Source organism: Bombina bombina, chromosome 1, assembly GCF_027579735.1.
Source record: "Bombina bombina isolate aBomBom1 chromosome 1, aBomBom1.pri, whole genome shotgun sequence".
Lineage (NCBI taxonomy): Eukaryota > Metazoa > Chordata > Amphibia > Anura > Bombinatoridae > Bombina > Bombina bombina.
Genome location: NC_069499.1, coordinates 1,222,920,947 through 1,223,065,125, shown reverse-complemented (window position 1 = coordinate 1,223,065,125; position 144,179 = coordinate 1,222,920,947). Strand labels below are relative to the sequence as shown.

Here is a 144,179-nt window from a genome sequence, read left to right as displayed (position 1 = left end):
CCTTCTATTGGGGCCTTTTGTTCCTGGATCAGTCGCTGGTACATGGAGCGTAACATAGGATGTATACTTTCAGCTGCCACCTCATTCTCTGAGACATGGGGAGTGAGTAACCGTCAAACCAAGTCAGTGTTCGTCCCCACAATCATGGAACTCTGATTAGCCCCTGGAGGGCAGGGACATACAATGGCCAACGTGTCAGAAGTCTCTGGCTGCCCTACAACAGATGGGCCAAATACAAGCTTGACTGAAAGATATCCATCATAGAGGAGCTCCTTAGTTCCTATACCCCAGATCTCTAGGCTTTCTAATTTCTGCAAGGGCAGGTGTTTCAGGTGTTTATCATAGAAATCACTGTAAATTAGTCACTTGGGCACCAGAGTCTAGAAGAGCTTTTGTGTATGCACCTTCCACCTGAACAGGCACTATAGGAGAAGGGCCCACCAGCTTGTCAGGGAACTTGCCTGGCTGTTTGGGCTTGAACCCCACTTTTGGTCTGGCACTGGTTCGGTTGTTGTCTAGACTGACGGTTTAGAGTTTGGTGTGCACCGATCTCCTGTGGTCTAGGACCTGCAGCTGAAAGTAACTTAGGCAGCCTAACTGAGGCTTTTGGTGAGGCTTGGTACAAAGGTTTAGGCCTTACTCGCCCTTCGCTTAAGACTTTGGAACTGGAGCAAGCCGACTTAGATGGGCTGGCTCCCTCACCAGGGCTCTCTGGAGTTTCCCTGCCAACTTACGATGTTCTCCTCATAGCTTTGGTGGGCTGGGACAGTCTTGTTGATAATGACCAACACCCCCACATTTATAGCAGACCACCGAACTAGTGGATTCTTCAACAGGAACATTCTGGATTGCCTCTGCCCTGGTTGTTTTTTTTGTCTTTTCCCCCTCAGGTATGGCAATCCTGGCGGACAGCAATGTTATCAACTCCATCATTTGTGACATCTGAGTTTTTAAAGCCATTACTTCGGACTGGACTTCCACTATGCCCACAGTTCCCACTTCTACGGTGTAAGCTGCATGTGAAACATTAGCAGTTTGTTTAGCCTTAATTAAAGCCTCTTCTTCCTGGATAGCTTTGACCAATTTGGAATAAGTCAATGGCTTGTTCTGGTTTCTAATCCAAAATTTCAACATTATGGGATCCAGTGGGAGTGCTCCTTGAAGACTTTGATCCGACAAAGCATTGCTTGCATGACTCGGCTCCATGCCTCCTTTTAGAATGACCTGATGAAGGATTTTATCCAGCCGTCGGACATAAATGGATAACTCTTCTCCTTCATTTTGATAAGTGTGTGAGAACATATGAATTAGCTCGGCACAGGCCTCCACCCCTCCAAAGATTTCTCGTAAAGCTTCTAGACATTCAGCAGCTGTGCAGCCTGGCTTGTCCCTTTTTAGGTTTCTGATGATATCTGAAGCAGGAGTTCTTAGGCTCTCAATTAACCTTTGTCTTTTTACTGTGTCAACAACTTCCCATTCTTCCACAGCCTGCACTGTCTGATCTATCCAGGTTTCAAAGTCCTCTTCCCCAGATGGCACAGGGACCTTACCAGAATAGAACAGCAACTTACGATATTCATAATTGGCAGACACTGCTGAATTTCGGGCCAACGTTTCCACCAGCTTTTCCATAGTGGTAAAGAATGTAGCAGGAGGGAACCCTGTGATTGAGGTGGAAGTGGTAGCTGATACTCCTGAACCTGATATTGTTGGACTAGTACATTCAGGGTGGTCATCCAGCATATTTGGCTGTCTAAGCTGAGCTTCGAGATCCCCTGGTAACTTTATGCTAACTCCCTGGAAACAGGTCGGGATCCCTCTTTTCCATTCTAGCAGAGAATAAGTGCGAGAGACTGTATGATCAACTTTCAGGTCCAATATGAATGTTTTATGATCAGGTATCAAAGCTGACATTACTTGTTGAAACTGTATCTCAGTCAAGGTGGCGCCAGTGAGACCCATAATTACACAGAGCCCCGGCCTGGCATTTTGCTCTTCACACAACTTGGCAGCAGTACCAGGGTCCATCATGGTGACTTGGCTGGTAGAGGTAGTCATCACTCTGTGACAGGGGCCAAAAGGTATCCCAGACGAGCCCCCATGTGTAGCGCTACCCCGAAAGGGCCACTGTAATATACGGGCCTTCTGTTCCACACCAGTGATGATTCACCTGAACCTGAACCCAAGTGACACCAATATACCATTTACACTTTTGAATGGGCTTTATTAAACTAACAATAAGCCCTGAAAAGAAGAGAGAGAAGCAAGATTTTGTTTTTTATATAAACTGAATAACAGAATAACAATATCAAATGCAATATTATGAAACATCAGCTCAGTGAAATAAATCAGGATTTAGGTTCGTTCACTTTAACCGCCAGTCAGAGGGCCTTCCCTGAAATGCACTGAGTGAGTGGTGAACGAAACTGTCAAATACACAATACAGCAATACTGTTCAATTAGTATCTAAAAGTAATATAGTTGACTATAATGGCCTATCTAAGTCTGATAGGTTCTAACTAACCACTGGCCAGTGGGTATCTTACACACACTCAAAATCTGCTTGCGTTGGGGCCCTTTAAATTCTGTGGTTGAGTACTCAGCCTATGGTAAAACAATATTTGTAATCCACAGGATGAAAAAGGGTATCTTCGCAAAGTGTCACAGAGTAAACAATATTAACTGATGCAGTGATCCACATTCAGAAGGAGCTGCATTACCAGTAAGGGAACATGATTTTTTCACATTCTGTCTCGTTTCTCTGCTGAAAGGTGTCTGTGGTAAAGGATTTGCTGTAAATCATGTTGTGCCAGGCTTTCTCCCTTCTTCTCCCAAAACAAACAACCAACCAACCACACCGTTTAAAAAAAAAAAAAAAAAAAACTGCCTCTCTGATCAAATCACCACTCTCTTATCTCCTCCAGTCCTTGCTTTCCTTCGTTGTTAGGGATGGGCTTCCTCCTTAGCTACAGCAGTAACCAATAGAGTCTCTCTCCTCCAGTCTCTGTGAGCTATCAGTTTAGCCACAAAAATGCAATGTTTTAGAGAGCCATACTCAGCCTGTGCTACATAAGCATAAGCTCCACACTTTTACTCTCATGTTTACATTGTGTTATTTTTTCCTTCCTCCCTACATTAATACTCATGACGCACGCTCATTTACTGTGGATTTCTGCCTGGCAAATATGGTCTAGACAAGTTAAAGCTGTCTTATATTGTCCATCTCTAATAATAGTACTCCATTCACTTTTTTTGTTTTCTCTTTTAGTCCAGTGTATTTTCTAAGTCTTATATATCAAACCATTACTGTAAGAAAATTACCCAGCAGAGACTAGGCAGTATATATAATAATTGAGATGAACTGCTACCACCTCATATTCCCTTAAGGGGCTCTTAGCTAACTACTCTAATTATATATTACAGTCACCAAATAGATAACTTACATCACAAGTCAAATATTGGATTTTAGCCCGCTACAAATCCCATTGCACACTTGGAGGTAGCCCACTAACATGTCAATGCAGACTCCAATTCCCGGCCTATTATTAGAGTCCCATACTCTACCTTTCAGCACCTTTCTTAATGAGGACATACGCTACACAGCTATATCCTACTCTATGCACTTTTCATAGGAATACATCAAGCTGGGGCCGAAATAGTATTTATCTAAATATAATGTTATGCTTATCTACTAGCCTACTAATGTTATATGTTACCTTCTCAAAGTGTGGTTATTTTTCTCTTTGCCTACAAAGTGATAGTAGACATCCTCCTCCTATACAACATGGCCACCAGTTCCAGGTTTATCATCTATTTGCTCTTTAACTAGCTTTGTCAGCATCTAAGTCATCATTACTATTTCTATTAGATACAACTACAAAAATTCATTTACTTAACCAGTTGTCCAAGAGTGACTGTATGTAACATTGAGACCCTCCCATATATGATTTTACCTTGCTTATGTACAAGAGTGACCCGGTTTAGTTTGGGAGGTGTTACAACCTTAGTTAATATGAGATTTTTCTTTTTTTAACAATATGTCCAACTACTTCGCTCATGTTAAAAAAAAATATTTTTTGTGTGACTTCAATTATTACTAAGGCTGTTACTTTAAGAGCTATCTTCACTAGTTAACTACTCTCTATATTAATATACACGAAAAAAGCTCTAGACATGCTTGTTACTTGCTTTTTACCTGTATAGAAACTATTTATGCATGTACTCTTATACATCAGCCGGATTGTAATGTAACTTTATTCCTACTATTTATCACCTAGATTACAAGTTGTGTGTTCATGTTTTATCGCTGAAAAAATGGTTATTTGAGCGTTAAAACAGCACCGCAGCCATTACAAGTCTTGTCGGTATAACTGTACCGCACGCCTTTTAGCCTGTAACTCAACATCAGTCCAGCACACGTAAAAATTACGTTTTTTCATGTGACTTCCATAGCGCTGGTATTACAAGTTTTGCGGTGCGGCTAAAAAGCTTGCGTTCCAGCCTATACTGACAAGATCCGTTTCACAATCTGAGAGCAGTAGTTATGAGTTTTATGCAACAAAACTGTTACATAAAATGTATAACTAAAGTGTTACAAAGTACACTAACACCCATAAACTACCTATTAACCCCTAAACTGAGGCCCTCTCGCATCGCAAACACTATATTAAAGTTATTGACCCCTAATCTGCCACTCCTGACATCACCCGCACTGATAAAATTGATTAACCCCTATTCCGCCGCTCTCCGATATCACCGCCACTATACTAAAGTTATTAACCCCTATTCCCCTGCACCCCAACATCGTCCACACTATAATAAATCTATTAATTCCTATTCCGCCGCTCCCCGAACATCGCCGCCACTAAATAAAGTTATTAACCCCTAAACCTCTGGCCTCCCACATCACTACCACTAAATAAACCTATCAACCCCTAAACCGCCAGCCCCCCAAATCGCAACAATCTAAATTAAACTATATTAATCCCTAAACCTAACCCTAATGTAACCCTAACCCTAACGTAACCCTAACCAACCCCTAACTTTAACATAATTAAAATAGTGCTAAATTAAACTTACAATTATTAACTAAATAATTCCTATTTAAAACAAAATACTTACCTGTGAAATAAAACCTAAGATAGCTACAATATAACTAATAGTTATATTGTAGCTAGCTTAGGTTTTTTTTTTATTTCACAGGTAATTTTGTATTTATTTTAACTGGGTAGACTAGTTAGTAAATAGTTATTAACTATTTACTAACTACCTAGTTAAAATAAATACAAACTTACCTGTGAAATAAAACCTAAGCTGCCTTACACTAACACCTACCATTACAAAAAATAATAATAATACCCTTTTAAAAAAAATAAAAAAGCCACCCCAAAATAAAAAACCCTAATCTATAATAAACTACCAAGGGCCCTTAAAAGGGCCTTTTGTAGGGCATTGCCCTAAAGATATTAGCTCTTTTTCTACAAAAGAAAAACAAACACCCCCTAACAGTATACAAACCCACACCACCCAAACTTATAAAACAAAAATAAAGTAAAACCTAAATTACCCATTGCCCTGAAAATAGGTTATTCAAATCAGCCAATAGAATTTCAGTAGCTCTCCTCCTATTGGCAGATTCAAACAGCCAATAGGATTTTAGCAGTCCTAATTCCTATTGGCTGATTCAAAATTTTCAGTCAATAGGAATGCAATGGTACCCCCAGTATAAAAGGGGTACCTTGCATTACAATCCTCAGTGTGCGGGGGATGATCGCATGAAGAGGACCTCCACGTCGGATCGATGGACCTCCACCTGGACCTCCGCCTTGGACCTCCGCGCATCGACCGCTCCGCCTCCGCAGGGATGAAGAAAATGTCGGTCCCGCAAAGGATGAAGATGGAGTTGCCTGGATGAGGATGCTGCCTGGATGGGTAGATTTGGTTTTACTTTATTTTTATTTTGTGTGTCTGGGGGGGTGGGGGTTTGTATACTGTTAGGGGGTGTTTGTTTTTCTTTTGTAGGAAAAGAGCTGTTATCTTTAGGGCAATACCCTACAAAAGGCCCTTTTAAAGGGACATTGAACCCAAATCGTGATATCGTGATTCAGATAGAGCATGAAATTTTAAGCAACTTTCTAATTTACTCCTTTTATCAAATTTTCTTCATTCTCTTGGTATCTTTAATTGAAATGCAAGAATGTAAGTTTAGATGCCGGCCCATTTTTGGTGAACAACCTGGGTTGTTCTTGCTGATTGGTGGATAAATTCATCCACCAACAAAGAAGTGCTGTCCAGAGTTCTGAACCAAAAAAAAAAGCATAGATGCCTTCTTTTTCAAATAAAGATAGCAAGAGAACGAAGAAAAATTGATAATAGGAGTAAATTAGAAAGTTGCTTAAAATTGCAAGCTCTATCTGAATCACAAAATAAAAAAAATTGGGTTCAGTGTCCCTTTAAGGGCCCACAAAAAGGCCCTTTTAATGGCCCTTGGTAGTTTATTATAGATTAGGGTTTTTTATTTTGGGGTGGATTTTTTATTTTTTTAAAAGGGTATTAGAATAGGAATCATTTTTATTATTTTGGATAATTTCGTTTGTTATTATTTGAAATGGAATTTTTTTTTTTTTTTTTTGTAATTTTAGTGTTTTTTATTTTTTGTAATGGTAGTTTTTTATTTTGTAATGTTAGGTTTTAGTGTAAGGCAGCTTAGGTTTTATTTTACAGGTAAGTTTGTATTTATTTTAACTAGGTAGTTAGTAAATAGTTAATAACCATTTACTAACTAGTCTACCTAGTTAAAATAAATACAAACTTACCTGTGAAATAAAAATAAAACCTAAGCTAGCTACAATATAACTATTAGTTATTTTGTAGCTAGCTTAAGTTTTATTTGACAGGTTAGTATGTTTTTAGTTTTAAATAGGTATTATTTAGTTAATAATTGTAACTTTAATTTAGCTCTTTTTTAATTATGTTAAAGTTTGGGGGTGTTAGGTTTAAGGTTAGGTTTAGGATTAGGTTTAGGGGTTAATAGTTTAATTTAGGTTGTTGCAATGTGGGGGGCTGGCAGTTTAGGGGTTAATAGGTTTATTTAGTGGTAGTGATGTGGGGGGCCAGAGGTTTAGGGGTTAATAACTTTATTTAGTGGCAGCGATGTCGGGGAGCGGTGGAATAGGGATTAATAGATTTATTATAGTGTGGGCCATGTTGGGGTGCGGGGGAATAGGGGTTAATAACTTTAGTATAGTGGCGGCGATATCGGGAGCGGCAGATTAGGGGTTAATAGATTTATTTTGGTGGCGGCGCTATAGGGAATGGCAGATTAGGGGTTAATAACTTTATGTAGGTGGCAGCGATGTAGGGGGCAGCAGATTAGGGGGTTTAGACGTGGGGTTTATGTTAGGGTGTTAGGTTTAAACGTTACTTTTTTCCCATAGACATCCATGGGGCTGCGTTACAGAACTTTTCATTCCACCATCGCAGGTGTTAGGTTTTTTTCTGACCCGATCTCCCCATTGATGACTATGGGGAAAGCGTGCACGTCAAAACAGCGCTTGTGTTTTGTGCGGTATGGAGCTCATCGCTACCATATCGCACGCACAAAGCGGCTGTTTCAAAACTTGTAATGGCTGCACTATAGAGGGTTAAATAGCGCAACTTTTGTTGCGTTCGTTAAATTCCCTATAGCGCGCATAACTTATAATCTACCTGATTCGACATTTCGTGTTTATTGTATATGACAAAAAAAAAAGTATATTTGTTACCTTGGATGCAGAATACACAGCATAAAGAGGACAGAGTCTCTTACTCAGGACGCTGAAGATACATTGACAATGGCTCCTCTCTTTCTCTCTGTCATATCTGGTAGAACTATACGAGTCATCATTACAGCTGCAGCAACATTAACGTTGATTAACTCCCACACTCTGTCTTCATGGGTCTCCAAGAAATACTGGGGGTATTCAACAAATACTCCTACATTGTTTACGCCCATGGCTGAAATCCACCTGTATGCAGCTGGTCTTCACTCCATATGTCTCTGCAATGGCCTCAGAAACCCTTGTCAGCTTCTCACTGCTGCGATTTATCAGGATGATATTCAGCCCATGTCTAGCCAACTCTTCTGCATACACTTTACCAATGCCATCTGTGGCTCCTGGAAAAAAAAAACAAGAGTTAAAGGCAAATTAAACTCTTTGTGTAATTATGCATAGTTCTGAGAATTGGAAGTGCACACAATAGATTTCAGGAGGTTAAACCTGCTACATAACTGATGTCAGCAAGGGGGAGTAGATAATACACTACAAAATAGTGCAAGTTTTAATAATAAATCGGTAGTGGCAAATATATAAGTGGTAGGGGGAGATTGTCTATTAACAACAATAGCAGCAAACAAGGCGTTACTTTATTCAGAAAAACTTTCTCACTGCATATAACTCTACTGTAAACATGATGTAGTTTTATTTTATTTCCCTTAAAGGTTAACATTCCCTGAAAAATAACACAGGGGTACATTCTATTAAACCAGAAATTTGTACGACAGAACTGAACTGAAAAATCCTCCTATAATGGAACATTTTATATAGAAAAAAATAAACTGGTGCATTCAGTTTGTTACAAGATGTTCTTCACCATTATGTATATTTCAAATACAAGAAAAGAATATGATTTAATCCTCCCTCCAGACCCTTTGACTCACCAGTCACAATGGCCCATTCCCCATATTTTGTGACCAGGTTGGTTCTGCCAAACAAATGAGAGGTGACGCTCATGTGCACCAAGCTGCTGACACCACATAAAAGACGGAGTCATTTTCTTGCAGTATAAAAAGTTCCTACTAAAGCCAGAATTTTCACATTGCTGTTATAGGACTGCACAGCCTCCTGCTATAGTAAAACTGTGGCTCTTTTCACAGCTGCCAACACTTCCAAATTTTACTGGATTTCTGAAACTAGAGGAGAAAATGTGATACTTGCTAACAATTAAAGGGACACTGAACCCAATTTTTTTTTCTTTTATGATTCAGATAGAGCATGAAATTTTAAGCAACTTTCAAATTTACTCATATTATCAATTTTTCTTTGTTCTCTTGCTACCTTTATTTTAAAAGCAGGAATGTAAATCTTAGCAGCCAGCCCATTTTAGGTTCAGCATCATGGATAGCGCTTGCTTATTGGAGGCTTACATTTACCCACCAATAAGCAAGCATAACCCAGGTTCTCAACCAAAAATGGGCCAGCTCCTATGCATCACATTCCTGCTTTTTAAATAAAGATAGCAAGAGAATGAAGACAAATTGATAATAGGAGTAAATTAGAAAGTTGCTTAAAATTGCATGCTCTATCTGAATCATGAAAGAAAAAAAAAATGGGTTTAGTATCCCTTTAAGGCTGAAGTAAAAAAAAAAAAAAGTAAGTCATACAATGTTTTTTACATGTTCATTTTATTATGCAATCAAAGGGTGTTTTAAGATAAACACAGCATACGTAAACATTCATACATATTTATGTGGATTAAAGGGACCTTAAAGGAACAGTCTACTTGAAAAATGTTATTGTTTAAAAATATAGATAACCCCGCCATGGTTACCACATCAGACTGCCCCCTTATCTCACTGCTTTTTTTTTTTTAGCTTTTTACAATCTTGCATTTTAGCCAAATAGTGCTGGATCTTGTGAAACCATTATCATTCTCCACCGGGGTGAGCACAATGTTAGTTATATGGCACACATTAACTAGCACTGTAACTGTTGTGCAAGATTTAAAAAGCACTAAGATAAGGGGCAGCCTGCAGGGGCTTAGAAACAGGCAATCTTAGAGGTTATAAATATATTAATATAACAATATTGGTTATTCAAAGCTGTGGGATTGGCAGTAAAAGTGTTATCTAGCTTTTAAAATAATAAAAAAAATCCAGTAAACTGTCCCTTTAAACTTTCATGGTTCAGACAAAGCATGACCTTTAAAGAAACTTTTCCACAGACTGCTGTTATAAAATGTACTTTGCATTCATATGTCCCTTACGTTTGACATTTATGTCATAAAAATAATTTTCAGCTTTAAAATGATTTCTTGTGGAAAGGAAATATCCATACAGTACAAAATGCTTACAAACCATATGACCTCTTCTCAATTATCTCAATCTAATGAGTAAGGCATTTTTCACAGAGCTGCTCTTTTACCAACTAAATGTATTTTCTTTTTATTGATTTTTAAATTAAAGGGACAGTCAAGTCCAAAAAAAACTTTCATGATTCAAATAGGGCATGTAATTTTAAACAACTTTCCAATTTACTTTTATCACCAATTTTGCTTTGTTCTCTTTGTATTTTTAGTTGAAAGCTAAACCTAGGAGGTTCATATGCTAATTTTTTAGACCTTGAAGGCTGCCTCTAATCTAAATGCATTTCGTTAGTTTTTCACCACTAGAGGGCATTAGTTCACGTGTTTCATATAGATAACATTGAGCTCATGCACATGAATTTACCATGGAGACAGCTCTGATTGGCTAAAATGCAAGTCTATCAAAAGAACTGAAATAAGGGGGCAGTCTGCTGAGGCTTAGATACAAGGTAATTACAGAGGTAAAACGTGTATAATTATAACTGTGTTGGTTATGCAAAACTGGGGAATTGGTAATTAAGGGATTATATCCAAAATAAACCTAAACTAATACCCCTATAAAAATAAAAATTCCCCACCGAAATAAAAACAGGAATTGCCCAAAATTAAACAGCTCTTTTACCTCTAAAAAATACTAAGTGCCCCCTAACAGTAAAAACCACCAAACCACCAAAATAAAAAAACCTAACACTAAAAAAACCTAAACTACCCATTGCACCTAAAGAGACATAAGGGGGCAGTCTGCAGAGGAAGCTACTCTCTAGCTATAGATGACACGCTGAGTCCGGCTGGGCATGCAATATCTAGACAGTGTGGAGATCTTATGCTGAAACAGACCGCAGCTGCAGAGACCCCGTTTCCCCAGAAGCTACAGGGACTGTTCACAATGGTAACGCCAACTAACACATACCCCGACATTTTAGAAACCGGCTATTACTTACTATTCAATCAGAGTGTATCTGATCAAGAGGTCACAAGCTGGGACACAACAGAATATGCCGGGTGTCTGAAATCCCACAGCATCTTTGATGTCTATAGTCATCTGGGCAGCACAACCTACCATAGCTCCTTTGAAAGTACAAGCGACATAGCGTTGCTTGTTTCACTGCCGGGTGGAACTCAGTTAGTGTTGATACTGTTGTTGAGTGTTCTGAGTTGCCTGGCCATCGTACAGCACAAGTGTTGGATCCGTCTAGGTGTCGGCTAGATTAGCAGGTTTTTGCTCTGACGGATGTGAGAATGGTCTACTAAAGGATTGCCTGATTCTTACCCTAGCCCTTCTCTTTCATACTGCTCCTCTTCGGACAAACTTAAGAAACTGGTACTAACAGAACATACATGTTACCACTGTGAGCACCTAACACATATGTGTAATTTTTTCTGATAATGATTTGTTGTTATTGTTTATTATATATTGTAATTTTCTGATAGCAGGTTACACTTCCACACAGTTTATTGCACATTCCATTTCTGCTGCACTTTCTCCACTGTATCATAGGACCTTGCTATATGAGTATGAGTATGTGTATCCTGTATTGTACTCAAACCTTTAGTAACATTAGCCTGCATAATACACTATTGGAATTCTATGTTGCTAGCCATGATAAATATTATATTTCATGTTTCAATGTGATTGGGGAGGCCTATCTGCTTTTTTAGTCTATTTTTGGCAAGTGAAAGAATGAATCTCACACCATTTTGCTTTCACTTATATAGTTTCATGACGAGCGCTACCTGATTTCCCCCATTCAATTGATAGGCTACAGACCTGATAGATAATTATCCCATAGGGGTTTCATTAGCTGGAGACCCAACTGCAGTATGTTTGCCATGCAAAATAACAGCCCGTAATTGTACATATCTTAGATGCTTTACTTTTATAACTTTCTGAGATAGAGGGACAAAATATAGTTCACACTGCCTACGTTATAGTCAACCTTCGTGAATGCATTCATTATATTTGTAATTGTATAAACACATTCAACGTACATGTGGAAGTTGGTTTCCTAACACTGTGCTCTAATGTTTGCTGAGGTGCACAGTATATACAGTTAAGGTTCAGCATGGTATAGGGCTCTATTTTACATGAATCAGCTGTACTCAAGTGTTTAATCCATGTATGTCAAAATAAGCTGCTTATCTTGGACTTCTCCAGTTTTATTGTTTATATATGTCCTTGTTGGAGAATGATATAACTGTTTATTACTTATTTAAACTTCCATAATGTCCATAGTAATATAGTTGAGTATAGATGTCCATATTATATTACAAAGAGCCTGAACTAATGCAGTAGTACTTGAGAGACAGAAAGCCTCACCATTGAGTTTATATTCTCTATATCCAAGTCTGTTTTGATCTGGTAGATGAAAGGTGATAATAGGTCCTCAGGTCTCTGGTTGCTATTCATAGTCCCACTATTACACACTGCTACTCTGCTAGCAAATATACTATGCTCTATGTTATATACACAGTTTTCTTATATACTCTCATAGCATATAATCTGCTACTCTTATTATGAGTGATTATAGTTGCTATCTTCTCTAAATATTGTAGCTAGGATCCTAGAGTGACTGATACAGCTAATAGTTTGCCTTGTAAATGTACCATAGCTATGTTTGTGTAATCTCCTCATCCAGTTTAAACTTACATACACGCAAGACATGTGGGAGATCATGGATAAGGATTATCCTTTGGAAATTTACGGCTTATGTTTGAGTTTAATGTTATAACACCCTTGGCCTATATTAATAGCTTAGTAAGGATCAAGAATGGTACTTTAATTATTCTAGGAATATATGCTAGGAAAATGTAGTTCTGTACTTTCACTTATGTTACTGTTATATTTATATGCGTTCTCGACGGTCCTAAAACTTGTATAATCATATTATTCAATACATTGAACAAAGCAAGTGGACCATGAGAATCACACATTACTTTCCATGTTCAGTCTATTGAGGCATCACATCCAGTTCTCTTACTATTATCACTCTGCACATCGGCTGAGCATCTTTCCTGTACATACCCTACATTTTGAGTCTTATAGTTAGTGGCTCTTTACTAGAAACCATATTTTCCCTGCTTAAGCCAAAAACATGACCAGGTTTTAAGAGGTGTCACTCAACAGCCATACGCTGAATCTACTTACACAGGGGACACAACTATAGATGTTCCTTGCCAAATTGATGGATAGTACTGTGAACCCAGTGGGCCCTTAGCAGGTTCTGAAGCTGTTGTTATGAAACTTTTAGTGTCTTGGTGACATACCCTAGCTCAAATTTACTCATGGCATAAATAGAGGATACCTTCTTTACTAGTAGTGTATTTGAAAGCTCAGAGACCCAATTGTATTTACAAACCTGACATGCTAACTGGCCCCGCCCTCCACCCCCCCTACTCTATTTCAAGCGGCTCTCGCCCGCTGCATTCCCCCCCCATAAAACCATAAAGCTAACTCCCCCCTGGCCCTAATCTTACCTGAATAGATACTCTAATTTACTTTTTATACGGCACAGAGAGGACCATTTTTGTTTTTACTACCTTTTTGATATTTTATTATAAAACTGAAGTCTCACTATAGATAGCCCAAATCTTATAATAACGCTTGAGATATATGGATACATAATGCCTTTTCTACATGGTTTATTCTGCAATACTTTTCTAATATTACTGTATATACACTTTTCTTTAAATGTTTTGGGGCATACCCTTTATGTTGTATTTGTTTATGACTTCAATAAAAATTGTTTAAAAAAAAAAAAAAAAAAATTAAAATAAATAAAATTGGAAAGATCCTTAAAATTGCATGCCCTATCTGAATCATGAAAGTTTGATTTTAACTAGACTGTCCCTTTAATATTTAATATTTAGTGTCTGATTCCTCATTGCAAAGGTTAAGGTTAAATGAGATGTGTGAAAAATTTATTGAGAGGGGTTACTCTCATGAGGAGTTGGCCCCTATCGATCTTACCCCTAACAAACAACATGATCATAATCATAGACTTGTGTTTGTGTCTAGGAATAATGCTACAAGTGTTGGCCTTCACAATATTCTTCATAAAAAATTGGTTTATGTTAAGGGATTCCATGCCTACTATAGAGGAATTTCGGAATCCTCCTTTTGCAGCTTTTCTTAAAGGCAACACTATAGGCAGACAACTGGTTAGGGCTAAGGAACCAATTAGACAGGATACACAGTCTCTGTTAAACCTAAACATAGCGGTACATTTCCGTGCCTTAACTGTGCCCATTGCAATAGTATTATAAGAGGTGATACTATTTGTCATCCCTATTTAGGTATACGATTCCCTATTAAGTTTTTTTTAGGTGTCTGTTTACTTATATTGTCTACTTATGCATTAAAGTGCCCATGTGGCCTATTATATGTGGGGAAGACTACCCAGGTGAAGGAACGCATTGGACAATATAAGTCGACCATTCACAACCCTATTTTAGCACATTTCAATACCCTCTAATTTTCATGAGAAGGGGCATCAGGTGAACCAAGTAACATTTATGGTGTTGGATATTATTTCAATTGTCCCCTTAGGAAAGGGAGGCATTCTTATTAAAAAAAGAAGCCATGACGGGGGTGGAGTGAACAGTCACTGAGACAAGACGTGTTGTGTTGGAGATTCGCTCAAAGCTGCTTTAAAGATACAGATTGGCAACTATCACTCAATATTTTTGCACCCCACAAGTTGTTGCACTAACCCCTAACCATAGGAGGGTTGAACTTTGACTACTGCGACATACGACAACTGAATTGGGAGAATTCTAACAGGAGCTAGGCCTGGGTTTCACTCGTGGCTACTGGAGGGTCTGGACTCCGCTGTGGTGGCTGCTATAGAAAATTTTCCTAGCAATCAGGACGAAAGCCATTAATGACGGCTGCAAACACAAGGGCGCCTACACAGAAACTGACCTGCGATCGAATGCTGACAAGAGGGAGGAGGTGAAGCCTCGCTGTACACCTGGTCAGAAAGCATAAGACATACTGAAAATTGCCATTAACATGGGGGTAACATGATTTCCAAAAGCTGATGAACCATTGATAAGCAGAAACATTAGGAGAGAAAAGGACCAAAACTGCTCCAGTGACCCCTATCCTGACAGTGAAGCCTACAAAGCGACAGGTCAGGGCATAAATAAGGAGAAAAAAAACAGTAAGTTGGTGCTCCTAACTTACTGTTTTTTTCTTGTTACTATTTACCTATTGTGGGGGATATTTAGGTAGATTTGGGAGTTTGGTGTAGGACTCAGCGCACACTACTTTATTTGTGCATAAATAAGGAGGTCACCTGATAGGTCAACAAGTTTTTCGATGAAGGAACAACACTCTACTCAAACCAGCAAACCTTACCCCATTACCTCACCTCCCCCCACCCGTATGGCTTAACAACGCAGACATTTGCAGTGTAAGAGGGAGAAGAGTGGCAGGCCCAAGGGCTCATATGAACTGACCCTTTACTAGAGCACATGTTTTAGCATGTATATTTAACACCTTATCCTTCCTTTCCTTTCCTCCCCTCACATACTGAGAAGTGCTGACAAACATAACTTATCTAGGCATTTCATATTTGTGACACACAGTGTCCTTCAGGGAGCCTCACAGATCTCTAAGATGAAGAACAAGACTGTCCAAATCACAATTTAAACAAAAAAACACAAAACAAAAGCTCCCCCTCCATTGTGGAAAGCTTTTCCTCAAGTCTGACCACAAAATCTACATCAAATACACTAGAAGCTCCAAACAAAGAACTTGTGTAACAGATAAAGGCTCTCTTTTAAGAGGAGCTACATTAGGGACATTGGCAGAAGCATTGCTGAAATTAAGGAAAAACTAGATAATATCAGGTAAGTTCTTACATAAATGATGTTTTCTTTCATGTAATTAGCAAGAGCCCATGAGCTAGTGACGTATGGGATAATAAATACCCAAGATGTGGAACTTCCACGCAAGAGTCACTAGAGAGGGAGGGATAAAATAAAGACAGCCAATTCCGCCAATGACCTTCCTAAAACCAGAAAAGATCAAAAATAGACTAGAAGTTTATCTGAAATCTGAATAGCCTCAACATAGAATTTCAAAAACTCTTACCATATCCACAGAAAGTAAGAATCTCACCAAAGAAGTTTTAGGAAAACAATAATTCCTCCCTAATGTTTGTTAGAATTTACAACTTTAGGTAAGAATTGAAATGAGGACAGCAAAAACCACCTTATCCTGATGAAAAAAATCAGAGAAAAGAGATTCACAAGAAAGAACAGATAATTCAAAAACTGTTCTAGCTGAAGAGATGTCCAAAAAGAACAATACTTTCCATGAAAGTAATTAATGTACAGAGCAAGCATATGCTCAAATAGAAGAGCCTGAAAAACCTTCAGAACCCAATTAAGACTCCAAGGAGGAAAAATTGGCTTAATGACAGGTTTGATACGAATCAAAACCTGAACAAAATGATGAATATCAGGAAGTAACACTGCCTTATCCTGATGAAAACTCAGAAAAGGATATTCACAAAAAAGAGCAGATAACTCAAAAACTCTTCTAGCAGAAGAAATAACCAAAAGGAACAATACTTTTCCAAGAAAGTAATTTAATGTTCAGAAAATGCATAGTTTCAAACGGAGGAGCCTGAAAAGCCCTCAGCACCTAATTGAGACTCCAAAGAGGAGAGATTGAATTAATGACAGGCTTGATACGGACCAAAGCCTGTACAAAACAATGAATATCAGAACTAAATGATGGTGATCCTAACCACCAAATCAAGAGAGATAAATATTAGGATTCGAAGATTTAAAATGCGAAATCCTAGAATCCCTGCACCATAATTCAGCATAAAAGACTGGACAGGTTCTTTCTATTGAAAATGAGCAAAGGGAATTGAATCCAATGCTGTGGCCAAAAGACCTAAAACTTCTATGCATATATAGCAAATGAAGGAAATAATAGAGACTACAGGTACCGACAGACGGAACCCAATAAAATTGTCACTTGTCTGATAGAGACAAAGACAGTGACACAAACTATCTGGAAACCTAAAAAAAAGGTGACCCTTGTGTGAGGAATCAAGAGCTTTTGAAAAAAAGATCCTCTAACTATGTCCTGGAAGAACAAAGTGAATCATATGAGATTCCGCATCCTCAGAAAATAATCTGAATGAAAATAGAAAAATGAAAATATGCATTTATTGTATCTAATGAAAACAAATAATGCAATCACTGACCAAAAAAAGGCAGAATAGTTTGAATAAAACTCCAAAACCCAGTTCCTAAAAATGGAACTGGAAGAAATACCCCAGAAGATTCCAGGTCTGAGCAGCACTTGAACCCCAAGGGAGATCAGCCATGCTTCAACAGTACCCAAAATATATAGGACCGAAACACACTTAAAGAAAGTGTTAGCCTTACTGGAATAAAATCAAAGAAATTTGGACCGAATAGAACCAAATAAATTTCAAAAAAGTCTTAACCTGCCCCTTGCCAGCCAAGCTGGAATACGGCACGTACATTGCAATTTTAGTGAGCTGATTTCGAACTGAAAAATTTCCAATTAAAACATGTTACTTGGGAAAGAATTCAGGAATTTGTTCCTTAATAAGAACAACCAAACTAGTATAAGCTTAAAGTTTTAGTCTTAGAACTCAATCTTGAAGCCCAGAGTAACAGTTAAGAATTGAATCCAATTATAAAGCAAATAATTGATTATCTTAGAACAAAAGAAATATGGATTTTTAGAAATCACAAAATTCTTCTAGCTAAAACAGCTAAAGACATAGATTAAACTTCATTTGCGAAAATATTCAATAAAATGAAGACACAAATGAAATTATTAGCATGATAGTCCAGTTAAAGAACCAGTCAATACAGTGGACTTGCATAATCAATAAATGCAAAACAACAAGACAAATGCAACAGCACCTAGTCTAGTAAATGTTGTCCCTTTAACAATGCTAAAATAAATCATAATCTGATACTTGATCTTAAAGTAAACAGAAGAAATGAAGCAATTGCAACATCCAAATAAATCACAGGTCCAAGAAAAGTACCTGAAACTAAATAATTTTCCATAAATAAGATACAACCATCTAAAGGAAAATAAATACTATTTTGCTATAGAAACAATAGCATAATTAGTAGGAGTAGAGATAGCCCTAATAAATTGGAGAACCCTCCAAATTGAATTTAACTGCCGGCAAAGAATATAGTTTAAAACCTTTGAAAAAGGAATAAAAGAAAATTCTCAGCCTATTCCATTCCCTAGTATGAGGAATTGGAAAAAAACCTCTGAAAACACAGAAGAATAAATAAGCAGAAATAGTGTTAGCTAGTCTTGAAAAAGAACTAGTTACCTTAATATCCAAAATAATCAACACCTTTTCAACAAAGAACAAATGTACTTTAATAAAAAAATAAAAAAGTAGATTTGTTAGTGTCAATATCTGATGAAGAAAATTCTGAATGAGAAAAAACATCATCAGAGAAGGATAAATCAGTATGTTGTTGGTCATTTGAAACTTCAATAATTAAAAAAGAAGTTTGAAAAAGACCTCAAAATTTTATTAGAAGGCACAATGTCAGACAAAGCCTTTAAAATAGAATCAGAAAAATATTTCTTATAAATCTTCTAAATATTTCTTGTACATAAGATGTAAAAAGAATGACAATATATAAAGCATAAATACTAATGGATTCTGAATGTAAAAGTTTATCATGATAACTTATTACAAACCATAGCTAAAGATAAACATTCATAACATTTAAAATAAATGAACTTAGCTTTGGTAGGACTGAACTCAGTCAACAGGAATCCTCTTAGATTGTTTTGAAACAGGAACAGTGAAATCTTGCAATATGTAATAGAAAAAAACAATATTTAAAGCAAAATTATCAAATTCCTTAAATGACAGTTTCAGGAATGGGAAAATAATGCAAAATAATAAGCTTCTAGAAACCAGAAGCAATAAAAAAGTGAGGTTTAAATAATGTGAGGAAAAAAAGTGAAACAAAAAATACGCCCACATTTTTTGGCGCCAAAAATGACGCCCACATTATTGGCGCTAAATACAACGCCCATATATTTGGCGCCAAGTATGACACCACATCCTCTGACGCCAGAACCGACGCCCACATTTTTTGGCGCAAAAAAATGTCTGAATACAAATGCGTCAAAAATGACGTATTAACAGAATACAACTACAGCGCCGGAAATGACGAAATTTTTGCGCCAAAAAAGTCAGCGCCAAAAATGACGCAATAAAAAGAAACATTTTCTGCCCCCGTGAGCCTAACAGCACACAGGGAAAAATGATCAATTGAAAATTTTTAAGGTAAAGAAAAATAAATTGAATTAAAATGCATTATCCCAAATAATGAAACTGACAGTCTGATTTTTAAAGGAATACTGAATATCCTGAATCATGGCAAATATAAGTTTAAAGACATATATTTAGAACTTTACATAGAAAGTGCCCAACCATAGCTTAGAGTGTCATAATAAAATAAGACTTACTTACCCTAAGACACTCATCTACATATAGTAGATAGCCAAACCAGTACTGAAACGAGAATCAGTAGAGGTAATGGTATATAAGAGTATATCGTCGATCTGAAAAGGGAGGCAAGAGATGAATCTCTACGACTGATAACAGAGAACCTATGAAATAGATCCCGTAGAAGGAGACCATTGAATTCAAATAGGCAATACTCTCTTCACATCCCTCTGACATTCACTGCACTCTGAGAGGAAAACCGGGCTCCAGCCTGCTGCGAAGCACATATCAACGTAGAATCTAGCACAAACTTACTTCACCACTTCCATGGGAGGCAAAGTTTGTAAAACTGAATTGTGGGTGTGGTTAGGGGTGTATTTATAGGCATTTTAAGGTTTGGGAAACTTTGTCCCTCCTGGTAGGAATGTATATCCCATACGTCACTAGCTCAGGGACTCTTGCTAATTACATGAAAGAAATGGTCAATACAAAAAGCAAAAGTTCAGGTTGATGAACAGGTACACAGCACAGACGCGTTTCCTGCACATGCGCACTTGATCACTGCATACCTGTGCACCTGTTCATGCTCCTATTTAAAGCTAAAGAATTTAAAAAGAGATATTACTCAAATATATCTATTACTATCAACCTGAAAATACGCCATGGCAAAAAGAGGCATAGTATCTATAAAATAAAAAGTTGTGAAAGGAAACATCATCTCTATACTATATGATGGTTATATGGTTATATGATGGTCATATTCAAACTATAGCCTTTCCTCTTAGCTTGGCAAAAAATCGTCTAATTGCAAATATCCATATAATTCCCATTTTGTTTCCTGGACACTGCTACTTAACAAACTCTGAACTTATTCTAAATTTCAAGTATGCATTTGGTTATAGTCACTATTCACTGCTACATGTTGTCATAGCTGAAATATCCTCCTGCAAATATATTAATATATTCAGAACTCTGCATCTATGTGTTCAGTTAAACATATTTCCTGTGATTCTCCAATATATGCACAAACAGTATTTAATGCCTTAAACTTGCAATTTGTCTATCACCTGTGCTACTCTGCTTATTCCTCTGACAACTCTAAATGATATTATGTACTGTGAACCTGCAGCAACTCTTTGCATCTATGAGTCACAATCTTCTACCAGTTTACTCTGTAGCCTGAACATCTTACATTGCTATATTTTTTACTCATGATTCCTGCAGCTACTCCTATTAACTATATGTCACAGTATCAATTTATGTTTCCATTGAAGCCAGAATATAATGTATACATATGTTTCACTCTCCATCAATTCTACAATAACTTCTTGCAACTATGAATTACAGAATATCCTCTATCCACGTCCAAGATACTCTTTCCCAGGTCAGGGGTCGGTGTCTCCAATTCCCTACCACTGCCCTGAGGGTCTGTGTCCTGACCGCATATACACCGGAACATGACAGTATGAGGGTCACCTGATCCAGATATTTATGGACCTGGCCCTGATAACTCTCCAGAAGAGAAGGGACATGAAACCAGTAACAGCGCTTAACAAAGCACACATTAGATGGAGATGGAACTTCCCGTTCAAACTGATCTTCACTCACCAAAACAATAATTACTCATAATCAACAATGGAAGAAGGGAAATCAATTCTGAAATGCCTCCAGATCCCGTTTGACTCCCCTAAAACACCCAATTCACAAAAGTAAAACTTTCAAGGAGAATGGACCTCAGTTGGGAAAGCTGGGAAAGCCAAAAAGCCCAAACCAAACCCTAGCACCTCCAATGACACTGAATCACCAGACGAAGAAGACAATTCTCTCACCTGAATACAAAAGACAGTAAGATCTATAAAACTTTTTCTGTTTTACCAAATTAAGGGGGTTTAAAGGGCCATTATACACTCATTTTTTCTTTGCATAAATGTTTTGTAGATGATCTATTTATAAAGCCCATAAAGTTTAGTTTTTTTTAAAAAATATAGTTTTGCTTATTTTTAAATAACATTGCTCTGATTTTCAGACTCCTAACCAAGCCCCAAAAAGTTTTTTTTGAATACCGTCAGCTACCTTCTCCAGCTTGCTCCTGTTTGTGTAAAGGGTCTTTTCATATGCAAAAGAATGGGGAGGGGGGGGGGGTGTCTTATTTCCCACTTGCAGTGGGCTTTCCAACTGCCTTTTAAACAGAGTTAAACTGAAAGCTTCTAAGTAAGTTTTTAAACCATTTTATACCAGTATATGTGCATCTTATTCTTTATAGTAGTGTCTATTACATGCAGTTATATGAAAATGAGTGTATACTGTCCCTTTAATTACCCTTAACTTTTTTTTCTTAGTTTTCTAATTTGTTCATAGCAGCTTGATTGCTGGATATAGTATTCTGCTACGCACACTTTATACTCCTCAAATGTTGTATGTCCCATAGAGAAAGTTACTCTCTCAGGATCAACCCCCTCCTTCATACCTTCACCATCCCTTTCCCATCCCTTATACTAAAGGTTCACACTTATAGCTCCAGACCTTGAGTTAACCTGCCATCCATTCTACCCTCACTTATTGTCATGCCGTGTCGCTCTAGCTGTTGCTAGGTATGCGGCGCCTGCTGTCTGCTTGTTGCCTAGGGGGGAGTTGGCTCCTCTCTGTGTGCGGCGGTGACGTCATCGTCACACGCTTCCTCATTCAGAAACTGGTCAGGATCTCTTGTGGCGTGAATCCGGCGCCTATGTAAGTAACTTCAGTCCTACCTGTCACTGCCCAAGTATAGGTGTTACTTACTGTTATCCTAAGTGTTATTGATTCTTATGCTGGACTGTTATTTTGTGGCTGACCCTTGCTTGTCTGACCACTCTACCTGTTAACCGTTTAACTGCTGGATTGATATACTGCTGCTGAACCCTTGCTTGTCTAACCACTCTACCTGTTTATCCTTTAACTGCTGGATTGATATACCACTGCTGAACTCTGCTTGTCCGATTACTCTGCCTGTTAACCCTTTAACTGCTGGATTGATATACTGCTGCTGAACTCTGCTTGTCTGACCACTCTGCCTGTTAACCCCTATTGCTCTGGATTGCCTTACTGTTGCCAAACCCTGCCTGCCTGACCATCTTAGTGGGTTACCTCTGGACTACCTTACTATTGCCAAACCCTGCCTGCCTGACCATCCTAGAGGTTTACCTCTGGACTGCCTTAGTATTGCTAAACCCTGCCTGCCTGACCATAGTAGTGGTTTGCCCCTGGACTGCCTTGCTGCTGCTTATCTGACCTTTCTGGTGGTTTGCCCCTGAACTACCTTTCTCTGGTTTCCTGCCTGTTGCCGACGTGGACTGTCCTGTCTGTGGTGAGTGCCGCTTTCCTCATCTTTCAAACCTTCTTTGCTCTGGGATATTCCCTATCATTCTAGCTGATGCCGGGATAAGAAGACTACTGGCCGAGTTCGGTCTGATAGAGGAGTATCCCACGAGCATTACATTATACTTGGGCTATTGAGCCAGATGAGGTGGCACGAGCAGTTTATCTTCAGGGACAGATGTTAGGATCCAGAAGGTTAGGGAACTGTAGAGGGTTTATGGCATTTAAGCCCAGTGTTGAATTAAACACTAACATCAAATATATATGGGTTTAAAATTAACACTTGATTAACATATATGCAAATGGAGAAAAAACAGTGTGCAAGACACTAAAATGGATTGTCAGAGATGGGTATGTGCACTTCCAAACTCCTTTAATTCACTATTCCAAAATAACGGCTAGATTACGAGTTGTGCGTTAGGGTAAAAAAACAGCGTTAACAGGTCCTAACGCTGCTTTTTTACGCCCGCTGGTCTTGAAGGTTTAGGGTCATCGCACACATCTTTGGCCTTACCGCAAAACAACTTACGTTAACTTTGTAAAGTTGTTTTTCTATGGGACTTCCATAGCGCTGGTATTACGAGTCTGTCCAAAAAGTGAGCGGTACAACCTACCCTGTCAAGAGTCCTAACGCATTTAAAAGTCAGTAGTTAAGAGTATTATGGTACAACGCCGTAACATAAAAGTCATAACTAAAGTGCTAAAAAGTACACTAACACCCATAAACTACCTGTTAACCCCTAAACCAAGGCCCTCCCGCATCGCAAATACTAAAATAATTTTTTTAACCCCTAATCTGCAGCTCCGGACACTGCCACCACCTACTTTATATTTATGAACCACTAATCTGCTGCCCCCAATATTTTTTCTTCATTCTCTTGGTATCTTTATTTGAAATGCAAGAATGTAAGTTTAGATGCCTGCCCATTTTTGGTGAACAACCTGGGTTGTCCTTGCTGATTGGTGGATAAATTCATCCACCAATAAAAAAGTGCTGTCCAGAGTACTGAAACCAAAAAAAAGCTTAGATGCCTTCTTTTTCAAATAATGATTGCAAGAGAACGAAGAAAAATTGATAATAGGAGTAAATTAAAAAGTTGCTTAAAATTGCATGCTCTTTCTGAATTAGAAAGAAAAAAATTGGGTACAGTGTCCCTTTAACTATAAAATAAACCCTAAGATTGCTACAATATAACTAATAGTTACATTGTAGCTAGCTTAGGGTTTATTTTTATTTTACAGGCAAGTTTGTATTTATTTTAACTAGGTAGAATAGTTATTAAATAGTTATTAACTATTTAATAACTACCTAGCTAAAATAAATACAAATTTACCTGTAAAATAAAACCTAACCTAAGTTACACTAACACCTAACACTACACTTTAATTAAATAAATTAACTAAATTAACAACAATTAAATTAAATTAGCTAAAGTAAAAAACAAAAAAAACACAAAATTACAGAAAATAATAAACAAATTACAAGATACTTAAACTAATTACACCTAATCTAATAGCCCTATCAAAATAAAAAAAAAGCCCCCCCAAAATAAAAAAAAAACCCTAGCCTAAACTAAACTAAAGGGGCCTTTTGCGGGGCATTGCCCCAGAGTAATTAGTTCTTTTACCTGTAAAAAAAAAAAATACAAACAACCCCCCCAACAGTAAAACCCACCACCCACACAACCAACCCCCCAAATAAAATACTATCTTAAAAACCTAAGCTCCCCATTGCCCTGAAAAGGGCATTTGGATGGGCATTGCCCTTAAAAGGGCAGTTATCTCTTTTGCGGCCCAAACCCTAACCTAAAAATAAAACCCACCCAATACACCCTTAAAAGAAACCTAACAATAACCCTCTGAAGATCAACTAACCGGAGAAGTCTTCATCCAAGCCGAACCGAAGTCCTCAACGAAGCCGGGAGAAGTCTTCATCCAAGCCGGGCGAAGTGGTCCTCCAGACGGGCAGAAGTCTTCATCCAAACAGCATCTTCTATCTTCATCCATCCGGCGCGGAGCGGGTCTATCTTCAAGACATCCGACGCGGAGCATCCTCTTCATCCGACGAATGAAGGTGCCTTTAAGTGACGTCATCCAATATGGCTTCCCTTAGATTCTGATTGGCTGATAGAATTCTATCAGCCAATCAGAATTAAGGTATAAAAAATCCTATTGGCTGATGCAATCAGCCAATAGGATTGAAGTTCAATCCTATTGGCTGATCCAATCAGCCAATAGGATTGAGCTCGCATTCTATTAGCGGTTCCAATCATGGATGATTTCACTTAAAGGAACATTCATTCGTCGTGTAGTCGTCAGAGGAAAAGGATGCTCCGCGTTGGATGTCTTGAAGATGGACCCGCTCCGCGCCGGATGGATGAAGATAGAAGATGCCGGCTGGATGAAGACTTCTGCCCATCTGGAGGACCACTGCGCCCAGCTTGGATGAAGACTTCTCCCGGCTTCATTGAGGACTTTGGCCCAGCTTGGATGAAGACCTCTCCCGGTAAGGTGATCTTCAGGGGTTAGTGTTAGTGTTTTTTTAAGGGTGTATTGGGTGGGTTTTATTTTTAGGTTAGCGTTTGGGCTGCAAAAGAGCTAAACATAGTTTTTTTTAGATAGTATTTTATTTGGGGGTTGGTTGTGTGGGTGGTGGGTTTTACTGTTGGGGGGTTGTTTGTATTTTATTTTACAGGTAAAAGAGCTGATTACTTTGGGGCAATGCCCCGCAAAAGGCCTTTTTATGGGCTATTGGTAGTTTAGTTTAGGCTAGGGTTTTTTTTATTTGGGGGGGGGGGCTTTTTTATTTTGATAGGGCTATTAGGTGTAATTAGGTTAACCCCTTAATGACCACAGCACTTTTCCATTTTCTGTCCTTATGGGACCAAGGCTATTTTTACATTTCTGCGGTGTTTGTGTTTAGCTGTAATTTTCCTCTTACTCATTTACTGTACCCACATATATTATATACCGTTTTTCTCGCCATTAAATGGACTTTCTAAGGATACCATTATTTTCATAATATTTTATAATTTACTATAAAAGAAATTATAAAATATGAGGAAAAAAAATGGAAAAACACACACTTTTTCTAACTTTGACCCCCAAAATATGTTACACATCTACAACCACCAAAAAACACTCATGCTAAATAGTTTCTAAATTTTGTCCTGAGTTTAGAAATACCCAATGTTTACATTTTATTTGCTTTTTTGCAAGTTATAGGGCCATAAATACAAGTAGCAGCTATTTCCAAACCATTATTTTTCAAAATTAGCGCTAGTTACATTAGAACACTAATATCTTTCAGGAATCTTTGAATATCCATTGACATGTATATATTTTTTTTTAGTAGACATCCCAAAGTATTGATCTAGGCCCATTTTGGTATATTTCATGCCATCATTTCGCCGCCAAATGCGATTAAATACAAAAAATCGTTTTTTTCACTAATTTTTTTCACAAACTTTTGGTTTCTCACTGAAATTATTTACAAACAGCTTGTGCAATTATGGCTTAAATGGTTGTAAATTCTTCTCTGCTATCCCCGTTGTTCAGAAATAGCAGACATATATGGCTTTGGCATTGCTTTTTAGCAATTAGAAGGCTGCTAAATGCCACTGCGCACTACACGTGTATTATGCCCAGCAGTGAAGGGGTTAATTAGGGAGCATGTAGGGAGCTTTTAGAGGTAATTTTAGCTTTAGTGTAGTGTAATACACAACCCCAAGTATTGATCTAGGCCAATTTTGGTATATTTCATGCCACTATTTCACCGCCAAATGCGATCAAATTAAAAAAACGTTAACTTTTTCACAATTTTAGGTTTCTCACTGAAATCATTTACAAACAGCTTGTGCAATTATGGCACAAATGGTTGTAAATGCTTCTCTGGGATCCCCTTTGTTCAGAAATAGCAGACATATATGGCTTTGGCGTTGCTTTTTGGTAATTAGAAGGCCGCCAAATGCCGCTGCGCATCACACGTGTATTATGGCTAGCAGTGATGGGGTTAATTATGTAGCTTGTAGGGAGCTTGCAGGGTTAATTTTAGCTTTAGTGTAGAGCTCAGCCTCCCACCTGAAACATCAGACCCCCTGATCCCTCCCAAACAGCTCTCTTCCCTCCCCCACCCCACAATTGTCCCCGCCATCTTAAGTACTGGCAGAAACTCTGCCAGTACTAAAATAAAAGCTATATTTGTTTTTTTGGGGGTTTTTTTCTTAGCATATTTACATATGCTACTGTGTAGGATCCCCCTTAGCCCCCAACCTCACTGATCCCCCACCAAACAGATCTCTAACCCTCCCCCTCTGCCTTAATGGGGGCCATCTTGGGTACTGGCAGCTGTCTGCCAGTACCCAGTTTAGTAACTGGGTGGCTCTCTCTGCATCGGTTGGCCAAGGGGGGTTATTGCAGGATGCCTCGATATCGAGGCATCACTGCAATAACCGGAAAGCAGCTGGAAGCGAGCAGGATCGCTTCCAGCTGCTTTCCAGACCAAGGACGTACACCACACGTCCTCGGTCATTAACTGTATTTTTTTTGAGGACGTGTGGCGTACGTCCTTGGTCGTTAAGGGGTTAAATATCTTGTAGTTTGTTTATTATTTTCTGTAATTTAGTTTTTTTTTTTTGTACTTTGGCTAATTTAATTTAATTGATTTAGGTTAGGTTTTATTTTACAGGCAAATTTGTATTTATTTTAGCAAGGTAGTTATTAAATAGCTAATAACTAATAACTATTCTACCTAGTTAAAATACATACAAACTTGCCTGTAAAATAAAAATGAACCCTAAGCTAGCTACAATGTAACTATTAGTTATATTGTAGCTAGTTTAGGGTTTATTTTATAGGTAAGTATTTAGTTTTAAATAGGAATAATTTGATAGGAATTTTTAGTTAGATTTCTTTTAATTATATTTAAGTTAGGGGGTGTTAGGGTTAGACTTAGATTTAGGGGTTAATAACTTTAATATAGTGGCGGCGACGTTGGGGGTGGCAGATTAGGGGTTAATAAATGTAGGTAGGTATCGGCGATGTTAGGGACAGCAGATTAGGGGTTAATAATATTTAACTAATGTTTGCGAGGCGGGAGTGCGGCGGTTTAGGGGTTAATATGTTTATTATAGTGGCGGCGACGTTGGTAGCGGCAGATTAGGGGTTAATAATTGTAGGTGGGTTGCAGCGACATTGGGGGAGGCAGATTAGGGATAAATAAATATTATGTAGGTGTCGGCGATCTTAGGGGCAGCAGATTAGGGGTTCATAAGAATAATGTAGGTGGCGGCGGTGTCCGGAGCGGCAGATTAGGTGTTAATAAATATAATGTAGGTGTCGGCGATGTTGGGGGCGGAAGATTAGGGGTTAATAAGTGTAAGATTAGGGGTGTTTAGACTCGGGGTTCATGTTAGGGTGTTAGGTGTAGACATACATTTTATTTCCCCATAGGAATCAATGGGGCTGAGTTTTACGCTGCTTTTTTTGCAGGTGTTAGACTTTTTCCCCGTTGATTCCTATGGGGAAACCGAGCACGTACGACCAGCTCACCGCTGACTTAACCAGTGCTGGTTTTGAAGTGCGGAAATGAGAAAAATTTTGCTCAACGCTCCCTTCTTGCCTATTAACGCCGGGTTTGTAAAAACCCGTAATACCAGAGCTGCAGGTTAGTGAGCGGTGAGAGAAAACTGCTCGTTAGCACCGCATAGCCTCTAACGCAAAACTCGTAATCTAGCCGTAAGTGTCTTACCAATTAAAAACATGAGGGCTGTGTGGACATAGAGGTAGTGTGGGTCATTAGTTATATTAATATAGGGAAGCTAGTAAGACGGCTATCTATATACCAGTTTCATACATATGCCAGTTCAATCTTATTCACATCTGATAGCAGACACACTATGCGCTCAAAGGCGACCTCCTGCCTGTGTACTGCTTTGATTGAACAAAGTCAGACGATTTCTAGCTAAATCCCTATGGTTAAATATACACGGATTCACTCAATACACACAAGTTTATACAAATTAAGTACATACAGTACAGCACACTGGTAGTGAAATGCTAGTGAGTTATGTATATTAAATAATAATGATCCGTTGTGTACACTCACTATAGTGAGGGAATAACTAGCATCTTTCTTAGCATATTAACTATGTAGTATCTAAAACTGTGTAGTTTTCCAAACGCCTTAGCCAGATTTTTTACCAGCCAAAAAGGTGCATATCGCAACTTACAAAATGTTAAAAACACTATACTAGTATTCAATCCCTTCTGTGGCAATCACCCCCAGTGCAGATACTATGTATCCCCTGCGGTATATATCAATCCGCTACTAAGTGCTGTATACTGTGTTAGACTGCAAATGTTCTCCCTAGGCCACGCCCACCGATGCGTTTCCGTCACTCAAACATGACTTTGTCAGGGCATAGGGCCAGCCCAGCGTAGAACTACGCTTCTTATATTTTTTCGTTGCCATAATAACGTAATAATTGTTTGCGGAAGTGTTACATCACAATTTTGGCATTGTTCATTTGGTTGGGCATTGTATAGATGTTTGTTAGTCAAAACTCATCTCTGGGTTTTAGAGTATGTAATTCGAAACATCATTTAGAGAATTGATAACTGTGTCCTGATTTGAAAAAGGGTTAAAATCAAGACACAGTTATTGATTCTCTAAATGATGTTTCGAATTACATACTCTAAAACCCAGAGATGAGTTTTGACTAACAAACATCTATACGATGCCCAACCACATGAACAATGCCAAAATTGCGGTGTAACACTTCTGCAAACAATTATTGTGTTACTATGGCAACAAAGAAATATAAGAAGCATTGTTCTATGCTGGGCTGGCCCTATGCCCTGACAATGTCACGTTTGAGTGACGGAAACGCGTCAGTGGGCGTGGCCTAGGGAGAACGTGTGCGGTCTAACACAGTACACAGCACTTAGTAGTGGCTTGATATATACCGCAGGGGATAGATAGTATCTGCACTGGGGGTGATTGCCACAGAAGGGATTGAATGCTAGTATAGCGTTTTTAACCTTTTGTAAGTTGCGATATGCACCTTTTTGGCTGGTAGAAAATCTGACTAAGGCATTTTGAAAACTACACAGTTAAAATACTACATAGTTAATACACTAAGAAAGATGCTAGTTATTCCCTCACTATAGTGAGGGTACACAACGGATGAATATTATTTAATATACATAACTCACTAGCATTTCACTACCAGTGTGCTGTACTGTATGTACTTAATTTGTATAAACTTGTGTGTATTGAGTGAATCTGTGTATATTTAACCATAGGGATTTAGCTAGAAATCGGCTGACTTTGTTCAATCAAAGCAGTACGCAGGCAGGAGGTCGCCTTTAAGCGCATAATGTGTCTGCTATCAGATGTGAATAAGATTGAACTGGCATATGTATGAAACTGGTATACAGATAGCCGTTTTACTAGCTTCCCTATATTAATATAACTAATGACCCACACTATCTCTATGTCCACACGGCCCTCATCTTTTTAATTGGTAAGACACTTATTTTGTAATAGTGAATTAAAGGAGTTTGGAAGTGCACATACCCATCTCTTAAATCCATTTTAGTGTCTTACACACTGTTTTTTGACCATTTGCATATATGTTAACAAAGTGTTCATTTTAAACCCATATATAACAGATGTTGGGAACCCATACAACACAGTTGCAGAATATGGATTCCAAGCTAGAGGCTATAACCGCTAAACTCTCTTTACTAGTTACAGCGAAGAATACCGCTCCTGTTGTACCGCCAGTCTCTGCTCCTAGTACTGTGGCTTCTTCCTCTGCTTCTGGAAGTATACTCCGGATACCATTGCCTGACAAATATGAAGGCACTACTGATTGCAGGGGTTTTCTTAACCAATGCAGGCTACACTTCCGCAATGATCCTCACACCTTTAAGTCTCACCAGTCAAGGGTCACCTTTATCATTTCCTTACTGAAAGACAAGGCTCTAGCCTGGGTCTCTCCCCTTTTGGAACAGAACGCTCCACTCCTGCATGATGCTGATGATTTCATTTCTGCATTATCTTCTGTGTCTGGGACTTCTGGCTGTACATCTATACTGCAGAATTTTCTCTCCTGGACCTCCTCCAGGGCAATAGAACTGTGGCACAATTCGTCATTGAGTTTCGCACCTTGGCACTTGAAACCACTTGGGATGGCAGTGCTCTCAAGGCAGCCTTTAGAAGGGGTCCGCATGAATGCATCAAAGATGAACTCACTTATCGTGATGTTCCTTCTTCTTTGGAAGACAAGCCAAGAGACACAGAACTAGTAGGGTCCTTCCCTCCCGTCCTCCTATTCATCCGGTTTTGGTAGTATCCTTTACCCCTTCAACAGTTCGAGTTACCCCAGTGGAGAAACCCATGGATCTATCCTCCTTCAAACCTTTAGAATCTGAAAGACAGAGAAGAAGATTGAGACTATGCTTTTATTGTGGATCTAACTCCCACCAATTAAAGAATTGTGACATTCGGCCGGGAAAAGCCAATGTTTAGGGGATAACACTGGGGTACCTCTAAGCATGATCACTACTAAATCCCCTAATACCACTTGGATTCTGGTACCTGTAACCCTTACATTCCTTCAGAATACTGTCCACACTCAAGCCTTCATTGATTCAGGGGCAGCTGGAAACTTTCTGGATCATCATTTTATTATTCAAGCTGGCTTGCCTCTTCTGCAGAAAAGACATTGTCTCAAAATAACTACTCTGGATGGCACCCCCCTTGGTTCAGGGTTGATCCATTTTGAGTCAGCACCCCTGACCCTGACTGTGGGAGTCCTTCATACGGAAAAGCTGCAGTTCAAGGTCATTCATTCCCCAGTACAGCCTGTCATCCTTGGCCTTCCTTCGCTTCATATACACAATCCACAGTTCGACTGGGCTGAAGGAAAACTGGCCTCCTGGGGTACCTCCTCTTTCCATTCCTGCCTTACTAAAGTCACTCCTCTGCTCCGCATCCCCATAGCCAGCATACAGACTCCTCCAAACCTTCCCTCCGTATATACGGACTTCACAGATGTGTTTGAGAAAAAAGCAGCCGACGTGCTACCACCCCACCGTCCGTATGACTGCAAAATTTACCTCTTTCCCGGAGCTCCACTTCCGAAAGGGAGGACTTATCCACTCTCCAAAGCCGAAACCAAATCCATGGAGGAGTATATCCAAGAGAACCTAACTAAATGCTTCATTCGCCCTTCCTACTCTCCTGCTGGGGCAGGCTTCTTTTTCGTCAGTAAGAAGGATGGTGGGCTCAGACCCTGTATCGACTACAGGGCCTGGAACAACATAACTATAAAGAACTGCTATCCCATTCCTTTGATCACTGAGCTCTATGACTCACTCCAGAATGCTCGCTTCTTCACCAAGCTGGACTTATGTGGGGCATACAATCTGATCCATATCTTCCCAGGCCATGAATGGAAGACTTCAAAACACAAAATCAGGGCATTACGAATACCTCATAATGCCCTTTGAGCTGTGTAATGCCCATGATGATTTGTCAATGATGTCTTCAGTGACCTCAATCGCACTCTCATCGTCTACCTGGATGACATCCTTATTTTCTCTTCCACTCTGGAGGAGCATCATAAGCATGTGAGACAGGTACTTCAACATCTCAGAGACAATTCTTTGGTAGCCAAACTTGAAAAATGTGAGTTTGATCAAGTACAGATCCGGTTCCTTGGTTATGTCATCTCGAAAGAAGGTTTTTCCATGGATCCTGCTAAACTCACCGCAGTTTTAGAGTGGCCTCAACCTACTTCATTAAAGGAATTGCAGAGATTATTGGGGTTCTCCAATTATTACCGCAAGTTTATAAAGAACTTTTCTCAAACAGTCGCTCCTCTCACTGAATTGACAAAATGGAACAAAGACTGTAAACACTGGCCCTCTGAGTTCAAATATGCCTTCACTCGTCTTAAATAGGCTTTCTGTTCTGCTCCTGTGCTCCGTCATCCTGATCCTGACCTACAGTTCACTTTAGAGGTTGATGCATCCGAGATAGGGGCTGCAGCAGTTCAAACCCAAAGGGATCATTTAACCTCCAAGTCGCACCCTGTAGCCTTTTTTTCCAAATGCTTTACATCTGCAGAGAGGAATTACGATGTGGGTAATCGTGAACTCTTAGCCATTAAGATGGCCTTGACTGAATGGCGTCATTGGTTGGAAGGCACCGTTAATCCCATTCAGATTCTCACCGAACACAAGAATCTGACTTACCTAGAGACTGCTCATTGACTCAATCCTCGACAGGCCAGGTGGGCCTTGTTCTTTTCCCATTTTAACTTTGTGGTCTTTTATCTTCCTGGGACCAAAAACAAGAAGGTGGATGCCCTTTCCCGTCAGTTCCCTCACTCAAGTGATTCCACTGAAGCTCCCATTGAACACATACCTCCCTACTGTGTGGTTGCTCAATTAAATGTCTGGTAAACCTCCTGAAGCACCCGTACTCCTGTACTGTCCTGGGCTTATGACAGTAAACTCTCAGGACATCCTGGTATGACTAGGACTTTTAAGCGTCTTTCACAACATGTATGGTGGCTTACTATGAAGTCTGACGCTTAGGATTATGTGAAAGTCTGCACAACTTGTGCTGCCAACAAAACTCCCCAATCCTTGCCTCCTGGCTTGCTCCAACCATTGTCCATTCCCAAACAACTATTAACACACGTAACTATGGACATTGTGGACCTCCCCCCTTCTGACCACCATACAGTTATCTGGGTTGTGAGGGATCGGTTCTCCAGACTGGCTCATTTTGTACCCCTAAAAAAACTGCCTTCTGCCCAAGAATTATCATCTCTTTTTCTCCTGCATGTGGTACGACTTCATGGCATTTCTTTTGAATATTGTTTCCGACAGAGGTTCCCAATTCATCTCTACCTTTTGGAGAGCCTTTTGCAAGTTGATTGGAACCACTGTTTCTTTGTCTTCTGGCTACCATCCTCAGACCAATAGACTAACAGAGAGTAAACCAGGATCTTGATATCTTGATGTTTATCTTAGAGCCTATGTCAACACCCTTCATACCAACTGGTCCGAGTTGTTACCCCTAGCGGAGCTTGCAATAAACACTCATTGGCACTCTTCTCTTCGATGTTCTCCATTTTAAGCCGCAGCAGGGTATCAACCTTGTGTCTTCCCTCTTTCTGCTTAGTCCACTGGGGTTCCTGCTGCAGACCGACACGATACTTAACTCATCACTCATTGGCAACGTATTCGCTCTCAGCTATCTCTAGATATAAAAAGTTTGCTGATCGTCAGAGTCTCTGTACGTGCCATCTCTATAGGTGAACGTGTTTGGGTCTCTACTCGACATATTAGTCTATGTCAACCCTGTCACAAATTGGGGCCTAGGTTTATTGGTCCTTACAAAGTCCTGAAAAGACTGTCTCCTGTTACCTACAAAGTGGCCTTGACCAAAACCCTGCGCATACACCCAGTCTTCCACATCTCACTACTCAAGCCTTACATCAAGAATAGATATACCCGGCTCCTCCTCCTCCACTCCTGGTCCATGGTGACCCTGAATATGAGGTTGCTAAGATCCTGGACTCCAGATACAGGCGCAGACAACTGCAGAATTTGGTACATCGGAAGGGCTACTCTGTGACTGATTGTTCCTGGGTTCCTGTTGTGATGTGCATGCTCCATCTTTGGTCTCTAAATTCCATGCTGCTCATCCTTTGAGGACAACTCTGGTTCCCAGAGGGAACCCTTGAGAGGGGGGCTATGTCGAGCTGCTCTAGCTGTTGCAAGGGACGCGGTGCCTGCTGTCTGCGCTCGTTGCCTAGAGGGGAGTTGACTCCTCTCTGCGTGCAGCGGTGACGTGATCACCACATGCTTCCTCATTCAGAAGCTGGTCAGGATCTCCTGTGGCGCGAATCCGGCACCTATGTAAGTAAATTCAGTCCTACCTATCACTGCCCCAAGTATAGGTGTTACATACTGTTCTCCTGGGTGTTATTGATTCTTATGTAGACTGTCCCTTTAATCCTAGCTTTCATACTTAACTATAGCAATCCATTTCTATTTGCATTACTGCTGACCATCTAAATGCATCTTTTAGGTTATATGGATGGGCAGACTGTGCACTGTTTTTTTTATTGCTATATGGCATTTGATAACTTTCACAAAGATTCTTTAAACTATATTTATTTCTCTTGCTTGTTAACCTCTTAAGGACATATGACGGAATTTTTTCCGTCATAAAACAATTGAGCAAACTGAAAGCTGTGTCCTTAAAGGGTTAAAGCCCTGTCGTTTTTTTACTTGGATTGTAAACAAGATGGTGGATATGAGTTTCTATGCAAACAATTTATAATTACTGTTTGTGGCAAACCTAGCCACTTCTGTACTATAACATAAGAAAGGTTGTCTATAGGCTGTATATTGTGCTATGTAGATGTGACAGACCCTTCTGTCAGCACTGAAAGAGTTAACTGTGTTCAGCTTTAGCCTCAGCTATTGTGCACTGTCATTAATGTTATTGATACACAGTCCATTGTTTAATCAACCTCAGAGAGCAGACCCTAGATGATAAGGAAAGCCAAGTGTGTGTCTGTGTTTAAATTGTTATCAGCTTGAGCAAGGTATTCTATTGTATCATGTAAAAGGGCGTGTTCCCTCCATTCAATGTACAACATTCTTTCAACCCCCCTTCTGGGGGGGGTCAGACCTGCATAAATACTGGGCATATGAGCCTTAATAAAAGTCATTCTGTTTAAACCTGACAACTGGCTGGGTTGTGAACTGCTGATTCCCTATGTAGGACATTGTTCCCTGGTGTTAACCCTTGGTATCCGGTTGGTACCGTTACAATTGGTGGCAAGCGACGGAATGAACCTTATCGCCCAGAAGAGCAACTACACAAGCCAGTAACCTCAGGAAGAGGGGGATTACTACAATACTGACTAAGATGGAAGGAGTACCAGGGACCGAAGTGAATGGAGATGGATTATTCTAAGCTAAAGAGACAAACGTAAAAGGAACTGCTAGAAGCCAGGGGAAAGATAGGCAGCAGCAAACCCAAGGCTATATTAATTGCTGAGCTGATGGAGGGAGACAGAGCTCGCAGCGCTACGCCTCCAGCAGCCATGGAGGAGACCCTATACCAGAGGGAAATGAGGACCAGGCTGGAATTTTTACCCCAACCTGTACCACGGGATATGCTATCCGTGGTAATGGCAGATGTGCAGGAGTACGTGATGGCACACAGTCCGCGGAATGCATCCTCCCGAGCAGAATCCATTTTGGACGCACTCAGCAACCCAGTAAGACCCAAAATCCCATACCATGCATTTAAAATGTTTTGTGAGGAGAAGGATGAGATTGATGGGTATTTACAGGATTTTGAGAGACTGTGCGAGTTACATGATTTGGAGCAGTCCGTATGGGTGCCGGTGCTAGCAGGCAAGCTAGCCGGTAGGGCAGCGGAAGCGTATCGCGCTGTACCCAGGGAGGACAGCAAGGATTACGCTAAAGTGAAGAGAGCGATCTTGGAAAGATATGCCATTACCTCAGAGGCATACCGGCGCAAGTTTAGAGGCCTGCGCAAGCCAGAAAGAGATTCCCATGCAGAGTGGGCCCACAAGCTGGATCAAGCATCTCAGGGGTGGATACAGGCCAGCCAAGCTACCACCATGGAAGAATTGCGACAACTGATGCTGTTGGAGCAATTCTTTAACGGCTTGTCCCCAGAAGCCCAAGAATGGGTGAGAGATCGAAAACCCCTCACCTTAACCGAAGCAGCCAGATTAGCAGACCAGCATTTTGATGCCAGGAGGCACCATGGACTACAGCCTAACAACGGACGGGCTAATATACAATGCCACACCTGCAAGCAGTGGGGACATATGGCACGTGAGTGCACCCAAAATCGGAGCAGACAAGCTTGGAACCAGGTCAGACAGAACCTGGCCCCAAGGGCGGCTGCTCACCATTACCAAACGGAGCCAGCCGCTCATGAGGTGTTGAGCACCCAAGCCGAGGAACCCCTGGGAATTCTGCATGAGGTGATGTCGGTCCAGGGACTTCGGGATTCGGGAGCTACTTTAACCCTGATAGCTCCCCATTTGGTGCCGGATACAGCACCCACTGGCGGATCCGTGGCAGTACGAGGGGCAGGGGGAGCAGTATACCGATTGCCCACTGCTAGAGTGGAGTACAGACCCCCAGTCACCCCAGCAGCTGCCAGTTACCAACCCCCGGCGCACCGCTATACCACACGGCCTCCGGCCACGAACTACCCTCAGAGAGCCCGGTTCAATTTGCGGGGCTACTCACAACCTATTCGGTGCTTTGGATGTAAGCAACTAGGGCACAAAAGACCAGAGTGTCCCCTAAACGCAGCGAATCAAGCACAGTCCTGGAGAAGACCCGCTGGCGGAATCCCACATAATCCTCAGCCTGTGGCCCGCTACGTAGAGGCGCCAGAATGCTGGGGCAGCCTACATGAAGCAGACCCCGTGCAAGCTGCCCACCGGAATAACCGGCAACGGGTTAAAGTGAATGGGAAGGAGGTCAGTTGTCTACGGGATACTGGTGCTACCATGACCTTGCTTCAAGAGAACTTGGTGCCTGAGAAACAGCACACTGGAGACACTGTGGCTGTGAGGGTAGCAGGGGGCACTGTGTTCCGCCTACCTGTTGCCAGGGTACATTTGGATTGGGGAGTGGGCGCTAGACTTGTGAATGTGGGGGTCAAGAAGGACTTACCTGCTGATGTTCTCCTTGGAAATGACTTGGCCCCCCTTGTTTCTGCCTATGCTCCCATGGATCCCGCTGATGTTAACCCTGTGACTACCCAATCCCAGTCCCTCCGGGAAGAGACGCTTCCATGTTTGGGGTGGGGGCAGTACTGAGCCAAGTTGGAGCAGATGGCGGAGAACACCCCGTAGCTTACTTGAGCCGAAAGTTGTTGCCCCGGACATCCCCAAGCCGATCCGTTGGGATCAGACTGTGTATGCCGGCTTGGTTCTGGGGGAGCATTGTGGCAAACCTAGCCACTTCTGGACTATAACATAAGAAAGGTTGTCTATATGCTGTATATTGTGCTATGTAGATGTGACAGACCCTTCTGTCAGCACTGAAAGAGTTAACTGTGTTCAGCTTTAGCCTCAGCTATTGTGCACTGTCATTAATGTTATTGATACACAGTCCATTGTTTAATCAACCTCAGAGAGCAGACCCTAGATGATAAGGAAAGCCAAGTGTGTGTCTGTGTTTAAATTGTTATCAGCTTGAGCAAGGTATTCTATTGTATCATGTAAAAGGGCGTGTTCCCTCCATTCAATGTACAACATTCTTTCAACCCCCCTTCTGGGGGGGGTCAGACCTGCATAAATACTGGGCATATGAGCCTTAATAAAAGTCATTCTGTTTAAACCTGACAACTGGCTGGGTTGTGAACTGCTGATTCCCTATGTAGGACATTGTTCCCTGGTGTTAACCCTTGGTATCCGGTTGGTACCGTTACACTGTTTTTTTACAGGATTTTCACGTTTAAAACTGTAAATCTTGACCCCACTGCCTTTCTGCTTTTTATTTTAGAGACCCTTAAGCAAGATACACAATTGTGAATATTTTTATAGGGGCGAGCCTTGATGCATGCTAACTCCAAATGGTCACAATAATATATGTACCGTCCTGAAACCAAGTTTGTATTTAGGCTTATCTCAAATATATATATATATATATATATATATATACACACACATATATATATATATATATATATATATATATATATTTATATACATACTGCATATGTGGGTATGTATATATGTCAGCCACAAAAACAATATCCATTAATTCTGTTTAATCATTCACTTGTTATACCAAATTTGCACTATTCAAAGGGCAGGCCCACAATATAAATGGCAATCCACTTGTAATCTATGCCACTGTATATTGTAAATAAAATGTTTTCTCATTCTCTGCTGCTTACATTAAAATATCCTAGCTATTTTGCCATCTAATTTATACACACCAAAACCACAAAATATGTTTCACAAGTCATAAAGTAATGTATATTAGCAGTTTCATCCAAAAAGGCCTAGACCCATAAGAAATAATAAAAGGGAGGACACACTTCCGTTTGGGGGCGGAGCAAGCAGGTAGCTTCCGTGAGCTTCGTTGTCTCAAGTATATGGGAACCTAAGATCTCCATTCTGCCGTAGTTTACCTTGCTCTGTCTTTGCTACAGCAGGGCCGGTATTAGATCCTCGGATCTCGGCGGGAAGTCCCGATTTGGCAAAACATACGCTTTGTTGCTAAACCGTTTTACCCTATACCCAGTTGTTTTAATTGGCTATCGGGGGGATATCCAAACCAACTATATTATTGTCCCCTTCTGCTTACCTGGATATATTGCGATACTCTAGCGGTTGGACTGGCAGCTGCTTGGCTGGAACCCGGAGTGAGTTGGCGTGACATGTGCTGTAATTGTGGAGCCTAGGCTGCTGTGGCTAGAAACGCTGTGACGGTTCTATCAGACTGACGACAGGGGATAGGCAAATCCCACGGCCCCTGTGTTGCTAGAGTGTCGATCCATAAGGTGACGGGTCTGAAAGAAGTTCAGCTGGGACGGTCTTAAATTTGAAAGCCGGAGCTGAATCTGAATCTGTCTGAGCAGGTGTACTGAGAAGCCTGAGCCGACTCGGAAAGTGTGGTAGTGGACGGAAGAGCCGTGGAATCCGGTGGTCCTTCGTAAAAACACATTGCGTCTGGAGGTGCTAGTGGAAAGTAATTCAAATATACACAGCTGGCACTATCATACCTAATCCGACTCCTCTTTCAGGATATTATTAATTCCATTAATCTCCTTGAACAGTCCGTTAAGATGGCATTCCATTTGACAATAAAGGTAGAGTCATTTATCTGGAACGTGGGATACTTATTTAGACGTAACCCTCTGGGGATTAAACCCATCATAAAATATTTCTCTAGGGCACGTTTGTCCCACCATGTTTTATATTCCTTAATAAGGGTACGTTCCATATGTAAAAATATATCACTCATAGATAGAGTCTCTTTCTGATTGACAAAGGTATCTTCAATCGTAAGTCTGTCCATTTCAATATGTGACAAAGGTCTGAGGGAATAAAGTTCACGGTTTTCCATGTTATCCATAATATTAGCTCTCTATCGTCAAAGATATTTATGAAATGTAAACAGAGAGCTCCGGACACTGTGTGTTAAGCAGTAAGGGTAAATACCAGTCGATCCGTCAGAGGAGAAATTAGCCGGTCAAAGCAAGTAAACAAAATACAAACACTCCCCTTTTAGACAGCTCAAGACAATGCGGTGTGAACCCAATGGCAATAATCCTTAAGAAATGTAAAGTACTATTATCCAGACTCACCAGCGCTAGTAGTTCTAAGCATATGTCCAGCAGCCTATTCAGCCTCCGGATCGTTCACCACTCCGTGGGTCCCCGGGCCGGTACGAAGCACCTCTGGCTGCCGTTTTGCTGAACTCTGCGGTGAAACAAATCTCAGGCTTGTGAAAAGCTTCCGTCTCTGTAGATGCATGCTAACACACTCAGGCGTACTGTGATGACGTCATCTGCCGGTCCGTAAGCCGGGTACTGTGCGCCTTCTGTCCTGGAAACGCTGAGGTTTGAGCTGGTGGTAGACAGCAAGCAATATAGAAATAAGCACTTGAGATTTTATTCACCGAATTAGATATATTTGTTTAATTTGCACTCTGGGCTAACGCCAAGCAATAAGGTTTATTTATATAATTATCACTTGTTTTTTCACTTTACATAATTTTTTTTTTTTCTTTTCACAGACCGATGTTTTTCACAGTTTGATTTTTTTCACTACAGTGTATATTGCACTCACTGTCCAAGCGGACGGTCTTCTTTTGATTTTTTTTTTTTTCACATCGGGAATAGATTAGATAAGTCACTTAGGTAAAGGGTGCATAAATTGAATGGATAAATTTATCTCCCTTCAGAAAAGTTCTTCACCCATTATGCCACCAAAAGGAAGAGAAAAGAAAAGTAGTGTCAAAAATGTAGATATAGCGCTTGATACTTCACAAGAAAGAGGTGCAAATACTATTGGTTTCAATGATTTGTCCGAGTTTGCTTCAGAGGTAGTTAAAATGGTGACTCCCCATTTAGACATAATTAAGCAAGAAATTAAGTTTAACAACAGAGGTTAGACAATTTACATCTAGACTGGAGGAGGTGGAGACAAGAGTGTCTGACTTGGAGGACAGAGTAAATTGCTTTGAGCCAGCTACAATTACCCAAGGTAAAACTATCTTAACATTACAATCTAGGATCGAGGAACTTGAGGACCGCTCTAGGCGGAACAATCTAAGGATTATTGGCCTGCCTGAGTCCATAGAATTCCAAGATCTCATGAATTTTTTTTCTGTCACTCTACCTCAGTCACTCTCGATCCCACCCCCCACCCCTTTTTTGATAGAAAGGGCACATCGAGTTGGGCAACTGAAGGAAAATAATAAAGGCTTTAAACCAAGACCTGTTATCTTCAAATTTGTCAACTACCAAGACAAATTAGTATATTTGAATTACTATAGAAAACTTACTGACCTCTACATTGATACACATAAGATCCTGATTTTCCAGGACTTTTCTTCTGAGACTCTTGCTAAACGAAGAGAAATGTCGCCCTTTTTTGGGATATTTGTGGGTGCAGATTGTAATGTCAGACTGGTCTACCCAGCCAAACTTTTGGTAACTAAGCCAGGAACATCTTATACGCTAACTAGTATTAATGAAGCTAATGCTTTATGCAAGAAGCTAGGACTAGCGTGCCCTTAATTTTAAAAGTAAGATTAATATGACATGTATTGATTTAAAACGGAGGTTACTTTATAGCAAAGGTTGCGCTATAGACTCGGGATACAAGATAGGAGGTGTAATTTTAATAAGGTTTACTCCCCCCCTTATGTTTGTGGGTTTTTTTTTTTTTTTCCTCCTCCATACAATACAATTATGTATTAATGGAAGTGTGGATTAAGTTATACTATGCATATATGTATTTTGGAACCTATTTCAAGTATTATAAGAAATGGATGGTATTTGCAAGAGCTAGGGAGTCAAGGGGAGAGCCTATTTTATCTTACTATGCTTTGAATTTTTTTTTTTTTTTCTCCCTACATTCAATATAACTGTAATGCATATTACGGGAATGTCGACTATGTTATTTTATGTACATATGTATTCTGGAAATGATTTAAAGTGTTTATGTGTTAAACATAGAATATTTGGTATAGGCAATTATATATATATTTTTTTTTTTCCCCATGCAAATTTAATTGTATATGTAAGTTAATGGAAATGCTAGTCAAGAGATATTATGTATACTTTTATTTTGGAATATACCTGAAATATTTCTGCTTCAAAGAGTTAGAAGTATATGGTACATGCATGAGATATGGAATTTACTGGAGGTTTTTTTTTTTTTCCTCTCTCCCTCAATGAGGTTCCCATTCTCTCCGCTCCTGTCGTTCAGGTACCTGTTTAGAATTATTATAAATTTAAGGTTCCTTAAAGACAATGACTTCTACACTTAAGATAGTCTCCTGGAATGTTGGGGGCATAAATTCGCCAATTACGGTAAAAGAAAGTCGGTAATTAAACACCTAGCAAAATTTAAACCAGATATAGCCTTTTTACAGGAGACTCACTTAAGCGAGTCGGAAAATGTTAAGCTTCAGTCTAATTGGGTTGGAGAAGTAATTGCAGCTCCATATAATTCTAGTAAAAGAGGAGTGGCAATTCTCTTTAATAAAACACTTGAGTATCAGATTATATCCTCGTTCAAGGATCCAGGAGGTCGCTTCCAAATTGTTGAGATCTTGTATGATAAAACGCGATTCGTGCTTTGTAACTTATATGGGCCAAATAAAGTTGATAGGGAGTTTTGGGACAGTATATTCTTATTATTACATAAATACATAGGCCAGAATTTAATAGTGGCTGGAGACTTTAATTTAGTGGCAGAACCGCTTTTAGATAGAGACAATAAAACGTCTGCTAGTAAACCAGATAGGAAAGTGCGGATTCTGCAGAAGTTGTGTTCACAACTGGGCTTAATAGACATTTGGCGCTCCCAGAATCCAGACGTGAAACAGTATTCGTGTATGTCTAAAGGCCATCAATCCTTATCCAGAATTGATTTATTCTTAATTTCAGAATCTTTAATTGGATTAGATTGGAACACGACTATTGAAGACATTATAATTTCAGATCATGCAATTATTACATTAACTCTTAATGCTTCAAGACTACATTCTCCTATTAACCACTCTATTTACTTTCCCAAATATCTAGTAAATAATACTAACTTTCAAAATTGTTTGTCAGAACAATGGAGAGAATTTGCTAGTAATAATAATGAATATAAAGAGAAACCCAAGATTTTTTGGGAGACAGCTAAAGCTGTCTTGAGAGGGAAGATCAAAGCCTACATGTGTCATCTTAAAAGAAACTTAAACGACAAGAAAACTAGTTGTCGTGTCAGGTTAAAAATGCATACAGAGCATATCTGGGAGAACGTTCCAACCCAAATTGGCTTAAATATATAAATGCTAAGACGGCCCGGGATATATTTATTTGCCACAAATCTACCCGAGAGGTACAAAAACAAAAAGCATTATATGGAGGTTTTGCTGGGAGATCGGCTAAATTGACAATGACAAAGAAACCTAATGTTTTGAAACGCGTTGCTCATTATATCTAGCTCCTATATTTTGGAGTGTTTTGTTTTAGATTGGCGTTATAACCCGTTAAGGTGAGAACTGCACTATTTGACCACGATAAGCAGGTCTTGGGTATTTGTGTTAAGAAACAACTTGTACCTGTAAAAGCAAACTGCAGGACTTCACCGGGTTTCTGAGCCATTTTTCCTTTTAAGTTAACTGTGTGTAAGCACTCTGTTTTCCTGAGTTGCAGAGACTGAACGATACCCTGGGTGGTTGGTCCACGGCACAGAGCAGTGCTTACATTTTCGGAGGCTGGATTCCTGATACCTAATATGTGAGTACGGATATCTCTTTTGTTACTCACAGTTTTGACACAAATTAAGAGGATCCTTTTGTCCATAGGAGCGAAGTACCATCGGCTACGTTCATTTGCCTATTCGGAACGGCTTGGTTCACAGACCTGGTTTGTGGTTCCATTTACCGACAAGCTGAAGGCATTCATCGTTCTGGACTTCATCTGTCACACAAACTTTTTTGGGTGCTTGCAGTACCTATGTATATGTCTTTTAATGTTTAATCTTTTAACATGTATTATATATGTGTTTGTTAACAGGTCGACCTACTAATCTTTTTTGTCAGTAAATAAATGTTATTGTGTTTTTACACATCAATTTGTATGTGTTTATAACCGGCACCTTTCTATTTATTTCTTGGTAGTATATTGCATATAACACTATCCTAATATTGATATAATCTGTGTTTTTTATTGAGAAGTTAGTTTATATATTATTTACTCTTTAGCTTGTTTCAAGCTTTTTTCGCTTGTTGTTTTTGAGCGCTCCCTAGTGTTTCTTTTATTATTATTTGGTCTTTATTATAGGTTTGAGAGGGTGTCTTATACTAATCTCTAGTTGGAGTTTGTAGTAAATTATATATTTTTTTGGCGCTGGTCACTAATAACTTCCTTTTTTCGGCTAAATTTTTAGCCAGATTGACAAAAAAAACGAATAGAAATAGCATTTCGGCTATCAAAAGTGGTACTGATAGATATACTACTAATTCAGAAATCAGTAAAGTTTTCTTTAATTATTTTAAAGAACTATACAGCCAGGGAGAATATGATAGAAGCCAGGAAGAAATGTTTTGGAGTAAGATCAAGGCTCCTAAAATTCCTAGAGAAAATTTGACAGAGATTAATATGCCTATTTCGGAAGATGAAATTTTTGCAGCTATCAAGACAGCCAAGTCTAATAAGGCGGCTGGTCCTGACTGCTTACCGATAGAATTTTATAGGATATTGCAAATTCAAATAGTCCCGTCTTTAAAGAAGCTATTTAATTTTTATTTCACAGGTAATAATAATTGTTCAGCCTACTTTGCGGCCGCCAATATATCCTTAATTCCCCCAAAAAATAAGGATCCGGAATTGCCTTCCTCATATAGGCCTATTTCTGTATAAAACACAGATTATAAGCTACTAACTTCTATTATAGTGAATAGACTGAAACCTTATTTAAGTTTAATAATTCATGAAAATCAGTCAGGTTTTATGCCTGGGAGAAATCCGGCAAAGAATATGAGGAAGGTAATGACTCTGATTGATTTTTTTTGGAATAAATTTAAATGCTCCAAACATAGTGAGAATATAGATCTAGCTCTACTGACGGTCTACGCCGAGAAGGCGTTCGATCGTATTTCTTGGGAGCATTTATTCTTCTCCCTAGATCAGTTCGGTTTGAATGGACATATTAATAACTTTATCCGATTAATATATAGAGCCCCTTCCTCTGCTTTAATTATTAATGGGGAAATTTCGCAACGTATAGTTTTACAGAGGGGAACACGTCAACGTGTCAGTGGGACCGCTGGCAATCTTATTACGTCAACATCTAGAAGGTATCCGGATAGGAGGATACAAATTAGTGTTATTGATGTATGCAGATGACCTATTGTTATTTTTAAGTAATATTAAAAGAAATCTTCCGCTCTTGTTAGAACTGATTAGTACTTTTAGCCAAATTTCCGGATATAAAATTAATTTATCTAAATCTAAACTACTTTGGCTTAAAAAAGGGACCAGAAAATTGCACACCCATTCAGAGAATCTTTACAGATTACGTATCTTGGTATTAATTTAAGCGCTAATCCAGAGGAATGGTACAGTCTAAATTTTAGTAAATGTTTTGCAGTATGTAAGGAAAAATTGGTGGACTGGATGAATCTTCCTATCTCGTTAACAGCAAAGGTTATGCTAATAAAAACTATTTTATTCCCCAAATTATTCTACTTAATACAAAATATCCCGATCTCCATACATAAAGCGGATATAGTAAAATATAACAAAGCGTGCTCCAAATTCATTTGGAAGGGGACAAAAGCATGTATTGCTGTAACTCGTTTGATGAATGAGAAAACAGCAGCTGGATTAGCGTTTCCGAATATACAAGCTTATAGTATAGCGGCTTCTGTTAAGATAGCTGTTAATTGGTTAACAGAAAAGGAATTGGTAACTTCCTTTGAGCTTGAATCTATATATGTGACTCCTTTTAGGCTGGACGCAATTTTACATTGTCCTATTACTTCGCTCCCATCGAAGGTTTTCTCTCTAGTAACATTTAGGAACATTATTATTGCATGGCAAAAGTTCTGTGGAGAGGCAGGATGTTCCCCGCATATCTCCAAACATCTACCCATCCTAGGTAATCCATCTTTTCCGCCGGGTCTAACAGATGAGGTTTTTAGACAGTGGGCCATAAAAGGTCTGAAATATATTTCACAAATATTAGATATAAATTTAGATTTTATACCCTTCTTTGAATTGTGTAATCTATTTGGGCTCCCAAAGCGAAACTTCTACGCCTATTTTCAAGTAAGACATTACGCTGTTGAATTAAAACAAACGTATGGCTTAGACTGGGCACTTCAAGATATCCAACCTAAGATTAATGCTTATAAGTTGGGTGTGTAGTCTGTTACTCCTTTTTATCGACTTTTAGGACAACAGTCGTCTAAAAGCAAATTGGAATACATTATTTCCAAATGGAGAAATGTTTTTCCAGTCATCGATAGTCAGATAATATTGGATTACAACAGCATGGAGAGAATCACAGATCAAAATATCTTTAATGACATATCTGACCCCAGCAAGTCTATCGAAGTGGTATAAAAAAAATTGTTTTTCTTCATGCAGACCTTTTTCATTGTTTCTGTGCTTGCCCAAAAATTGGGCAGCTCTGGAATAAAGTAGGATATTGGATGAAAGTAGCTTTAGATATAGAATACAAGATTCAACCGAAGGAAATATTTTTTTTAGTTAAAGCTCAAGGTTCGGCAGTTAATATAAATATAAAATTAATTAATACAATTATATTCCTTGGACGCAATTTGATTCTGAGATCTTGGAAAGCGAAAAGTGCCCCCAGCTTAAAAGAACATAGAAGAGAGTTGACTTCTCAATGTCTTTTAGAACAATGTAACTTACAAGATTCAAATGATGAGCAACTGTCATTGTTTTTTAAGCATTGGAAGACGTTCATCTTCTTACGGGTCATGTGTGACCCCGATATAATTCTGAATATATTGTGTTATTACTCTTCTGTTGTTGTGAGATAAATAAAAGCTTTAAAAAAAGAAATAATAAAAGGTTAGACACCACAATTCAATTTTAGGAAGTATTAACCTAGCAAAAACCTGTTTAAAAAAAAAACTGCTTTCAGAAAATATTATTGCCTGCCTTCAAATATAACCCATGTGTTGAGATTGCACAAATGGTCATCCCTCTCTTACCTTTTAGTGTTTATATAATAGCAAATGATGCCCCATCCCAAATAGATTGCAACTATAAAACACTTTAAACTTTTGAAATATTAAAATTAATTGTCAATCAATTTACATTCAAATTGTATCTTGTGTAGGAGTATTCACATATCATGATATCATATGATTTTTCTAATTTTTTTTTAGCTAAATTTCTTTATAAAGATAACTTTAAAGCAAAATGATTCAAATCAACATAACAAATCAAACAGGTCAAATTTAAAACTGACTAAGAGACCATAACTCAAAACAGACCATTTTGAGATTTCTTACCCTAATTTAGAATATACTCCCCCCCCCGTTTCCCTTGCCTGCATCTGCACATATCCTTTTTGTATAATCTTTACACTGGTCCCCTATAACTAATTAATAATCCTTTGATGTATATATAACAATGAATCGATAGACTTCCGGCGGAAGCGGTCACGCAGCAGGCAAGCAGTACGCGTCTGCACCGAAGCATCAGCTACAAGCCAAGCTCCAGGGGTATATCTCTCTAGGCGGTCCTGGATACACGCCGAGACCTAACGAATTGGAGAGATACTCAGGTGTCCAGGTGTTTGTTCGGAGAGCACGAGGGGAAGGCACTGTACATAACGTTACAACCCTCAGCGCACCGTGCTAAAGTTCCCCCTCCTACACGTGGGCAGAGGACGCCAGGGTATCACTTGGTTGAAGTAAGCCTTTCGGACACGCACAGGTTCCCGAGGTATAAAGATCAGCAGACAAGCTCCAGCAGGGAACTCTGATAAACCCGCCGTCAAGTAAAGCTGGAAATTGGATCAGCAGTGCAGGTACACAGCTGTGTAAAGGAAAACGGGGACAGACTTGGATGGCGAACATTGGAAAACAATAACCAGATAAGTACCCGGTTTAAAGTAATACAATTGTTTAAAAGGGTAACTGAGATCAAAGCAGATAAAAGGCTTTGTAAAGGCCGGTGAAGATAAACAGAAGGGGCAACCTGGGTGGACAATCCTTAGGAATGGATAGAGGGATTACCTGCTATATGTAGGGCCCAGAGTTGAAGGCACACTGTTAAATTTGTCAGAACACCTTTAACAAAATCTCGCTCTGGCTTGCTAATGAACACCGATAAGAGGTCAAAGAATATACTGGAGCTGCCATAAATAGTCTGTCCTGCACCAGCACATTGGCTAAAGTTAACACATAAGCTATATAAACTTTTATTAAGGAAAAGGAAAGAACACCGATGTTGTAATCTACATATAAAGTGGGCCTAAATTTACTGAAGCTAAACAAAGTAGTCTGACTAATGAATGATTTGAATGGACTCTCATGATTAAAATACAAAAAATCCAGTCTCTATATTTAAGGATTTTACAAGACAAGGCAGCTATCCCCTTAAGACAATCTGAATGCAAAGAAAGGTGGAACAGAACTCCCTCCTTTTGCTGAGTATTAAAGGGACATACTGAAGTTAACAGTTAAAATATCTCTTCTGCCTGTACCCTAATAGAAATTTCCAGCAGTAAAAATTGGGGTTTGATTTGGAAAGCATCTGTTCTTTTGCTTTTGGGGTCGCTCTCTTTCCATCTACCTTTTTATATATATCTCATAAGATCTGATCAGAAGATAAGCTGTGCAAATACTCTGCAATCAAAAAGGAATACAAAACAGATCATAAGTTACTGACTGGGACAATTAAAAAGCTGTATCTAGGAAAATTAAAAACATAACTGGCTGATAAAAATAGCAATAAGCTTTTTTTAGGAAAAAGAGAAAGAAAGAAGCCTGAAACTGAACACTGAGCAATTTAAAGATATAAGAAGCATATCATATACCATATACTTTAAAGAGATGATAATGTCAAGGGCGCAATAATTTCGTGGGAATCTTTGTGTGCTCCTGCATATCTTTTTCTCACTTGTTTTGAAGTATTATTTTATGGCTGTTCTTAACGATGATTGTAATCTCATATACATTAATATACTTGATGTGATAGGAAGGGGGGAAATTGATTAACGTTGGAGGGATATGTATATATGAAAACCTTGGACATACTGGTCCTTTTTCCCGGTCTTTTCTTTTCTTCTTCTATGCTCTCTCTTTCTGGTTGATCTTGCTCTGACTCTCCCTCTTTGGCTATCCTTTTTCAGACTCGTATAAGATAATTGGCATAATTTCTTTGATTAGATTAGCATGCCTGTATGTATAAGTTTAATAAGCTTAGATCTAAATTGAAAAAGTGTCTGGAATTAATAGCTAATAACAACAGGATAACTCCCTACCAGAGAAACTAAGAGTAAATGGAGTGTTTGTGAAAGGGTACACACTTAAATCAGGAATTCGCTGAATATTGTACATACTGTTATTTAAGGCTCTCTCTATTTGTACATGGGCCCCTCTTTTCATAGATTAGAGAAGCACTACCTTTGATTATATAGTGGAAACAGAATTGGAACTTATAGTAAACAGCAGCAAGGGAACTCGCTATTGGAGTAATAGTGCCTAGAGTATAATAAAGAAATATATACAAAAGTCTGACAAGGTGGTACTAATATAAATAGCTTTTTGAAGTAATATGTAAAACAAAAGAAAGAAGTAATAGAACATTAATACGAGAGAAGGAAAGGGTAGTAGGTAGGCACTCAGACACTCCCCCCCCCCCTAATAAAGCACTTAAAACACAAGGTAAAATTAGTTCACTAGTGTAATGATGTGTATGCTTTATGTTATAGTTTAAGTTCAATAGTTATGCTTAGTTCACTCTGTGCACTACAAACAGTTAACATTTTAGTCATGTGATTGGAGGGGGCGGGCAGTTATTGTTAAGATGGATACTGCTGAATAAAGTCTGTATTCCTGTTCTCTCTCCTTGCTGTTTGCTAATACATTATAAAGATCATCACATGGTACCAGAAGTGGGGTGAAAAGTGACATGGCAGCAAACAGCAACACAAAGAACATTCCTTCTCTGGATTTAGAGTCAGGGAACATTTCTGACAATTGGTCAAAATGGAGGGAGCTGATTGAACTTGTGTTTGCAGGCCCAGATGCAGACAGATGGACTGATCAACAGAAGGCAGCACACTTTTTGATATGTGTGGGACAAAAGGGACGTGATGTATGCAGAGCCTGGCAGGCAAGTGGGGATATCACTGCAGATGACAAACAAAAAACAGAGGTATTGTTTGCAAAGTTTGAAGCATACTGCAATCCAAGGAAAAACATCACAGTGCAGAGGAAAATGTTTTATGAGAGGAATCAGTGTGGAGGTGAATCTGTGGATGAATGGGTGACACAGCTGCGCTTGCTTGCCAAAGACTGTGCTTTTTATGATGCAGGTGATATGATAAAAGACCGTATTCTGATGGGCAGTAAGTTTAAAGAAGTTCAGGAAAAGCTGCTGCAGGAAGAAGATTTAAATCTTGAGAAAGCCATCAGGATTGCTAGAGCATATGAAATGTCAAGAAAGGACATGCAGGTACTGGAAGGAACACAACACCAGATCAGTGCTATAGAAAATCAAAGCAGCAGATACTGGCAAGAAAGAGGACACAAGGGGATAAAAGGCAAGTGGGACACTGGGACAAGTAACACACAAGCAACCTGTGGCTACTGTGGAAACATGCACAACAAAAATGCTGCCTGTCCTGCAAGGTGGCAGATATGTAATAAATGCAAGAAAAGAGGACATTTTGCCAGGGTGTGTAAACTGTTTTCACATATTGCAAGGACACAAACACAGGCTGTACACGCCATAGAGGACAATGATGACAATGCAGGGTTAGACTCACATTGCACCCGAATATATCTTGCAGCAGTACAGAAATCACACAAGTCTGCAGATGAAGCAAATGTAACCCTACAGATAGGGGCTCACAAAACTCCAGTCACTTTCAAAATAGATACAGGGGCACAAGTAAACTGTGTGCCAAGCCACACATACCTGGAACTCCTTAGAAATGAATTCCCCTTAGAGACTCAAGACCTACCAAAACTGTTGGGATATGGTGGTGAAAAGCTGAAAGTGATGGGTCGCTGCCATGCAAAATGTTTTTACAAGGGATCTGAAAAGGTCTTACAATTGTTTGTGATAGAAACAAAAGCCCCAGCAGTATTAGGTCTAAAAACAAGTAAAGATATTGGACTTGTAAAGATCATTATGGCTGTGGATGGTGGGTGCAGCGAACTGTCAAAGGACAACATTAAGCATGAGTACAGTGATCTATTCAAAGGCCTAGGGTGCCTCCCGGGGATTAGCCGCATACGTATAAAAGAGGGTGCACAGCCTGTCATTCATGCCCCAAGGAAAATACCTCTATCCCTTGAGGCTAAAGTCAAACAAGAACTAACTAGGATGGAGAAGTTGGGGGTAGTAAAAAAGGTCACAGAACCATCAGAATGGGTCAGTTCTATGGTTGTGGTAGAGAAGAAAAACACAGGCGCAATTCGTATTTGCATTGACCCACGTGATTTGAACAAAGTAATAATGAGAGAACACTACAAACTCCCCACCATAGATGATATAGCTCACAAGCTAGTAGGAGCAACAGTGTTTAGTGTACTAGATGCACAATCTGGTTACTGGCAATTGCGTCTTGATGAACCCAGCAGTCACCTGACCACTTTCAACTCCCCCTTTGGACGATGGCGTTTCACAAGGGTACCTTTCGGCATTGCTTCTGCTCAGGAGATATTTCAAAAGAAATCACATGAGTTGATTGCTGGTCTACATGGTGTTGAAGTAATAATTGATGATTTGCTGGTTTATGGAAAGGATCGTACAGAACATGACAAAAACCTTATTGCCTTACTCAAGCGGTGTCGGGAGAAAAATCTTAAACTCAATCCAAACAAAATGCAAATTGGGGTAGAAGAGGTTACATATTTTGGACACCTTCTAACCAAAGAGGGTTTAAAGCCTGATCCAAAGAAGATAACAGCAGTTATTAGCATGAAGGCCCCATCCTCCAGGAAGGAACTAGAGACATCATTAGGCATTTTTAATTATCTATCCAAGTTTTCTCAGGGCCTCGCTCAGCTGACAGCCCCACTACGTGCATTGCTACAAAGGGATGCTATTTGGTCTTGGGACGCAAACATGGAAAAGACATTTGAGAAAGTAAAAAAACTGATCACTAAACATCCAGGGCCAATACTGAAATATTTTGACGTAAACTGCAACACTGTGCTTCAAGTGGATGCATCCCAGTTTGGGTTAGGTGCTGTGCTAATGCAACAAGGACATCCTGTTGCATATGCTTCACGAGCTCTGACAACAACACAAGCCAATTATGCTCAAATTGAGAAGGAGATGTTGGCCATTGTAAATGGATGTGAGAAATTTCACCAGTATATCTATGGTCGCCCAGTGGTTGTGGAAACTGATCACAAACCATTGGAGTACATCATGCAAAAACCACTATCTGCTATACCTCCTCGCCTGCAGAGGATGGTTATGAAACTACAACAGTATGATCTCACAGTGAAATATAAACCAGGAAAGGAAATTCCGATGGCAGATACGCTGTCTAGGGTGTTTCCAGAAGGACATGAAGCACGGGATGAACCTGAATTGGAAGAACAGGTACATACAGTACTAGTAAATATTCCAATAGCTGATGTACGGCTGGAAAAAATTAGACAAGATACCAAACAAGATAAAGTACTAGAAAAACTAATTCGTGTCATGTGCAATGGCTGGCCAGAAAAACGAAAGAAGCTTTCTCCTGAGTTGCAGGGATTCTGGCCTGTGAGAAATGAACTATCCTTTCATACGGATATCATATTCATGGGTGACCGTATTGTTATTCCTAAATCACAGCAGGCAGAAATATTGGAGCAAATTCACCAGGGACATTTGGGCATTACTCTTTGTAAGCGCAGAGCACGGGATGTGGTTTACTGGCCTAATTTGGACCTTGATATTGAGACACTTGTGAAGACATGTGAAACCTGCCAGACATTTCAAAAAAACAATGCAAAAGAACCTCTCACACCATGGAACACTCCTTCACGGGCATGGCAGAGACTGGCCACAGATATTTTTCATTTTGAGGACAACCACTACCTGATAGTAGTAGATTACTACAGCAAATTCTTTGAGTTAGTACAGCTGAGAAATCTAAAAGCATCAGCAATCATATGGGCTTTCAAAACAATACTCTCGAGACATGGAGTGTGTGAAGAACTTGTGTCTGATAATGGCCCGCAATTCTCAAGTGCTGAATTCCAGTGCTTTCTGCGTGAATGGGGAGTCAGGCACAAACCAGTAAGTCCGTATCACTCACAGGCCAATGGTTTAGCTGAGAAGTATGTTGGCATAGCCAAATCCATTATCCGAAAAGCACAATCATCAGGGCAGGATGTGTACCTAGGCCTGTTAAACTATCGTGCAACACCCATGGAGGGTTTATGTTCACCTGCACAGCTGCTCATGGGTAGAGCACTGAGGACCACAGTGCCTATTGCACCACAGAAATTGCAGCCTCAGACTATCCCACAGGATCAGGTAACAGGTCAGAGGAACATAAACATGAAAAAGCAAAAGCTGTATTTTGACAAATCTACCAAGTTACTTGGTCCACTCAGGGCTGGGCAAGCTGTGAGACACAGAGTCACTGGGGATACATGGGAACCTGCTCGAATTGTCAGTGAAGCTAATTCACCAAGGTCATATATAATCAAAACCAAGTGTGGACAGAAACTGAGACGCAACAGGCGTCATCTTCGACCAGACACTGCAGCTGATACTCTACTCGAGGAACCAAGCAGCAATGACAATAAAGAGCAAAGCAATGAATGCACAGAATTCCCTAACATGGATGTAAAGTCTACTGAGGACTTTGAGGACAACATAAGTGTATCAGCTTGCGATAATGCTGGGAATGACTCTCAACCTGACACTGATTGTACTGCTAGTGAGCCAGCAGTTACTTTCTCTCGTTATGGTCGAGCTATTAAACCAAAAATATGGGAAGACTTTGTCTCATATTAAGTGTTTCATATTTGAAGGGGAAGATGTAATGATGTGTATGCTTTATGTTATAGTTTAAGTTCAATAGTTATGCTTAGTTCACTCTGTGCACTACAAACAGTTAACATTTTAGTCATGTGATTGGAGGGGGCGGGCAGTTATTGTTAAGATGGATACTGCTGAATAAAGTCTGTATTCCTGTTCTCTCTCCTTGCTGTTTGCTAATACATTATAAAGATCATCACAACTAGGACATAACACTTAAAAACACCTGATATCTTTCAACTAAATATATACACATAGATACAGGCACAAGATTGCACACATAGATTGATGGATAAATATATATCTAAAAATAAGTTAAAATCACCCACAATGTCATCCAGGAATAAAAATCAAGATAAAAAAAGTAACAAATCTAATTTAGAGGTTCTGGAGGATGTAGAAGAAAACACTGCACAAAATAATGGAGATTTAGTTAGGCAATTAAACGCACTCTTCTCTCCAAAATTTGATTCTATACAACATAGTATAAATGAACTCTCCAATGAAGTTAAATATTTTGCGACAAGGATTAGTCATGTAGAACAGAGGGTTTCAGATATCGAAGATAGAGAGCTACAAAAGGACCAGATAACACAAAATATGTCAACACAACTCGAAGCAATTAAAGCAAAACTGGAAGACTTGGAGAACCGCACAAGGCGGAACAACATTAGGTTAATCGGCTTACCAGAAAGCATAACAGATAGAGAACTCAAGGAGTTCGCAGAGAGGGAATTACTGCATATGCTAAAAATTGATAGAGCTGAATCTACAATTATAGTAGAAAGAATTCACAGAATAGGCCCAGTCAAAAAAACAACACAAGGAGAGAATCTTAATAGAGCAGTTATCATGAAGATGTTAAATTTTCAGGATAAGATAGCAATGTTCAACGCATATAGGAAACTAAATAACGAATTAATGTATAAAGGGAAAAAATTATTATTATTTAATGATTATTCAATAGAAACCTCCAATAAAAGACGTATTATGGCACCATACTGCACGAAGCTTATTCAAATGGGCTGGAAAGCCAGGTTACTATACCCAGCAAAGATAAATATACAACTGAAAGAGGGCAACAAATTGTTTACAGAAGAGGCAGAAGTAAAAAAAATTTTAGAAAATAATCATGGCAATGAAAAAGTATAATGTGAGGATAGTTGCTAGACAGTGGGTCTTACAAGCGGGTACAGGCAGGCAGTGCGCCCGCTTTCTTTCTTTTTTTTTGAGTCTCTATTTCTTGAAGCAGGAATGCTGGTTTTATTACTGGGCTAGATGCCCAAGATTAAAAGATTTATTTTTAAATTATCACTCAAATAGAGTAAAATGTCTTTCAAAATTATATCATGGAATATAGGTGGAATTACTTCACCTATTAAAAGGAAGTCTGTATTGAAGCATGCAAAGAAACTGGGAGCCCAGATAATCCTCCTTCAAGAAACACACTTAAAAAGCGAGGAAGCAGCTAAATTAAAGGGGGGTTGGATAAAGGAAGTAATTTTTACCCCATGTAGTTCAAGGAAAAGAGGAGTAGCCATTTTATTTAGCAAGACGCTAGAATATACTATTAGCAAGATAATACTAGATAAAGAGGAAAGGTATATCATTCTGGCAGCTGTAATTCAAGGCAAGGAGTATATACTTTGTAATATATACGGCCCCAATAGTGAGGATCCAGAATTCTGGAGGAAGATAAGAGACCAACTGATGATATATTCAGATAAAAAACTAATAATTGGAGGAGATTTTAACCTTACCCCAAATTTACTCCTGGATAGACAGAAAGTAAGTGGGGGAAATAAAATAAAGGATGTGAGAGGTCAAAGGAATATGGGGGCTAAAAGGAAAAGGGAAAGCATAATACTTAAAAATTTAAAAAAAGATTTAAATGTACAGGATATCTGGAGGATTAAGAACCCAGATGGGAGGGAATTTACATGTCTTTCCAAAACTAAACATTCACTTTCAAGAATAGATATCTTCTTGGTATCAGAAAGCTTGATTAATCCGATACAAGAAGCCAAAATAGAGCAAATTACATTATCAGACCATGCCCCCATTAGCATCACCTTTAACATACCTCCTATGAAACAACCAGGTTCATTCTTTTTCCCAAAATATTTATTAAATAATCCTAAATTCATAAGTTTTTTGAAAGAAAAATGGAAGGAATATGATAGATTTAATAATAGCTACTGGAATAAAACCAACATATACTGGAATACTGCGAAAGCAGTACTTAGGGGAGAGATTACCTCCTTCGTAATTAAGATGAAAAAAAAATTAAACTATAAAAAACAACAAGTAACTAAAGCTTTAACTAATGCATATACTAAATTCCTAGATAATAGATCAAAGTTGAACTGGGAAAAATACGTGTTGGCAAAACAGAATAGGGATAATTTTCTTACCCAAAACGAAATTAAGGAAGATATGAAAAGATGTGCAAAGTTTTACAGATTTGGTAATAAGGCCGGAAGATTTCTGGCCCAAATAAATAACAATCAAAAGAAAAGCAAGTTTATATCTGGGCTAAAAATAGGGAGTAGGGTGGTAACCGACCCTAAAGAGATCCAAGAAACATTTTATGAATACTTCTCAAAGCTTTATCTATCATTCCCCATAGACAAGAATATAAAAGAACAGTTTTGGCAAACAGTAACGGTCCCAAAAATTAATACAACTCAGCTAAATAAACTTAATGAAATGATTTCTGAGGAGGAAGTAGTACAAACTATTAGAAAATTAGCTAGTAATAAGGCTGCTGGTCCTGATGGACTACCCCCCGAGTTCTACAAAATTCTGATTGCAGAAATCACACCTACAATAACATTATTACTTAATAAGTTCTGGACAGGGCAACTTATGCCCTCTACAGATTTTAATGAATCTGCGATAATTATTATACCGAAACCAGGGAAAGATCCACAATTAATAGAGTCGTATAGACCAATATCATTATTAAATACTGATTATAAATTAATTACAAGTATTATAGCTAAAAGAATGCAAGTCATACTTGGGGAGGTGGTCCATCAGGACCAAACAGGTTTTATGAAAGGACGCTCATCTAACATCAATTTAAGGAAATTGTATATAACATTGGCAGATGTTTGGTATAATAAAAAATTTAATAAGAAAATAAGTGAGGAAGACCTCTCTATAATAGCGCTGGATGCGCACAAAGCGTTCGATTCTATAGTGTGGGACCACATATTTACAACTTTAGAGAAATTCGGATTCTCTGGAAACTCATATAACATGATTGAACTATTATATAAAAAATCCCAAGCTACTCTAATTATAAAGAAAGAAAAAACGAGGCACTTTCCACTCTTAAGAGGAACTAGACAAGGGTGCCCCCTGTCCCCCTTAATTTTTAATTTAGCCCTGGAACCACTACTTAATATACTTAGATCTAAGATTCCAGGAATAAGTTTACGAGGGAAGGAAATCAAACTAGCAGTATATGCAGATGATCTGCTAATTTTTACTAAACAGTCCCATAGAAACTTTAAACAAATATGTCAAATAGTGGATGAATTCGGAGCATTCTCTGGTTACAAAATTAATAAAAATAAATCAGAAGTATTATGGGTGCATAAGACAAAAGACTCAGATACCCAAACTTTTAAAGAAGTAAAACATACTTTAACTTATCTGGGCCTAAAATTCTCAGCAGACCCAGAGGAAATATACATATTAAATATAAAAGAAGCTGTCAAAAAATTTGCCGAAACTCTGAAGCACTGGGAGACCCTCCCCCTATCCCATATGGGAAGATAAATTTATTAAAAATGGTGGCACTACCACGCTTATTATATATTTTTCAAAACATCCCCCTACTCTTGAAAAGTACAGAAAGGAAGAAAATAAGTACATTTATTAGAACATATTTATGGGGGAAAAAAAAAATAAGGCTAAATCATGGGAAACTAACACTTCCAAAGAATCGAATGGGAATGGCCCTACCTGACATTACTCTATATAACCTAGTGGCAGTAGGAAAAATTGCTATAGACTGGCTCCTAGACATAGGTCACTTCTCCATATTGGATATAGAATCTCAAATAGTCAAACCCCTGTACTTAAGGAACATAGTCCACTTAGAAATTAATAAACTCCCCATATATATTAAGAGAATTAATTTATTTAAAGACCCAATAATAGCATGGCACAAAATCTGCAAAAAGCTGAATATAAGATTTGCAGTATCACATTTTCTCCCAATCAGAGGGAACCAAGATTTCCAACTAGGCTTTCTAATAAACATTGGGGTAGAATGGGAAGAGTATGGCTTAATTAATATGACGCAAATTATAAATAGAGAAGGAGATAACGCTAGGATTATGGAATTCAGGGAAATGCAGGATAAATTTCAATTCAAGAAGGAGCACTATTATGCATACTTACAAATTAGAGACTACTGCTCGAAATTGATAAGATTACATGGGAAAATATGGGATCACTCATCCCTGACGCCAGTCTATAATGCATACAAAAATAACAAGTTCTCAATATCTCTTTTATACAATACTATAAAACATACAGAATACGAGAAATATGTGGAGAAAATCACATCAAAATGGAAAGATATGTATTTTCCTGACCTGAACCCACAGATTATTTTCAAAAGTATAGGAAGGATTGAGAAGGCTACGTTAGCAGCTACATTACGCGAACAACATATTAAAATTATATGGATGACATATATTACACCTGAAACAATGTCTAAATGGGGGAAGGATCTCAATGGGTATAAATGTAAAAAATGCAGCGGAATTAAAGCCAACCTGATCCACTGCATATGGACATGCCCTAAACTGCAACGATTCTGGAAAATGGTAATTTATTGGGCTAATAAAATATGCAGTGAACAATTAATACTACAAGCAGACCATGTTATATTCCTGAATTTTAAAAAAACTGAAGTCATACACTCTAAACCTTTTTTTTCAATGCTAATTATAATAAGTAGGAATCTTATTTTAAAGGGGTGGAAGAATGAACGAGCACCAACATTGAATGCCCTAAAAAATATAGTGCATAAACAATTCTTGATTGAACAACATGATGTTTGGTATAATTTGGAGGTAAATGTAAAAAGGTTTTTTGAAAAATGGAAATTCTGGATTAAGATACAAGATAGGGACACACAAAGTGAATTAATTACTAGATTTGAAAACACCACCTACATAATGGAGAGCAGGCTTAGAGAAGAGTGGTTATGAGGGTGGAAGATAAGCTGCAAGTTATGTCATAACAATGTTTCGTTATTGAAAAGTCTATAAGATATATGATTGATAGAGAATATAATAGAAAGGAAAGCGTAAGGTACAATGTAGAATTAGACAGTATAATGGTTAAATGATGTTTAGAAACTGTTTATTTTCAACCTGGAGCTGCGTCTCCTAGACAAGCTGCGAACAAATTGGAGCTGTGTCTCCACAATTTGTGTCTATTTTTGTTATTCATCTTCTTTTCTATATGTACTGATTGAAAATAATAAAAAGAAATTAAAAAATAAAAATAATCCTTTGATTTATAAGTAATATGTGAAGTCATACATTATCCAACCAGAGATTACTCATTATTTTTCTAAAATCTTTATTATTACTTCTAATAACCTGCCTATACATGAAAATGTTGCTCATGTTTAAATGATTATGGCAAAGCAGTTGTTTAACTTGGAACTAACCGATCCACTGTTAAGATGTACTTGGAGATACTCCAAGGGTGTTTTCTGAATGAGCAATTAGCAAGCACTAAGCAAAGCAAATAAGTATAAGGATTTACAGATTAAGTAAGGTTATAACCTCTAATTTGGGGGGGGGGTTTAGATGTGGGAAAATTGTCTTTTTTGTTTGTATTTTTTTTTAACAGTCTAAAACTCAGTATTTCATAGAATGTTTAAGATAAAATCCAGCATAATCTGTGACCCACATGTATGTTGTTGCTGAGGATTTCATTATTTAAAGTGGTTGAGTAGGATATTTGAAATTAAACTTTCATGGTTCAGACAGGGCCTGCAATATTAACATATTTTTCAATTTACTTCTGTTATGAAATGTATTTTGTTCTATTGCTATCCTTTGTTGAAAATCATATATAGGCTCAGGATAAGCAAAGCACAACTGGGAGCTAGTTGGTAATTGGTGACTAAATACACGTCACCAGATATGTTCAACTAGTTTCTAGTAGCACACTGCTGCTCTGGGGCTGGTTTGAACTATGCCACAATGCACACCTGGCTAACATAGCAGATGAACCAATGACAAGATGCGTGTTTGTGCAGCCACCAATCAGCAGATAGCTTCATCCCAGGTCTGCTGTCTTGGGGTCACACTAGACGAACTCACATTCAACCCACATATACAAGCACTTACCTAATCCTGCCGTTCACACCTACGCAACATTTCCAGAATTCGTCCCTTCCTTACTCAAAAAATTACAAAAATACTTATTCATTCCCTCATTTTGTCACAAATTGATTATTGCAATCTACTTCTAAACGGCCTTCCAAAACACCGCCTCTCCTCCCTCCAATCTTTTATGAATGCTTCTGCTAGAATCATCCACCTAAGTTGCCGGTCTACATCAGCTACACTGACACCCCATAGTACAATTTAAAGTATTAACCCTAACTTAAACTTACAAAGCACTCAACAGTTTAACTTCCAACTATATATCCTCACTCATCATGAAATATTCCCCATCGATCAACCTCTGACCTACGTCTCTCCACTCCTGTTATCTCTACGTCCCACTCCCGCCTCCAAGACTTTGCACGTGCTGCTCCTGTCCTCTGGAACTCTCTACCCCACTCCATAAGACTGTCTCCAACCTTATATAGTTTCAGACGCTCCTTGAAAACTCACATATTCAGATAGGCTTACCATCTTTCACCATCTCTCATCCGAGCCAAACTAATACATGAACTGCCTGACTCACTACTGCAACTACAACCGATGTGACAAGCTACCCCAACCTTATGTCTCTGCACCCTAAACATGTAGGCTGTGAGGTCTCCAGAGCAGGGCCCTCTTCCTCCTGTACTAGATTTATTTAGTTTTGTTATGTTTTGTATTTTATCATAAATCCTTGTCATTGTATACCCCTATCACTGTACCCAGTGCTACGGAATTTGGTGGCGCTATACAAATAAATGATAATAATAATAGTGCATTGCTTCTCCTGAGCCTACCTAGATATGATTTTTAACAAAGGATACCAAATCATGCTTTATCAAAATCATAAAAGTCTAGTTTTGACTTTACAATCCCTTTAAACTAATGCGGTAAGACTAGAAGAAGAATACCTGACAATATGTGGCCCCATAGAACACTTCCTTTTTTATATAAGACACTTTATGTCCTAGAGTGTTGAATGAAGCTATTGATATAGGTAGTTTAAAATGGATTTAAAAGCTGTATTTTTAGTTTTATTAACCACTTAATGACTGTCATTTTTCCACACATGTCATGAATGAGACAATACAGAAAGAGCATAATGGAGCCCACCCCAGGCCAGTGATCACAGTTATATTGTGTCCCAGTGATCTCATGCCAGTCAGTGATCTGAAGCAAGAGTGCCTCTATATTACATGAGATACACACTGTGATCATATCTCATGCTGTTGATAGATAGGTTAAACCTAAAGTGTCATGTAGGTAAATACTTTGGGGTATCTACATTTTACAAATATATACTTTTGTGTAGCAGTTTTATTTAAAAGCTGTATTTTTAGTTTTATTAACCACTTAATGACTGTCATTTTTCCACACATGTCATGAATGAGACAATACAGAAAGAGCATAATGGAGCCCACCCCAGGCCAGTGATCACAGTTATATTGTGTCCCAGTGATCTCATGCCAGTCAGTGATCTGAAGCAAGAGTGCCTCTATATTACATGAGATACACACTGTGATCATATCTCATGCTGTTGATAGATAGGTTAAACCTAAAGTGTCATGTAGGTAAATACTTTGGGGTATCTACATTTTACAAATATATACTTTTGTGTAGCAGTTTTATTTAGCTTACAGTCTAAGCATACCAAATATAAGCTTTAAACCAATAATTCAATATTTGTAGTATTTGGCCTATATTTGCTATACATTACTTGTAAACCAAGACATATAGCGTATTCCTAAAATCACAACAACATAATGAATTTATTTGGATGTATTTTCTTTAGCTACAGTAGTTTTGTAGAAATGGCTATAAAGAAAACTAAATAGGAGCCCCTATTCCCTAAAGACTGCATACAACACATATACACAATGGAATAAGGGGATCATCAAATGAGGGGTCCCATGCTCCTTTAAATAGCAGGTTATTGCCATAGAAACAGCAGTCACCTTGACACTAGGTACCTTATATAGTCTTTCGCTATGAAAGGGACCAAAGCACTCCAAAATATGCACAACAGAACAAGTGACCCCTCTTTTGAAAAAGCAGAGGCCCTTCTTAAAAAGGAGGGGTCACATTCCTAGGTGGTTATCAACTGATCACTGTAGTAACTGCAATAACTTCACAGAACCATAGGCATATGGAACATTTTTGAAAACAGCATCATCTAATTAGTGGTTCTATGTCCCTCCAACTTCTAGATGTCATTGGAGGTTGAGACGCTCTTATGGAGACCTTTATTACCCACTTATCATAGGCATATACTGTATAATAAAGCACCACATGGTCATCGTGATCCCATGATTATAATTAAGGAGTAATTCTCCTTATAGCGATCAAGTAATTGTTATAGTATTAATAAAAGATACTCATAGATCCATGTCTCTCTGAACTAGTAACACATTTTAGGAACCAAGATAAACAGGAGGACTGGGTGAATGTAAAAAAAAGGTGTTATATGAAAGTCTATATAAGATGATTTCTGCTATGTTGGGTGAGTTTGGACAGGGGTATGAAAATGCATACATTGTCAAAATGTGTTGTTACCTAATCTGAAACCAGAATTTTAAAATGTATCTAATATTTGTAGGATATTTTTTTACCTCCGTGTTTTCTCCATAAATTGCAATATGGTGCATAGCAACAAGAACATTACATCTTATTTTCTGATCTTTATCAATTTAATAATTGCACAATATGTGTATAATATAAATTGCTACATTTTGGAGTTTTGGGGATTTGAGCTGATGCTAAATACTGGGGAAAAATATAGGTTTGAAATATTTAGGAAATTATTACTCCTGTGCTGCTAGCTACTACTATGTACACCATAGACACACACAAAAAAAATCAATGTATTTATTTTTTTAACATTTCATATTGTGGTGTTCTCGCATATTATGATATTTCTTCAAACTAAATGTATTTTTTTAAAATGTCTGGTCTGCTGAACAAAGGTATAATCTGTGATAAAAAATAATAATTAAATTACATGTAAGTGTTTTAAGGGCTAAGCAACTAAAACAGCTCTAGCACAGGGTGTGAAAATGGCTCAGCAGTGAAAGGGTTAAATCTTAAAAGACCATTCAACACAGTAGAATGTTATCATTAACAAGTTGATAATAAAAAGACAATACAATAACACTTTAATTTTTTCCCTCTATTTGCTGGCCCCTGGATCATGTGACAGCCATAAGCCAATCACAGAATAGTATACGTATACCCAGTGAACTTGTGCACATGCTTAATAGAAGATGGTGCTCAGAAAGTGTGTATATAAAAAGACTGTGCAAAATTAGATAATGGAAGTATATTGGGAAGTCTCTTAAAATTACATTTTCTTTCTGAATCATGAAAGTTTATTTTTTTTACTTTAGTGTCCCTTTAAAAAAGAACTCCACCCCCCAAACCAAGCAATCAAATACTTGTCCCACTTTATACCGACTGGCAAAACTCAAAATTCCCCTATTTCTTGATTTGTCACACACAATGAACCGATTTATTTCAAAATATTAAAAAAGTAGAAAATATGGCTGATAAAATGTTTAATTTAAAAGTTATAAGCATTTGTAATTACTAGGAACTACTAGAATATATGTGAGAGATTGGGTTATACTACTAAAATTCAGGTCAATGTTGATAATAACATAGAAATAAAAGTATAACTGTAAACAAAAACAAATAATAATGTAGAATGCTAATTAGCACTGTATGCCAAAGGGTCTGCGGTGGCCCCCCCAGACAGAGGTAAAACAGATATTAAAAGGAGTCACCGGAAGTGACGTCATATTGGCGTTTTTGACGAATTGGAGTTCTTGACAGAACACCGTCTTTATTTTTCCCCATAGAAATGTAGCGCCCCCTAAAGCCTTCAGTTCCCTATAAGGTAACGCCACAGTCGGTTGCTAAATGTTGTAAAAACATGATTGCTAATATGGGAACCACAGACATTCTACAGTTTCTAGCCAACAGATAATAAACTTACCCTGGGGAATACCTGGCCTGCACAAATCTACCAACCGTATGAATAATAAACACGTACGAATTTACAGCAAAACTTTAAAGACACAATGTCCCATTAACAATAAAACTGTAATAAGTTTAGCACAAAATAGCAAGAGCACTACACTGATGAAATTGGAACGCTCTATTTTTGTAGTTCAATATATACACAAAATATTCAGGTTAGTTACCGGTAGTGTAACTTATTATATATATAAGAATTGTAGATACCTGTGTGTATTTATTAAATTTCTAGATTTTTGTAATAGGTATATATATATATACCCAATGAGCTTGAGTGCTTGTGCATTAAATAACATTAGTTACGAATATAGTCTGTATCAAAGACGATAGAGACTAAAAGAGTGCACTTGGGTAGCACTTCTGTTCCATGAAAATAACATGAAGATTTATATAGACCTTAAACAACCACTGTAGGTCAAAGGGTTGAAAGAAAAATTTAAAACATAACTTTTATTAACTTAACAATCAATAAAAGATGTATTGTGTGAGTGTGTGCACTTTAAAAACACATAGCAACTTTTACAGATAATGGACGTGGCCCTGAATATTAGATAAGTAAATTTCCTTGGACTGGAGATATTCTTTGAATTTATGTATATGTTGGATTGGTAACATACATCTATCCAGTGGCTAGTTGGCTTGTGTCTTTCAATATTATACACCACTTTGGGATTCAAACTTCCCACAAATTGTTAATAGTGTATCAAGTTGAGCAACCGTATAAGAGAAATAAATATATGGTTTGTATCTGTGTGATACACTGGTAATTAATATCCTGGTTTGTGTTTATTATTTACACTGTTAGGATAAATAGTCTCTATATAGAGATAATTCACACATTCAGTTACATTACTGGTTCTTAATCATTATAAATTCTATATACAGATTGCAATCACTATTAACATTTCCGTTACAGTTGTGTTATTTATGTATACATTTATTACTGGTATAAATTTATTTCACTGTTCCATTTTCTCGTTCAATGGAATAACAGGAATTTTGTATTTATATATACGATTATTACTAGTATAAATTTATTTCACTGTTCCATTTTCTCATTCAATGTAATAACAGGATAGTACAAATTGCTTTAGTCTAAGTTGGTAAATATTGTATACTTAAACACTTGTTACACCAAAGTTTTTAGTATGGCTTAAATTGATGTATGTCATATATAAGTGCTTGGTGTACTTTTAACACATTTTGTTTTGTAAATTTGCAGTTTGTATTTTGATCTTTAGTGGTGTTGATAGTTTACCACTGCTAACCTCAAGTGGTTTATGCTTTATAGTAAAGGTAATCGGGCTTTATCTATTTCTGCTATATTGGTCGCCTAGCAGGTTAATTAAATATTGTTGTTACACATGTGATCATATGTGGTTAAAGCGTTGCTTTAGAATACGGCTGACATAACATATAGTATAGTGCTGGAGATGTAATAATTCAGACAGTCTGTATAAGTCAATATAATGTTTATATACTCTCTCAATGGTTTACCACTATGATAAGTTGCATATATTATATAAGCTGCATAGTTTTCAAATGTTTGTATATATGTGTTTATTGGTCGTACTTATTATGCAGTTTGTAACAACACATATCTTAAGTCTGTTCTTAGTTGGATACCTATAATCTTGTTTATCGCAGTGTAAACTAGAGAGACTAATCTACACACTAAGTCACTATTGTTAGTAATTACCACAGAGTTATTCGTCTTTGATTTTCTAAAGCAACCGTAAAGGTTTACTGCTGGTTATAGCGTTGTAATATTAGAGGCATATCTGAGAGGATTTGTGTTATCCCGGTGAGCTTTAACACTGTTAGTGTGAGCGTCTGCCTTTTATAGCCCTATGATGTTAACAACAGATTTTTGGAATATATATTACATAACAACCAGTATAGGCGGCCAACCGTAGCAGTGGTTGACGATTACGGCTGTTATAATATTCACTTGTGGTTTGCCCTTTAATCTAGTCACTGAAAACTATAAGTACTGCTTGAAATTTGAATTTAGTCCAAGTTGCCACTATATAAATGAATTAATTTAAAGTTCGCTATGCCATTAAAAAACTGAACAGGGTATTAACAGCTACCCTTCCCTAACATGTTTCGCCGATAGCGTTTCGGCTTTTTTTAATGGCATAGCGAACTTTAAATTAATTCATTTATATAGTGGCAACTTGGACTAAATTCAAATTTCAAGCAGTACTTATAGTTTTCAGTGACTAGATTAAAGGGCAAACCACAAGTGAATATTATAACAGCCGTAATCGTCAACCACTGCTACGGTTGGCCGCCTATACTGGTTGTCATGATATATATTCCAAAAATCTGTTGTTAACATCATAGGGTTATAAAAGGCAGACGCTCACACTAACAGTGTTAAAGCTCACCGGGATAATATAAATCCTCCCAGATATGCCTTAAATATTATCACGCTATAACAACTAGTAAACCCTCATGGTTGCTTTAGAAAATTAAAGACGAAAAGCTCTTTGGTAATTACAAACAACAGTGACTTAGTGTGTAGATTAGTTTCTCTAGTTTACACTGTGACAAACAATCGTCAACCATTGCATCAGACCGCTATTACATATATCCAAATAATTATGTGTTTCTAACTTAAATCTATAGCGGTTTATCAGTAGCGAGTGTTAATGGCACACTACCTGTTAACAATATAAATGCTAACACTGCTGGCCGCCTATACTGGTTGTTATGTAATATATATTCCAAAAAATCTGTTGCTAACATCATAGGGCTATAAAAGGCAAACGCTCACACTAACAGTGTTAAAGCTCACCGGGATAACACAAATCCTCTCAGATATGCCTCTAATATTACAACGCTATAACCAGCAGTAAACCTTTACGGTTGCTTTAGAAAATCAAAGACGAATAACTCTGTGGTAATTACTAACAATAGTGACTTAGTGTGTAGATTAGTCTCTCTAGTTTACACTGCGATAAACAAGATTATAGGTATCCAACTAAGAACAGACTTAAGATATGTGTTGTTACAAACTGCATAATAAGTACGACCAATAAACACATATATACAAACATTTGGAAACTATGCAGCTTATATAATATATGCAACTTATCATAGTGGTAAACCATTGAGAGAGTATATAAACATTATATTGACTTATACAGACTGTCTGAATTATTACATCTCCAGCACTATACTATATGTTATGTCAGCCGTATTCTAAAGCAACGCTTTAACCACATATGATCACATGTGTAACAACAATATTTAATTAACCTGCTAGGCGACCAATATAGCAGAAATAGATAAAGCCCGATTACCTTTACTATAAAGCATAAACCACTTGAGGTTAGCAGTGGTAAACTATCAACACCACTAAAGATCAAAATACAAACTGCAAATTTACAAAACAAAATGTGTTAAAAGTACACCAAGCACTTATATATGACATACATCAATTTAAGCCATACTAAAAACTTTGGTGTAACAAGTGTTTAAGTATACAATATTTACCAACTTAGACTAAAGCAATTTGTACTATCCTGTTATTACATTGAACGAGAAAATGGAACAGTGAAATAAATTTATACTAGTAATAATCGTATATATAAATACAAAATTCCTGTTATTCCATTGAACGAGAAAATGGAACAGTGAAATAAATTTATACCAGTAATAAATGTATACATAAATAACACAACTGTAACGGAAATGTTAATAGTGATTGCAATCTGTATATAGAATTTATAATGATTAAGAACCAGTAATGTAACTGAATGTGTGAATTATCTCTATATAGAGACTATTTATCCTAACAGTGTAAATAATAAACACAAACCAGGATATTAATTACCAGTGTATCACACAGATACAAACCATATATTTATTTCTCTTATACGGTTGCTCAACTTGATACACTATTAACAATTTGTGGGAAGTTTGAATCCCAAAGTGGTGTATAATATTGAAAGACACAAGCCAACTAGCCACTGGATAGATGTATATTACCAATCCAACATATACATAAATTCAAAGAATATCTCCAGTCCAAGGAAATTTACTTATCTAATATTCAGGGCCACGTCCATTATCTGTAAAAGTTGCTATGTGTTTTTAAAGTGCACACACTCACACAATACATCTTTTATTGATTGTTAAGTTAATAAAAGTTATGTTTTAAATTTTTCTTTCAACCCTTTGACCTACAGTGGTTGTTTAAGGTCTATATAAATCTTTATGTTATTTTCATGGAACAGAAGTGCTACCCAAGTGCACTCTTTTAGTCTCTATCGTCTTTGATACAGACTATATTCGTAACTAACAATAAAACTGTGTCATTTCTGCATATCCAATTGTTTGTAGTCTCAGGTAATCAGATTAACCATTTGACTCTAGGAGTGTTGAAACGCATAGTTACAGAACATTATTCTGTAATCCCAATCATTTTAAACCTAAACCAACGAGTTCAATTCCATTAACATGTAAGTTTATCAGCGCGCCTGATAACACTTCCTCCACCAATCAGAGTCACAGTTCGTTTTCGTTACAGACTAAACGCACAAACGTTTATTAAAAAGTGTACAGGAAGCTGTCGAAGCGGTGCTTGCTGGGAAAGGTAGCGCTGGTTACCTTGGTTACAGTAGACGCGCTGAGCTGCTGAAATACTGCTAAAGTTTATTTCAGTAGGAAGTACCGGAAAAAGGTAAGCGTCAAATATAAGTTCTGTCTAGGGCTATCTGTAGGTTATACAATATATCTCTAATGTCATTCATTCAATTCATAGGTAATTGAAATGCAGCAAAAAAAGGAAGACTCGGTCCAAATAGAAGTAAACGCAGAAGAGAGTGTGCTACCGAGTGAAGAAATAGGGGAAAATCCAAACACAGATTGTCACACTGCACAGGAATCAGCTCCAGGTATAGAGTGCTAAACTGTAACTGAACCCCCCAGTCATAGTATCAGACTTGCAAGAGACAGCTGGTATGGGGAACCTGTTTTAGTTTAACCAATAATGTGTAGTGATAAAATGTAAGTTTTGCTTCTAATTAATTAACAAACTGTATAGGGTCATATAGAAATTGGAGACATTTGTATCAATGGTTTTGAGAGTTAACTAATCACTAAAGAAACACTTAATTTTACTACGGAGAAACTATATGCTGTCACTATCAGTTGTTGCTGGGCAACATTGCATAGCAGTTTTATTGAAAACAGTTTTAATGAAGTTGACTTTGCTTAAAATAGCATGATTCTCAAATACAGATGGCCCTCGTTTTACAACGGTTAAATTTACACCGTTTCAGAATAACAACTTTTTTTTCCAGTCACTTGACTGCTATTGAAAAGCATTGAGAAGCAGTGCATTTATAAAATAGCCAGTAGGTGGAGCTGTCCACTTGTGTTGCAGCAAAGCCAAGCAAGCTGAAATTAATCAGTTTAAACAGACCTGAGCTATCGAGCAGATTTCAAAGGAACAAGATCTTCCTGTCTATAAATCAGTCCAGATTGGAATGAATAGAAAGAACTGTTTGCAGAAAAATGCAAGTGAAGTCTATGTTGTGTGATTATTCTATTAGGTTTATAATGCTGTTTAGCAAATGTTTTTGTTCATTTAAGTTTAATTAAATATTCTGTGTTGTGTGATTATTTTATTAGGTTTATAATGCTGTTTAGCATTTAAACTCTTCATTTCAAAGCTTTAAAAATAATGTATTAGGTGTTACTTATGACAATTTTGAGAGGGGCCTGGAACCTATCTCCCTCATTTCCTATTCACTTACATTATAAACTGGGTTTCAATTTACAACGGTTTCGATTTACAACCATTCCTTCTGGAACCTAACCCCGGCGTAAACTGAGGGCTACCTGTATAATATCTGTTAATTTTAAAGGTAAATGTTTCAAAATGAATTACAGTGTTTTGTTTGAAAAAGGGTAAATCAACTTTTTATGTGGGAGTGAGTTGTCTCTATCAGTCAATGAGCAGGAGAATCCCGGGATTATCACATTTCCTTTGTTACCCTATGTTGAAGAGTAAACCTAGATAGGGTGATAGGAGTTCAGGAGAATACACATCGTTTGCATTCTATGGCAGCAGTGTATGCAACTATGTATAATTGCTATAAGCATTGTTGGAAACATTCTGAATTGGATCGCGGCCTGGAGGGCGAGCTTAGTGTCATAGGCACACCCCCTGACCTGATCCCATCATTGAAATCATGCAATCGCATGAATGATTGCGGGATTTCAATTTGTACAGATTAGGGTTAAAGACGTGCGCTCTCCTGAGCTCACCTAGGATTGTTTGTAACAAATGAAACAAAGAGAACTAAGGAACATAAGAATAGAAGTACATTGGAAAGTTGTTTACAAGTTCGTGCTTTATCCAATCCATTTAAGTTTAGTTTTGACTTCACTGTCCCTTTTTAACATTTTATAATCAAAAACATATTTTAGGGGGGGGCGGAGCCAACAGCCATACAGACTAGACGTGCTTTTTAGAGCTCCTGCAAATATGGGCCTAATATAATGATAAACTGGGACCAATCTTCTACAAATTTACTCCAAAACTAACTCTGTACCTGTTGGGCTACCTTTACATTATTAGCAGAACTCCTAACTTTACTTTTATTTTAGTTTTTCCCTTGGACCCCCAGTGCTAGTTGGGAACCATCTAGGCCTTTGGGACCTACTACAATCCCAGCATTGAGTATGGAGGTGGAAACTTCGGATATCCGCGAGGCTTTGCGGCAGCTAAGCTCACAAGTATCAATCGTTTTCCAGGACATATCGGACAGCTTAAGAATCGTCATGGAGCGACAGGAGATACCGCCGCAAGCCGGGCGGTGTATTATAAAACTTCCGATGCACATAGACCAACCCCTTCCACGAGTGGCAATGACAGCGGAGACTACGGCTGTCCCTAGTGTTGATACACTTAGTGTCCCTGCAGGACCTACTCAGCTTTCCAGCGGCTCTGCTCCAAAGGAAGCGATGGGCTCAGGGGGGCAGAAACCTAAGTACACGCTTACACGGTGGGTCATCCACGTGGGACCTAGACGACGGAGCTTATCCCTCATATTCAGGAGTCTGGAGGAGCTTATGTGGCCAGCGCACCATGTCACAATTGGAGACAATATGCAAATTCACACTCAGGGAGATCACATAAGGTCCGGTCCTCTGCATCCACATAAGAAAAAAGCAGGGACATGCACATATAAGCCAATGCGAGACACCGGCCCAGAAGTAAGTTCACAGCTTTGCCTAGAGGGGGACTATGCCTTTATCCAACACCTTTTGCCTAATTATACGTTACCCCTGACTTACGTATGGAACTTTGATTATCCCTACTACTGCTCCTTTTGTGCAGTTGGCATTGGCTAGAATGGGAAGGCCCCCGGCAGCGAGGAAGAGAAAGGCCCTTGACTTTTATGAGTTTCCCCTTCACCTACCTTATAACTGTAGACACCTACTACTGCTCCGGTAGCCATGTGGGCTATGAGTATTGACGCTCCTGTCGACTCTCGTTTAAAATTGTGGTTTAAAATATAAAGTTAAATACCTCTTGGTATCTGTATGGATCTTCATATATTGTTGCATCACTGGTTATGTATATTGTGATAATTCCATATCTCCTAGTAGCTTCAATCTCAGCTTATATGGTCTGATAATTTATGATATTATTAAGAGTTAAACTACTGCTGTTTGTAATGTTCACCATGTATATAAGTATCAAAATAAGTATGTTTGGTCAGAGGAATTCTTTTACAGGATAAGGTCATGCTATGCCTCTGAAATCTGTATAGTTCTTACCTATATTTTGACAGTTCTATCTGTGCTACTGTTAATCGTTGTTTTATGAACCTAGCCAGTACTCAAGGGTTGTTTCACACATATTTTCGGAGGTTTATACTAGTTCTGCTGACATAACCCAAAACACAGGGGAACCTCTGACTAAATCACTTAAATCTGGGGTCTAGGGGTTCAGTATGTTAATCTAAGCCTGTCCTGCTGGCTACGGCCGGGCCAGTAGATGTGGCGATATTTATAGGTGCTATAGAACCTAGTGGGCTACCAGATTTGTGACCTTTCACTACATTATATTTGACACTAGTTATATCTTTGTGATGGGTAAGCTGTGCACTACCAATATCTACAGGAAAATGTAATACATGTATTTTGTCATTTGTAAGCTGTTATTTTTTATATGCCTCATGTCTTTTAGTTAGGTACCTCAGGCGTTTGCCTTTGGTTCCGTAGGGATGTATTTGCCCACATGCATATTTGAAAGTATAGAAAACCAAGCCTGCCATCCCCTTCACAAGTTATTTAAACACCTAAAATAGCCATATTTAAGGCAAGCACTGTGTATATTTTTACAGAGTTCCTGTTACTATATATTTCTGCTTGCCTATGTGGCACATATAAGAGACACTTAACACAGAGGTATCTGGATGGTATCCCACATTATAGAGCCCTCAATAATGGTTCATAAAAGATAATGTCCATTTAAAAATTTATACTCCAGTATTGTTTAGCTTTACACATCACATGGCCAAATTACAGGTTTTTTCTGTCTCTTTTTTCTTTTATGTTAAGCATGTTCATCGAGCCTGATATTTTTCTTATTGTTCTATTTTGATGTTTATTGTATAGGGGATGTTCGTTATGTAATGTAGGCATTAGTGTCTATGCTATTAGACTGAGCCATGTACTTTAATACGCTTACTCTCCTATGTCCCTGGGTGTTTTCCTGCCTGCAATCGGCTAACATGCCCTGTGTCATTGCTGTCCTAAATAGGTATATTATACTGTGGTCCCCATGCATAATTACGGTTCTGCTAATGCTCATTCCTTCTTTAACCATATACAAAAACAGCTTAGGTTCAGGAGTATTATCTCAGCGTAGCTAATTGTGCCATGAAACTAATGGACTTATTAGAGATCTGTTAACTAGTCAGCCAGCTATGCCATTTTTCTCATCTATAACCTGAAAACCTATGACCAGAAACTAGTATATTGATGGTCTCGCCTGTAACATGCCACTATCCAGGTATCCCACATGGCTCCGCCCCCCCCCATCAGGGTTCACCCTTATTGCAAGTGAACAAATCAGCGGTATTTATCCGCAATTGCTGATATATTGTTATAAGTTTTCCTTACATCTGCATGTTATATTTAGTTTACCATACTATAGGATGTATATGTTACAAGAATGTCCAATATATTTCTACTCACAGCTATGGTTATTACTATCATTCCTCTTTCCTATATCATTAGCCTTGACAGGTTCAAGAGCATTACTTCAAGCAGATGAGGAACATAGCTAAAGAAAAAGAGGTTTCATTATTATGTATATATTCTCTCTTTTGTTTTTATTTTTTGTGTAGACTTAACTATCTCTAGAAATGGTATGATATTCTTTATACATTGTGTGTTGCAGAGATCATCCATGGTGGCATATGTCTGCAGAATTAATATATATGTTGTCATGTAATGAATGATGTATTGCTAATAACCTCAATAAAAAACTGTGATTTACAAAAAAAAAACATATTTTAAACAATCGGCTCTTTCATAAACTTGATAGAAAATTTTAAGAACCATGGGCTGCATTATCTAATATTCGCTGGATCAGATGTGAAAAACCACCCTGATACTCACAGGGGCTGCCCTTAGGGAATTATCTACAACAAGAGGGAATGTCCCTACCAGCTGTGAGATGTCTCCCACTTACAGTAATGAAGCTTGCTGGAGAGTTAAAGGGATACAGATAGAGCGTGCAATTTTAAGCAACTTTCTAATTTACTCCTATTTTCAATTTTTCTTTGTTCTCTTGGTATCTTTATTTGAAAAAGCAGGAATGAAAGCTTACGAGGCACCAATCAGCAAGCGCTACTCAGGTGTTGAACCAAAGTTAGGCCGGCTCGTAAGCTTATATTCCTAAGTTTTCAAATAAAAATACCAAGAGAACAAAGAAAAATGGATAATAGGAGTAAATTCACAATTATTTTTTTAGTTAGTCTATGTATTTCATTAAAAGATGCCTCTTGTGCTGTCCCCTAGTCTTTTGACTGGCAGGCACCTCCTGTAAGTTTTAAAGGACATTTTATTATACAGCGGCTGTTTAAAAAGGGATATCCCATTAAAGGGATATGAAACCCAAATGTTTTCTTTCATGTTTTCGAGCATGTGATTTTAAATAACTTTCTAATTTTCTGCTATTATCAATTTGTCTTTATTCTCTTGGTATCTTTGTTTAAAAGCAGGGACGTATGCTCCGGAGCCGGCTCATTTCTGGAGCACTATATGGCAGCAATTTTGGAAGAATGTCATCCATTTGCAAGAGCACTAGATGGCAGCACTATTTCCTGCCATGTAGTGTTACAGATGCCTACCTAGGTATCTCTTCCACACAGAACATCATGGGAAAGAAGCAAATTTGATATTAGAATTCAATTGAAAAAATTTAATTTTTAAAAAAATATTATGCTCTGTCTGAATCACAGAAGAACAGTTCTGTGTTTCATTCTTTAAATTTTCAAGAAAGTCCCTTTTTACATATCCTTTGCTCTAGTAAGGGCAAGAGAGGTGAATAGGCAGAAAAAGGGGATTTAAAATTAGAAATGTAGGAAAAATCAGCAGAAAATTATGAGACACCAACCCATCAATCTTGATATATAGATTAATGACCCATTTGTGGGACTACAGTGCTATTTTTTATTCACTTGAAATGGCAAAAAAACTAATTTACACATTCTTTTTTTTATTGAAACACAAATACATTTGTCTCTATAATCATGAGCTCTACAAATTCACTGTACCAGAGAAAAATAGAGGCTCAAGAATTGGCACTGGTGCTGATATTTATAAAATTAAACAATCGTCTTAATATTTTACATTTTTCATAAGCGAGTGAGACACGCAACAGCCCCTTTTACCCTCTGCCTACATACAGGGAGTGCAGAATTATTAGGCAAGTTGTATTTTTGAGGATTAATTTTATTATTGAACAACAACCATGTTCTCAATGAACCCAAAAAACTCATTAATATCAAAGCTGAATAGTTTTGGAAGTAGGTTTTAGTTTGTTTTTAGTTATAGCTATTTTAGGGGGATATCTGTGTGTGCAGGTGACTATTACTGTGCATAATTATTAGGCAACTTAACAAAAAACAAATATATACCCATTTCAATTATTTATTTTTACCAGTGAAACCAATATAACATCTCAACATTCACAAATATACATTTCTGACATTCAAAAACAAAACAAAAACAAATCAGTGACCAATATAGCCACCTTTCTTTGCAAGGACACTCAAAAGCCTGCCATCCATGGATTCTGTCAGTGTTTTGATCTGTTCACCATCAACATTGCGTGCAGCAGCAACCACAGCCTCCCAGACACTGTTCAGAGAGGTGTACTGTTTTCCCTCCTTGTAAATCTCACATTTGATGATGGATCACAGGTTCTCAATGGGGTTCAGATCAGGTGAACAAGGAGGCCATGTCATTAGATTTTCTTCTTTTATACCCTTTCTTGCCAGCCACGCTGTAGAGTACTTGGACGCGTGTGATGGAGCATTGTCCTGCATGAAAATCATGTTTTTCTTGAAGGATGCAGACTTCTTCCTGTACCACTGCTTGAAGAAGGTGTCTTCCAGAAACTGGCAGTAGGGCTGGGAGTTGAGCTTGACTCCATCCTCAACCCGAAAAGGCCCCACAAGCTCATCTTTGATGATACCAGCCCAAACCAGTACTCCACCTCCACCTTGCTGGCGTCTGAGTCGGACTGGAGCTCTCTGCCCTTTACCAATCCAGCCACGGGCCCATCCATCTGGCCTATCAAGACTCTCTCTCATTTCATCAGTCCATAAAACCTTAGAAAAATCAGTCTTGAGATATTTCTTGGCCCAGTCTTGACGTTTCAGCTTGTGTGTCTTGTTCAGTGGTGGTCGTCTTTCAGCCTTTCTTACCTTGGCCATGTCTCTGAGTATTGCACACCTTGTGCTTTTGGGCACTCCAGTGATGTTGCAGCTCTGAAATATGGCCAAACTGGTGGCAAGTGGCATCTTGGCAGCTGCACGCTTGACTTTTCTCAGTTCATGGGCAGTTATTTTGCGCCTCGGTTTTTCCACACGCTTCTTGCGACCCTGTTGACTATTTTGAATGAAACGCTTGATTGTTCGATGATCACGCTTCAGAAGCTTTGCAATTTTAAGAGTGCTGCATCCCTCTGCAAGATATCTCACTATTTTTGACTTTTCTGAGCCTGTCAAGTCCTTCTTTTGACCCATTTTGCCAAAGGAAAGGGAGTTGCCTAATAATTATGCACACCTGATATAGGTTGTTGATGTCATTAGACCACACCCCTTCTCATTACAGAGATGCACATCACCTAATATGCTTAATTGGTAGTAGGCTTTCGAGCCTATACAGCTTGGAGTAAGACAACATGCATAAAGAGGATGATGTGGTCAAAATACTCATTTGCCTAATAATACTGCACTCCCTGTACACTAATGTTGTTCAGTATATGAAGAAGTCCCTTAATATTAAAGGGCCATAATACCCAAATGTTTAAACACTTGAAAGTGATGCAGCATAGCTGTAAAAAGCTGACTAGAAAATATCTCCTGAACATCTCTATGTAAAAAAGAAAGATATTTTACCTCAAAAGTTCCTCAGTAGCCACCTCCCATTGTAAAGGATTTCTAAGCAGCATTTTAGTGTGTCTGTCCTGGGACAGCTGAAAGGATGAGCCTTGTGAACTCTCATATTATTTCACCAATCAGGTAAAGGAAGCTCATGAGAGTTAAGTCAAATCTCATGAGATCACAGTAAGAGTACATGACCTCAGCCCTGCTGATGCTGATTGGCTGCTGTTCATTTCTTCTTTTTTTTTTTTACCTGCAGTTGGGAGCAGGTGAAGTATAACTTTTTACACAGAACTTACTCTGCTGAGCTGAGGAGATTGTGAGGTAAAATATCTTCCTTTTTTACATAGAGATGCTCAGGTGATATTTTCCTGTCGGCTTTTTACAGTTATACTGCATCAGTTTCAAGTGATTTAGCATATGAGTATTATGTCCCTTTAATGAGACACCAATCATCTAAAGCTTTCTGGGCTTATGGGATTTTTTAAAGAAATCTCATCACTACTAAGAAGCCCATCTTTATTCCTAAAGGCAGTTTTTACCTTGAAAACAATGTGTGTCGCAAAGGGGTGTTCCCTGCTTTTTCCTATGTGAAGTCGATGCATATATTGCAATAGGGATCACATAAAAACTATAATTTAAAAGTCGTATCAAACAAATAAATGAAGTATTGAAATTAAACTATGCAGTAAAAGAATGTTTTGGTTACTCTCAATAAAAATCATGACAAGATTATTCTGCAAAAGTCATATTTTATGGGAAATTTCAAATATGTATTAACATTACGCAGGTACACAGTAGGAATTGTAATAAAACTACACTGCATATACAAAAAGTGCAGTGAAATTTGTATTTGTATCATTATAATAAAAAAAATTCGAAGTGTGTTTTTAGCCTTATTGTAAAATGAGCTTCCCTCCTCTGCTAGTGAGTTCCATGAATGTAGTTGAAATTTCTCTCCAAATTCTGGTGTATTCTCCAGTAGAACTCAAAGATTTATCTCACAAACTGAAAGATGGCAAGATTGTATCTAAATAAGAAATACATGTATTACTCTATAATAAAAACACATGTAAATGAAAATAGAGACAATTCTAAATACTATACGCTGAAAGCAGAGTAATCTCATTTCTACTGGCTGCAGAATTTAATTTTTAAAGTGTCCCTCCTGCTCCCTGCCAAATTCACTCACCCCAGCAAACTTCATAGGGATACTGAACCCAAATATTTTATTTCATGATTCAGATAGAGCAGGCAATTTTAAGACACTTTCTAATTAATTAGTCTTCTCCAGGCAAACTAGAGACTGCTATTCTATACAAGATGCAGGGACAAGGTAGACTTTATAAAAGCTATCTCCATGTAAATAAATGCTGCCTGACTTGTAAGCTACCTCTTCAGACTGGTCATCATGGTTATTCCAGGGAGTACATACAAATAGATAAGACTTTTTTTTTTTCAATTGCTCTGCAGTCTTCTTTGTGTATAAAGAAATATTTTTTTTTAATTTGTATGTGTCTTTTCCTCTATAAAAACTTAAACCAGCATACACAGAAAATAAAGATCATGTGACTTTAAAGAGCCAACCTAGCACATCAGGGGAAAAGGAAAACGGGATCAGGTAAGTGACAATTACATTTTGTTATGATGGAATTATGGCATTGACTCGAGAGAAAATATGTTTATTTATTGATTACATATTTATTTATTTATTTTGATGTTGGTTTAGGATGACCAAAAAGTTTTTGCGAGATCTCTGCAAACAGCAAAAATTATATGTGACACCATATTTAAATGACACACTTTACCTACACTACAAAGGTACGTAACATGTGATGCTAAGGTGGAATGACTTTGCTCTATATAGATTTAACTAATTTTCTTTAATGGTTTTGTTATTTTTCGGACATCTGGGAAGAACAAGGTAAAGAAAGAACAAATAATAAAATAAGCAAAATATCTCAAGTGTACCATTCATTGTTGTCAGTATTTGAGGGCAAGATCACATAGGACATAACATTGGATTCATCATATTCTTCTTTATTGATATCACACATGTAATAAGAATTCATTTTATTTACACATTTATTTTTAATTTGTATCTTCATTAAGGGTTCATGCATATTGAAAATCTAGATGAATATACAGGATTGAGATGTCTCTGGCTAGAGTGTAATGGTTTACAGAAGATTGAGAATTTAGAAGCTCAGTTGGAGCTCAGATGTCTTTTTCTGCATCAGAACATGATCAACAAAATTGAGAACCTTGAAAATCTTCAAAAGCTGGACTCTTTAAACCTATCCAACAACTATATCAAGACCATAGAAAACTTGTGTAAGTGGTTATTTCACTATTGTAAATACAAAACAAAAGTCAGATGAAGATCATAACAAAAATTCTTGGTAAAACAATGTTGAACACAGGTTGAAGAGTACAATTAAAGTTAACAATCAAAACTATTCAACTGAAAGAGTTTACTAGTTTAAAACCAATGGTTAAACACCCTGAAGATACACAACCACCATTTTATGGCTAGAGAGGTTACTATAGATTACTATTCAAAGGTTAAAAGCTACTAGCCTGGGGGGGGGGGGGGGGTTTAGTGTTAAAGATAGCAACAAATATTTTTACTTGTCCAGGACTAGTGGACTTGTGAAACCTTCAAGTCCTGTAATAGTGCAAATATCTAAGTGATCATAGAATCTTTATTGGGGAATACATTCTCAAAATTGGCAGGTTTCTAGTAGCAGCCAGACATTGTGCAATATTGCTTATATGTACATCTTATATATAATATTTTATTGTTATAAATCATTGTAATATTGGTATGGAGTTATTGGAATTTCACAACCTATACTGATATATATATATATATATATATATATATATATATATATATATATTTATTTTCTCTGCTTTCCAGCTTCTCTACCAGTACTGACCACCCTGCAGATTGCACACAACCAGCTGCAGAAAGTTGAAGATGTAAAGCACTTAGAGGATTGTCCCAGTATCAGTGTTCTGGATTTATCCCATAATAAACTGGGTGACCCGGAAGTAATCAACATTCTTCAGAAGATGCCAAACTTGGTATGTTATGACAGAATTATCTATAGACAAACATTTTAAATGGCACCTAATGGAAATAGTGCTTTCTTCAGAAGCCTTTTTCAGTCAAAAGTTTTTTTCATACTCTTTAAAGAATTATGACATCAATTAAAAATATTAATATATATTTTATTACATTAACATGATGTCCCTTGTGAAAATCCAGGGGTCATAATGCAGGTACCCATAGCCAATCCAATTTCTAATATGGTTGTAATCCGTGGTAAAGTGCTATAAGAGGAGTGTCTATGGCTATTAAAAAAAAATGGAAAGGATACCTAATTATTTAAATGAAGAGATCTTATGAATTGAAAGTATTTCTATTGCAATCATTCTTTAAAAAGCCTTAGTTATACAACTGTATTTTTAAATCACTATAATATCCCTTTAAACGTTTAAAAACACCAATTCTAACTGTCCCAGAGTGTATTCTATTAAATTTTTTATGTTTATTTTGGGTTTCTACAGAATTCCAGCTGAACTGTATTTTGTAATAATCATTTCTATTTCTTTGGAATTATAGACTTTTCATACAGAATATTTCTTAAAACAAAACTTTATTTCGAACTTTAGGTTGTAGGAATCCAGATCCATTACAAAAAAGTTAAAACATAAATATTTATGTATAGATTTGGAAAACCAAATGACCATACTTTTATTCTGTAGATCATACATTCTTTTGTGATCAAAAATAACAAAAGCACACCATGATGCAGTTTATAAAAGAGATGCTTATATAAAAGATACTATTTTAAACCTAGGTACCGATTGTCTCAGAACTGCTTTAAGTAATTAGTAACTACTCTAAGCTAAATACAAGTTTAGTGCAGTTCGAATCAAGAGGAAGGCCAGATCCCTCTTTGTCTTTCCAGATGACTATGTAACACTAATAAACTGTACATATGGATATTATTCCTGCTACTAAACTACCGTTTTTACTTGCTATTTTGTTTTAATTTATTGTTTAATGAAAAATTATTCTAAAATAAAACATATTAAAAATGAACAAAAGCGAAGTATAAGTGATATATTATTTTTGTTTACAAAAGAACTTAGATTCATCTAATCCATTTTCTAAATATTATTATCATTTATTTGTATAGCAGCGCCAAATTCCGTAGCGCTGGTACCTACCCTTATCATCAGCCATGATGTAGGTAATAGTTGTTATGTTTTCCTTTTAAAATAAACAATTGCTAGCCAATTGTATGAAAATAAATATGTTTGGGAATCTGGCGTTAGGAAATATAATTGATATCTGTCAGTAATGTTTTGTAGCTACATATTATCTCTTACTTGTCTCCCTCAGCGTGTCTTAAACCTTATGGGAAATGAACTCATTAAGAAGATTCCTAATTACAGAAAGACACTCACTGTGCAGTTAAAAGAGTTGACCTATCTGGATGACAGGCCGGTCTTTCCAAAAGACAGGTATATTTGTGGTGTACTATATAGAAATGTAATATTTATAGGAACACTCAATCATTTTATAGAACTCAAGCCCAAGATTATATAATAAAAGTAACTACTTAAATAAATAACTAAACAAGACTAGAAAGCTTCTATATCACAAACTGGAAACTGAAATTTAAATCTCATGAGAAGTAAAACTTGATCATCTCTTTGATGCATATTCGGCTCCTTGCCCTATTACATGATTATTTTATTTAGACAAATCTTACATTATCAACTCTGTGGGCATCTAATTTCTCTATCCAGAGTATGTGTAGATGGTGACCTGATTCAACCCACTTTAGGTGGGTTTTAGGTAAATTCTGAGTAACCCCTTGAGCTGAGAAAATATATATATATATATATATATATATATAAAATCATGTTCAGCCGGCAATGACACACAAAATCAAGTAGTAATGATAATCTGTAATTTATTAATTGAAAAATTCCATTACTAGTTTGTGTATTTCTGCATTCCCCATTTATAGTGTGCCAATATATCTGTAAGAAAGTAGTTTGTATGCACTGGCTAAACTATACAATAAAATTCCACTAGGTTTAGCACTGTCTAAACTATATAATAATAATAATTATCATTTATCCGTATCGTGCCGCAAAATTACGTTAGGTTTAGGGTTTGTGGTCTGCAGCTGGGGGGGAGAATCATTTGTGGAAACCCATTTTTCAGAGCATGTGCTGAAGCCTGGGCAAGAGGGGGCAGAGAAGCTGAGAGGGAGGAGAGAGAAAAATGGGAGACACGAGAAAGAAAGAAGATCCAAGATAGTATTGATGCATTATCTGATATTAAGCAGAAGGCGGAAGAGAGGAGAAAACAAAAAGAGAAAGAGGAGACAGGTACTGAAGAAAACATACCACAGTGCAAAACACCTGAACACACACTGATCTGAGCATATAAGTATGAATAAACAGAGCCCCCCATTCCAAATATGAATTAATAATGTTTTATGTTAAAGTTTTTGTTCACAAATAAAATATTTCTTGATTACACTTTTACACTATGATTAATTATAAAACCAAAACGTGACATTATTAATTGTACAAATGTCATTAAAGGGACACTGAACCCAAATTTTTTCTTTCGTGATTCAGATAGAGCATGCAATTTTAAATGGACAGTCAACACTTCCGTTAACATTATTTGAGATAGAAATATAAGAACCGAAGATCTGCCTGCGCGTGCAATTTCTGTCCGAGGACTGGATTCTGATTTGATGATCATTTGAAGAAGAAGGCAGCTACGTAACGGTGGGGGGAGTCCGGCTGCCATATTTATCCGGTATTAGACAATTTAGCGAAAGTGATTACTACAGAAGCAAGGCGGCATGGCAGAAGGGGTATAGTGCAGGCTGATCTTCGGTTCTTATATTTCTATCTCAAATAACGGAAGTGTTGACTGTCCCTTTAAGCAACTGACCAATAAAGAAGTGTTGAACCAAAAAAATAACTTAGATGCAAATAAAGTTAGCAAGAGAACAAAGAAAAATTGATAATAGGAGTAAATTAGAAAGTTGCTTAAAATTGCATGCTCTATCTGAATCACAAAAGAAAAAATTTGGGTTCAGTGTCCCTTTAACTGATTTTTAATGGCAATACATGCCTTGCCTTATCATCAACACTGAGTTTTTAGCTACTATGTTTTGTGTTTGTGAAGGTCTAAAAATCCTTCTTGAAAGTCTATAAAACCCCTGTTTCTTATATGGTTTTTTTTTTTTAAATTATGTTTAAAGGGACATTAAACCCCAAATTTTTCTTTCATTTTTTAAAAAATTTCAATTTACTTCTATTATCAAATGTGCTTTGTTCTCTTGTTATTCTTTGTTGAAGAATGTCAGCTTTTCCAATAACTTAGAAAACAAAGCCGGAGCCACTATACTCTATTTCATAGAGTTATTCTTATTGGATTGAAATGGGGGCCAGAGATTCTATTGTTTTGTTTAAGTGCATCATTTCAGTTGTTTTCATTTTATTATATTTTTGCAGGGCCAAAATGGTCCTGGGGCTCTGCTATCACTTTCATAAAACTTTTAGATTTTTGTGCATTTTATAAAAGGGTCAACAGTGTGTGAAAAAAAGGGAAGAAAAAAAAAAGCCACAAAATTACTTAAACTTTAGTTTTTCCAAGTGTAGCCTGCTCCACCCCCCTTATCAGTGTCCTAGTCCAAATCTTGTGCTATCATATAACAAAGTGTGCACGTGAGAATAATTACTTATGCAAGCACGGGGGGGGGGTGAGGTGGCACAGCAGGTACTGCTATTGTGTGTTGCCTAGAGGCTTGCTCATTTCCATGGGGATTATGTGACATACTTTATGAAAGCTTTAGCATTATACTGTGCACTGCTTTAGTCAGGTGCCATGTGACTCTGCCTCCTACCGTGCACGAGTGCATTCTGCAGAAGCTATGGCCTGGATAGCACCTTCCATATATAGAAATGCCCAGGGGGGAGCTTGCTGCGAACAAAACTATGCCTAAATTAAAGGTCTTAATTGGGGTTAAAAAAGAAACTGTTTTGCAGGTAAACTTTAGCTGCATTATATACAGTATTTAGAAACTGGAGAAATCAAGGCGGTGATGCTTTTCTGTGGTTTGATAACTTTCAGGGATACTAAATGTAACATTTGTAAGCATGCATTTAGCAGCATATATTTTGTAAGTATTACATATTAGCCTATTTTTCTATTAAATGTTAGTTAAATACCTTTGTACTCCCATCTGTGTGTTTGTTTAATTGCAGAAAAAGACCAGTTCTGAAGTTTTCTAGTTTTTAGACTCGTAGGATCCTCAAAAACAAAGGGAAAATAAGTGCTCATGTTAGAGTCTATGGTGTAGTACGGCATCTGTTTTGGGGCACTAACCATCTTCTCAATGTTAAAAAATAAATAAAAACAAAAAATAAAATAAAATCTTCAGAGCTGGGGCAGTCACCAGCTGTATTTAACAAATACCCAAAAATATTTAAAGGTAAAAAGGCCCACGTTGTAATACGTATAATATGCATACTGTTAAATGCAAGCTACATTTTTAGAGGTTTAGTGTCCCTTTAAATAGACATTTCGATTGTAACTTTACCTTAATAATTTAGGACTTATAAGTGAACTGAATTGCTTGCACATAGTGTAAAATATTGTTTATATCAAACCAATGTTCTAAAATCTACTTTAGTACAGCTTAATGACCGGAAGTATGCCCTGCCTTTCTGACTTTTTTGCTTCTTCATGTAGAAGAATTGCATCCAGAATGCACTGAAACACTGGAGGGGGAACAGAGTAATGCCACAAATGAAGAGTCTGAAGAGGAGATTGTAATGGAATCTTCGGAGCTTTGTGAGGGCAACAGTGAGAATAAGTCACCTGTTAATCCTCCCATGCAGACTCAGTGTAGAGATGATCATTTTACACAAATAGACACCCACGATCATCAGGGCAAACAGTTTGCTAAGAAGAATGACTTATTTTCATCCCCAAGTAAGCATCTGACTAGCTTTAAAGAGCTAAAGATAAAGTCATAGAAATTTCTTTGTTCAACTTTATCCATTTTCCATGCTGCTTTTATACTACTATAACACCAGCTGCCTTCTCTATGTTTCTCAATATACTTCTTATGAACTTTGTGACTTACTCCAATGTCCCTCTCTCTAACCAACCTCTCTGCCCTCTTTCTAGCTTAGAGATTGATTTCAATTTTGCTCCTTATATGTGTTTTTCAACATTAGAAATATTACAATGTGAACAATAACACAATTTTTATACTGGAAATATCCAGTTTTTCCAATATCAAGGGAGAATTTCGGAAAGATTGAATTTGACCCCTTAATTGTAAACACTCCACCTATCTATTACCATAGTTTTTGTATTTCCCTTGGCTAAATTCATTGAAGGAACATAAAATACCTTCTAATTACAAGACTTTTATTTATATATATATAATATATATATATATATATATATATATATATATATATATATATATATATATATATAAAACACAGGAATGGACCGCACTCACAGACTGGACTGGGTACACATCCTAAGCCACTGTTAACTCCACAGCCCTGAACACTGACAGACAGCTGCAAAGTTCCCAGCAACCTAGGCAGTTAACCCCCGAGCAACCTGGGTGTCAGGTCCGCAGGGGAGCATTACAATCATTAACATAAAACACAAAAAACCCAGCACTCACTAGCAGATTCACAGCAATGTTTAAAAGCAAAACTGGGGGAAGTCAGTTACATTTGGCGCCAAAGGATCAAGCCCAGGACCAGTTGGTTTGTTTGGAAGTATGCATTGTGTGGGTGCTGGTTAGGGTCCCAGGAAGGGGGAGACCTTGTCGTGGTCCTGGGCTTGATCCTTTGGCGCCAAATGTAACTGACTTCCCCCAGTTTTGCTTTTAAACATTGCTGTGAATCTGCTAGTGAGTGCTGGGTTTTTTGTGTTTTGTGTTAATGATTGTAATGCTCCCCTGCGGACCTGACACCCAGGTTGCTCGGGGGTTAACTGCCTGGGTTGCTGGGAACTTTGCAGCTGTCTGTCAGTGTTCAGGGCTGTGGAGTTAACAGTGGCTTAGGATGTGTACCCAGTCCAGTCTGTGAGTGCGGTCCATTCCTGTGTTTTGTATTTACATAGGGGAGGTTACAAAAGCCTGTGTCACCCTGGGAAGTTCCCAGTTGGTTTGTTTGGAAGTATGCATTGTGTGGGTGCTGGTTAGGGTCCCAGGAAGGGGGAGACCTTGTCGTGGTCCTGGGCTTGATCCTTTGGCGCCAAATGTAACTGACTTCCCCCAGTTTTGCTTTTAAACATTGCTGTGAATCTGCTAGTGAGTGCTGGGTTTTTTGTGTTTTGTGTATATATATATATATATATATATATATATATATATATATATATATATATATATATATATATATATATATATACACACATACATACACACATACTGTACATAACTAGTATAACCATATCTAAGTTTACATTATGTATACATTTACACATTGTTAAGAATAATTTTTTGGAATTAACTAACTGAATGACAGAACTGAGAGAATTCTTCCAAATGACAGATGAAGGGTGAGTGACAACTTTTGATCTGGAAACAGATTGGCAGAAAGTGGGAAAAAAAGAATTATGTTTAAAAGGACCACAAGACTTCCAAGTTACCTCCCCAGTTAGGAATAATTCCAAACTACTCATGATCATGGACAGACATTGGAGTTATAAATTAAGTTTATATCAGAAAGCTCTCAATATGCATGTGAGCTAACCATGACTGATGTTACTGGCAATTACTATAATACTGTTGGGATATGACTGACCTGTTGGATGGCAATTACTGAAATTCAGGTGGAATGGCTTTGTGCGCGGGCAAATTATTAGAATGAAAAATAATTATTATTTAATTACAAAAAAAAAGAAGAAAATAAATTAAATATAAGAGAGAATTTTTTTTTCAAGATTTTCTTTTTTTACATACTTTAATTCCACTATTTCAAGCCAAGACAATACCAACCTCTGCTGGCTTTAGAATGGAAGCATCTTCCTCTGAAATCACAGATGTCCAGCCAGGCACTGTAGAGAGTGGCAGCGTGACGGGGGTGACACCATCAGAGGAGACTAATTCCTGCTTGATGGTGTCAAGGACCACTAACACCACGAAAAACTGGTTGGCAACCGCTGACTTATACTATACTGTCACATAATTCCCCTGTCTGTTTGTTATAGTCTGAGTCTCTATTATTTCCCCTTTCAGTGGTTAATCTTCCCTCATATTGGTTCTTTAATCTCTATAGTTTATTTCCCTCATTTTTTTTTATCTCTTCAGTGACCACCTGACTTACTTTTCACCAGCTACTCTCCTTGAGTACCTATGATTCTGCCTTTGATGCACTTCTTCCCCACTATGGCACAGCATAACTTGCACCATTTTACCTGGCTATTAATGGTTTTATAAACTATGAACTAACACTCTTTTCTTGGTCTTTTCCCCTTGATATTCTTCTACAGTTCTTTTTAGAGTGCTATAATTGATCACCCCAATCCATGCCCTTCTCTCACAGAATATTATCTCTCTTTCTGTACATGATGGCCTTCTCTTTAATGTTTCCATAGTGTCACAGGATATTGGTGGAGAAGGTATGCTGACTACTGAACTGAAGGGTTCTGATGATGTTAAAACTATTGACCTGAAAACCACAGAAAAGCTTTTTATTGATGTAAGTGTGTCCAACAGGAAATTTACATACATGTTCAAACATATCTTAATAAAAACATTTAGGTTTAGATTACAAGTGGCACTCAAAAATATTAGTGCTATAGTACAATAGCTCTTCTATTGTTGTTACAAATTCAAAGTAATTTTTTTATCACTTGAGAAATAGCCTAGGTTCCACTAACATCTGCATGTTACATAGCGCAGGTGTGCTAAATCCCTCCCAAAAAAAACTTCTAATAAACAAGTGTTCTGGTCCAGCAAAGGTTAATTTACTTATAGGTGCACAAACAAATAGGGGTCTCTGCTTCTACCCTTGCATCTAGTGATATACAATAATGTCCAAAGCACTTCTGTATTAAAATGTCCTCTCTATTAATCCTTAAGGCACATAAAATCAATGATGTTTTGGGCTCACACGCCCTTAATCATGCTTAAAATATTAATGCACATGCATCTCCATTTAACTGTTGCACACCAAGCAATTAAAGATACATATTAACTTAATTTTCTAAACACTCTTACATTGTATTTGTTGCCACCAAGTGGCTTAAATGGATACTAAACCCACGTTTTATTTAATGATTCCGATAGAGAATGCAATTTTAAGCAACTTGCTTATTTACTCGTATTATCAATTTTTCTTTTTTCTCTTGCTACCTTTAAAAAACAGGAATGTAAAGCTTAGTACCTGGCCCATTTTAGGTTCAGCATTGTTTTGCTGTTGTTATCTGATAAGGCAAATAAGGGAGCAATATGTAGCAGAGTTAACCATGAGAAGCCAACAGTGTGCATTTCAGGTTCTGAGAATTAGAAGTTGCTTAATTTTCAGAGTAAAATTACACAAAAAGAGGGCAGAATACATAATGAAAATATATTGCAAAGTTGTTTCACTATACATAACTAATACCTCAAGGTATATTTAGTTTTATTTCTTCTGTTAAGTGTGATCAGTCCACGGGTCATCATTACTTCTGGGATATTACTCCTCCCCAACAGGAAGTGCAAGAGGATTCACCCAGCAGAGTTGCATATAGCCCCTCCCCTCTACGTCACCCCCAGTCATTCTCTTGCACCCAACGACTAGATAGGATGTGTGAGAGGACTATGGTGATTTTATTTAGTTTATTTCTTCAATCAAAAGTTTGTTATTTTTTAATAGCACCGGAGTGTGTTATTCCTTCTCTGGTAGAGTTTGAAGAAGAATCTACCAGAGTTTTTACTATGATTTTAGCCGGAGTTGTTAAGATCATATTGCTGTTTCTCGGCCATCTGAGGAGAGGTAAACTTCAGATCAGGGGACAGCGGGCAGTTTATTCTGCAAAAAGGTATGTAGCAGTTTTTATTTTCTAACAATGGAATTGCTGAGAAAATCCTGCCATACCGACATTATATCATGTATGTATAATTTACATTTTAGTATTCTGGGGAATGGTACTTCACTGGAATTACACTGTGTATATAAGATTTTAGCCTAATAGAAATACAACAGGCTTTTTAATAATTCTTAATTATGTTAAACGTTTTTGCTGGAATGTAAAATCGTTTTCATTTTCTGAGGTACTGGGTGAATAAAATGTTTGGGCACTATTTTTCCACTTGGCAGTTGCTGGATCTAATTATGACAGTTTTTAATCTCTCTCACTGTTGTGTGTGAGGGGGTGGGACCTTTTTTGGCGCTTTTGCTACGCATCAAAAATTTCAGTCAAAAGCTCATTGTTTTTTCCTGCATGTTCCGGTTTATCTCTACAGAACCCAGGGATCTTCAAAGCTAATTTGAGGGAAGTAATCTAACAGAGCTGTAAGATTGTAGTTGACTGTGATAAAAAACGTTTATTCTTTAACTTTTTTATGCCTCAGGGTTAGTTATTTCTTGCTACTGGGTACAAGCCTTTGCTAAGTTGCATTTTGTTTTACAAAGCTGATTGATTTCATCTGTTATATATATTCAGTGCTTTTCAAGCACAGTTCGTTTTTTTCATTGTATTTTACTTGTATAGTATTTCCAAATTGCAAGTTTATTTGCTAGTTTGTTAAACATGTCTGATTCAGAAGATGAGACCTGTACTATTTGTACTAAAGCCAAGGTGGAGCCCAATAGAAATTTATGTACTAACTGTATTGATGCTACATTAAATAAAAGTCAATCTGTACAAATTGAACAAATTTCACCAAACAACGAGGGGAGAGTTATGCCGACTAACTCGCCTCACGTGACAGTACCTGCATCTCCCGCTCGGGACGTGCGCGATATGGCGACGCCAAGTACATCTGGGCGGCCATTACAAATAACATTACAAGATATGGCTACTGTTATGACTGAGGTTTTGGCTAAATTACCAGAACTAAGGGGCAAGCGTGATCACTCTGGAGGGAGAACAGAGTGCGCTGATAATGTTAGGGCCATGTCAGATACTGCGTCACAACTTGCAGAACATGAGGACGGAGAGCTTCATTCTGCGGCTGACGGTTCTGATCCAAACAGATTGGATTCAGATATTTCAAATTTTAAATTTAAGCTGGAAAACCTCCGTGTTTTACTAGGGGAGGTGTTAGCGGCCCTGAATGATTGTAACACAGTTGCAATACCCGAGAAAATGTGTAGGTTGGATAAATATTTTGCTGTACCAACAAGTACTGACGTTTTTCCTATACCTAAAAGACTAACTGAAATTATTACTAAGGAGTGGGATAGACCCGGTGTGCCGTTCTCACCCCCTCCAATATTTAGAAAGATGTTTCCAATAGACACCACCACACGGGATTTATGGCAAACGGTCCCTAAGGTGGAGGGAGCAGTTTCTACTTTAGCTAAACGTACCACTATCCCGGTAGAGGATAGCTGTGCCTTTTCAGATCCAATGGATAAAAAATTAGAGGGTTACCTTAAGAAAATGTTTGTTCAACAAGGTTTTATATTGCAACCCCTTGCATGCATTGCGCCTATCACGGCTGCAGCGGCATTCTGGATTGAGTCTCTAGAAGAGAATCTTGGTTCAGCTACGCTGGACGACATTTCAGACAGGCTTAGAGTACTTAAGCTATCTAATTCATTCATTTCGGAAGCCGTAGTACATTTAATTAAACTTACGGCTAAGAATTCCGGATTCGCCATTCAAGCGCGCAGAGCACTGTGGCTAAAATCCTGGTCAGCTGATGTAACTTCTAAGTCCAAATTACTTAATATACCTTTCAAGGGACAGACCTTATTTGGGCCTGGTTTGAAAGAAATTATCGCTGACATTACAGGAGGTAAGGGCCACGCCCTACCTCAAGACAAAGCCAAACCTAAGGCTAGACAGTCTAATTTTCGTTCCTTTCGGAATTTCAAAGCAGGAGCAGCATCATCTTCCACTACTCCAAAACAAGAAGGATCTGGTGCTCGCTACAGACAAGGCTGGAGACCTAACCAGTCCTGGAACAAGGGCAAGCAGGCCAGGAAGCCTGCAGCTGCCACTAAAACAGCATGAATTGAGGGCCCCCGATCCGGGATCGGATCTAGTGGGGGGCAGACTTTCTCTCTTCGCCCAGGCTTGGGCAAGAGATGTCCAGGATCCCTGGACGCTAGAGATAATATCTCAGGGATACCTTCTGGACTTCAAACACTCTCCTCCAAGAGAGAGATTTCATCTGTCAAGGTTGTCGACAAACCAAACAAAGAAAGAAGCGTTTCTACGCTGCATACAAGATCTATTGTTAATGGGAGTAATCCATCCAGTTCCACGGTCGGAACAGGGACAAGGGTTTTACTCAAATCTGTTTGTGGTTCCCAAAAAAGAGGGAACTTTCAGACCAATCCTGGATTTAAAGATCCTAAACAAATTCCTAAGAGTTCCATCATTCAAAATGGAGACTATCCGGACAATTTTACCCATGATCCAAGAAGGTCAGTACATGACCACAGTGGACTTAAAGGACGCTTACCTTCACATACCGATTCACAAAGATCATTACCGGTATCTAAGGTTTGTCTTTCTAGACAGGCATTACCAGTTTGTGGCTCTTCCATTCGGATTGGCTACAGCTCCAAGAATCTTCACAAAGGTTCTAGGTGCTCTTCTGGCGGTACTAAGACCGCGGGGAATTTCGGTAGCTCCTTACCTAGACGACATTCTGATACAAGCTTCAAGCTTTCAAACTGCCAAGTCTCATACAGAGTTAGTACTGGCATTTCTAAGGTCACATGGATGGAAGGTGAACGAAAAGAAAAGTTCACTCGTTCCACTTACAAGAGTTCCCTTCCTGGGGACTCTTATAGATTCTGTAGAAATGAAGATTTACCTGACAGAAGACAGGTTAACAAGACTTCAAAGTGCTTGCCGCACCCTTCATTCCATTCAACACCCATCGGTGGCTCAATGCATGGAGGTAATCGGCCTAATGGTAGCAGCAATGGACATAGTGCCATTTGCTCGCTTACACCTCAGACCACTGCAATTGTGCATGCTAAGTCAGTGGAATGGGGATTACTCAGACTTGTCCCCTTCTCTGAATCTGGATCAAGAGACCAGAAATTCTCTTCTATGGTGGCTTTCTCGGCCACATCTGTCCAGGGGGATGCCATTCAGCAGACCAGACTGGACAATTGTAACAACAGACGCCAGCCTTCTAGGTTGGGGTGCCGTCTGGAATTCTCTGAAGGCTCAGGGACAATGGAGTCAGGAGGAGAGTCTCCTGCCAATAAACATTCTGGAATTGAGAGCAGTTCTCAATGCCCTCCTGGCTTGGCCCCAGTTGACAACTCGGGGGTTCATCAGGTTTCAGTCGGACAACATCACGACTGTAGCTTACATCAACCATCAGGGAGGGACAAGGAGCTCCCTAGCAATGATGGAAGTATCAAAGATAATTCGCTGGGCAGAGTCTCACTCTTGCCACCTGTCAGCAATCCACATCCCGGGAGTGGAGAATTGGGAGGCGGATTTCTTAAGTCGTCAGACTTTTCATCCGGGGGAATGGGAACTTCATCCGGAGGTCTTTGCCCAAATACTTCGACGTTGGGGCAAGCCAGAGATAGATCTCATGGCGTCTCGACAGAACGCCAAGCTTCCTCGGTACGGGTCCAGATCCAGGGATCCAGGAGCAGTCCTAATAGATGCCCTGACGGCACCTTGGGACTTCAGGATGGCTTATGTGTTTCCACCCTTCCCGATGCTTCCTCGATTGATTGCCAGAATCAAACAGGAGAGAGCATCAGTGATTCTGATAGCACCTGCATGGCCACGCAGGACTTGGTATGCAGACCTGGTGGACATGTCATCCTGTCCACCTTGGTCTCTACCTCTGAAACAGGACCTCCTGATACAGGGTCCTTTCAAACATCAAAATCTAACTTCTCTGAAGCTGACTGCTTGGAAATTGAACGTTTGATTTTATCAAGACGTGGGTTTTCTGAGTCAGTTATTGACACCTTAATACAGGCCAGGAAGCCTGTTACCAGAAAGATTTACCATAAAATATGGCGTAAATACCTATATTGGTGTGAATCCAAAGGTTACTCTTGGAGTAAGGTTAGGATTCCTAGGATATTGTCTTTTCTACAAGAAGGTTTAGAAAAGGGTTTATCTGCTAGTTCATTAAAGGGACAGATCTCAGCTCTGTCTATTCTGTTACACAAACGTCTGTCAGAAGTGCCAGACGTTCAGGCTTTTTGTCAGGCTTTAGCGAGGATTAAGCCTGTGTTTAAGACTGTTGCTCCACCATGGAGTTTAAATCTTGTTCTTAACGTTTTACAGGGCGTTCCGTTTGAACCCCTCCATTCCATTGATATAAAGTTGTTATCTTGGAAAGTTCTATTTTTAATGGCTATTTCATCGGCTCGAAGAGTCTCTGAATTATCAGCCTTACATTGTGATTCTCCTTATTTGATTTTTCATTCGGATAAGGTAGTTCTGCGTACTAAACCTGGGTTCTTACCCAAGGTAGTCACTAACAGGAATATCAATCAAGAGATTGTTGTTCCATCTTTGTGTCCAAATCCTTCTTCAAAGAAGGAACGTCTTCTGCACAATCTGGATGTAGTTCGTGCCCTAAAATTTTACTTACAGGCAACTAAAGAATTTCGACAGACGTCTTCCCTGTTTGTCGTTTACTCTGGTCAGAGGAGAGGTCAAAAAGCTTCTGCTACCTCTCTCTCTTTTTGGCTTCGTAGCATAATACGTTTAGCCTATGAGACTGCTGGACAGCAACCTCCTGAAAGAATTACAGCTCATTCCACTAGAGCTGTGGCTTCCACTTGGGCCTTTAAGAATGAGGCCTCTGTTGAACAGATTTGCAAGGCTGCAACTTGGTCTTCGCTTCATACTTTTTCCAAATTTTACAAATTTGACACATTTGCTTCCTCGGAGGCTATTTTTGGGAGAAAGGTTCTTCAGGCAGTGGTTCCTTCTGTATAAAAGAGCCTGCCTATCCCTCCCGTCATCCGTGTACTTTTGCTTTGGTATTGGTATCCCAGAAGTAATGATGACCCGTGGACTGATCACACTTAACAGAAGAAAACATAATTTATGCTTACCTGATAAATTCCTTTCTTCTGTAGTGTGATCAGTCCACGGCCCGCCCTGTTTTTTAAGGCAGGTAATTATTTTTAAATTATACTCCAGTCACCACTACACCCTTGGTTCCTCCTTTCTCGTTGGTCCTTGGTCGAATGACTGGGGGTGACGTAGAGGGGAGGGGCTATATGCAACTCTGCTGGGTGAATCCTCTTGCACTTCCTGTTGGGGAGGAGTAATATCCCAGAAGTAATGATGACCCGTGGACTGATCACACTACAGAAGAAAGGAATTTATCAGGTAAGCATAAATTATGTTTTTTTTTACATTTTACTTTTTGAAAAAGTGCTGCATTGCATGTGCAGATGTCTTATATTCTGAACAAAATATGTTATTAATAATTCAATGTGAGTACAATTTAAATGAGGAATTAGGTAAAGTGCTACAGCTAATATACAGTATGCACTAGAGAACCCTAAGGTACTAAACTGGACAAGCCATTGATGGGTATCCTAGTATATTTTGTTCTGCCATTTAAAACTCTGTCAGCAATGTCTGATATATCTGTAAATGTGCTAACCGCAAGGTAACATTTGCTAAGAAGTGAAAACACAGTAATGTAAATTCATTGAAGCAAATACATTTCTGTTCAGTTTGAGAAACCTTTGCAGTTATATTATACTATGGATCCTGTTCACTGTATAGTGAGCATTTCTTACTTTGTAAAGGAAAACTGGAGAGAAAGCACGCAGCTTGTGTGAATAAGCTCCATTGTGAGTCCCCTATAGAAATCAATAGAGAAAAAAACCCTGAGCTTGCGCAAATGCCATCGCATTCCCTATAGAAGTCAATGGAGAGAAAAAAATTGCGCAAACACAGTAAATTTCAAATATTTTACAATAAATACATAGTTAAACACTTTATTAAAAATGAATATTGCATAAATATGTTTTATCATGTTTTCATCTACTTAATAGCAAAGGGATATAATACACACACACACACACACATATATATATATATATATATATTTATATGTGTACATATATATTAATGTTTTTCTATGTGTATATATGACTGTAAATACATACAGTATATACACATATAAATACATTAATATATATATGTACACATATAAATACATTAATATATATATGTACACATATAAATATATATATATATATATACAGACACATGTACATACAAATACTGTACATCTTTAGACCTGTATGTGTCTCTATGTTAAAGCTATTTGCCTGACTTTTTTTTTCTTTCTAACACACACGATCTTCAATCTTTGAACCCTTATAACTTATTTGTGCTATTATTATTATGAGTGTAACTGTACTTTAAAATGTATTTTTGAAGTGTTTTGTGCAAGTTTTTTGTTTTGGAAAACAGTTAACCAGAGCTCTGAGATTGCAGTAAGGATTGAAGCGTAAAGGGCGATTGCACTCGTACAATCGCAATTTCATTCTCAACTTGTAATATCAGCGGAATGAAAATGGCTCTCAAAAACACGGTTGTGCTAGCCAGTGGTGTCACTAGGGGGGTGCGGGTGTCGCCCATTGAAATTCAAAGAAATACAATGTTGAGATGCATAGATTATTTTATTAGAGGCTGGCATTTGTGAACATTAGTGGGACTGGGGAAGTTGTAGACACACAATTTTTTTGCCACTTGAGCCAGTGCTGCAATTTCAACAAATAGTTTTCCCGGCTGCTTTTGCTTGTTTGTACTTTGCTCCTCCCCTGCCCAATTTCACTATGAATGTTGTGGGTGTCCCGTGGGGCTTGCAAGGTTGCGCTGCTAGCCTAAACCTGCCTGCCTATCTGTGCTCAGTGACATTCGGCCCAGGGCTGTGCACTGACAGACTTGGAACAGAGTCAGAGAGCAGATTTTTCATAGTTTGCGCGCCTAAACCTTTTCTTCAGTGATTTATTTTAGAGTGCTCTGTTTGTCTTTCATTTGATGTTCTGCTGAGCCAGGGAGCAGCTCTAGGCATGAGCTTCATAATTAATGCAGTGCAGTTTACATATTTTGTATGTGTGTGTCTGAGTTTTTGTGTGTCTCAGTGTTTTTGTGTGTGTTTTTGTGTGTGTGTCTGAGTGTGTTTTTAAGTGTGTCTGAGTGTTTGTATGTGTGTTTGCCTGTGTTTTTGTGTGTGTTTGCTTTCTGGGGGGGGGGGGGGGTGACACCATGACTTACCGCACCGGGTGACACCAACCCTAGTGACGCCACTGGTGCTAGCGCAAAAGCGTTTGCGCCTCACTAGTTTGTCTGTTTTATAACCATTGTATTGTTTTTTTTAATGGTGGTGGAAAAAGAAAGAAATAGATTTAAAGTTCTTCAGATAGAATGTTCTGTTCTCTTTTTTTAAGCACAGTATATTTACTGTATTTATTTATTTATTTATTTATTTATTTATTTAGGATCTACCAGAGTTGGAAGATGTGGATATTAATGAACTTTCTGCAACTGACGAAACAAACAATCGCAAGGTGCTTTCAATTATAAATATATATTTTTGAAACTATTATGGCCTTTATTTTATTTATTTTTTAAATAGTGCTTGTCCTACACTCCCTAGGAGGTCTGTAACCTGCAAATCCATTAGCTGATTTAGACAGTTTGCAGCATTTTAAAACCCTGGGTTACAGATTTAGTTTTTTCTAAGGAACATTGGACAAAGCACAATTGTTTACACAAAAGCAAGAGGTGTTTAATGTTACGTTAATAGTATGCTTAGAGGTGACCCTTTACATCTGCACATATGTTCCTTTTAGCCTTAAATGTAGCAGTACAATTGGGAACATGTGCAGAATTTGCAGCTAGAGTTTGTATCTGTTGACTTTGCTTTCTCAAAAGTGTTGTGTCCATGTGCAAAATCAATTTTCTGTTCTAAAACATTCAGTCCTTTTAGCAGTGGAATTCAATAAGCAAATATTGGTCTTGAAATGTGTCAATTTAGCCAAACAGGACTGGCACATTTTAAGTATAGAGCATTTTCTCCCCCTGAAATAATTCTGAAACTGGTGCTTGCTATAAACAAAGAAATGGCTGATTTTAAACGAGTAAAACATAGTTATACACGTGCAATATTACAATAATAAAATGCTTATGCTTGCATTTTATGTCCCTCTATTTTACTATATGCTTGTTTACTGGAGTTTGTGAGTCTCTTGCATAGTCTCTCACTCACCTCTCTTACAGTACATAAGACATTTATATTTTAATACAAGATGGACTAGTCTGCTGATTATTTCATTATATACTTTCTATTTGGTAATCTGTTTGCCATACTTTTAGTAAAATTCTAACATAATATATATATATATATATATATATATATATATATATATATATATATATATATATATATATATATATATATATATATATATATATATATATATATAATCTATCTTTTCTATTTATAGGCAATATACCGTCCAAAGATTGAAGTTATTTCCGGGGATACTGATGACAGTGATACCGAGTGGCATACAGATGACCTGTCCTTGGATATTGACAAGAACCTGCAGACGGCTTCAAATATCTTTGCAGAGCCAAGCAGTGAGGAGCCATGTTTCCTACCTGTTGTACAAGAACTCATACCACATACAAAGGTTGATGCTGTTCAGAGTAAAGCTTCCCGGACACTAATCCAGGAGCTTGATTCTTTTGATTCAGATCATCACAGTTTGCAGCTATCTGAGAACAAGGGAGAAATTATTTTGCCTGGTAAGATATTTTGTTAAGTTTATTAATTAAGCTTAAAGGGACATCAATTACTAAAAACACTTTAAAAGCATAATATTGAAGTTATTCTCCTCCTCCAGTCATGTGTGCTACCATGTTGAACTTTAGCGCTGCGGATTCTGTTGGCGCTCTACAAATAACCAATAATAATAATAACTCTGCCTTTCATTATATTCCAGTGTTGACGTGTTTGCACAAATGCCGCTAGTCTCCTTTATTAGAGGGAGGTGCATTTAATGTATTTAGTGTCCCTATTAAAGGGGCATGTTACTTGAAGATGAGGCAGCAAATATGTAGACGATAACACATAAATATCACCGCAAAGAAAGGATGATAACTTACCTTTAAAATTTCCCTCAGTAGCCACATCCCAGTGCAAACTGTTGCAAACAGCTTTAGCACAGGTGTGTGAAATGGCTTTGCAGCGACGGAGTTCAATTCCCTTTGAAATGGTAACTTAAATAAACTCCTAGGGATTTTGAGATTTCTGGACCTCAGCAATGAAGAATTCAAACTTATAAATAAATTGGAACAAAATATAATTCATAAGTTTTGAATCTCTCCTTTGGTGTCTTGTCAAAATAAGTGTATATTTACATATGTCTGTTGTAGTTCACTTAAAGGAGCAGTGCTTAAGCATAATAAATAGTTAGACATAGACATAGCTCACGATATGTGAGTATGGCAAAAAAGTATGCTTCTTTGCACTGTTAGTATACTAGTAGATCAAGGTATGGTACGAAAAAGAAAAAAAGAAAAGGTAACTTTTATTAGTTTTAATGAAAAATACTGCAAATATTAATGGTGTTTTGCTGCCCACACAAATTTAAAAACACATCTCCTGTGTATTATTTTATATAAATGCATTAGGATATAGGTATCCAAAGGATCAGTAATAGTTAATTACTATATATGTTTATTACAGTGTGTTATACTTAATAAAAAATACTCCGCCTTATATTTGGCTTTAATTTAAAGTACATCTGGGGTATTACATACTGAGGTATGCAGAGGTAATACCTCTTTAAATTATATTTCGTGTAACGTGTACTGAATTATTGGATCCCTAAGGAACTTAGTTGCAGTATTGTCTCTTAGTGCTAGCTAAATCAATATTTTGGCTGTACTTTATCTATCTATAGCTAGCCTGCAGCACTTATGATATTGATAATATACTTTTGACTTGGCATTTGGTATGCTTAATGTATTTGGGGAAATAACAAACGGCTAGATTACGAGTTTTGTCGGTAAAGACTTGCGTTGCTAACGCTCCTTTTTTTTCCAGCGCTCACTTTAAACAACGCTGGTATTACAAGTTTTCTGAATGGCTGCGTTAGCCTCAGAAAAGTGAGCGTTGAGCAAATCTAACGCCACTTCTCACTGTAATACCAGCGTTGCTTACGGTAGCGGTAAGCTGGCTAAAACGTGCTCGTGCACGATTTCCCCATAGGAAACAATGGGGCTGAGACGGCTGAAAAAAAAACCTAACACCTGCAAAAAAGCAGCGTTCAGCTCCTAACGCAGCCCCATTGTTTCCTATGGGAAAATATTTTCACCCTAACATGATCCCCGAGTCTAAACACCCCTAATCTTACACTTATTAACCCCTAATCTGCCGCCCCCTACATCCTCGCCACCTGCATTATATTATTAACCCCTAATCTGCCGCTCTGTACACCGCCGCCACCTACATTATACCTATGAACCCCTAATCTGCTGCCCCTAACAGCGCCGACACCTACATTATAGTTATTAACCCCTAATCTGCCGCCCCGAACGTTGCCGCCACCTAACTACAATGATTAACCCCTAATCTGCCGACATCGCCGCCACTATATTAAATGTATTAACCCCTAAACCTAAGTCTAACCCTAACCCTAACACCCCCTAACTTAAATCTATTTTTAATAAATCTAAATAAAATTACTATAATTAAATACATTATTCCTATTTAAAACTAAATACTTACCTATAAAATAAACCCTAATATAGCTACAATATAACTAATAGTTACATTGTAGCTATTTTAGGATTTATTTTAATTTTACAGGCAACTTTGTATTTATTTTAACTAGGTAGAATATTTATTAAATAGTTATTAACTATTTAATAGCTAACTAGCTAAAATAAATACAAAATTACCTGTAAAATAAACCATAACCTAAGTTACAATTACACCTAACACTACTCTATCATTAAATTAATTACCTAAACTACCTACAATTAAATACAATTAAATTAAATAAACTAAATTACGAAAAAAAAACCCCACTAAATTACAGAAAATAAAAAAGAAATTACAATATTTTAAACTAATTACACCTAATCTAATCCCCCTTATAAAATAAAAAAGCCCCCCAAGGGGGCGTGTCTGAACAGCGGCTAAGATGGCTCCTTTCCTTCAAGGCTAATGACAGGAGCTGGGGAATCCGCTATTTTCCTCTTCTCGGATCCGTCTTCTAACAACTTTACTCTGGGAAGTTTAACAAATGTGGAGCAATTTGATATTTGTTCTTTGATGACATTTAGCCTGTAAGACCTTAATTGATGATGTGCGTAGCGGAGGCTAACTAACGGCCTGAGCCTTCATCGCGCCCTCCCCATTCTCCTGCAACAACAGGAGGAACAGCAATAATAGCTGTATACTTTTAACCTGCTTTCATTTTCGTGTGAGCGCAGTATATTTTGACTTACATAAGTCTAACATGGAACATTCTAAATTCACTATGGACACCTTATCCTTAAAGTTGCAGGCTTTATTTAATAACTTTGAAGCGGAGATCCTTCAGAGTATTAGAGCCTACTCAGGGGAACATCAGCCGATAAGCGTGCCGGAACGAGAACTCCCGCAACACCCCATGCAGTCAGAGATGCATTTGGAGGAGCAACACCACACTACTATTGGTGAGTCATTACCTTGGGCTGACTCTGCTCCTGCCTCATTCCAAGCTTCAGCTAAGCCATCTCAGCTCCTGGTGCATGCCACAGAAGATGAAGCCGATCCCGGTGAGCAGAGTTTGATTGTTTTGGAGGACCGTAGAGACTACGCAGAAGCCATGTACAGCGGAAGCTACGGTTCTCTGCCCCAGCTTAATGTGATGTGGTATACAGATGGGGACTTGAGCTACGTGACCGGGAGTGAGCGGTTCCTAACCAGAGATGGAGTAACTGAGAGTGACTCTTGCGCTTCTCCCCGGCTCTGTGGACGGCAGCTCATTACATTATCTGACCATAAGATGAGGAGAGTGGGTGTGGGGTAAGGCTGCAAACTTTATTTGCCCCGGAATGCTCCTCAAAATCATTCTAAGGAGACTTTCTAATATACTGTTCTTCAATATGGAACTGTTTATGACGACTTGATGGTCTGAAGTTCACAGACGAATACAAGCTCCAAAGCCTCAGAACTTTTCTATCTATATTCAGCATTTTAACGTCTGTTATATACAAAGTCACTTGCTTTGTCCTGCCTAGAGAAGTACTGTTACCTTCATGTTAGATAAGTTGATTTGCACCAGCTCATTTGGATTGTACATATAGGAATGTTTATCTAAAGATAGCACTATAACTTGCCCATAAGCAAAGAGCACTAGATTTGGCCTAAACATATATTAACTACCTGACACAACACTGTTCATTAGCACTCGCCCTTTGGTATATTGTATATTAATTTGCTTACCTAAGGCAGTTTCTGTTTATATGTTTGCATAGTGCAGGAGGTTTTATACTCTTACTAGTCCTGATTAGAGCAGTTTAATATATGTGTATGAACAGCTTGATAACCTTGCCCAATAATGTATATTTCACTATGTTTGTTTAGGAGAGCTTCACTGACATATACTCCTGCTTACATTAGCATTACTTAATAAGTAGTCTAGACTGAGCTAATAAGTTCCATAGCTTTATAACAAGCACATTAAAGGGACACTAAACCCAAATTTTTTCTTTCATGATTCAGATAAAGCATGCAATTTTAAGCCACTTTTTAATTTATTCCTATTATCAATTTTTCTTCGTTCTCTTGCTATCTTTATTTTAAAAAGAAGACATCTAAGCTTTTTTTTTTATTCAGAACTCTGGACAGCACTTTTTTATTGGTGGATGAGTTTATCCACCAATCAGCAAGAACAACCCAGGTTGATCACCAAAAATGGGCCGGCATCTAAACTTACTTTCTTGCATTTCAAATAAAGATACTAAGGGAATGAAGAAAATTTGATAATAGGAGTAAATTAGAAAGTTGCTTAAAATATCATGCTCTATCTGAATCACGAAAGAAAAATTTTGGGTACAGTGTCCCTTTAACTAGAGCAGAAACTTCTAAGTCTGTAATAGATATGTTTGCTATGCAGTATTTAAAATAGAGGAGTGATGGTGACCTAAAGAGAGCTGTGATGTGCAATGTTCTTTATTCTTTTTACTCTTATTTCTCTTATTAGATGGTAATACAGATGTGTTCATTGTTCATAAGTACATTTTGTGGCCCATTAGATCAGTCAGTAAAATGGAACTTTGCTTGGAATAAGTATTCCTAGCCCTAAATTCTAAATTATGAGGTTTCATACTGTATATATTTTCAAGTAAGAGTTCTGACCATACTTTTTTAAATACTCTATGCAATGTAATTATTATTATTGTGTATGACTAAGAACCTTAATAAAAAACAAACAAAAAAAACCCACATAAAGAAATCAACACATAACAACTTGATACAAACAAAACAAAACAAAACAAAAAAAAGCCCCCAAAAATAATATAATTCCCTACCCTACACTAAATTGCAAATAGCCCTTAAAAGGGCCTTTTGCGGAGCATTGCCCCAAAGTAATCAGCTCTTTTACCTGTAAAAAAAAGAAATACAATACCCCCCCCAACGTTACAACCCACCACCCACACACCCCTACTCTAAAACCCACCCGATCCCCCCTTAAAAATACGTAACACTACCCCATTGAAGATCACCCTACCTTGTGCCGTCTTCACCCAGCCGGGCACCAATGGTCATCCGATGGGGCAGAAGAGGACATCCGGACCTGCAGACATCTTCATCCAAGCGGCATCTTCTATCTTCATCCATCCGACGAGGAACGGCTCCATCTTGAAGACCTCCGGCGTGGAACATCCTTCTAGTCCGACGACTACCCAACGAATGGCTGGTCCTTTAAATGACGTCATCCAAGATGGCATCCCTCGAATTCCGATTGGCTGATAGGATTCTATCAGCCAATCGGAATTAAGGTAGGAAAAATCTGATTGGTTGATTTAATCAGCCAATCAGATTGAAGTTCAATCCGATTGGCTGATTGGATCAGCCAATAGAATGCGAGGTCAATTCTATTGGCTCATCCAATCAGCCAATTCAGTTCCTCGTTGGATGGATGAAGATAGAAGATGTCGCTTGGATAAAGATGTCTGCTGGTCCGGATGTTCTCTTCTGCCCGGATAGGATGAAGACTTCTGCCGGTCCGGATGTCCTCTTCTGCCCCATCGGATGACCATTGGTGCCCAGCTGGGTGAAGACGGCTCAAGGTAGGGTAATCTTCAATGGGGTAGTCTTAGGTTTTTTTTAAGGGGGGATCGGGTGGGTTTTAGAGTAGGGGTGTGTGGGTGGTGGGTTGTAATGTTGGGGGGGGTATTGTATTTCTTTTATTTACAGGTAAAAGAGCTTATTACTTTGGGGCAATGCCCCGCAAAAGGCCCTTTTAAGGGCTATTTGTAATTTAGTGTAGGGTAGGGAATTTTATTATTTTAGGGGGCTTTTTTATTTTATTACGGGGATTAGATTAGGTGTAATTAGTTTAAAATATTGTAATTTCTTTTTTATTTTCTGTATTTTAGTGGGGAGTTTTTCCGTAATTTAGTTTATTTAATTTAATTGTATTTAATTGTAGGTAGTTTAGGTAATTAATTTAATGATAGAGTAGTGTTAGGTGTAATTGTAACTTAGGTTAGGGTTTATTTTACAGGTAATTTTGTATTTCTTTTAGCTAGTTAGCTATTAAATAGTTAATAACTATTTAATAACTATTGTACCTATTTAAAATAAATACAAAGTTGCCTGTAAAATAAAAATAAATCCTAAAATAGCTACAATGTAACTATTAGTTATATTGTAGCTATATTAGGGTTTATTTTATAGGTAAGTATTTAGTTTTAAATAGGAATAATTTATTTAATTATAGTAATTTTATTTAGATTTATTAAAAATAGATTTAAGCTAGGGGGGTGTTAGGGTTAGCGTTAGACTTCGGTTTAGGGGTTAATACATTTAATATAGTAGCGACGACGTTGGGGCGGCAGATTAGGGGTTAATAATTGTAGGTAGGTGGCGGCGATGTTAGAGACGGCCGATTAGTGGTTAATAACAAATTTTATAGTGTTTGCGAGGCGGGAGTGCGGCGGTTTAGGGGTTAATACATTTATTATAGTGGCGGCGATGTCCAGTCGGCAGATTAGGGGTTAATAATTGTAGTTAGGTGGCGGCGATGTCCAGTCGGCAGATTAGGGGTTGTTAAATATAATGTAGCTGTCGGCAATGTTAGGGGCAGCAGATTAGGGATTCATAGGTAGTTTATGGGTGTTAGTGTACTTTGTAGCACTTTAGTTAAGAGCTTTATGTTCCGGCGTTAGCCCATAAAACTCTTAACTACTGACTTTTATATGCGGTAGGAGTCTTGGAGGTAGAGGCTGTACCGCTCACTTCTTCCAAGACTTGTAATACCGGCGTTAGGAAAATCCCATTAAAAAGATAGGATACGCAATTGACGTAAGGGGATTTGCGGTATGGAAAAGTCGCGGAAGAAAAGTGAGCGGTACACCTGTACCTGCCTGACTCGTAATACCAGCGGGCGTTAAAAAGCACCGTTGGGACCCCTTAACGCTGCTTTTTAAGGCTGACGCCAAACTCGTAATCTAGCCGAAATAAACTATTGTTGCAAGTGAGAATTGCAACAGTAAATTTCTACATTTAAGTTTCTCATAATCTTAAAATCATAACAAATCTAGCCTTGTAAATTGCAATCTCCCAGACTATGGTTTACTGATATTTGAAACGGTAATACCAGGGGGGGTCTGTCCTGTTGTCAACAGATATAAGGTTTTAATTTTTAGTTGTACGTTGTATAAGTTTCTTGGTCTTTCATTAAACCTGTAATTAAAGTACACCTTCAGTATTAACCTTCCCTATATTCAAAGGTAAAGTCGCTTAAAAATGTTATATTGTTCTACCTGTGACTCTGGTAAAGCACCCTCTAGGTACATATAACCAATTTTTAAACCACCATTTCTATAGGCTTTAAAGTTAGTTTGTCTTTAATACAGCTTATAAAGCTTTGTAAAGCAAAGTTAAGTGGTTTTAAGTATTCCCAATAGAGCAACAATCCCTTATATTACAACTAGTAAATTATTTGAATCTTTCTCAAAGTCGCTGCTTCGAGTTTGCAGCCTATGCTTCTAGCGAGACTGCCTCTAAGTACTTATTACCTTAGGTTAGGACACCTTGTAAATTAAGTTAAACTGTCTTTAATTCCACAAAGGAGAGCACATTAAAACAAAGGAAGCCCTGACGCTGCGTTTCTCTAACGCTTCCTCAAGGAGGTACGTGGGCCAGCAAAAAAACGCTCATTTATTGGCTTATGTTTTAATGCCTCTAAAATTAGATTGGTGCTAAGGTTCTGTCTCATTTGTTGGTTAGGTTGTCAATCATCAGGTATGTTTTACTTTGTACAGCGTATCTTCCCTTTAATATTGCAGAGATGTTGGATGTTTAATTATACATGTTGCGCTCTACTGCGTTTCTATAATATGTACTGCTCATATGTTTAATTTTTGTTGATGCAATTTGATATATTTCTTATTAAAAGGGGTAATGTATTATAACTGATCATGTTGCGTGGATGTATTTTGCAATAGTTTTAAACTTGATCGTTTGACTTTATTGTTAATATTAGGCATATTTCTTCATTATATTGAGGTGCTTACTTAATTTTTAAGGATGACTTTGTGATGAAGTGTGACGTGTATTATGGCTCAATACACAAATTATTTATTTGTGTACTAGGTGGGAGGATTATATTACTCTGATAAAATATGTGTGTGTTCTTTAACATACACACATAGAGTGGGAAGGTACATGTGAGTGGTGTTTCATTTGATGTGATGTTACCTTGGTCAAATGAAAAAAAATAGCGAAATAAAATTAGATTAAAAAATTTAAAAACACACATAGTGGAGAAAAAGGTGTGCTAAAAATGTTGCCCGTTTTTAGCTGGTGATATTTAAGTTGTTATAAGCAATAACGGGCGCGTTCCGATATACGGCGCAGGTTTTGCCGTAAGTCTGACAAACTAGCGATGTCCAGAAATCTGCGTAAGTACAAATTTCTGAAGTCGCCAGTGACTTACGGCACTTTAGAAACTGCTGTCGCATAAAAAAACTGACTAAATCACCCGTTACTGTCTAACACGCCTCCCAAACATAGCCCAACACATATACCCCTCTATCCGCAATCCCCCTCTCACTCCTAACAATAAATATATTAACCCCTAAACCGCCGCTTCCGGACCCCGCCGCCAACTACATTAACTATATTACCTCCTAATATGATCCCCCTACACCGCCGCCACCTATTTTAACTATATTAACCCCTAATGTGAGACCCCTACCCCGCCGCCACCTACATTATATGTACTACCCCCTAATCTGACCCCCTTACACTGCCGCCACCTATATTAAAATTATTAACCCCTAATCTAATCCCCCTACACCGCCGTCACCTATATTAAATGTATTAAGCCCTAATCTAATCCCCCCCTACACCGCCGCCACCTATAATAAATGTATTACCCCCTAAAATACTTAAGTGTCCCTATACTGCATTGCCCCAAAGTAATCAGCTCTATTACCAGCCCTTAAAAGGGCCTTTTGCGGGGCATTGCCCAAAAGTAATCAGCTCTTTTACCTGTAATATGACCCCTCTACACCGCCGCCACCTATATTAAAAATATTAACCCCTAATCTAATCCCCCTACACCGCCGCCACCTATATTCAATATATTAACCCCTAATCTGACCCCCCTACACCACCGCCACCTATATTAACTATATTAACCCTAATTATATTAGGGTTAATATAGTTAATATAGTTATTATATTATATATATTAACTATATTAACCCTATCTAACCCAAACACCCCTAACTTAATTATTATTGCAATAAATCTAAATAATATTAATATTAACTAAAATAATCCTATTTAAAACTAAATACTTACCTATAAAATAAACCCTAAGATAGCTACAATATAATTAATAATTACATTGTAGCTATTTTAGGGTTTATATTTATTTTACAGGTAACTTGGTATTTATTTTAACTAGGTACAATAGCTATTAAATAGTTAATAACTATTTAATAGCTACCTAGTTAAAATTATTACCAATTTACCTGTAAAATAAATCCTAACCTAAGTTACAAATACACCTACACTATCAATAAATTAATTAAATAAACTACAATTATCTAAACTAAAATATAATTAAATACACTAAACTAAATTACAAAAAACACCCACTAAATTACAAAAAATAAATAAAGATTACAAGAATTTTAAGCTAATTGCACCTAATCTAAGCCCCCTAATAAAATAACAAAGCCCCCCAAAATAAAAAAATGTCCCTACCCTAAACTAAATTACAAAAAGTAATCAGCTCTATTAACAGCCCTTAAGAGGGCCTTTTGTGGGGCATTGCCCCAAAGTAATCAGCTCTTTTACCTGTGGAAAAAAAGAACAACCCCCCCCCCCCATTACAACCCACCACCCACACACCCCTACACTAAAACCCACCTTATCCCCCCCTTAAAAAAACCTAAGTCTAACCCCCAAGTGGTCCTTACCTGTCCTGAAGACCAGCGGAGAAGGTCCTGTTCCAGGCGGAGATGTCTTCTTCCAGGCGACGACCTCTTCTTCTTCCAGGAACCAGCCAGCGTGGAGCAGAGGAGTTGAAGACCGATGACCGCGGAGCTGAAGACCGTCCTCTCTGGAACTGAAGACCGGCGATGCAGGAGCTGAAGATCGGCGACGCTGGAACTGAAGACCAGAGGCATGGAGCGTGGAGGATCCTCTTCATACGATCGCCGCCGTACACTGAATTGGAATTCAAGGTACGCAATTAAAAATGGCGTCCCTTAAATTCCTATTGGCTGATTTGAGCCTTCAAATTCAGCCAATCGGATGAGAGCTACTTTAATTCTAGTGGCTGATTTGAATAGCCAATAGAATAAGAGCTACTGTAATTCTATTGGCTATTCAAATCAGGTAAAAGAGCTGATTACTTTGGTGCAATCGAATGTAAGATACAAAATTTATGACACCATTGCTGATGACATTAACCCATAAAGTGATGACAGATAGGCTAATAAAATGTAATTAAAACATCCACTTTATTGGTATATTGTAGATAAAAATAGCAAGGCACAGTATACACAGACCTGGATTACTGCTGACGCGTTTCCTGCCACATTCGACACTTCATCATGAAAACAAGCGAATGTGATAGTTGTCCCTATGGTTTCGAAGGGAACGGGGTTAAACTAAGAAAAAAACCATTGGCATGAGGAGTTTGAATATATAGACTCTTTAGGCTCAAATTAATGCAGCGGGCAGGAGTGAGCAGAGGTCACTATATTCTTAATAAACTATATCATTACACATATGACGGTAACATGAGATAGAAAGCTATCGTTAAAATCAAAATATATACACTTCAGCTCAGGTTAGCAGCAGTTGAGTGCGAAAAATCTCATATATATGGAACATAGGAACATGAGCTCAGGGGGGATCAACAGATTGCCTTTCTTATGTTATGAAATTGATGTTAAAATATTCACGTAAGTAAAGTAAGACCTGAACATGTAGGCATAAGATATTTAAGGGTGTTATACACTCTGAGGTCACCTTAGAGATACATTGAAACCATAATCCAAGGACCTAATAGCAGGAGCTGGTCACTATGTAAATAGGGAAGAAATAGCCAATTACATGGCATCAGTCTCATCTCAAAGAAACCTGAATAGAGGTACTGGTATGGTAAAGGATTGCTAAGTTAGGTGCTAAAATCTCAACTTAATAGTAAATACGTTATGCATGTATTGTCCAGATCCCCAGGGTGGGAGCTAGAGGAAACTGACATCCGGAGGGGAGATGTGTCTGACCCACTGCCTCGGCTGCAGACAGCAGGACAGGAAAACAGGGGGAAAAATAGCTGGAATAAAACATATATATACATGCGCACGATTACTTGTGGGTGCCAGGTAAAAAACCTACTAGTAGAGTCAGTCTGAATACCTTAGGGGTTAAATCATCTAGCTTACCTTCACAGAAAAGTAATTTAAAGTGAGATGTGTAACAACCTAGTACCTCTGCTCATAATCCTCCAGTGGTCCAAACACTTAAGTAACTGGCACAAAACATTTAGGGATAAGAATCCAATTGACAAATATCTCTTGCTTAGCAGATAAATAACAATATATATTTACGAATATGAGTAGGCAATAGCTAAAACTGGTTTGATAGAGCAAAGGAGGATCGCTCCATACACCCTCTGCTCCAGATGCCGCCGCCTCCAACATCCCGTACAGAAAGGCAGTAGTCGGCAGTATAGTGCAGGGCAGCGTGGTCACGATGCGTTGCTTGGACAGGACAGTTCCATAACTCTGTAAGTTTAACGGTAGGCCTTGTTTGACACCCACTGCTCGGGACAGACTGCAGACTCCACTCTCATATGCAGCAGGTTTCACAGCCCCCCGATTGGGAATCGAAGGGGACCAGCCCGTTGTACAGTATTTGTGCGTCTCCAATGCGGTCCCATGTTCCTCCTTACTTCCGCCCTTCTTATTATCAGAATTAGTCGGCCCCAGCAAAAGGCAATCTTCTCTGCGTATTACATGCCCAGAATCCAAATCGCTCCCCTGCACCTCCTGCACTTGTATAGGTTTCAGCTGAGAGGACTCTGTGGGAGCGGAGTCCCTGGTATTGTGAAACGCCGCTTGTAGCGACTGATCAAAGGCGGCATGATAATGTTCCAACAGACAGCTCAGTTCCTTTAGTATATATTGGGCAGTCTCCATCATAGGCTTCGGCAGTTTCTCTCATGTAAATAGCTGCAGGATAAGTAAAAGAACTCCTTTCTTTCCCCGATAGTATAGGGAAGGTTTTGCAGTATCTTGCGGGATATTACTGCTCTATCACGACAGATTCACACATGTGGCCTGCCGGGGGGTTATGTAGTAGGCCGCAACCTTGGTTTCGTTCCGGTAGGCTGAATAATGCATCAACTCCAACAATAGCAATGTTATTCAAAGGAGCATTCTCTGCTGCAAAGGATTATATATTAGGCAATGCTCGATTGGGCATATAAAGATGGGTTTTGTGCAGATTGCTGCTCAGAGTTTAAGCAGTAGACAGTCTTGCGACCTATCATGGCCGCCGCCCGGAAGTTCCCCCTAAATTAAGAATTTAATGTGAAATTGTGAATTCTTTTTGTAAATAGAATTGAAAATAAATGTAAATAATAAATAAAGTGAACTAAATAAAGAGTGCTTGTGGGGGCAGTTATGCACTAATATTTGTTTATATTTAACATAATACAGGGTGTTACCCCTGTTATTGTATGTTATCTTAAAGTTTATTAAGTATGAAGATGTTTTATTTACAAATATACATTATGGGTACACACTATTTAATAGGTGTACCCATTTACGTTCCGTTCTTAGGAGGGTTTGTTCTATATCTTCACCTTTTATGCCCAAAGTTAACTGTTGTAAGACTGTGAATTTTAGCAGATGATCATTGCTTTTATGTTTGTGGTAATAATGTTTGGCCACTCTTGTTCTATGTTTTTCTAGATCTTTCTTGGCGTTCCTGATATTTCTACTATGTTCCATAATTCTTGTTCTTACTTGTCGTGAAGTCATGCCTACTGCCTACATAGAACAGTTTACATGGGCATTATAATGCATAGACAACTCCTATTGTAGTACATGGAAAAGTGGGCTGACAGTAGATGTTTTTTTTCCATACTCTTGGACATGTGCTGCATGTTCCACATTGAAACATGCCTTTAGATTGACTATCTTTTTTTGGTTTATGAGTATAATGACTTTTAACCAAGATGTCTTTAAGATTCCTTGGTCTTTTGTATCCTATGGATACCCTATCACCAATCTGGCTCGCTAGTAGGGGATCATTTAATAAAATGTGCCAATTATCATCAATCACTTTTGTGATCTGTTTTATTTGTGGGTTTGTTATCCACTTTTTTAGAACGTGGTTGTAATAACGTTTGACGGTCCATTTTGACCAGTTGATTGAGCGTTTGCTGTAATCTCTCTCCTGAAGTCTATTAGATAGTTTCTTAGCTTCCTGTTTATATACTGTTATATTGGAACAGTTTTTTCTCAATCATGTGAATTCTCCCTTTGGGATGGCAGTTAGGGTACATGGAGCATGTGCACTTGTATGATGTAATAAGGTGTTTGTTGCTGTTTCCTTCCTATAGAGTGTTGTACTTACTTGACCTTGTTGATCTACTTGTATTTCTAGATCAAGGAAATTCACTTTGTAATAACTGTGTTAGTAAGTAAGTTTTAAATTAGGGTTGTTGTTATTAAGAGTGGTCATGAATTCTTTGTGTTACCTCTGATCCTTCCCAAATAAATAGGATGTCATCTATATAGCTAATCTAAAGTGGAATATTCTGCATATATATGTCATTACCATCCAAGAATACAGTATTATTCTCCCACCACCCAAAAAATAAATATGCATATGTGGGTGCACATGCTGTACCCATTGCGGTACCCAGAAGACTAGAAGTGGTCTATAAATGTAAAATAGTTGTGATGTAATACAAAATGTAGTAATTGTTTAACCCCTTAATGACCGAGCATGTGCAGGGTACGTCCTCAAAAAAAAAAGGCAGTTAACGCCTGAGGATGTACCCTGCACGTCCTTGGTGTGGAAAGCAGCTGGAAGCGATCCTGCTCGCCTCCAGCTGCTTTCTGGTTATTGCAGTGATGCCTCGATATGGAGGCATCCTGCAATAACCATGTATGGCCATCCGATGCAGAGAGAGCCACTCTGTGGCCCTCTCTGCACCGGAAATCGATGGCCGGTATCTTTCGTGGGTGGGAGCCGACGTGGGAGGCGGGTGGCGGCCATCGATGGGCCCAGTGATGTGGAGGGGGGCGGGATCGTGGGCGGGGATGACCGGGGGCGGGCGTGTGCACGGGGAGGGAGCAGGTGGGAACCGCTACACTACAGAAAATATGCACCATAGGATTTGGTAATCAGGGTTTATAAAATCTAATAAAAATAAAAAGCTAAATCAGGGGGTGTTGGGTTGGTATGTGGGACGGAAGCTACACTACAGAAAAAAAACTGCGAAAAAAACCAAGATAGCTGCCAGTACCCAAGATGGCCCCCAAAAAGGCAGAGGGGGACAGTTAGAGAGATGTTTGGGGGGGGATCATGGAGGTTGGGGGCTAAGGGGGATCCTACACAGCAGCATATGTAAATATGCTATACAATTTTTTTTAAAAAAAACAAAGATTCCCTTTATTTTTGTACTGGCAGACTTTCTGCCAGTACTTAAGATGGCGGGGACAATTGTGGGGTGGGGGAGGGAAGGGAGCTGTTTGGGAGGGATCAGGTTGTGTGATGTGTCAGGTGGGAGGCTGATCTCTACACTAAAGCTAAAATTAACCCTGCAAGCTCCCTAATTAACCCCTTCACTGCTAGACAAAGTACACGTGTGATGCGCAGCGGCATTTAGCGGCCTTCTAATTACCAAAAAGCAATGCGAAAGACATATATGTCTGCTATTTCTGAACAAAGGGGATCCCAGAGAAGCATTTACAACCATTTGTGACATAATTGCACAAGCTGTTTGTAAATAATTTCAGTGAGAAACCTAAAGTTTGTGAAAAAAATTGTGAAAAAGTGAACGATTTTTTTTATTTGATTGCATTTGGCGGTGAAATGGTGGCATGAAATATACCAAAATGGGCCTAGATCAATACTTTGGGATGTCTACTACACTACACTAAAGCTGAAATTAACCCTGCAAGCTCCCTAATTAACCCCTTCACTGCTGGGCATAATACACGTGTGTTGCGCAGCGGCATTTAGCGACCTTCTAATTACCAAACGGCAACGCCAAAGCCATATATATATGCTATTTCTGAACAAAGGGGATCCCAGAGAAGCATTTACAACCATTTGTGCCATAATTGCACAAGCTGCTTGTAAATGATTTCAGTGAGAAACCTAAAATTGTGAAAATGTTTACGTTTTTTTTAATTTGATCGCATCTAGCGGTGAAATGGTGGCATGAAATATACCAAAATGGGCCTAGATCAATACTTTGGGTTGTCTACTACACTACACTAAAGCTAAAATTAACCCTAGAAGCTCCCTACATGCTCCCTAATTAACCCCTTCACTGCTGGGCATAATACACGTGTGGTGCGCAGTGGCATTTAGTGCCCTTCTAATTACCAAAAAGCAACAACAAAAGCCATACATGTCTGCTATTTCTGAACAAAGGGGATCCCATAGAAGAATTTACAACCATTTATGCCATAATTGCACAAGTTGTTTGTAAATAATTTAAGTGAGAAACCTAAAGTTTGTGAAAAGAATTGTGAAAAAGTGAACAATTTTTTTTTATTGCATTTGGCGGTGAAATGGTGGCATGAAATATACCAAAATGGGCCTAGATCAATACTTTGGGGTGTCTTCTAAAAAAAATATATACATGTCAAGGGATATTCAGGGATTCCTGAAAGATATCAGTGTTCCAATGTAACTAGCGCTAATTTTGAAAAAAAGGGGTTTGGAAATAGCAAAGTGCTACTTGTATTTATGGCCCTATAACTTGCAAAAAAGCAGAGAACCTGTAAACATTGGGTATTTCAAAACTCAGGACAAAATTTAGAAACTATTTAGCATCAGTGTTTTTTGGTGGTTGTAGATGTGTAACAGATTTTGGGGGTCAAAGTTAGAAAAAGTGTGTTTTTTTTTCCATTTTTCCTCATATTTTATATTTTTTTTTATAGTTAATTATAAGATATGATGAAAATAATGGTATCTTTAGAAAGTCCACTTAATGGCAAGAAAAACGGTATATAATATGTGTGGGTACAGTAAATGAGTAAGAGGAAAATTACAGCTAAACACAAACACTGCAGAAATCTAAAAAAAGCCTTGGTCCCAAACGGACAGAAAATGGAAAAGTGCTGCGGTCATTAAGGGGTTAATGAACTGATTATGATCATGATTATTAGTTACATTGGTGTTTAGAAAATATGAGACTGCATGTCTCCCCCCCCCCCCCCCTCGAGGATGTTTTATGTTGGTATAGAGGGATTCTACATCCGCTGTCACCAGTAATGAATTTGGAGATAATTATATTTTCCAATTTTTGGAGCACCTCCATCGTGTCTTTGACATACAGTATGAAGGTAGAGTATATAGATATTCCCTTAATCGCTGATCAATGTATTGACTCAGCTTTTCTGTCAGACTGTTAGTTATTGCCAGATACTATAGGACGGCCGGGTTTTTTTTTTATGTCTTTGTGTATCTTAGGAATAAGGTAAAATGTTGTTGTGGTTGGATGTGTTTGTGTTAGAAATTGTTTCTCTGTTGTATTAATTATTTGGTCCTTATAAGCTCTTTCAATAATTTTATTGTATTTATCCAAATACATTTGAGTTGGATTCCCAAATAATTTCTTGTAACATTGATTGTTTTCTAATTGTTTCATGGCTTCTTCCAGATACATGTCTTTGTCCCAAAGGACTATATTTCCTCCTTTGTCCGATGTCTTTATGATCGTGTCTTGCCACGTTTAAATCTCATGTAATGCTTTATGCTCTTGTGTAGTTTAGAGGTAGTCCTATATTCAGGTAAATCTTCAATCTTTTGACACACTATTTCATTAAATACTTGTATTTGTGGTGATAAATTACTAGGGGGAATGTATTTAGATTTATTCCTTATCTGTTGTCTCCAGTTTGGATACCTATATCCTAATACATTTATATAAAATAATACACAGGAGATGTGTTTTTAAATTTGTGTGGGCAGCAAAACACCATTAATATTTGCGGTCAACTAATAAAATAATTCAAACTTGTTTTCCAAAAAATATCGGCAGTATAATCAGTCTACTGAAAAAACAAATGCATAGCTGCAAGTTCAAATTTCACATTGCATTCCTACTTCAATCACCTTTTTCAACTTTTATACGTTTATCTAAAAGTGTAAAACTTAGAAGGACATGCTCTCATTTGTTTAATCCCACAAATGGAAACTGATGCTGACACAAGCAGCAGCAGCAGTTGCAGAGCTGGGATGTGAGCGGTTAAACATATGGGGGTAGATTACAAGTGGAGTTGTATTTAGCACTCTCTCTTGAACGTAAACATCGCTAGAAGTAATCTTTTTGCATGCACGGTTAGCATGCATATTACAAGTTGAAAGGAAAACTTGCACATGAGCGATACCCAATGCCCTCTAACTTCAGGACCTCAGGCATAACATGAGTTATTAATATTTAATATTCCAATGCTCTTCACATACAGGACAATGTTATTTCTTCTACAAGATACGACGAGTCCACGGATTTCATCCTTGTGGGATATTATCCTCCTGCTAACAGGAAGTGGCAAAGAGCACCACAGCAGAGCTGTATATATAGCTCCTCCCTTCCCCTCCACCCCCAGTCATTCTCTTTGCCTGTGTTAGGAAGAGGTAAAGTGAGGTGTTAGTTTTAGTTTCTTCGATCAAGAAGTTTTTTATTTTAAATGGTACCGGTGAGTACTATTTCCCTCAGGGGGATATGGAAGAAGATTTCTGCCCTGAGATTGATGATCTTAGCAGATGTAACTAAGATCCATGTTGGTTCCCACAAGACTTCTGAAGGTAATACAAGAAACATCTTCAGTGTGGAGAACGGTTTCATGCTACAAGCAGCATTGAGGTATGTGCAGCCCTTTATTTCTGAGGAGACTTGGTATATCAGAACTGGCTGACATTTATTTCCCTGCAAGGGAAGGGGTAAGCAGTAGACCTGTAAAACAAAGGGTATTACTGAGTAACCTATGCTTAATTTATTTTATATGACATATTGGGCAAGCATTATAATGGACTTAACCGCATTATAAAGAGACACTGGGAGAACTAAAACTGGAACAGGCAGGAATTTTCTTAACGTTTTTATTGTTGATAAACAGTTGGGCCACGTTTTGAGTGTACTTAGGGGTTTTATAGATCCACATGGCTTATTCTGTAAACTTCACCATGCGGTTGTTCAGGCCTATACGATCATCGGACATGATGGGCGGGGCTTAATTTTGCACGCTCAGACGCGCACTTTACTCTGGCTGAGAAGGCAGCAGGCATTAGCTCCGGTTGAGCCTAGACTGGTGTCCTGTTAACCGGATCGTTGCAGAGTCATTTTGCAGTACCCTGGGGGCAGGTAGGCGCCACAGCAGAGCTGTTGCGAGGTGCAGGGGTTATTTTTGTCAAATCTAACATATTTGTGTGTATAAATACCTTTTTAGAGGTTAATTTCTCCCCTTACTTTTGGGGTGCAATAATTTTTGGAGCCATTGATTAGGTGTAGTTAATTTTTAAAGGTAAATTAACGTTTTGAAGCAGTTTTGGAAAATTTGTGTGCTTTTTTATTTCTTAAAGGCGCAGTACATGCTTTTCAAAAAATTGTTTTATTCAATAAATAAAGTGTTTAATGACTATTGTGGTTATTACTAGTCTGTTCAACATGTCTGACATTGAGGAATCTCATTGCTCTATGTGTTTAGAAGCCATTGTGGAACCCGCTCTTACATTGTGTACCTCTTGTACTGAAAGGGCCTTACACTGTAAAAAGCATATTTTAGGTAAAGAAAGTGTGCCTAAGGATGATTCTCAATCTGAAGACAACCAGGATATGCCATCCAATTCTCCCCAAGTGTCACATCCTTTAACGCCCACACAAGCGACGCCAAGTACCTCTAGTGCGTCTAATTCTTTTACTCTGCAGGAGATGGCTGCAGTTATGTCAAATACCCTTACAGAGGTATTATCTAAATTACCAGTGTTACAGGGTAAACGCAGTAGGTCAGGTATTAATGTGAATACTGAATCCTCTGATGCTTTATTGGCTATTTCCGATGTACCCTCAAAGTGTTCTGAGTTGGGGGTAAGGGAATTGCTGTCCGAGGGAGAGGTGCCTACTTACACTGATGTTTTTCCGGTTCCTAAAAGAATTTCGGAAATTGTAAAAAAGGAATGGGATAGACCAGGTATACCGTTCTCTCCCCCTCCTAATTTTAAGAAAATGTTTCCCATATCAGACACCATTCGGGACTTGTGGTAAACGGTCCCTAAGGTGGAGGGAGCTATATCTACCCTGGCTAAGCGTACAACTATACCTATTGAGCACAGTTGTGCTTTCAAAGACCCTATGGATAAAAATTTAGAGGGTCTTCTAAAGAAATTATTTATTCATCAGGGTTTCCTTTTACAACCTACGGCTTGCATTGTTCCAGTAACTACTGCAGCAGCTTTTTGGTTTGATGCTCTAGAAGAATCTCTGAAGGTTGAGACTCCATTAGATGACATCTTGGATAGAATTAAGGATCTCAAGCTAGCTAATTCTTTTATTACTGATGCCACTTTTCAAATTGCTAAATTAGCGGCGCAAAATGCAGGATTTGCCATTCTTCTGAGTAGAGCATTATGGCTCAAATCTTGGTCTCCTGATGTGTCATCAAAATCTAAGCTTTTAGCTATTCCTTTCAAAGGTAAGACCCTGTTCGGGCCTGGATTGAAGGAAATCATTTCTGACATTACTGGAGGTAAAGGCCATGCCCTACCTAAGGACAAGTCTGTTAAGATAAGGGGTCCTCTTCCTCCACAAAGCAGGAAGGGAATTTTGCTCAATCTGAGTCAGTCTGGGGACCCAACCAGGCTTGGAATACAAATAAACAATCCAAGAAGCCCGCTGCTGCTACAAAGACAGCATGAAGGTGCGGCCTCCGATCCGGGACCGGATTTAGAAGAGAGCAGACTTTCTTTCTTTGCTCAGGCTTGGGCAAGAGATGTTCAGGACCCCGGGGCGCTGGAAATCGTGACCCACGGGTATCAACTGGAATTCAAGGATTTTCTCCCAAGAGGGAGATTTCAGATAAAAAGAGAGGCGTTCTTATGCTGTGTAAAAGACCTCTCTACCATGGGAGTAATTTGACCCGTTCCAAAACCGGAACAGGGACAGGGGTTTTACTCAAATCTTTTCGTGGTTCCCAAAAAAGAGGGAACTTTCAGACCCATTTTAGATCTCAAGTGTCTAAACAAATTTCTCAGAGTCCCATCATTCAAGATGCAGACTATACAAACAATCTTACCAATGATCCAGGAGGGTCAATATATGACTACCGTGGACTTGAAGGATGCTTACCTTCATATCCCTATCCACAAGGATCATCATCAGTTCCTAAAATTTGCCTTCCTGGACAAACATTATCAGTTTGTGGCTCTTCTTTTCGGGTTGGCCACAGCACCCAGAATCTTCACAAAGGTTCTACGGTCTCTTCTAGCGGTTCTCAGACCGTGGGGCATAGCAGTGGCGCCTTATCTGGACGATATTCTGATTCAGGCATCAACTTATCATTTGACAAAATCTCACACGGACATAGTATTGTCTTTCCTGAGAACTCACGGTTGGAAAGTGAACATAGAAAAGAGTTCACTAGTTCCACAGACAAGGGTTCCCTTCTTGGGGACTCTTATAGACTCGGTAGACATGAAAATATTTCTGACGGAGGTCAGAAAAACAAAGATTCTAAATACTTGCCGAGCACTTCAGTCCATTCCTCGGCCATCAGTGGCTCAGTGCATGGAGGTCATTGGATTAATGGTAGCGGCAATGGACATCATCCCGTTTGCCCGCTTTCATCTCAGACCACTGCAGCTGTGCATGCTCAGACAGTGGAATGGGGACTATGCAAATTTATCTCCTCAGATAAATCTGGATCAAGAGTCCAGAGACTCTCTTCTTTGGTGGTTGTCGCCGGATCATCTGTCCCAGGGGACTTGTTTCCGCAGACCCTCGTGGGTGATAGTGACAACGGACGCCAGTCTACTGGGCTGGGGTGCAGTTTGGAATTTCCTGAAGGCTCAGGGTGTTTGGACTCAGGAGGAGTCTCTACTTCCAATCAATATCCTGGAACTGAGAGCAATATTCAATGCGCTTTAGGCATGGCCTCAGTTGGCTTCGGCCAAATTAATCAGATTCCAGTCGGACAACATCACGACTGTGGCATATATCAATCATCGGGGGGAACGAGGATTTCCTTAGCGATGACAGAAGTATCCAAGATAATCCGATGGGCGGAGGCCCACTCTTGTTATCTGTCAGCAATCTACATCCCAGGAGTAGAAAACTAGGAAGCGGATTTTCTAAGTCGTCAGACTTTTCATCCGGGGGAGTGGGAACTCCATCCGGAGGTGTTTGCTTCATTGGTTTGCCAATGGGGCAGCCCAGAACTGGATCTGATGGCATCTCATCAGAATACCAAACTTCCACGTTACGGATCCAGGTCGAGGGATCCACAGGCCGAACTGATAGATGCCCTGGCAGTGCCTTGGTCATTCAGCCTAGCTTATGTGTTTCCACCGTTTCCTCTCCTTCCACGCGTGATTGCTTGAATAAAACAGGAGAGAGCTTCAGTAATCCTGATAGCGCCTGCGTGGCCATGCAGGACTTGGTATGCGGATTTAGTGGACATGTCCTCTCTACCACCGTGGAAACTTCCTTTGAGACAGGACCTTCTCGGTCAAGGTCCTTTCCAACATCCAAATCTAATTTCTCTGCAGCTGGCTGCTTGGAGATTGAACGCTTGATTTTATTGAAGCGAGGATTTTCTGATTCGGTCATCGATACTTTGATACAGGCTCGAAAGACTGTCACTAGAAAAATCTATCATAAGATATGGCGTAACTATCTTTTTTGGTGTGAATCCAAGGGTTACTCATGGAGTAAAATTAGGATTCCCAGGATTCTGTCTTTTCTCCAAGAAGGATTGGAGAAAGGGTTATCAGCAAGTTCCTTAAAGGGACAAATTTCTGCTTTGTCAATTTTGCTTCACAAGCATTTGGCAGATGTGCCAGATGTTCAGTCCTTTTGTCAGGCTCTAACTAGAATTAAGCCTGTATTTAGACCAATTACACCTCCCTGGAGTTTAAATTTAGTTCTTCAAGGGGTTCCGTTTGAACCCATGCATTCCAAAGATATTAAATTGTTATCTTGGAAAATTCTGTTTTTAGTTGCTATTTCTTTGGCTCGAAGAGTTTCTGAGCTTTCAGCGTTACAATGTGATTCGCCTTATCTTATATTTCATTCTGATAAGGTGGTTTTACATACCAAACCTGGATTTCTTCCTAAGGTTGTTTCAAATAAAAATATTAATCAGGAAATTATTGTTCCTTTCTTGTGTCCTAATCCTTCTTCTAAGAAGGAGCGTCTGTTACATAACCTGGATGTGGTCCGTGCCTTGAAGTTTTACTTGCAGGTGACTAAGGATTTCCATCAATCATCTTCATTATTCATTGTTTATCCCCTTAACGACCGAGGACGTGCAGGGTACGTCCTCAAAAAAAAGGCAGTTAATGCCTGAGGACGTACCCTGCACGTCCTCGGTGTGGAAAGCAGCTGGAAGCGATCCTGTTTGCTTCCAGCTGCTTTCCGGTTATTGCAGTGATGCCTCGATATGGAGGCATCCTGCAATAACCTTTTGAAGCCATCCGGTGCAGAGAGAGCCACTCTGTGGCCCTCTCTGCACCGGAGATCGGTGGCTTCCTTCGTTGGTGGGTGGGAGCATTACCGGGAGGCGGGTGGCGGCCATCGATGGCCCTGGAGATGTGGAGGGGGGCGGGATCGTGGGCGGGGATGCCCGGGGGCGCGCACGGACGCGCGCGCGTGCACGGGAGGGCGGGGGCGGGCGCGTGCACGGGGAGGGAGCGGGTGGGAACCGCTACACTACAGAAAAAGGTGCAATCAGTTTAAAAAAACTGTAGAAAAAAAACAATCAATGAGGTGGTTGGGGTTTGTGGTGGTGGTGGGGGGGGGGTTTGGGGAAGCTACACTACAGAAAAAAAAAAACTTAAGAAAAAAAAGCACTTTTTTGTATAAGCTGGGTACTGGCAGACAGCTGCCAGTACCCAAGATGGCCCCAATAAGGCAGATAGGGAAGGTTACAAAGCTGTTTTGGGGGGGATCAGGGAGGTTGGAGGCTAAGGGGGGTCCTATACAGCAGAATAATTATTATTTTAAAAAAAAAAAAAAAACCTATACCCCCCAAAAAGCTTTTATTTTAGTACTGGCAGACTTTCTGCCAGTACTTAAGATGGCGGGGACAATTGTGGGGTGGGGGAGGGAAGGGAGCTGTTTGGGAGGGATCAGGGGGTCTGATGTGTCAGGTGGGAGGCTGATCTCTACACTAAAGCTAAAATTAACCCTGCAAGCTCCCTACAAACTTCCTAATTAACCCCTTCACTGCTAGCCATAATATACGTGTGATGCGCAGCAGCATTTTGCGGCCTTCTAATTACCAGAAAGCAACACCAAAGTCATATATATCTGCTATTTCTGAACAAAGGGGATCCCAGAGAAGCATTTACAACCATTTGTGCCATAATTGCACAAGCTGTTTGTAAATGATTTCAGTGAGAATCCTAAAATTGTGAAAAATTTAACGTTTTTTTTTTATTTGATCGCATTTGGCGGTGAAATGGTGGCATGAAATATACCAAAATGGGCCTAGATCATTACTTTGGGTTGTCTACTACACTACACTAAAGCTAAAATTAACCATACAAGCTCCCTACAAGCTCCCTAATTAACCCCTGCACTGCTGGGCATAATACACGTGTGGTGCGCAGCGGCATTTAGCGGCCTTCTAATTACCAAAAAGCAATGCCAAAGCCATATATGTCTGCTATTTCTGAACAAAGGGGATCCCAGAGAAGCATTTACAACCATTTGTGCCATAATTGCACAATCTGTTTGTAAATAATTTCAGTGAGAAACCGAAAGTTTGTGAAAAAATTTGTGAAAAAGTGAACGATATTTTGTATTTGATCGCATTTGGCGGTGAAATGGTGGCATGAAATATACCAAAATTGGCCTAGATTAATACTTTGGGATGTCTTCTAAAAAAAAAATATACATGTCAATAGATATTCAGGGATTCCTGAAAGATATTAGTGTTCCAATGTAACTAGCGCTAATTTTGAAAAAAAGTAGTTTGGAAATAGCAAAATGCTACTTGTATTTATGGCCCTATAGCTTTCAAAAAAAGCAAAGAACATGTAAATATTAGGTATTTCTAAACTCAGGACAAAATTTAGAAACTATTTAGCATGTTTTTTTTTTGGTGGTTGTAGATGTGTAACAGATTTTGGGGGTCAAAGTTAAAAAAAGTGTGTTTTTTTCCATTTTTTCCTCATATTTTATAATTTTTTTTATAGTAAATTATAAGATATGATGAAAATAATGGTATTTTTAGAAAGTTAATTTAATGGCGAGAAAAACGGTATATAATATGTGTGGGTACAGTAAATGAGTAAGAGGGAAATTACAGCTAAACACAAACACCGCAAAAATGTAAAAATAGCCTTGGTCCCAAACGGACAGAAAATGGAAAAGTGCTGTGGTCATTAAGGGGTTATTCTGGAAAGCGTAGGGGTCAGAAAGCTACGGCTACTTCTCTTTCTTTTTGGCTGAGGAGTATCATCCGCCTGGCATATGAGACTGCTGGACAGCAGCCTCCTGAAAGAATTATGGCTCATTCTACTAGGGCTGTGGCTTCCACATGGGCCTTTAAAAACAATGCTTCTGTTGAACAGATTTGTAAGGCTGCGACTTGGTCGTCCCTTCATACTTTTTCCAAATTTTATAAATTTGATACTTTTGCTTCTTCTGAGGCTGTTTTCGGGAGAAAAGTTCTTCAAGCAGTGGTGCCTTCCGTTTAGGTTTCTGTCTTGTCCCTCCCTTTCATCCGTGTCCTGTAGCTTTGGTATTGTATCCCACAAGTCAGGATGAGATCCGTGGACTCGTCGTATCTTGTAGAAGAAAAGGAAATTTATGCTTACCAGATAAATTGATTTCTTCTACGATACGATGAGTCCATGGCCCTCCCTGTCATTTTTAAGACAGATTATATTTTGTTTTATTTTTACAACTTCAGTCACCTCTGCACCTTTTAGCTTTTCCTTTCTCTTCCTAAACCTTCAGTCGAATGACTGGGGGTGGAGGGGAAGGGAGGAGCTATATATACAGCTCTGCTGTGGTGCTCTTTGCCACTTCCTGTTAGCAGGAGGATAATATCCCACAAGTAAGGACGAAATCCGTGGACTCATCGTATCGTAGAAGAAATCAACTTATCAGGTAAGCATAAATTTCCTTTTTAAATACATAGTTCTATAAATATCTATATATACCTATATATCTATTTCTATCGATATATAGTTATAGATTTTATATTTTACATTTACATTATAAATATTTAAATTTAATAATAAAATTACTTTTTTTCTATGTGAAAATAGTAATGTAAATTATGCTTAGCATGTTGTGCGCTGCAAAATTCCGCAGCGCACCACACTTGAATTATGCACAGCAGTGAAGGGGTTAATTAAGTAGCTTGTAAGGTTAATTTTAGCTTTAGTGTAGAGATCCACCTCACACATCTCACCCCCTGATCCCTTCCTGACCCCTCTCAAACAGCTCTCTTCCCACCCCCCAAAGGTCACCCCTATCTTAAGTACTGGCAGAAAGTCTGCCAGTATAAAAATCAAGTGTTTTGTTTTTTGTTTTAAATATATTTTCTGCAGGGTAGTATCCCCCCTTACCTCCCTGATCCCCCCCCCCCCCCAAACAGCTATCTAACCCTTCCCCCTCTACCTATTTGCCGCCATCTTAGGTACTGGTAGCTGTCTGCCAGTACCCAGTTTTACTAAATTAGGCAAATTTTCTTTAAATAAATTCAAATACCCATTTTTCTGTAGTTTAGCTGCCCCCCACAACGGATCCCACATAGGATCACAATCATTGCCCCTCCTCCCTCCTCCCCACCTCACTGATGCAGCTCTTATTTCTTTTTTTTTTACCCTTACCTGTAGCGTGGCGTAGTGGTCCCACCAGCTCTTGCCCTCCTCCCGTCCCCTACAGTGATGGGTCGCCTACACGCCTACCTCCTTTCCCTCCCACCAACGATCGGCACCACAGCTGTCCGATGCGGAGAAGGCCACAGATCGCGGCAGAGAGAAGCCCAGGACTGCAGCGACGTCTTTATGGGCATAATGACCAGCGTCGTACAGGGTACGGCGTTGGTCGTTAATGGGTTAATTAAAAAAAGTTTATAAGGAGGGTGGTGCATATAGAACATACACCACACTCCTAGGGGGCGCTAACAATAAGCAGCAAACAGTAAGCAGATATATACAGATAATTAAAAGAATATACAATAAACCTAGCACACTTATATCAGATTATTAGAGATGATATGCTCACAAGTGGACCCAGATGATATTGGTATAATCAAATAACAAAATGTCCACACAAAGAATAATCCAAAAGAAAGAAGGCAGCTCTCTGTCATAGGACGGTCATCCTGGTGTGGCGTGATCTATAAGAAAAAGAAGCACAGAGGCGCCAACATGGCCTAGTAACGTCACGGCAGTCGGATACAAAACATCAGCAGGATAGGAAATATACTCACAAGCGTAGCGCACCCAAATGGTGCTATTATGGCAGCCTGGAACATCAAACAGTGGTCCAGCTCACTGGTGTCTCCAACCAGATAGAGATGATCCTTGGCGAGGGCCTATCCTATGATGCCTATAAGGGCAAAAAAGGCACACACATAGCCCAGTAACGTTTGTACACCAGATAAAAAAGGATTCAAAGTTGTACTTACAGGAAACAAAGCACCACCAGGTGCAATATCAGCAGTACTGGGACCTCTCAGCCACCCAGTGGACTGTGGAATCCAATTTGCAGGATGCAGAAAATCACCACTTTGGAAGATAGGACTAGCACACACACTCTGCCCCCAAACAGGAGCAGAATAATTGTGATAAAGCAAGTGTATATTTAAAAACTTTTATTTTAAAAACAGCGACATGTTTCTCAGCCACCACAGGCTGTTTCCTCAGGCCTGAGGAAACAGCCTGTGGTGGCTGAGAAACATGTCGCTGTTTTTAAAATAAAAGTTTTTAAATATACACTTGCTTTATCACAATTATTCTGCTCCTGTTTGGGGGCAGAGTGTGTGTGCTAGTCCTATCTTCCAAAGTGGTGATTTTCTGCACCCTGCAAATTGGATTCCACAGTCCACTGTGTGGCTGAGAGGTCCCAGTACTGCTGATATTGCACCTGGTGGTGCTTTGTTTCCTGTAAGTACAACTTTGAATCCTTTTTTATCTGGTGTACAAACGTTACTGGGCTATGTGTGTGCCTTTTTTGCCCTTATAGGCATCATAGGATAGGCCCTCGCCAAGGATCATCTCTATCTGGTTGGAGACACCAGTGAGCTGGACCACTGTTTGATGTTCCAGGCTGCCACAATAGCACCATTTGGGTGCACTACGCTTGTGAGTATATTTCCTATCCTGCTGATGTTTTGTATCCGACTGCCGTGACGTTACTAGGCCATGTTGGCGCCTCTGTGCTTCTTTTTCTTATAATTAAAAAAAGTTTTCATTTTCAACTTCCATGTCCCTCTAAACCAGTGGTCGCCAACCAGTGGTCCATGGACCACTGGTGGTCCACGAGAAGATGTTGGTGGTCCTTGACACCATCAAGCAGGAATTAATCTCCTCTGATGGTGTCACCCCCGTTGAGCCGCAACTCCCTACAGTGCCTGGCTGGAGATCAGTGAAAACTGACGGAGAAGGAGTTAAATTGCAAACTCCCTACGCACGTTGCATAGTACTGTGCAACTTGCATAGCTAGATTGTTTTCTCTTGTTAAGTGTATCCAGTCCACGGATCATCCATTACTTATGGGATATTAACTCCTCCCCAACAGGAAGTGCAAGAGGATTCACCCAGCAGAGCTGCTATATAGCTCCTCCCCTAACTGCCATTACCAGTCATTCTCTTGCACCCAACGAATAGATAGGATGTGTGAGAGGACTGTGGTGATTATACTTAGTTTCATACCTTCAATCAAAAGTTTGTTATTTTATAATAGCACCGGAGTGTGTTATTCCTTCTCTGGTAGAATTTGAAGAAGAATCTACCTGAGTTTTTCTATGATTTTAGCCGGAGTAGTTAAGATCATATTGCTGTTTCTCGGCCATCTGAGGAGAGGTAAACTTCAGATCAGGGGACAGCGGGCAGATTAATCTGCAAAGAGGTATGTAGCAGCTTATTATTTTCTGACAATGGAATTGATGAGAAAATCCTGCCATACCGATATAATGTAAACTCAGCCTTAAATGCAGTAGCAGCAACTGGTATCAGGCTGTCATGTATGTATATTTTACACTTCAGTATTCTGGGGAATGGCACTTCACTGGAATTATACTGTATGCATAAAACTTTAGCCTAATTTGCAGGGACTAGCAACAGGCTTTTTAATAACACTCAATTTATTAATGTTAAACGTTTTTTGCTGGCATGTAAAATCGTTTAATTTTCTGAGGTACTGGGTGAAAAAATGTTTTGGGCACTATTTTTTTCCACTTGGCAGTCGTTTTATTTAATTTATGACAGTTTACTGATCTCTCTCACTGTTAGCTATCAGGGTTAGTTATCCTTTGCTAATGGGAGCAATCCTTTGCTAAAATTGTGTTTTTTTACAAAGATTTGATGCTATAACTTTTCAGTTTATTAATTTTCAACTGTCATAACTTTTTTCTGTGCTTCTTATAGGCACAGTACGTTTTCATATTATAGTAAATTACTTGAAAAGTATTTCCAAGTTGCTAGTTTATTTGCTAGTGTGTTAAACATGTATGATTCAGAGGAAGATATCTGTGCTATATGTGCTAAAGCCAAAGTGGAGCCCAATAGAAATTTATATACTAACTGTATTGATGCTACTTTAAATAAAAGTCAATCTGTACAAATTGAACATATTTCACCAAACAACGAGGGGAGAGTTATGCCGACTAACTCGCCTCACGTGTCAGTACCTGCATCTCCCGCTCGGGAGGTGCGTGATATTGTAGCGCCGAGTACATCTGGGCGGCCATTACAAATCACATTACAGGATATGGCTACTGTTATGACTGAAGTTTTGGCTAAATTACCAGAACTAAGAGGTAAGCGTGATCACTCTGGGGTGAGAACAGAGTGCGCTGATAATATTAGGGCCATGTTAGACACTGCGTCACAATTTGCAGAACATGAGGACGGAGAGCTTCATTCTGCGGGTGACGGTTCTGATCCAAACAAACTGGATTCAGATATTTCAAATTTTAAATTTAAGCTGGAAAACCTCCGTGTATTACTAGGGGAGGTGTTAGTGGCTCTGAATGATTGTAACACAGTTGCAATACCAGAGAAAATGTGTAGGTTGGATAAATATTTTGCGGTACCAGCGAGTACTGACGTTTTTCCTATACCTAAGAGACTTACTGAAATTGTTACTAAGGAGTGGGATAGACCCGGTGTGCCGTTCTCACCCCCTCCGATATTTAGAAAGATGTTTCCAATAGACGCCACCACACAGGACTTATGGCAAACGGTCCCTAAGGTGGAGGGAGCAGTTTCTACTTTAGCTAAGCGTACCACTATCCCGGTGGAGGATAGCTGTGCCTTTTCAGATCCAATGGATAAAAAGTTAGAGGGTTACCTTAAGAAAATGTTTGTTCAATAAGGTTTTATATTGCAACCTCTTGCATGCACTGCGCCTGTCACGGCTGCAGCAGCATTTTGGTTTGAGTCTCTGGAAGAGACACTTGAATCAGCTCCATTAGATGAGATTACACACAAGCTTAAAGCCCTTAAGTTAGCTAACTCATTTATTTCAGATGCCGTAGTACATTTAACTAAACTTACGGCTAAGAATTCCGGATTCGCCATTCAGGCACGCAGAGCACTGTGGCTAAAATCCTGGTCAGCTGACGTTACTTCTAAATCTAAATTGCTTAATATACCTTTCAAAGGGCAGACCTTATTCGGGCCCGGGTTGAAAGAAATTATCGCTGACATTACAGGAGGTAAAGGCCATGCCCTGCCTCAAGACAGAGCCAAACCTAAGGCTAGACAGTCTAATTTTCGTTCCTTTCGTAATTTCAAAGCAGGAGCAGCATCAACTTCCTCTGCACCAAAACAGGAAGGAGCTGTTGCTCGCTACAGACAAGGCTGGAGACCTAACCAGTCCTGGAACAAGGGCAAGCAGGCCAGGAAACCTGCTGCTGCCCCTAAGACAGCATGAATCGAGGGCCCCCGATCCGGGAACGGATCTAGTGGGGGCAGACTTTCTCTCTTCGCCCAGGCTTGGGCAAGAGATGTCCAGGATCCCTGGGCGTTAGAGATCATATCTCAGGGATACCTTCTAGACTTCAAATTCTCTCCCCCAAGAGGGAGATTTCATCTGTCAAGGTTGTCAACAAACCAAATAAAGAAAGAGGCGTTTCTACGCTGCGTACAAGATCTTTTATTAATGGGAGTGATCCATCCGGTTCCGCGGTCGGAACAAGGACAAGGGTTTTACTCAAATCTGTTTGTGGTTCCCAAAAAAGAGGGAACTTTCAGGCCAATCTTGGATTTAAAGATCCTAAACAAATTCCTAAGAGTTCCATCGTTCAAAATGGAAACTATTCGGACAATTTTACCCATGATCCAAAAGGGTCAGTACATGACCACAGTGGATTTAAAGGATGCTTACCTTCACATACCGATTCACAAAGATCTTTACCGGTATCTAAGGTTTGCCTTTCTAGACAGGCATTACCAGTTTGTAGCTCTTCCATTCGGATTGGCTACGGCTCTGAGAATCTTCACAAAGGTTCTGGGTGCTCTTCTGGCGGTACTAAGACCGCGAGGAATTGCGGTAGCTCCGTACCTAGACGACATTCTGATACAAGCTTCAAGCTTTCAAACTGCCAAGTCTCATACAGAGTTAGTACTGGCATTTCTAAGGTCGCATGGATGGAAGGTGAACGAAAAGAAGAGTTCTCTCTTTCCACTCACAAGAGTTCCCTTCTTGGGGACTCTTATAGATTCTGTAGAAATGAAGATTTACCTGACAGAAGACAGGTTAACAAAGCTTCAAAATGCATGCCGTGTCCTTCATTCCATTCAACACCCGTCAGTAGCTCAATGCATGGAGGTGATCGGCTTAATGGTAGCAGCAATGGACATAGTACCCTTTGTACGCCTACATCTCAGACCGCTGCAATTGTGCATGCTAAGTCAGTGGAATGGGGATTACTCAGACTTGTCCCCTACTCTGAATCTGGATCAAGAGACCAGAAATTCTCTTCTATGGTGGCTTTCTCGGCCACATCTGTCCAGGGGGATGCCATTCAGCAGGCCGGACTGGACAATTGTAACAACAGACTCCAGCCTACTAGGTTGGGGCGCTGTCTGGAATTCTCTGAAGGCTCAGGGACAATGGAATCAGGAGGAGAGTCTCCTACCAATAAACATTCTGGAATTGAGAGCAGTTCTCAATGCCCTTCTGGCTTGGCCCCAGTTAACAACTCGGGGGTTCATCAGGTTTCAGTCGGACAACATCACGACTGTAGCTTACATCAACCATCAGGGAGGGACAAGAAGCTCCCTAGCAATGATGGAAGTATCAAAGATAATTCGCTGGGCAGAGTCTCACTCTTGCCACCTGTCAGCAATCCACATCCCGGGACTGGAGAACTGGGAGGCGGATTTCTTAAGTCGTCAGACTTTTCATCCGGGGGAGTGGGAACTTCATCCGGAGGTCTTTGCCCAAATACTTCGACGTTGGGGCAAACCAGAGATAGATCTCATGGCGTCTCGACAGAACGCCAAGCTTCCTCGTTACGGGTCCAGATCCAGGGATCCGGGAGCGGTTCTGATAGATGCTTTGACAGCACCTTGGACCTTCGGGGTGGCTTATGTGTTTCCACCCTTCCCGATGCTTCCTCGATTGATTGCCAGAATCAAACAGTAAAGAGCATCAGTGATTCTAATAGCGCCTGCATGGCCACGCAGGACTTGGTATGCAGATCTAGTGGACATGTCATCCTGTCCACCTTGGTCGCTACTTCTGAAACAGGACCTTCTGATCCAGGGTCCCTTCAAACATCAAAATCTAATTTCTCTGAAGCTGACTGCTTGGAAATTGAACGCTTGATTTTATCAAAACGTGGTTTTTCTGAGTCAGTTATTGATACCTTAATACAGGCTAGGAAGCCTGTTACCAGAAAGATTTACCATAAGATATGGCGCAAATACTTATATTGGTGCGAATCCAAGAGTTACTCATGGAGTAAGGTTAGGATTCCGAGGACATTGTCTTTTCTACAAGAAGGTTTAGAAAAGGGTTTATCCGCTAGTTCCTTAAAGGGACAGATTTCAGCTCTGTCCATTCTTTTACACAAACGTCTGTCAGAAGTTCCGGACGTTCAAGCTTTTTGTCAGGCTTTAGCTAGGATCAAGCCTGTGTTTAAAACTGTTGCTCCACCATGGAGTTTGAACTTAGTTCTTAATGTTTTACAGGGGGTTCCGTTTGAACCCCTTCATTCCATTGATATCAAGTTGTTATCTTGGAAAGTTCTGTTTTTAATGGCGATTTCCTCGGCTCGAAGAGTCTCTGAGTTATCTGCCTTACATTGTGATTCTCCTTATCTGATTTTTCATTCAGACAAGGTAGTTCTGCGTACTAAACCTGGGTTCCTACCTAAGGTGGTCACTAACAGGAATATCAATCAAGAGATTGTGGTTCCATCTTTGTGTCCTAATCCTTCTTCGAAAAAGGAACGTCTGCTACACAATCTAGATGTAGTCCGTGCCCTGAAATTTTATCTACAGGCAACTAAGGATTTTCGACAAACGTCTTCCCTGTTTGTCGTTTATTCTGGTCAAAGGAGAGGTCAAAAAGCTTCGGCTACCTCTCTCTCCTTTTGGCTTCGTAGCATAATATGGTTAGCCTATGAGACTGCTGGACAGCAGCCTCCTGAAAGAATTACAGCACACTCTACTAGAGCTGTGGCTTCCACTTGGGCCTTTAAGAATGAGGCTTCTGTTGAACAGACTTGCAAGGCTGCAACTTGGTCTTCTCTTCATACTTTTTCCAAATTTTACAAATTTGACACTTTTGCTTCTTCGGAGGCTGTTTTTGGGAGAAAGGTTCTTCAGGCAGTGGTTCCTTCCGTATAAAGAGCCTGCCTGTCCCTCCCGTCATCCGTGTACTTTAGCTTTAGTATTGGTATCCCATAAGTAATGGATGATCCGTGGACTGGATACACTTAACAAGAGAAAACATAATTTATGCTTACCTGATAAATTTATTTCTCTTGTAGTGTATCCAGTCCACGGCCCGCCCTGTCACTTTAAGGCAGGTAATTTTTCCATTAAACTACAGTCACCACTGCACCCTATGGTTTTCCTTTCTCTGCATGTTTTCGGTCGAATGACTGGTAATGGCAGTTAGGGGAGGAGCTATATAGCAGCTCTGCTGGGTGAATCCTCTTGCACTTCCTGTTGGGGAGGAGTTAATATCCCATAAGTAATGGATGATCCGTGGACTGGATACACTACAAGAGAAATAAATTTATCAGGTAAGCATAAATTATGTTTTTTTAACTCATCCCTCCAGGTATGCTGCTCAGAGGAAGATGTTTCCATTTTAAAACCAGCAGATGTAACTAAAGTCTTGGCTTGAAATAGTAGTATATAAAAAAATAAACAAAATTCCCCTCATATTTCATGTATTTTCTTCCCTTTACCTGTCTCTTTGTAGTAGTTTTCCTAAGTCTTTCAGATGGACTTACATCAAAGTTTTTAATTCTAATAATTTTCCAACGCACAAAGCCATTCCACCTGAATTCCAGTAATTGCCATCCAGCAGATAAGCCATATCCCACCAATATTATAGTAATTGCCAGTAACATCCATATTGAGAGCTTTCTGATATAAACTTCATTTATGACTGTAATGTCTGTCCATGATCATAAGTAGTTTTGAATAATTCCTAACTGGGGAGGTAACTCGTAAATCTTGTGGTCCTTTTAAACATAATTCTTTTTTTTCCAACTTTCTGCCTCTCTGTTTCCAGCTCAAAAGTTGGCACTCACCCTTCACCTGTCATTTTAAAGTATTCTCTCAGTTCTGTCTTTCAGTTAGTTAATTCCAAAAATAGCTCTTAAAAATGTGTAAATATATACTTAATGTAAACTTAGCTATAGTTATACTAGTTATGTACAGTATGCGTGTGTATATGTGTATGTATATATATATATATATATACAGGGAGTGCAGAATTATTAGGAAAATGAGTATTTTGACCACATCATCCTCTTTATGCATGTTGTCTTACTCCAAGCTGTATAGGCTCGAAAGCCTACTACCAATTATGCATATTAGGTGATGTGCATCTCTGTAATGAAAAGGGGTGTGGTCTAATGACATCAACACCCTATATCAGGTGTGCATAATTATTAGGCAACTTCCTTTCCTTTGGCAAAATGGGTCAAAAGAAGGACTTGACAGGCTCAGAAGAGTCAAAAATAGTGAGATAGCTTGCAGAGGGATGCAGCACTCTTAAAATTGCAAAGCTTCTGAAGCGTGATCATCGAACAATCAAGCGTTTCATTCAAAATAGTCAACAGGGTCGCAAGAAGCGTGTGGAAAAACCAAGGCGCAAAATAACTGCCCATGAACTGAGAAAAGTCAAGCGTGCAGCTGCCAAGATGCCACTTGCCACCAGTTTGGCCATATTTCAGAGCTGCAACATAACTGGAGTGCCCAAAAGCACAAGGTGTGCAATACTCAGAGACATGGCCAAGGTAAGAAAGGCTGAAAGACGACCACCACTGAACAAGACACACAAGCTGAAACTTCAAGACTGGGCCAAGAAATATCTCAAGACTGATTTTTCTAAGGTTTTATGGACTGATGAAATGAGAGTGAGTCTTGATGGGCCAGATGGATGGGCCCGTGGCTGGATTGGTAAAGGGCAGAGAGCTCCAGTCCGACTCAGACGCCAGCAAGGTGGAGATGGAGTACTGGTTTGGGCTGGTATCATCAAAGATGAGCTTGTGGGGCCTTTTCGGGTCAAGCTCAACTCCCAGTCCTACTGCCAGTTTCTGGAAGACACCTTCTTCAAGCAGTGGTACAGGAAGAAGTCTGCATCCTTCAAGAAAAACATGATTTTCATGCAGGACAATGCTCCATCACACGCGTCCAAGTACTCCACAGCGTGGCTGGCAAGAAAGGGTATAAAAGAAGAAAATCTAATGACATGGCCTCCTTGTTCACCTGATCTGAACCCCATTGAGAACCTGTGGTCCATCATCAAATGTGAGATTTACAAGGAGGGAAAACAGTACACCTCTCTGAACAGTGTCTGGGAGGCTGTGGTTGCTGCTGCACGTAATGTTGATGGTGAACAGATCAAAACACTGACAGAATCCATGGATGGCAGGCTTTTGAGTGTCCTTGCAAAGAAAGGTGGCTATATTGGTCACTGATTTGTTTTTGTTTTGTTTTTGAATGTCAGAAATGTATATTTGTGAATGTTGAGATGTTATATTGGTTTCACTGGTAAAAATAAATAATTGAAATGGGTATATATTTGTTTTTTGTTAAGTTGCCTAATAATTATGCACAGTAATAGTCACCTGCACACACAGATATCCCCCTAAAATAGCTATAACTAAAAACAAACTAAAAACTACTTCCAAAACTATTCAGCTTTGATATTAATGAGTTTTTGGGGTTCATTGAGAACATGGTTGTTGTTCAATAATAAAATTAATCCTCAAAAATACAACTTGCCTAATAATTCTGCACTCCCTGTATATATATATATATATATATATATATATATATATATATATATATATATATATATATATATACATACATACCTTATAGAGGTTTGTACCTTTTTAAAAAAATCATGTTAGTGGTCCATGGGATTACAAATGTTGAGTTTAGTGGTCCCTGAGGTCCGAAAGGTTGACGACCCCTGCTCTAAACAGCTTCATTCATTTTAACAAATATAAGATTTTCATTTATAAAGAATTCATAAATACAAAAACACTTTTTCACAGATGATAAAGATAATTGATATCTAAATCTCAACCATTCAGCCATACACAAATTTCCCATGGTAAAGTCTTTATACTTCTTTACTATTACTACAGGCTAACAAATATATTTGTAGCTTTCTGGTACAGTGATTTTTTTTTTTTTTTTAATCTACATATATTCCTTCTACTTATAAGTGTTTTGTTTTTTTGGGTTTTTTTTTCAGGTGAATGTGATAAAGAAGAAACAACTCCTCAATCCTTAGTAACTATCCTTCATGTAGAGGAAGATGACATTGAATATAGACTTGACTAATATATACAATTAAATATTTTATTTAATATGTTCTTTTTCTGAGACCTAATTTATTCTCCATTCTGAAATAACTGTTTATGTTTAAAATATATCTCTCTACCCGGTTTCCCCCACTTGTACTCACCTTTCTGTCCTTGAAAATAATGAGAGAAACTAAGAAATACTAAATCTACATTATCCAAAGTAATACAGGTAAAAAAAACCTTTATCAAAACTGATTGGGACCGGAAATGGTTTGGATTTTGGAATATTTGCATTTGTAAAATGGGACAGCTTGGGAGGGAATGGGACCAAGTGCAAACATGAAAATATTGCCTAAATTCCATAAGATATTGATGTCATAATTCAGCTTATACATACAACTAAATGTAGTTTTATATCATTTTAATAATGTTGTATACATAGTATTAGACAGTACAGTACTGTAATCTGAAAGGTAGTAGTTGTTGTTTTAGATAAATATAGACTATTGCTTGCATTTGAGAACACAAAATCCAAACCAAAGGCACAAGCAGATAACATTGTGATTACAGGCAGGGAAAAGTGTACATTATTGATACATTTTATATAAAAAAAATATTAATTAAAACATTTTGATTTCAGAATAAGTTTGGATTTTGGAATTCCAGATTTGGGGATTTGCACCTGTACTTGTAAAATGCTTATTTGAAACTCCACACAACACTGTTGTGTCGGAAAATTGTCAGCAATAAGGCAGAACAGTGACGTGCTATTTATATACTTCCAGGAAGTCTGTATACATAGGTGTGTAATGTTCAATACTAAGGAGATATATTTTTTATGTTTTATCATTTCTCGCAAAAAAAACTTTTTTAAAGCACATTAATGTATTTTTTTACTAAATGTGTAGCCTATATCAGAAATCGGTAAAGATCTGTGTACATAATAGATATCTTACAATAATCTAACACTGTCATATTATTTGTACAATTTACAAGGTTTTATGAATTAACAACCCCTTGAAAATCTAAATGGAATTTATGTTCTCCTTTGCGGTGGCCATTTAGGCACATACATAAATTAGTTTTTCCTAGGCACTGTTAAGAATTTTAATCAGTTTTAATAAAAGTTACATTATAACTTTTTAAATCCAGCGAGTGCTTATTTGTTAAACGCTTTACTAATGATTGTTTGTAGCACTCTAATGGTTGTTTAATGTAAAAGTGAGTGCATGGACATTAGCCTGTATGTGTGTGTATATATATATATGTGTATATATATGTGTATATATATATATATATATATATATATCAAATTTAGTAACGGAGGGGAAGCAATCGCTATGAGCTTATTTTAAGACAAAAGGTGACCAACCGGTTGGCTTCTAGGCTAATACTGGTATGGTCTTTGAATATATCAAATATATGGTGCAGACCCTTATGTAGAATAAATGAGTTTACATAGAAAGAATAAATCCTGGACAGGAAATACAAAAGACCAGGATGAAAGACAGGGAATTCAGCACTCTTTTACAAAATTAAACTAAAGCTCAAAAACCTTATTCAAAATGTGTCAGCCTCCAAGGCTTGTGTAGCTGCAAAGGAGAGAACTCTCTGGCACTTACTGTAAATTACATATATATATACAAAGATAGAAAAACGCAAAAAGACCCAATTGGTAGATATGATCTCTTTATATGAATATCAAATAGCATAAAAAATACAACATATTATGTTACAAACCTGACCGGTCAGGGGATAGTGTCTATACCCAAACAGAAATTATAAACATGATATGTGGTTATTTTCACAGGCCTGTGGAGCCATGTGTGTAAACTGCAGGATAAGAATGGGGGACAATAATTTGACTACTACACCCTACTGCTTGCGGCACCTTAGTATGTAAGGCTATATGCCGGGCAGATTACAATATGGGATCTAAGTAGTTACAGTTAGTGTACCCCAACACCTATGCAGAAGTATTGATGTACTTAAAGACTGATAGCACATATACATGTAACTATAAGATATATTTGTGGGGGACTGAAATACAAGCTACTACACCCAGCTGCTTACGGCACCTTATAGAGTTAAGGCAAAATGCCGGGCAGGTATATGAATGGGATCTAAGTAGGTTGTGGTGCCGTGCCCCAAAATATGTACAAATATCTTATTGTCATGCAAACAAACAATTTAGCACAGTAGTATACAGCCAGCCTCGCTGAGTAATTACTTAGAGGCAGCTACTCTTGCTATCGAGTGAGAATGTCCCTTTGGAGAAAGGTTATGCAAGCTGAAAAGTTAGCCATGAAGCAAATACAAATAATTGCAGAAAGCACAAGGTTTAGCCTCCGTGTTGTGTGGTATTAGTAAGCTTCAAGCGCATATTAGTAGCATTTCTTCAGGGAGTGTTAAAAATATACTCTCTCAACAGGGTATCATCATCCAAGACAGTCAGTAGGCAGCCTATTAATCAGGCAGTGACAAGGTAGTATACGACCTGTTTCCTTTAAAGTTGTTTCTGTGACTGACTCTTAGGAGATGAGCCTCATTGGGTGTTCAGGAACTCCATTCTAGAAATCCAACAGATATGTTTGTTTGCAGCGTGTCTGTTCCGTGTATTCGACACCTATCACATTCTCCGGTCAGCTTGTCCAATGCCGACGCGCGTTTCACCCGCTAGGTGTGTCGGGCTTCGTCAGGGCGTGATGACGTTGGGAGTGCTTCGTCTCCCTTTAAGGTTTGCTTAATGACACGCCCCTATTGAGGAAATCTCACAGTGCTTCATCAGCAATGCTAATTCATAAGGGAACAAACCCTTAGAAGTATGCGTTGATTCATGCAAGTATAATAATTATACAAAAAATTAAAGTATGCTCATTTAAAACTGGTTACATACTAGGATAAAGAGATCATATATACCTGAAAGAAACAACAATGGGTGTTTTGTATGTGAAATACTTAAAAAATATATACATATATATATCAAAAACATGTAATTTACCTATTTAGCCTTTATGTCCCTAAAGGAGTGATATCAAAAATTATTCTGATACACCCAAATGTGTGATGTAATATACAAAATGTACAGGCATATCTGTACCGGGATAGACAATGGATTAGGAATGATAAAGACTACAGTCATATTTTATAGAAAGCATGCCATGTCTATTCTATCATTTAACCCTTTAGGTATCTGTGTTTGAAGGATCGTAATCCACCTGCATTCCTTTTGGAGGAGGACTTTATCGTTATCACCTCCTCTGTTATTAGTAATGCCTCTGTCAATGCCTATGAATGTAAGGGAGTCAGGAATACAAGCATGAGCATCCTCAAAATGCTTAGCCACATTGCTTTTGGGATTCTTGTTTTTTATGTCATCCCTGTGCTCAGTGATCCGGTCTTTAATGGCTCTCCGAGTTTTGCCCACATAGAACTGTGGGCAACTACAGGAGAGAAGGTAGATGACACCTTCTGTGTTGCATGTGACGTGATGCTTAAGTTTGTATACCTTGCCAGTATGTGTGGAAAAAACTTTAGTTTTTACCATGTATTTACACGCTACACATCTTCCACATGGATGACTTCCCGTGGATCTATGTGTAGTGAGCCAATCAGTTTGTTTTTTTGGTGACATAAATTGGCTTCTCACCAACTTATCCCTAAGGTTAGGTGCTCTTCTGGCAGTGATATTGGGGTGGTCTCCCACCTCCTTTAATACCCCTTCATCACTTGTTAAAACATGCCAGTTTTTATTAAGTATAGTTCGCAGAGCTGGCCAATGGCAGTTATAATCTGCGATCAGTCTGATTGGACCTTGCACAGGTTTCTCCTTTGGTATCAAGAGTTGCTCCCGATTTCGGTGGGCTGCCTCATTCAGAGCCCTCTTAATGACTCTCTTCGAGTACCCCCTGTCTTCAAAACGTTTTTTCATTTCTTGTGCGTGCTCAAAGTATTTTGTTTTTGATGAGCAATTGCGGCGTAATCTGAGAAACTGTCCTTTGGGTATTCCCTTTTTGAGATGGTCAGGATGGTGGCTAGTTGCAAGAAGCAAACTATTGGTTGCCGTCTCCTTGCGGAAGTTCTCAGTTTCAATTAGACCCTGATTCAAATTTATTTTAATGTCCAAAAAGGAAATTTCCTTTCTACTGGACTGCAATGTAAGAAGGATATTTTTATCGTTCCTGTTCAGAGTATCAACAAAGTCCAGGAGACCCTGTTCAGAGCCCTCCCATATGAGGAAAATGTCATCCACATATCTAAGCCATATGTGGATGTTTTCCTCAAAGAGAGGGCTCTGATACACATCCTCCATTTCCCATGCTCCCAAATGGAGGCATGCATAGGTGGGGGCACAAGTCGCCCCCATGGCTGTTCCTTGCTGCTGTACATATATCTTATTATCAAAGAGAAACACATTGTTAGTCAGAATAAATTCTAACAATTCCATGACAAAATCTGTGTGTTTTTGTGTCTGCGTTCCTCTCATCGTAAGGAAGTGTCTGCATGCTTTCATACCTACATCATGTGGAATTGATGAATACAAACCTTCCACATCCAAACAAGCCATGATAGCACCTTGAGGGACCGAAAGTTTATAAATTTTCCTAAGAAAATCTGCTGTGTCCAGGATGTATGATGGTAATGTGTTTAGAAAGGGTCTGAGGAAGTAGTCTACATAATTGCCTAAATTTTCAGTTAAACTGCCAATTCCTGCAATTATGGGACGACCTGGCGGGTGACTAGCGTTTTTATGTATCTTCGGGATACAATAGAAGACAGGTGTTATAGGGTGCTCCGGATAGAGATATTTGTGTTCCGAATTTGTAATGAGCCCATTGCTTTTTGCCTTTTTTAGAATGTTAAACAGGGTATATTGTAGGGAAGATGTAGGGTTGTATGTCATGGGTTTGTAATGCTTTGTATTCAAAAGCTGACGTTTTGCCTCCAAGACATACAAATTCGTTCTGTCCAACCAACTACCTTGACAAATTCAACTTTATAAAAGATCTCCATCTGTTTGCCCGAAAGATTGTATTATCTCAGATAATGAAGGGCAAAAGCAGATACCTAGTGGAGGATGTTAACATCACTAAAGATGACATGCCCACAGTAGAGACTCTCCAAAGCATTCTCGAAGAAAATGAGGGGAGTCAATACACCCCCTCGCAACCAAAGAATATTCCTAGTTATAACAAAACTACCTCAGATTTCAAGGCTAAATCAAAATATATGCCACAACTCTCAATGGTACCGGCAGTCAATATATTCGTGAGACAGGTTGAGAAGGAAGTCAACCAACTATCCCTTACAGGAATAGTGGATGACAACCTATCAAAACCTGAACGGAAAGCTCTAGGTGAACTCATGAATGCAAAAGACTTCCTAATTAAGCCAGCGGACAAGGGTGGTAACCTTGTCCTCTGGGATGAGAATTTGTATGTCTTGGAGGCAAAACGTCAGCTTTTGAATACAAAGCATTACAAACCCATGACATACAACCCTACATCTTCCCTACAATATACCCTGTTTAACATTCTAAAAAAGGCAAAAAGCAATGGGCTCATTACAAATTCGGAACACAAATATCTCTATCCGGAGCACCCTATAACACCTGTCTTCTATTGTATCCCGAAGATACATAAAAACGCTAGTCACCCGCCAGGTCGTCCCATAATTGCAGGAATTGGCAGTTTAACTGAAAATTTAGGCAATTATGTAGACTACTTCCTCAGACCCTTTCTAAACACATTACCATCATACATCCTGGACACAGCAGATTTTCTTAGGAAAATTGATAAACTTTCGGTCCCTCAAGGTGCTATCATGGCTTGTTTGGATGTGGAAGGTTTGTATTCATCAATTCCACATGATGTAGGTATGAAAGCATGCAGACACTTCCTTACGATGAGAGGAACGCAGACACAAAAACACACAGATTTTGTCATGGAATTGTTAGAATTTATTCTGACTAACAATGTGTTTCTCTTTGATAATAAGATATATGTACAGCAGCAAGGAACAGCCATGGGGGCGACTTGTGCCCCCACCTATGCATGCCTCCATTTGGGAGCATGGGAAATGGAGGATGTGTATCAGAGCCCTCTCTTTGAGGAAAACATCCACATATGGCTTAGATATGTGGATGACATTTTCCTCATATGGGAGGGCTCTGAACAGGGTCTCCTGGACTTTGTTGATACTCTGAACAGGAACGATAAAAATATCCTTCTTACATTGCAGTCCAGTAGAAAGGAAATTTCCTTTTTGGACATTAAAATAAATTTGAATCAGGGTCTAATTGAAACTGAGAACTTCCGCAAGGAGACGGCAACCAATAGTTTGCTTCTTGCAACTAGCCACCATCCTGACCATCTCAAAAAGGGAATACCCAAAGGACAGTTTCTCAGATTACGCCGCAATTGCTCATCAAAAACAAAATACTTTGAGCACGCACAAGAAATGAAAAAACGTTTTGAAGACAGGGGGTACTCGAAGAGAGTCATTAAGAGGGCTCTGAATGAGGCAGCCCACCGAAATCGGGAGCAACTCTTGATACCAAAGGAGAAACCTGTGCAAGGTCCAATCAGACTGATCGCAGATTATAACTGCCATTGGCCAGCTCTGCGAACTATACTTAATAAAAACTGGCATGTTTTAACAAGTGATGAAGGGGTATTAAAGGAGGTGGGAGACCACCCCAATATCACTGCCAGAAGAGCACCTAACCTTAGGGATAAGTTGGTGAGAAGCCAATTTATGTCACCAAAAAAACAAACTGATTGGCTCACTACACATAGATCCACGGGAAGTCATCCATGTGGAAGATGTGTAGCGTGTAAATACATGGTAAAAACTAAAGTTTTTTCCACACATACTGGCAAGGTATACAAACTTAAGCATCACGTCACATGCAACACAGAAGGTGTCATCTACCTTCTCTCCTGTAGTTGCCCACAGTTCTATGTGGGCAAAACTCGGAGAGCCATTAAAGACCGGATCACTGAGCACAGGGATGACATAAAAAACAAGAATCCCAAAAGCAATGTGGCTAAGCATTTTGAGGATGCTCATGCTTGTATTCCTGACTCCCTTACATTCATAGGCATTGACAGAGGCATTACTAATAACAGAGGAGGTGATAACGATAAAGTCCTCCTCCAAAAGGAATGCAGGTGGATTACGATCCTTCAAACACAGATACCTAAAGGGTTAAATGATAGAATAGACATGGCATGCTTTCTATAAAATATGACTGTAGTCTTTATCATTCCTAATCCATTGTCTATCCCGGTACAGATATGCCTGTACATTTTGTATATTACATCACACATTTGGGTGTATCAGAATAATTTTTGATATCACTCCTTTAGGGACATAAAGGCTAAATAGGTAAATTACATGTTTTTGATATATATATGTATATATTTTTTAAGTATTTCACATACAAAACACCCATTGTTGTTTCTTTCAGGTATATATGATCTCTTTATCCTAGTATGTAACCAGTTTTAAATGAGCATACTTTAATTTTTTGTATAATTATTATACTTGCATGAATCAACGCATACTTCTAAGGGTTTGTTCCCTTATGAATTAGCATTGCTGATGAAGCACTGTGAGATTTCCTCAATAGGGGCGTGTCATTAAGCAAACCTTAAAGGGAGACGAAGCACTCCCAACGTCATCACGCCCTGACGAAGCCCGACACACCTAGCGGGTGAAACGCGCGTCGGCATTGGACAAGCTGACCGGAGCATGTGATAGGTGTCGAATACACGGAACAGACACGCTGCAAACAAACATATCTGTTGGATTTCTAGAATGGAGTTCCTGAACACCCAATGAGGCTCATCTCCTAAGAGTCAGTCACAGAAACAACTTTAAAGGAAACAGGTCGTATACTACCTTGTCACTGCCTGATTAATAGGCTGCCTACTGACTGTCTTGGATGATGATACCCTGTTGAGAGAGTATATTTTTAACACTCCCTGAAGAAATGCTACTAATATGCGCTTGAAGCTTACTAATACCACACAACACGGAGGCTAAACCTTGTGCTTTCTGCAATTATTTGTATTTGCTTCATGGCTAACTTTTCAGCTTGCATAACCTTTCTCCAAAGGGACATTCTCACTCGATAGCAAGAGTAGCTGCCTCTAAGTAATTACTCAGCGAGGCTGGCTGTATACTACTGTGCTAAATTGTTTGTTTGCATGACAATAAGATATTTGTACATATTTTGGGGCACGGCACCACAACCTACTTAGATCCCATTCATATACCTGCCCGGCATTTTGCCTTAACTCTATAAGGTGCCGTAAGCAGCTGGGTGTAGTAGCTTGTATTTCAGTCCCCCACAAATATATCTTATAGTTACATGTATATGTGCTATCAGTCTTTAAGTACATCAATACTTCTGCATAGGTGTTGGGGTACACTAACTGTAACTACTTAGATCCCATATTGTAATCTGCCCGGCATATAGCCTTACATACTAAGGTGCCGCAAGCAGTAGGGTGTAGTAGTCAAATTATTGTCCCCCATTCTTATCCTGCAGTTTACACACATGGCTCCACAGGCCTGTGAAAATAACCACATATCATGTTTATAATTTCTGTTTGGGTATAGACACTATCCCCTGACCGGTCAGGTTTGTAACATAATATGTTGTATTTTTTATGCTATTTGATATTCATATAAAGAGATCATATCTACCAATTGGGTCTTTTTGCGTTTTTCTATCTTTGTATATATATATGTAATTTACAGTAAGTGCCAGAGAGTTCTCTCCTTTGCAGCTACACAAGCCTTGGAGGCTGACACATTTTGAATAAGGTTTTTGAGCTTTAGTTTAATTTTGTAAAAGAGTGCTGAATTCCCTGTCTTTCATCCTGGTCTTTTGTATTTCCTGTCCAGGATTTATTCTTTCTATGTAAACTCATTTATATATATATAT

At 38.6% G+C, this 144,179-nt stretch overlaps 1 protein-coding gene and 1 pseudogene across 1 annotated transcript; one reads left to right on the top strand and one right to left on the bottom strand.

Moving 5' to 3' along the window:
• Positions 1–7,807: 7,807 nt before the first annotated feature.
• LOC128664146 (inactive hydroxysteroid dehydrogenase-like protein 1) lies at positions 7,808–12,529 on the bottom strand (annotated as a pseudogene).
• Positions 12,530–69,547: 57,018 nt separating this feature from the next.
• Positions 69,548–136,370, top strand: DNAAF1 (dynein axonemal assembly factor 1). Its single transcript, XM_053700378.1, has 13 exons — positions 69,548–69,639; positions 69,721–69,853; positions 79,142–79,217; positions 79,326–79,417; positions 79,709–79,930; positions 80,520–80,686; positions 82,014–82,135; positions 82,848–83,014; positions 85,401–85,643; positions 88,281–88,384; positions 97,307–97,375; positions 98,315–98,618; positions 135,172–136,370. Exons 2-13 carry the CDS (start codon positions 69,730–69,732, stop codon positions 135,258–135,260), a joined length of 1,779 nt encoding a protein of 592 aa, XP_053556353.1. The 5' UTR covers positions 69,548–69,639; positions 69,721–69,729; the 3' UTR covers positions 135,261–136,370.
• The last annotated feature ends 7,809 nt before the right edge of the window (positions 136,371–144,179 follow it).

Bases quoted from the DNA above. Each gene is read 5' to 3' on its own strand.
- DNAAF1 (XM_053700378.1), top strand. From the start codon at position 69,730: ATGCAGCAAAAAAAGGAAGACTCGGTCCAAATAGAAGTAAACGCAGAA. The intron at 79,931-80,519 runs GTAAGTGGTTAT...TCTGCTTTCCAG, and splicing joins CAAGACCATAGAAAACTTGT to CTTCTCTACCAGTACTGACC. The intron at 82,136-82,847 runs GTATATTTGTGG...CCCATTTTTCAG, and splicing joins CCGGTCTTTCCAAAAGACAG to AGCATGTGCTGAAGCCTGGG.